General features: G+C 43.0%; 10 protein-coding genes and 2 long non-coding RNA genes across 16 annotated transcripts in view; 7 read left to right on the top strand and 5 right to left on the bottom strand.

The window, feature by feature from the left end:
* lrrc74b (leucine rich repeat containing 74B) overlaps positions 1-2536 on the top strand; it is a 9142-nt gene extending 6606 nt beyond the window's left edge. Inside the window, exons 4-8 of the mRNA XM_060053491.1 lie at positions 87-196; positions 935-1050; positions 1549-1627; positions 2051-2146; positions 2221-2536. Of these exons, the coding sequence (XP_059909474.1) occupies positions 87-196; positions 935-1050; positions 1549-1627; positions 2051-2146; positions 2221-2346 (527 nt within the window). The 3' untranslated portion in view covers positions 2347-2536. The remainder of the gene's footprint in view (positions 1-86; positions 197-934; positions 1051-1548; positions 1628-2050; positions 2147-2220) is intronic.
* A 146-nt stretch (positions 2537-2682) lies between these two features.
* On the top strand, positions 2683-9560 carry nipsnap1 (nipsnap homolog 1 (C. elegans)). 2 transcript variants are annotated; one of them, XM_060054714.1, is made up of 10 exons: positions 2683-3011; positions 3888-4015; positions 4447-4492; positions 4646-4740; positions 4978-5048; positions 5498-5638; positions 6125-6156; positions 8359-8453; positions 8729-8812; positions 9200-9560. In XM_060054714.1, exons 1-10 carry the CDS (start codon positions 2914-2916, stop codon positions 9262-9264), a joined length of 855 nt encoding a protein of 284 aa, XP_059910697.1. In that variant the 5' UTR covers positions 2683-2913; the 3' UTR covers positions 9265-9560. The 2 variants fall into 2 exon arrangements, with proteins under 2 accessions (XP_059910697.1, XP_059910698.1); XM_060054715.1 differs by having other exon boundaries at positions 2768-2987.
* A 136-nt stretch (positions 9561-9696) lies between these two features.
* On the top strand, positions 9697-23330 carry castor1 (cytosolic arginine sensor for mTORC1 subunit 1). Its single transcript, XM_060054713.1, has 9 exons — positions 9697-10673; positions 15191-15261; positions 17455-17648; positions 18312-18441; positions 18628-18751; positions 19330-19446; positions 20174-20256; positions 20719-20813; positions 22570-23330. The coding sequence occupies exons 1-9, from the start codon at positions 10561-10563 to the stop codon at positions 22639-22641; spliced, it is 999 nt and encodes a 332-aa protein (XP_059910696.1). The 5' UTR covers positions 9697-10560; the 3' UTR covers positions 22642-23330.
* A 919-nt stretch (positions 23331-24249) lies between these two features.
* On the top strand, positions 24250-27004 carry LOC132459872 (uncharacterized). Of its 2 annotated transcripts, none has more exons than XM_060054711.1 (3): positions 24250-25217; positions 25581-25711; positions 25999-27004. In XM_060054711.1, the coding sequence occupies exons 1-3, from the start codon at positions 25175-25177 to the stop codon at positions 26425-26427; spliced, it is 603 nt and encodes a 200-aa protein (XP_059910694.1). In that variant the 5' UTR covers positions 24250-25174; the 3' UTR covers positions 26428-27004. The 2 variants fall into 2 exon arrangements, with proteins under 2 accessions (XP_059910694.1, XP_059910693.1); XM_060054710.1 differs by having other exon boundaries at positions 24272-25217; positions 25578-25711.
* A 5759-nt stretch (positions 27005-32763) lies between these two features.
* Positions 32764-35386, bottom strand: spring1 (SREBF pathway regulator in golgi 1). The gene is made up of 5 exons (XM_060054709.1): positions 35061-35386; positions 34812-34968; positions 34208-34359; positions 33864-33977; positions 32764-33396 (listed from the first exon to the last, which is right to left on the bottom strand). Exons 1-5 carry the CDS (start codon positions 35154-35156, stop codon positions 33313-33315), a joined length of 603 nt encoding a protein of 200 aa, XP_059910692.1. The 5' UTR covers positions 35157-35386; the 3' UTR covers positions 32764-33312.
* Positions 35387-35700: 314 nt separating this feature from the next.
* On the top strand, positions 35701-44486 carry rnft2 (ring finger protein, transmembrane 2). The gene is made up of 11 exons (XM_060054707.1): positions 35701-35816; positions 35985-36062; positions 36348-36877; positions 37158-37234; positions 38022-38122; positions 38453-38606; positions 40708-40857; positions 41598-41663; positions 42970-43071; positions 43271-43406; positions 43899-44486. Exons 2-10 carry the CDS (start codon positions 36016-36018, stop codon positions 43403-43405), a joined length of 1362 nt encoding a protein of 453 aa, XP_059910690.1. The 5' UTR covers positions 35701-35816; positions 35985-36015; the 3' UTR covers position 43406; positions 43899-44486.
* Positions 44487-44489: 3 nt separating this feature from the next.
* On the bottom strand, positions 44490-46009 carry LOC132459871 (uncharacterized). The gene is made up of 2 exons (XR_009526312.1): positions 45558-46009; positions 44490-45393 (listed from the first exon to the last, which is right to left on the bottom strand). It is a non-coding gene; the product is annotated as an uncharacterized LOC132459871 (long non-coding RNA).
* A 331-nt stretch (positions 46010-46340) lies between these two features.
* Positions 46341-64099, top strand: fbxw8 (F-box and WD repeat domain containing 8). The gene is made up of 11 exons (XM_060054703.1): positions 46341-46937; positions 47032-47136; positions 48200-48364; positions 48738-48826; positions 51270-51427; positions 51638-51837; positions 52405-52626; positions 57550-57671; positions 61734-61907; positions 62233-62349; positions 63214-64099. Exons 1-11 carry the CDS (start codon positions 46560-46562, stop codon positions 63377-63379), a joined length of 1896 nt encoding a protein of 631 aa, XP_059910686.1. The 5' UTR covers positions 46341-46559; the 3' UTR covers positions 63380-64099.
* Positions 63655-69042, bottom strand: tesca (tescalcin a). The gene is made up of 8 exons (XM_060054708.1): positions 68838-69042; positions 67540-67609; positions 66767-66847; positions 66188-66327; positions 65662-65723; positions 64589-64696; positions 64430-64477; positions 63655-64307 (listed from the first exon to the last, which is right to left on the bottom strand). The coding sequence occupies exons 1-8, from the start codon at positions 68896-68898 to the stop codon at positions 64218-64220; spliced, it is 660 nt and encodes a 219-aa protein (XP_059910691.1). The 5' UTR covers positions 68899-69042; the 3' UTR covers positions 63655-64217.
* A 122-nt stretch (positions 69043-69164) lies between these two features.
* On the bottom strand, positions 69165-74756 carry fbxo21 (F-box protein 21). The gene is made up of 12 exons (XM_060054702.1): positions 74499-74756; positions 73936-74071; positions 73641-73750; positions 73408-73529; positions 72982-73128; positions 72617-72759; positions 72391-72527; positions 71896-72075; positions 71354-71486; positions 70925-71115; positions 70348-70505; positions 69165-70128 (listed from the first exon to the last, which is right to left on the bottom strand). The coding sequence occupies exons 1-12, from the start codon at positions 74720-74722 to the stop codon at positions 69881-69883; spliced, it is 1929 nt and encodes a 642-aa protein (XP_059910685.1). The 5' UTR covers positions 74723-74756; the 3' UTR covers positions 69165-69880.
* Positions 74757-74873: 117 nt separating this feature from the next.
* On the top strand, positions 74874-103275 carry nf2a (NF2, moesin-ezrin-radixin like (MERLIN) tumor suppressor a). Of its 3 annotated transcripts, XM_060054705.1 has the most exons (16): positions 74882-75605; positions 76520-76645; positions 77134-77256; positions 80395-80478; positions 85477-85545; positions 85729-85811; positions 86913-86988; positions 87546-87680; positions 87803-87877; positions 88271-88384; positions 90139-90273; positions 90956-91173; positions 92577-92682; positions 94173-94336; positions 97307-97466; positions 101499-103275. In XM_060054705.1, the coding sequence occupies exons 1-16, from the start codon at positions 75489-75491 to the stop codon at positions 101547-101549; spliced, it is 1836 nt and encodes a 611-aa protein (XP_059910688.1). In that variant the 5' UTR covers positions 74882-75488; the 3' UTR covers positions 101550-103275. The 3 variants fall into 3 exon arrangements, 2 of the variants coding, with proteins under 2 accessions (XP_059910689.1, XP_059910688.1); XR_009526311.1 differs by lacking the exons at positions 97307-97466; positions 101499-103275 and adding an exon at positions 88772-88865 and having other exon boundaries at positions 74877-75605; positions 94173-94312; XM_060054706.1 differs by lacking the exons at positions 90956-91173; positions 92577-92682; positions 94173-94336; positions 97307-97466; positions 101499-103275 and adding exons at positions 88772-88865; positions 90670-90851 and having other exon boundaries at positions 74874-75605.
* Positions 103276-112642: 9367 nt separating this feature from the next.
* LOC132459864 (uncharacterized) lies at positions 112643-114958 on the bottom strand. Its single transcript, XR_009526310.1, has 2 exons — positions 113089-114958; positions 112643-112924 (listed from the first exon to the last, which is right to left on the bottom strand). It is a non-coding gene; the product is annotated as an uncharacterized LOC132459864 (long non-coding RNA).
* Positions 114959-141376: the final 26418 nt, after the last annotated feature.

The raw sequence follows: 141376 nt of genomic DNA, 5'->3' as shown, positions 1-141376 counted from the left end.
GTAGCCCACTTTGTTACCTGCTTATAATTTTGTTTGCCGCAATCTGAGTCACCATCGCTTCTCCCTTGTTCTTCTTCATCATGCAGGGGAGAGCTTAGGGGAGTGTCTGTCTGAGAACACCGGCTTGCGATGGCTCGGTCTGGCGTGGAACTCCATCAGAGGGAGAGGAGGAGTGATGCTGGCCAGGGGCCTCGGGGTAACCAGAACGGTGTTGTACATTTAGAGGACAAATCTGTAACCCTGGGTTCAGGTCCCAGTTGCCAGTTATGTGCAGCGTTGCACTATTCTATCTTTTATAGACACTTTCATGGTCAATAGTGACTTCCACTGTTGTAAGTGATGCACAAGACTAATAAAACCTGAAACTTTGAAACTTTAGCTCCATCACAGATATTGTACTGTATTGTAATCCCAATGTGCAATATATCCATCTTGTTCTGTTTTTTTTAAACAATAGATACATAGCAGTTTTATAGCTGCTTCTGCCTTTTTTCAGCTATGAAATATAAAGAGTTGGCTTCACTCCATATTAGATAAAGCAACCCCCATAATTGAATTCTGTTGATCTATTATAGGGTTTTTGTGAAAATTATATCATATTATTGTTAACAAGCTCATGGAACAAATGATTACCAATGGAACCAAACTTTTTAAGAGGTCTGGTCTGGTGATCTAAAGAGCATAGTGCTGAGGTACGGCTTTGGAGATGACCTGGATCATAAAGCTTATGATAGACCTCTAAGATAGGACCCAAGAGCCCCATTCATCTACCTCCCGCGCCCACATCAGCCGCTCACTCGCATGAATTGTTTCTGTGCTTTTATCATAACCTTATTACAGAATATACTTTCACATCCACCTCAGGACAGTTTTTTGATGTGGTTAGCGATTGTGTCATGGTTTGCAAATGCCATGCTCCTCTGCTGTGTTCTAGGCAAACATATTTCTCAGAGCATTAGATTTGTCTTTCAATGGCTTGGGGAAGGAAGGAGCCATTGCTCTGGGAGAGGCACTCAAAGAGAACAACACTCTGGAAGAATTGAACATAAGGTGGGTCTTTGTTATATCTGCTGCCAGTGATCAAATTAGCATGTAATTGGGTTTGCAAGGGGCACGGGTTAGATCTGTTAAGATCTGCTTTCATCTAGCAATACTGAAGGTCTCTGTAGTCTTACCTTATTTGGTTATAATAAGAGGCAAAAAAAAGAAAAGAAACCTGCAGATTCTTTATTAAATGCCTGGTGATTTCCATTTGCATACTCTTGTCGAAATCTCTGTTCCGTGGATGTGTCTCCCATGGGTAATGACGTTCAAAAAACACGCATAAAGCTGTTGTTATCTCGGGAAAAACAAAAAGTTTGCCCTAAAATAAACTTCCAAAAGAGAAATGGTTATCTGATCTTACCACACCCTTGATTCACATGATACATAAACAGAGAAAAGTGATGCATTTTTAGATCGCCTGTCTCACACCCAAAAACTGAATTTGTGTGTGTGTATATATATATATATATATATATAATCTTTTGTGTTCATCTCTTGCTTCAGCAACAACCGTGTACCTCTTGAAGGAGCGATCCATCTTGCTCTGGGCCTCCGAGTCAACAAAACGCTGAAATCTCTCAATGTAAGCGGCCATTAAAAGAAGATTAGTCCCAGTTTCTAGACTGACATCAATGAAATACATAAATCAGTGTTTTCAATTTTAACATTCACGATCGGGCATAATCCCCAGAGCTGTGACAGACTGAAATAGTGTATTCGCAAGTAAAGGCAGAAACTATGCTTTTTTTAGCTTAGTTTTTCATATTTATTCAAACCATAGACCATTATATAGCTCAGTGAATTCCCAGAAAATTCCTCATGTTGTTCATCCAATCACTATTCAGTGTTTTGTGTAGTCTGGATGGTCCTCACACAAACAGTTTAGCCTGTTAAATGCTATTGCTATGCTGAACATTGCAGGTGTGTGTGTGTGTGCCCACCTGCATCAAGAAATAACCAATTCCCAATTCTGCTGTGTTCCTTAATGCATTTTCTTATGGTCTAGATGGGACGGAACCCCATTCAGAATGCTGGTTGCTATGGATTCATGAAGTCTTTACAGGGAAACCCACAATCCGGATTAGAGACCTTGGATTTTGCTGTAAGTGGGACTCAATAATAAGTGTTAATCTAAAGAATCCAACAGCTCATTTGATTTTCTCCATCTTTCTCCAGGACATGACTGTTAACCAGGATTTTGAAGATTTGTATACAATAGTTAAAGAGACCATCCCTATGCTTGTTGTTAAACATGGAGGCAAAATAGACACATTCAGAACAAAGAAAGCTGGAAAACCTTAATGTTACAGTCAAACTATAGGGTTAAACAAAATGTAGTCTACATTTCATTGTCCTTGGTGGTACAAAATAGGCTTATTGTAACATTGCTGTAGTTTTAACATAATGAAAAATACAATAAATGAATTGGTACTGCACCTGATGTTGTCTTACTCCAGTTTGCATATTGTCAATAAAGATACCAAAAAAAGAATAGGAAGTCCTTGGTGACATTTAAACGCATATCATATGCCAACAGCAACCTACAGGGACGTTTTTTCTGTCTGTTGAATGTTTAATTGGAAATATCAAAAAAGCACTTCATTAATCAACGACGGAATTATCGAATAATTTGTATGACTGCTTCATTTATTAAATAAGAAAATACCATAACAACAAGAAAGGTACAAAGTAAAGGCAATCCAATGTTTTCTTTAAAAGAGAGTAGGCCTACTTCCTCCCTCTGGCTGCGCTATCCTTCTCCACCACCACCGCCCCCACACGTTTTTTTAAACTAGTTGAGTCCAGGAGACTGTCACATATTAACTAAAGAAGACTGTACCATTCCTTATCTCGTGTAAGTTTTGCAAGATGGCGACGACAAGTGCTGTCTGGCGTGAGGTCCGTGTCCTGCGGCATTGTGTGAATCTGCAGCAAACCAGAAGGCAAGTTGTATTTCCAAAGCCCAGGTAGATTTATGCGGTGTCAACACAAGGTTGGTGGTGACAGCGTTTCCTTATAATAGGCTCTGCATTTCCACACACTGCACTACTAACGGTTAGTCCTACTCACTGTGGAGCCACTGTCGACAACAGTAAACAACCTGCAAGTCCTTTTCGCAATTCCTTCTCTTCCTTCTGCAAGTTAGAGACCAGTAGTTATTACTTATACGAGGTACTTCAACTTGGTAATTATCTTCTGTCGCTTCGTCTGCAAATGCAGAGAACTGCAGTACTCCAAATGAAACGGCCTTGTATACATGATCTACCACCATGATCATAATAAAATAACGTTTGTGACAACGTAACCAACCAGCACTCATTTGCTGCACCACTGAACTTTGTCCTTCACAATTGCTGCCTATCCTTCAGTAATCTAGCGGCCGAGGGGATGGTGGTTTCAGTGTTTCATCAAGTGTTCTGTAATGGGAGAGTTCTGGCTGTTTTGAATGTCGTTTTTAATTAGCCCATTCCTGCTCTGTCACCATGAACACACTCTCTTCATTTCAAAGAGAAAAGGCTATATTTAACAAAGATTTGGTGAGAATCACAACCAGCTCTGTTCTTGTTACCGGTAGTAACAGTTCCTTCTCTTGAGGAAGTTCAAACGGTTGAACTGCTAGTCCGAGAACAACAGATGTATGTACAACATATGAATGTGAAGGGGGTTGAATGTGATACAGACTTAGAATATACAGCATTTCTTGCATATTAATCGCTGCATGCACAATGGTAAACGAAATATGTTGTTTGAATATGAAGTACACATAGCCTTCTATCTAAAGTTCCATTATTATTGCTGTGCCATTTAAAAATAATAATAAATCTCTGTGTGTGAGTGTGTAGGAGGTTTTCAGAAAGCGGTGAGAAGGGATGGTTCCGTTCTCTGTTTGTGCACAAAGTAGAAGCCAGGAAAGATGCCCACTCAAACCTGCTGTCCAAGACGGAGACCAGCAGTCTGTTTAAGATGCAGTGTAAGTTGCCCTCTTCCATTTACATGCATGGGATGGTCATATGCACATGATTGTTCCAGCTCAATGTTTAACCCAAATGAGATGCAGTTGGGTTACAACAAAACCTAACCAGTGTATGGTCTAATACATTCTTTTTTTTTTTTTTTTTAAACATTACCATAATGGAATGCAAACTTGCTCCAGGGGCTAAATGTAACATGAGAGAAAAATTGGATCGTGTTTATGTGGACATGAAACGCATGCTTTATCCCATAAACATCGGAAGGAATATTTTGAGAAACACTATCGCTGGCCTCTGCTGTTCTTTGACACATTATTTGTGTATGCATGAGATAAACATGTATTGGTCTGGACAATTATCAAGTGCACACAATGTAAGGCATTCTTCTGACATGTTTTTTTTAACTATCTGTTTTGTTTTTTACATACAGTTCACAACGTGAAACCAGAGTGCTTGGATGCTTACAACAAGCTAGAGTGAGTTTCAGTTCTCCATGGAAATATTTTATTTTCAATCTTTGTTTCACAACAGTCAGCCAAGATTGCGTTGTGATGTTGGTGTCCAACAATGAGGTTTGACGTCGTTCATGCTTTTTCAAGTTGGGATATTGACCCTTGCTCTTCCTATAGGGTCGAGGTACAGAATAAACTTCACCATGACCAGGACTATCCGTGTGAGGTGGTAGGAAGCTGGAATACGTGGTACGGAGAACAAGACCAAGCCGGTAAATGCTGGTTGAACAAAAATAACAGTATCTAAATTAATCTTGGTATGCATAGAATAGGATTCACAGGTGGGCAGAAATCAATATTAATCCACTGTTCGATAAAACAAATGGAGTTCAATCACTTTGCAAACATTGTCTTTAACACCCAGTATATTCACCATTTGACAATCAGTACACAGCTAAGTTATTTTCTTTACAATGCAACAGCATCATCTGCTGTTTGATTTATGCTAGTACATCTTTGGCGTTACCGGGGAGGCTACCCTGCGTTGACGGAATGCTTGGACAAACTAAACAATAACAAGGTACGTGATTGGTTTATTTGGACATGCAAAAAAATTACAAGGTACGCAGCGCTATTTGTCCATTTTAAGGAGCAGGGTGATGTAGAAATGCAGATGGTTCAATTTGAGAGCATTTCTGCTGGGCCGATCTTCATCATGTTCCTAGAGAATTCCTCAAGAATTTTTACAACCAATGTCAACTAAATCTTCATATCTGTGAAAATGTTACCTTCAGTGAAAATGGTAAATACATGTAAACAGTAGTCATGTACTGTGATCTTCATTAAATATACGTATAACTTAAATCTCATTAAATGATCAATATTTGGGACTGTTATCTGTTCAATTAATCTGTATGGTCTAACCACCACTTTACTTTATTTAACTTTACTTAAGAAATGCTTCCTCAAAATCAGCCCGTATTTCATCTTGCCATTTTATTATATTACTCATGTTCTCCGTTTCTTCAGGAGTACAAAGAGTTCCGTCAGGAACGGGCCAAAATGTTGATCTCAAGGCAGAATCAGCTTCTCCTCGAGTTCAGCTTCTGGAACGAACCTCTGCCCCGCCCGGGGCCCAGCATCTATGAGATGCGCAGCTACAGACTCAAGGTAACCCGAGGGAACATGCTTTGCAGACAACGGGAAATATTTGTTAGTGGTGCATTAGTCATCAGATGGATAGGCCAGGGCCCTCCCAGCACATAGCTCTACCCACATAGGTGTGTGTGTGTGTGTGTGTGTGTGTGTGTGTGTGTGTGTGTGTGTGTGTGTGTGTGTGTGTGTGTGTGTGTGTGTGTGTGTGTGTGTGTGTGTGTGTGTGTGTGTGTGTGTCCTTCTGGAGAGAGAGAGCAGAAACATGATGCAAGGGAAACCGTTTTAGTTCCTGGGTGTTGAAGTAATCGGGGGGCTAACTGTTTCACGATTTTAAAGGCACAGTTCATCCACACACGTTGGGCCTTTATCAAAACACATTGGTCTTCTATCAGGCATGTTTTCTTATAAACGTCTGCCTTTACATGGCTTTATCTGTGCCTCACTATGAGGAGAGGCCTCTCCCTGGACTTATCTGTCTTCATCTGTCTGCTTCCTCCGCAGCCCGGCACCATGATTGAATGGGGCAACCACTGGTACGTAACTTAACGTCAAACGTCATTCTAAAAAAAAAAAAAATTTGAGCTTACATTAAACTAATATCATTTACCGTCAGTGTGTATATTTGTGAGGCCAACAGACATACCAAATGCAGGAAACTTCTGTTTGTGGCCTTAACTTTGTTGACAAGCCACAATCAACATAATAACAAACTCAACAAATGCATACAATTTTTATTTTACATTAAATTTTGGTTTGGTGACACCCCCGGTGGTGATTAAAGCCCAGTATCTAAAGCCCAGTTCAGACCAAAGATTCACCTTGCAACGGCTTGCAACTCGCAACTCCTTGCGACGAGACGGGCTGCGACGTTCTAAAACTGGGCCCCGTTTCCCGATATCGATGGATCTTCGCTCGTAAGATCATTCTCTCGATGGATCTTTCGAACCATCGATAATTTCTTTGGAGCGTTTCCCGAAACTCCTCTTAACGTGAACGCGCATTCGCTGCACTCACGACGATCGTAGGATTGTACCTGTCCACTGACATGGTGCTGAACCGGGCTTTGACGCAGGGGGAGACGCAGGAATGTCGGAGGAAAATGGGGTTAAAAAGGGTTAAAATATCTCCCCATCAAGGCCAACAGAGTAGCCTACGAAAAGAATCGATTGCAATAATATGAATGCTAAAGATATTAAAACACAATTGATTAAGCCTAGGCCGACATTTATATCAGTCCTAATCCTGAGCGCACGATCGGGAGGTGGAAGTTGCGCTTTAGATGCCTTCACAAGTCCAGCGGAGGGCTCCAGTTTTCGCCGGCCAAGTCATGCGCTGTGATATGTGTGACAGCTATGTTGCACAACATTGCAGCTAAGGCTGGGGTGGCTTTGGTTGAACCGGAGGACATTGAGGACGATGACGACGAGGAAGATCGGTGTGAGGACGGCCTCCCTCATAACTATGCGGCTGGTTTTCATGCACGTCGAAGAGTGATTGAGACTTTTTTTTAACCCCCTCCACCCTCCCACATGTCACTAAACATTCCCGTCAACGTGACCAATCCCCACCATATCCCAGCCTTTTGCCTGCTCCTTTGCATTTTTTTAATATTTTTATCATTAATATTTTTATTATTTTTATTATTATTTATTTTTTTACATTATTTTAGGCTACGTTTTATGAGTAGCCTATGTCAGTCTGCACAAATCCCCCCCACTTTCTCTCACACATTTTAAGTGCCCTGCCTGCTCAAACATTTCCTGGACTGTCTCTCTCAAACTAAGAACATAATGGCCCACATTAGGCTCAGACGCATGTGATACACCATTACCAATGTGTTATAATAAAACGCATTCAATACTAGGAATGTCCGCTGGTTACGCCACTGAGGCTATAGTAGGCTAACGAGGCTCTTAGCGTCCTACGAGTACCCTGGAGCACTCGTTAGCTACGAGCGTTTTCAAGACGTTCGTTACCAAAGATGCTTTCGGGAAACGGTGTGAAAACTGTACGATGCTCGTGCGACCCACTCTGCGATCCACTTAGGCTAAAGATGCTTTCGGGAAACGGGGCCCTGGGCCGTTCACACTGGCTGCAACGCGCTGCAACGGGCTGCGACGCTAGGTGGTTTCCCTAGCAACTGTGAACGCTCTGGCAAAGCTGAGAGCCGCAACAGCATCATTTGCGTAGGTTAGGTTAGATTAGTTAGGTTTGCGATTAGTTAGGTTTGCAATTAATTGTATTTTATTTTGCTTGAGAGTAGGCTAGAGTTACTGTGTTTTGTCATTCTCCGGATATCGGATATTTCAATCTGACATTTTTATGCTGGATTGGACAGTACGGTACCGGGACGGAGTAAGGCCGTGACGCACAAGTTGTTCTGTGCTGTGATTGGCTGAAGAGAAATAGTTAAATCGCCGCGTTCTAAAACTGGACCTTGCGATTTGACATGTTCAATCTCTGGCAACTCCTTGCGACTCCTTGCGACTCCTTGCAACGACCCGTTCACACCGCCCTTGCAACGTTCTAAAACCGTCTTGTTGCAAGCCGTTGCAAGGTGAATCTTTGGTCTGAACTGGGCTTAAAGGGTGGGCCTGATTCACCTGGCGGCCAACTTCCAGGGTGATGGAACTGAATGCGGGAATCCGCATTCAGGTCCAACTATTTAACAAACAAGATGACCGGCAGGAGAATAAGGCACAATAAATGATGCTCTGGACGGTGTGCACCTAAAGGGCAAGGGCCATCAAATACAGGCAGGAGAATAACGAGGCGGTGGGAGGGTTCTTCTCCCAGATTGGAGACCTCTACGTGGTTCATCATTTGTGGGGTAAGTGGAGAGAAGCCTGACACACAGTAAATTTATATCACGAGAACGATGCAATGAACATAATAATGGCCAACTTTACTATTGGCTTTTTATTTTATTTATTTTTTAAGAAAATGATGTGTCAAAATAAGATAAAAGTTTATTGATCGGGGTGGAGATGTGTTTGTCACAGCTTAAAGCCCAGTAAAGGTCGTTTCCAATAACATTAAAAACATGTTTTTTTGTTTGTTTTTTAGCTGATAACGTTTGTTCGTAATGTCTTTGGATCTTTACAGCGTACAAAGACCTGCAGTCCCGCGAGGAGACAAGGAACGCTGCGTGGCTGAAGGAAGGCTGGGATTCCACGGTGTATTATACTGGTACGACACACACACACACACACAGACACAGACTGAAGACACCCACAGTCTGAAGACACAAACTACAGTTAAGATATGGCCAATCCCTACAATTTGAATAAGGGAACTGTTGTTCCCATCCTGCACACCAGCCCTCCCTTTAAGGTGCTCTGCAGCATTCCCCCACACCCCACACCCCTCTAGCACTCAGCCAGTGGGCTTGCATGGGACTCTGTTTTGTGACATCTCACATGAGAAACTCTGGCAGTTTCAAACACAACAATGTCTCGTCTTAATCACAAATCATTCAATGATTAATTACTTAACAATGAACAAAACACAATTACTACCTATAACATTCATATAATCGGTTCCATGCTGAATATTCTGTTCCATGTTGTTCCTTAGTGCCCCTGATCAGAAGCATGGAGTCCAGAATAATGATACCCACTCAGAGTTCGCCTCTACAGTGAGCGGCTGACTGAAACAAAATGGCTTTCGTTGGTACAGTTAGTAAAGTACAGCAATGAGAATACTGCATGTGGTGGAAGATATAATATTGTACCCTACTATTCCTCAATCAAAGTCGATAAGATGGAAAATAAAGGTACCATGTTAATAAGTTAAAAAGGGGCCTGTTCAACAAATGGTTCACATATAAATTGTAGGTTGATCATTCTTGTAGTGGTCACATCACATGTGTTTTTGCAATGTTGACTGGCAGCTAGCACCACTTTTATTTTAATTAAAAAAACCGAATTGTTCAAATAACTTCTAGGCTGTTGTCTTCGTTAATTTCTTTATTTATGAGCACATGTCGTATTCCAATATATTGCCACTTCCAGGATAAGGATAACTTTATTATCCTCAAGGGGCACGTACCCATTACACAAACAATAAAAAAAAAAATAAGTACATGGACTCGTTGGACTACGATCAACCAGAATGGACTTGGCTTTCTTCAAAGTCCTAACTATTTACAAAATTAAGAAGGTCTTCCATGGTCGTGCCTGCATATTTGCTGAGCACTTTGAAACCATCCTATTCAAGACCTCTCAAATTGTATAATATTTAATCAGGGGGACTAGTGAGTTCGAGACAGTTCAACGCTTGCCTCGTTTCAAGGCGTTCTCGTCTCACGACGGGACGCCTGGAACGGGATGCCCAAAATAAGCCTTATTGGTGAGAAAGCGGGAGGGACTTCCAGTTAAATGGGTTCAAAGCTTTTTATAGCTGTGCATGAGTTTAGCGGCGAGAAAGGAGGAGGGACTACCTCTGAAATATTGTGTAGCATATTGCTGTGTCGATTAATCTTAAAGCACCATATTTATTATCCTTTTCGTTGTTATTCGAGCTTTATTTATTTTTCTTGTGCCGGGGACATTAAATTGGCGTACACAGGTCATAGGAAATAAGAGACCTGAAATTACATTAAAGTAGACCGGGGTACCGCTACAATTCAGGATCGTCTCTCAGCCTAGTTCGGCCCCGTTACCGACGCGACCTGTAGCTTTAAGAAGGCGTGTGTTGTTTACTGGGATTGTATCTACTTTGAATAGCCAGTAGTTGAGTGCGATTGGAGTCGGATTGCGTCGGATGTTGTTCTGTTTATCCGACCCTGATGCAAAACACTCACAGTCGGAACAATAGTCTGGGTTTTTTGTCGTTCTTGTATCACTGACCGGTTTTATTCGAGCACCAGCAGTTCTCCCTGTAAAGCACCGCATGCTGCCAGTGTGGAGATCCCTCTCCTGCCCTGAGCCGACAACATGGACCTGCACATTCTGGACCACAGACTGCGGGTTACCAGCATATCCAAGGACGGCCTGGTCCATTTCACGCACCCTCTGATCAAATTAATATTTCTCCGCAACAGAACACGGTGAGTTGAATTGGTTTGCCCGAACAGTCGTTGCAGAGCCTTGTGATCTCTTACTGTAGTTTTGCACTGACATGCTAATACAGTTCATTCAAAGGATGGCTGCCATTCTAATTCATTCGTGTTTATTGCAAATGCTAGCTACATGCATTTATGTATACGTCCAGTCGTCCTATAGATACATTCCATTGAGTCAGCCATGTGTAAACGGTGTTGCTTTAAATATGGATTTATTGATGCGTTCATTTAAGCCCCAACCGTCTATTCAGATCCGATACAGTTCAATTGCCAGGCATCATAAACACAACAGCCAAGACCTATCCTTTAGTCAATCCCTGTATCGGATATCATTCGCATCCCAACCCCCTTACATTTTAATTTGAAAAATAATCCATATTCGCTATGCAGTTGTCATTGATAATCCCGTCCCGTTTGTTATCCAGGGCTCTGCCTCTGGCCAACCGCAGCAATATATGTGTTTAATGTGTGTTAATCCTCGGATATCCTCTGGATCGTTATGCAAGTGTTATCACATCATTCTGGTTGTCCTACATATGCCAGGGGGATGTTTGATGGAGAGAGGTTAAGCAGTCATCATGACCTATGTTGATGGAAGGTAGACTATCTTGGGGTGCCTGATCCATCACAACCATAAGCACGGGCAGCAGAGCCTGACTTCTCTTGAGAAGAAATGCTGTCTTTACGAATATAATTTATGCAAATCATAGTGTTGTGAGACCGTCTTTCTTGTTCCATTCCATTTCTGTATTGACCGATGTGTAGCAGTATGTAAGCCCTTCTTTTCGACCGTTTTGTAAGTACATGGACCACTTCCTACTTCACTGAATTGGCCAACATGATTACATTTAATAGGACACATCATCATTGGTTATTCGATTCAACGCCTTTTCATAAAATTGAATAGCACTCGTGTTCCTTCTGAAAGCAATGTAAAAGTAAAATGTGTTGACAATCATGCACGTTGTAAGGTAGCATCATGATGATACTGATGTATGTCAAACAGGCGTGTAGCTATCATTAATTGTTCTCCCCAGTCTATAATATCAAACCACAGCAGGCCCAAAGAACGAGTGCTCATCAGCCACCACACAAAACCAGGCCTCACTTCTGCAGAGCTGGCGGTTTCTCTGTGGATTAGTTTGGATATGTGCGTGACATCCTCTCTAGCTATTCAATGGTGCTAACTTTTGCTATAACTTTTTGCATTTGACGATGGGATAAGGGTTTAGAATATCATGTTTTGTTCAGTGTAAAAACAATGAAGACAAGAAATTTGCCGTCTCGGCAAGTCCAGACAGCTGTGGAGCCCAGTGGCAACCACACAACCATGTGATCATCTCTTTGGGTGCCAACCAGTCTGCTGGTTCACACTGGTGTGCCCCTAGTAAAAACCAGGTGTGGCGTGTAATTGTTTAGGATTAATACCAATACAATTGTCACTTTTTTAACATCTGTTTGGCTCTAGTATCTACTATTTGCTATATTCTGTGTAATACTTGTTTCTACTCCATTTCATTACATATTTGACAAATAATGTCATTGCTGGGCTTCTTTGTATGATCCATGGGATTACTCTGAGTGTAAAAATACTCCTGAAAATGTGAGTATATAATAACCTACCAATGTAGACTTATTTCCTACTCATGCCCTATTTAAACTTTAAGTTGATGTGCCTGCACACTGCAACGTACAACAACACTCTACTGTGGCCAACACAGATTCTACATGTTTGCCAAGAAAAAAAAGTTAACTCTTCAACAGCCAAGAACCACCAACAGGAGTGGGTCACACTGGCCCACTGTTGCTGTTCGGTGGGGCAATGAGCAGGTACCTATAGCCCCAGAAGGTAGGGAACCACTTGGCCTAGCTGATAGCCCTATCCAGGCCCCTATAGTCACTACATACTCTGGCTGCTCACCCAGAAAGGACACTAAATGGTGGGGAGAGAAGGCACTGACTAGAATATCAAGAAGGGGGAAGCAAAGGGTTGGAGGGTAGCTGAATCCTCATCATACGGACGGTGAATAGTGTGTGTGTGACACACACACACACACACACACACACACACACACACACACACACACACACACACACACACACACACACACACACACACACACACACACACACACACACACACACACACACACTGTGTGTGTGTGACCTCAGATGCAATCGTGCACACAGAAAACAGGACAACTTGATGGTGGAGGTTGTGTTGTGGCGACGGGGCCCGGCCCCTGTAATAACAAGCAGTGTGTTGCAGCCTGAATGTCCCCCCATTGTTTCCCACGGGGAGGAGCACTGTGTGAGGCCGTGCAGAAAGACGGCCTCCTATAGATTTAATCCTATAGAAAGGTGAACCCCCCCCCCCCCCATCTGATCCGCGGCCACAAACACATTGTACGTGTGTCTGCGATCCACACTTTGAACAACATAGCCTTGCATACTTATCGCATTTCCTCAGCTGCAGCAACAGTTGCAGAAATCTTTTTGTAGCTGATTTTGTAGCCTTGTGGTCTTCATAATCTCCCGCATCAGTTCCTGTACCCCCTGCTGCTGTTCCTCAGACTCCTGTTGGACTTGGAAGAGCTCCAGCTGTGTCTGTGCTGTGGAGGGATGAATTGAGTTCTAGTCAAATCAAGTGTTTCTAGTTTTTCAACATATGATCTCTGCATGCTTGTGGGGTTGTAAGAGAATGTGTTTTGTCTGATCTGTAATTGTAGCTGTCTAGCTGTGCCATGCATCATCATCATCATCCTCATGACAATAAAAATCACCACGTGTGGTATTTTTATTGGGACTATAGATGTGTATGTGATGTCTCGCATGTTTGGGAGTTGCCCTGGAAGGTTTCCTAGTGAAGGGCCATCAGGAAGTGTGAGGGCCAGCTGCTGTGCTAGCACACGGTGGAGTTAGATTGTGTGTGTTTTCATTGTATTTTGTGTGGAGATTAGTTTCTGCTGACTCAGGGGTTGGACAGAACTCGGCTGTAATAGTTCCAGAGGAGTGATAAGCGTGGGATAAAGGGTTTCTAAATGCAGAAACCAATTCGGGCCCACTGGAGTGTCTATCACTTTATAATGACTTTATGTAATTGGCCATTAGTTTTGAAGATCAGAGAAATAACCAACATCTACAATAAATGGTAAATGGCTACTTCCATGTTTTGGGATGTAGTTATCACGCAAGACTTGACAGATGATCAGTTATAAATTCCCATGCATCCCACATTTGCTAAAGCACTGAACTAATTATTGTAAGTCGCTTTGGATAAAAGCATCTGCTAAATGGCCTAAATGTAAATGTAACACGTCAGTATTGAGCAATACCAACTGGTTGGTTGTTAAAGTAGCTTTGTAAAAATGGTGTGCCTTTTTTAATATGTCATTAATGTGCAACAACCATATCAATGTTATTTCATGCAAGAGCCAGTATACCACATAATCATGCTCTGTTGAGTGAATCACTAAAAACACAAACTCTAAACCCAGTGAAACCACTGCCCTTCAATGTGCCCTGGCTTGCAGTCTTTAAAGCACTGAGAGAGGTTAAGAGGTTGCGGGCTCAGCCCCATTACATTTATTCTTCAGATAAACTGTATCTGAACTCACCTGAACGTGACAATGATTTCAGTGATGTACCGGTAATTTCCTTTTCATCTTCTATGTGTTTGGGCATGAGAACTCAAGAAATTCAGCTTGACAGATATGTTGTTTAATGTTTTTATTAATGCAATGTTTCTTTTTTTTTATTTTATATTTGTATAATTCTGTAAGTTAATTCTTGTGACACTGACCAAGTGTTTCTGCAGTGTGGGGATGCTGTTATTCCCCAGGCCCCAGCCGTTCTCCAGGGCCTGTTCTGTCTGGTTCTGACCACCCGCCGTGGGTGTCCCTCACAAAGGGCTCATTGAAAAGAGCTGGCCAGTGTCCAGAATTGACAGAACTCTGGATTTATGCCTGATGTGATGCAACTCGCTATCTAACCCCAGCTTAAATCACTTTGTTTCAATGAGTTACGGTGTAGACAAGAGTATTAAGTGTGCCATGTAGTATTTGCGATCTACACCGTTATCGAAATATTTTTCAAGTTGTGTACCGGGTCAAACTTGTATTCAGAATTTACTCACGCAGAACTAAATTCATGAGTTTCAAGGTAGGTACACACGCACACATAAAGTACAACATGCCCTTTGCATGACCTTCGATGCTGTGTCAAAAGATAAAGACTCGCACAGTTCTTTAATCCCAGCTCGAGTGGAGGAAACCTGAAACTGGCCATTAATAAGCTTAGGTCACTACCCAGATTCAACCAAACGCTGACTGCTGAACTAAAACGTTGCTCCAGGAGACATGATCCGACACGCACTATTGTGACCATTGTCTGATCTAACGTCACCGTCGCCATAGGGATTAGCTTGGGTTTCATGACTATCCGGATTTCATAATGTTGATGATCTCTCCTCCCCTCCCCCCCCCCCCCCCCCACAAACTCAGATGCAAGTTCTTCAGTTTGACCGAGACCCCGGAGAACTACACGGTGGTCCTGGATGAGGAGGGCTTTAAAGGTAACACGCTCCCACGCACATACGCTTATTCTCTGTCTTTCTCACTCTCTCTGCTGGCCTTTGTGAAAATATTACAAGTCGGCCGCAAGGCTTTTAACTTCCTTCCTTCCTTTATTCTTCCTTTCTTCTGCCTTTTGTTATGAGAGCATTCAGAAACCAGAATGTATGTTAAAACCGCTGTAGGTCCAACTCTGCCCTGAAAAGCTTGGTTTCTGAACCATACGTTTTGCTTAATCCTTGTACATGGGAGGTAAATGGTAGAAAAGAGATCATGGAAGCATGATGAACTACTAGTTCTGAACCTGGATTAGAGAGAGAAACTGGTTTTCCTGCTCTACGACCATCACACCAGCATTGTAGCTGACGTAAACAAACAAAAAAAGGTGCAATATCACCGGTTTAAGATTGATGATCTGGACGTTTGCACTGACCTATCAAAGTATATAAGGCCTAATTAACACAATTAAGCCTCAATTTATCGTTGGTTAACAACGAAAATCTGTATACAAAAAATAAAGACATACAATAATAAAAAAATAACAGGAAGGGCATATACATACAGCAGTAAAAAAAAACATTAATAAAAAGAAGTGGAGTGTATATTTATTTATATTGGTAAAGTATATAGTTAGTCTTTCCAACATTTAGAGCAAGACGGAAGCCATTTTGCCATTCAGCCACATTTTCCATTTGCCCATTACATTTAAATTGCTTTCTATTGCATTTTTCCCATTGGTGTATAGCATAGGGTCATCTGCATGCATCACAGTTTTGGCATGATTGCAAACGGTAAATCATTGATGTATATACACCAAAGCAATGGGCCTAGTACCAAGCCTTAAAGTAATCATGCAATTTCTACATGAATCTGCAGGAATGCTCTACAGTCTGTATGGGAGCATTATGCTTTATCTCCTTCTGCTTTTGTTGTGGCTGAAGTTAATTATTTGTCTGTGTATATTATCTGGCAACATGGCTGTTAAGAGGTTACACTATTTAGACGACAATGTATCTATATCAAGCATGCACTGTAAAATGCTTTTCTCCAAAGTAATATATTTAGGTTCACTTAGTATGTAATTGATCTGTCTATCTCTATCTCACTCTCACTTGAAAGCTTTAAAGTGATGCATTGCCTCCGGACTCGGTCTCTCTTCGTTCTCCATTCTAGTGTATTTTCAGAGGAGCCAGGGTGTTCCACGAGGTGGCTCTAACAAATAGGATGATAGGAATAGGAAGCAGAACAGGAATTGAATAAATATACTTTGAATGTGAGCAATTGAATGAAATAGTACTTTCTTTCTGAAAAAGATATACAAATATGATGATGTTGATTGGAAAAGACAAGAAGATTGTTTGAATATAAAGGTTATTAAAGGGCTTAATACTGCAATCAGCAGTTTTTGTTTGCCTCACTTTGTTTTGATTAAATTGTGTTTTGATTGAGTCCCATGGTTCTCATTTTGGTTGTAATGTGTTTTTATTGAGTCCCATGGTTCTCATTGGTATGATATTGTGTTTTAAATTAGTCACCTGGTTCTCATGCAGTCTCAGGATTCTCCAGAAGAGCAATACAGGAGAACCTTGGGACTCAATCAGAACATAATTTGATGCAAAATAAGTGGGTTGTTTCTCCAAGTACTAAATGTTATGGCCGCAAGTTTGTGCGTGTGTGTGTGTGTGTGTGTGTGTGTGTGTGTGTGTGTGTGTGTGTGTGTGTGTGTGTGTGTGTGTGTGTGTGTGTGTGTGTGTGTGTGTGTGTGTGTGTGTGTGTGTGTGTGTGTGTGTGTGTCCAGTTCTGTCAGGTAGTCCACATCCTACTGCCTAACCTGTGAAGGGATGGAAAGCAAAGCTGTGTGGGTCTCTCTGGTTAACTTTGGACCCTTATGGATCCATATATCCGCAGGATGAATTTACACATTTAACCAGTGTGTTTTCAAAGCATTGAGCTATGAAGTTACGCTATATATAGCAGGGTCATGTTGGCGATATAGCAGGAAGAGACGGCTGGGTGAGAACAGAATACCCTGAGGATATTTTCATTCAATGCAAACCCCATTCTTTTGTGATGTTGTGCTAATATGTATATATTTTATTTCATTTTTGATATAACTGTTTCAATCACAAGTGTCGTTTCCAGGATGTTCATATATTATGCACTTTAATCTCTGCCCTTTAACCTTCAACCCCCAGAGCTCAAGCCTTCAGAGCACTTGCAGGTTGAGGGCTCTGTCTGGCTGCCACTCAACGTGGTCTCCAGCGGCAACGTCTCCAGCAGCTCTCAGGCAGTTGGCGTGACCAAGATTGCCAAGTCAGTCATCGCCCCATTGGCTGAGCAGCATGTGTCTGTCTTCATGCTCTCCACCTATCAGACAGACTTCATATTAGTGAGTCTGTGTGTATGTGTGAAACGATGTTAACAATAAAGGAAATAGGTAAATGTTAATCAACAATCACAGTGAACCAAAGTAATAGATAATAGTAATAGATCACAATTTGCAAGAAGAAGAACATGTTAGGCCTGCGGTATATGCATGGAACTTTATACAACGATATACGTAAAAAAAAATAATAATACCTGTGTATCATATTACGATATATTATCAGAATCTCCATAACTTCACAATGGACTTTTCTATGTCCTCACAGCTGTGCTTCTCCTGCTTACCATTTTGAGCTATAAGGGCAATCCCCTCACTTTTAAGACTTGAAAGTTAATTTATTTTTCACTAGCAAATGTGTTCAGTAGATGGAAACAAATGGCAAGTTAGTTGACAAGTAGCCAATGAGGCAATGTGCCTCTTTGGACACATTGCCTCTTATTTTTACATACTCGAAGACTGTAAAATATGTGAGGGTTATAGCCTCTCCAACAAACTTAAAGCAACCTGTAAAGATACAAAAGTGTAAAGAATACTCCACAAACTGTAAAGACCCATTCCCCTCGCATGCTTCCTGTAAGTATCCGAGGGGGATGTGTTCTCCGGCCTTCCCTGCCCAGTACATTGGGGTATCCTGTGTTGTTCTCAGCTCTCTGCTGGTTCCCCCAGGTGAAAGAGCAGGACCTAGCGGTGGTGGTGTCTACACTGGGGGAGGAGTTCAGTATCTTCAGAGAGGTGGAGGGAGAATCGGTCCCCGTGCAGGACGTCCACAACGGCCTTCACAAAAACGGCAAAGAAGGTACAGATCTAGTCCTACAGACGAACGCACTGTGCTTTTGTGATGATTTTCCACTTTCCCTTAAGAAATATCAACTGGTAACAAAAGTTCCAGAAATGGCGTGCCACAAAAATAGCCTCAAAATAACTTGCATGTTAAGAGTGGGCCAGGTTTACCTTTGTTTACTTTCTTCTTAATGTCTCTCAGCCATCCAGCCTACAGTCCACCCAGTTCTCATTCCTCAGAACCACTTCTGTGTCATGTCTCTGGACCCTGACACGCTTCCCTCCATCGCCACCACCCTCATCGACGTCCTGTTCTACTCCAACAGGTCAGTCTACTGCTTCTAGTTTAGATAGTAATACCAGCCTACACCACTGGGTGGCAGCAAATGTGAAAAGGGATTCCAAATTACTTCTTGACTAACTGCAGAATGAATATTCCGGCCTTTGAGGGGTGGGATTTTTTTTTTTGCTTAAAAATATATAACTTTCTTTAAAAAAAAAAAAATCTTCATCGGCTTGAGCAGCTGCCTACACTACACATACTTTGTTAACCAAAATAAAGCATAATAAACAATACTTTTTTGGAGTTTTTTTCCCTTTCCATTTTCTGGGTTTAGGATTAGGGGTTATCATCAAATGGAAAACTTTGAAGCCTTTTGTGACAGGGATAAAGCCCTAATAACGTATTTTGGACATAACTTGATATATTACACACAAATTCCGTGGTTTCTTAGTGTTGTTCCTTTTATAACCTTTGATACATTTTTGAATCACACATCAGTGTCAGAGTTACAGATTATTTCTGGACTGCAACGGTGACGGGATCATACGAGTATCAGTTGACTAAATATGTGAGGACGTCAGAATAATGTCCGCTCCTCTACCCCTTGCTCTACTGGTGTAGTCCTAAGGAAGGCACCTCATCTACGGCTGGTGCCGAACTGGACTGCATCAAATTCTTCTCCTTCTCGCTCATTGACGGCTACATCTCACTGGTGATGGACACCGAGGCTCAGAGGCAGTGAGTCCATTGTCTCATCTCTCTCCCCCGACCCTTCTCAGCGGTCCACCCTGACTGTGGCTCTGATTCAGATTCAAAGTGTATTATTTGCATGGTTAGCGTACATTTACATCGCCGAAGCACAAAGCGTAAAATAGGATACAACATAAGACACAATTTATAGTCTGAATTCTCCCTCTTTCTCTATCTCACTCACTTACTTGCTCACCCACGCTCTTACTCTCACTCACGCAGTATCTACCTTTCGGCGACAACGGACAGGACTAGAGTGATCAGTGGTATTCTCTACAGACACTAGCTGCCTTTCCATCCCCCTGATTTTATGCAAATTTTGAAGTATCGAATCAGTAAACGGTGATGGAAACACCACCTAAATACGTCCATGGAACAGATGGCCAATGTGAATGATAGATGCGTGTGGACAGCTGAAGAGGTACAACTTTACCTTGCTCTCATCGAAGAAAAAAACATTACAGCTAGATGGAAAACAAAGCAATTCCACTATATATCAGGACCTAAGAGAGGATGTTATCAAAAGGATAAGACAAGCCCTGGAATGTCTGTAGTTCTCCGCTCCAACCACTTGATGGAAACGCACCTCATTCAAATTTATTTTTTGCGAACTTTCTAAAGATTCGCTTCACCTTTTTAGATGGAAACGTGACTACTCTCTCTACATATTGGCTTGATACTACAACAAAGATGAAGGCTGAAATGTGGGTTTCAGGTTCCCTGCTGACCTGCTCTTCACCAGCTCCTCGGGAGAACTCTGGAGGATGGTTCGTATCGGAGGTCAACCTCTGGGCTTCGGTAAGATCCCGCTCAGACCCGGTTCAGACTCTTGTAGACCCCGCTCAGACCCCGTTCAGACCCCGTTCACACCCCGCTCAGACCCTTTCAGACCCTGCTCAGACCCCACATTGCTCCTTTTTTTACTTTTACTGTCCTGAAGGGCACCAAACAACAAACAAACACGAAATATTATTATCGTTACTGTTATTGTAAACATTAGTAATATAATTATTTTATAATTATATCAATTAATTAATTAATTATTTATTATTTTAATATTTATATCATAATAATAATACTAATTCATTTGAATGACTATTATTATAAATATTATAATTAATATAATGATCATGGTCGTGGTTGTTATTATATTATTATTATTGATTGTAATTGTTGATGCACTGTTGCTTAACAAGTAATGTAGTAGTGCTCTAATTGGATTGGTTCTTCCTCTCTCATTGGTTGATTGGCGGGCTCCAGACGAGTGTGGTATCGTGGCCCAGATCTCTCAGCCACTGGCAGACAGCGATATCTCTGCCTACTACATTAGCACCTTCAGCTTTGATCATGCATTGGTAAGTAGTAGCAGCCTAACTGCTGTCTATCAGTGCATTGTATTCACTGTCCTTAAAGCATGACATTTCTAGCGGGATAGTGGGAAAACACACAACCTTTTTATGGTTGTGTGTTTCGTGACTTTTCCCGCAGTGGACGGTATTTTTTTTGGACGTAGTCCATGTGTGAAATACACACACGGAGACATATACTGCGGCAGGGTTCTCTGCTACAACCGAATGAGACACAGGCAGTAATGGTAGAACTGAAGAACAAATGCATCGAAGAAAAGTTCCAAGGGCACACTTTGAGACACATAGGTCATACACTGTCTAACACGGCTACGTGTTAGACAGTCTTTGAATGACTTCATATATATCATAGTCTGTGAGATAACAGTTTCTTGAAAATAAACGGCAATCTGCCCCTGTATGGAAAAAGCCACTCTATGGATATCCAAATCCACCTCATGTTAGGGAAATCCAACGGGACCTTATCTTCATGACACAACATTCCCAGTGAGACGCTTTACATGCCGAGACCGTGTGTCTTTTTATGAATGAATACACAGAAGTGGGTGGTTGGCTCTGTTTCCACAAAAGGGAGTTGTTGTTACTAGGAAAAACTTAGCAGTACTCATGCTTGGTTTGCAATACGGTTATGCAAGGACAAAATTATTATAATTATGGACTGGAAAGTCAAACCAGGAATGATGCATTCCTATTATTGTGTGTGTGTGTGTGTGTGTGTGTGTGTGTGTGTGTGTGTGTGTGTGTGTGTGTGTGTGTGTGTGTGTGTGTGTGTGTGTGTGTGTGTGTGTGTGTGTGTGTGTGTGTGTGTGTGTGTGTGTGTGTGTGTGTGTGTGTGTAAAAAAAAAAAAACTGTTTCGTCAAGTATTTATAATTGAGTGTGCAACCCTTTTTTATTTATATTATTTATTCTCCCATCATATCATGTAAACGAGTAAGGTTAGACAATAAAATAAGCCGAAATAATCTTCTAAAGTAAGCATTATTGATTGTATTGTCAAGGGCAGTTATTCAATGTGTTACTGAGTCATTGAACTACGTTGAATGTGGAACTCCGCCTAATGGGTCTGAAAGACGACATTGGAGCTTCCGAAGACGATGATGTACGGAAGTGCTCCAGCCGACCACAGTCCGCCCCCAGGGAGAGTGGTCCCCCTGACCACACGTAACCAACCCAAACACAGACCTCTCATCGAAGGGAACCCTTTAGTTTATGTATTTGCTAGTTGCCGTGACATTCTGGGGAACAACCGGAATGAGTTTTCGTGGGATGACATCACGGGATTCCGTCCCGCCGTAGAAGTGAACGGGGATGAGCATTATACCAGATATTTGTCAGAACAGACGGATGAGGCAGAGTGGCTACATTGCATCACCTCAGTCATGCGTCTGTGGAATCTCATCGTCAACAGTGGCTTGCCGCTCTGCAAGAGAAGTGATGCACACTACTTGGTTTCAGGCTTCTGTTCCGGTAGCTATCGCCTTTTTTAAGATGGCACAACGCAGTTCATCAATATCCATCCCATCATTAAAAGTTGATCTGTAATCAGCTGAATTGCAACGTTTCTTAATTTATTTCATTCCCCAAGATCCAACTAGCACACGTACTCTTTTATTTTAGGCTTAAAAAAAAACGTGTGGGCGGGGGGGGGGGTGCCAGTCTGTGTTCACAAAAACATCTGCAGTGAGTCCTCACAAAATAACAAAGAACAAAGCTTGAACCAGGTTCTTCTTGTTCCGCCTCCAGGTGCCTGAGGAGGACATCGGGAGAGTGACAGAAATGCTCCGTCATCAGAGGAAGGAACCGGCCGCCAGCTGAGTGTGTGTGTGTGTGTGTGTGTGTGTGTGTGTGTGTGTGTGTGTGTGTGTGTGTGTGTGTGTGTGTGTGTGTGTGTGTGTGTGTGTGTGTGTGTGTGTGTGTGTGTGTGTGTGTGTGTGTGTGTGTGTGTGTGTGTCACAGCTGGTTGCACCGTGGAGTAGCCCTGTTTCAAAGCACACACAGGTCCAATCCAACCTGAGTTACCAGAGGGAGAATAAGTGTGAACTAACGTGCACTAATGTAGACTGTTGACCCTGTAGTGCGTCTATGATCTGAGGCTAAACTTGTATCTTCATGTTGTGTTGAACACTCCACACCTTTGCTAACACACAACTGAATCTTCCAGATTTTATACGTTTTAAGACTGTGTCACAGTCTTTATGTTTAAACTTAGTTATTAGTGCTATCAGGCATTCATTTTTTAAGTTTGACGGTAGGTCATTAATTAATGCTGAAGAAATATGCATTTAAAAGGTAATTTCTTAACATTTTCAGGGTTATTCCAAGGTCCACCACACTGTCTTAGTTTTGGTTTTGTTATTTGCACATTTAAATCCTAGTTCTTGGTAGCTAGATAGTTTTGTTTTTGTGTTAAAATAACATTTTGTACAATCTGAAGCAGAACACAAGTATTCCGTTAGCATTTTCTATTTTGTCCTGCTTCACTCAATAAAGAAGTATTGCGACAATGGCGTTATCATTGGGTGTGTATTTCTTCGGTCCTGTCACACTATGCGGTTGCATGCTGACCGCACGCTGCAACAACTTTCCATAAAGAGATTTCTGAGTAAACCTGCAAATAGTTTGTTGATACACTCATGACATTCCTGAGTTAAAAAAAAAACTTAATCACGCTGTATAGAGGCTATAACTGCCGGATGTCAACTCATCCAGTTTTGACCAGACTGAAAATACATTACAAATGTTCATAATGACATCGCCAAACTCCGCCAATCACTCACCCTGGCTGATGCAGAGAAGCTCGTCCATGCCTTTGTCTCCTCCAGGTTGGACTACTGCAATGCACTCCTCATTGGGATCCCTGGCAAGAGCATCCAGAGGCTCCAATACATTCAAAACAGTGCTGCCAGGGTCCTGATGAGGGTGCGCAAGCATGACCACATCACCCCCATCCTGAAATCACTGCACTGGCTCCCTGTCCCACTCAGAATTGAGTACAAGGTCTCCCTCCTCACCCACCAGTGCCTTCACGGACTTGCCCCCCTCTACCTTCAGGAACTCCTCACCCCCCCGACAAACTCACGTACACTCCGTTCAGGATCCACTCACACCCTCCAAACCCGACATACGAAGCTGTGCACCATGGGTGATCGGGCCTTTTCTGCTGCTGCCCCTAGACTATGGAACGCCCTCCCTGACCACCTGAGGGCTCCACAGACTACAGCTCTTTTTAAACGGAACCTCAAAACCCATCTCTTTAAAAGAGCATTTAGCTAAACTTTCTTTGAGGTTCCCCTTTTAATAGTTTTTTTTGTTATTTATTTATTTATTTTCTCTGAAGCACTTTGAGATTCTTGAATATAAAGTGCATTATAAATAAAATGTATTATTATTATTATTATATCATGAACAATTTAATACTACAGACAAAATTTTAGACGATGTCTCAGTGTAAAACATGTTATCATTACTGTTTGCTCTCAAGGGAGATGCAACAAAAGGCCAGATAGCCCTAAAATTGGGCCCGCTTCACTAAGCAGGTATCTTGGTTCCATCTTGGTTCTAAACCCTACCAAGGCGGAGGAAATGAATGCAGAATTCTGCATTCCAATGAAAGTGAATGCTCTTTCCCTGCTGGTTTTATAATTGTTGTGATTACTGACCTCTAGCCAAGACTGATATGTGATTATTTTGTATTATGTGTTTAACTACTGTTGACTCGTGCCACAACTCATTGGGAATTCAAAAAAATAATGGTAGTGTTTACCTTTGACCTTACAGGAATTCTGATATTATTTTCAGAGCTTGAAATGAAGAAGTGGATCTAAAATGTGTTACTACTGTTTTCCTCATTATAATGGTGGTTACTTCGGATTTTTGCTGAATCCGCTTTCGTGTTAAGAAGTTGAGCATTCCGGAGGCGATGATGAAATGCCTCCTTGACAGGGGTTGAGATTGCGCTACATGATTTCATCATCTTCTATCTGTTTGTTATCATTACATTATGAATTGCAAATTCCTATTGAAATAAAGTTGACATTTACATTTGTAGAGATACCTCCAGTAATAGTAGCAACTCCTGGCCCTTGAATCAGTCGGCTCTCTGACCCCACCTCAGTTAACACTACAGGTTGACACATATACCACGCGTCATCAGACGGAATTGTCTATGCATAAAATTTCACACATTTTGGTCATCCCCGGTTTGTGCGTGTGATGTGGTTAATAAGAGGGAGGAGATTATCTGGTCTATGGGTGTATATATATCCCTGACCAAACGGTTATTGGACTTGAAATACTGCTGGGTTCACTTGGATTGTTCTAAACCAGACAAGAAGAGGGGAAGCTCGACATGGACCATCAACTCAGAATCCAACACAATCCAATCCATTATGGTAAATGGTTTAATCTCTACAATATGAATCTTCATCTGAATCTATGTGGTCTAAGGCAGTGTGTCTGAAACTATGGGTTGAAACTATGTGGCTACACACAGGGAAACAGCACACCAGAATTGGGAATCCTTTAATTTTTAACAAAAAGAGAAGCAATTCTGTTTGTGTGTGTGTGTGTGTGTGTGTGTGTGTGTGTGTGTGTGTGTGTGTGTGTGTGTGTGTGTGTGTGTGTGTGTGTGTGTGTGTGTGTGTGTGTGTGTGTGTGTGTGTGTGTGTGTGTGCGCCTGCGTGTGTGCATGAGCGTAAGACGTGTGTATATCAGAGGTGCTTATCTCTGGCCTCTGCTTCCCTCCTGTGCAGCAGTACTGTTTCTCCTGGCGGTCCAGTGGGGGCGTGTCCTCCCGATGCCCATTCTGAACCAGAGTGTGTGTAACAGCGCTTTACCTCTGACAGAGATCCTCCAGCACGAAGCCAGTCAGTTGCTGGACAACTATGTAAGTAGAAGAAACCACACACACACACACACACACACACACACACACACACACACACACACACACACACACACACACACACACACACACACAGGGGAAAGGGGAAAGGGGAAAGGGGATCTCTTACAACCCCTCTTTCAAGAGGGCTATAGAAATGCTAAAAGTAATATAAATATCATCCTATACCATGATGCTGTCAAGACTTATTAAAACAGTTAGCTAGTTCTTGTATAGATCTCAACCTCCACCACCACGGTTACACTAACAACATGTGTTTGGCCTTACAGGTGCTCATCCATCAGTTTCAGGCTGATTCCATCCCAGAAGACGTTCCTGATGCCAAGGTGAATGGTAACAGCCCCGCTGAGAAACTGTACAGCATCGCTGTGCAGGAAATGCGGTTCTACCAGCACCTCATGGTCGTAAAGAACTACACCACGGACTTCTGGGCCAACCCAGACCCCAGCCTACAGGACGCCTTCGAAACGGCAATAAAACGATTGTCAAAACATTACCAGATGATAGGGGAGCTTCTGAATGCAGTTGACCCCAACTTTAATTCTCCAACCATGCCGGCCTCCCCGGCCCCCAGCATCGAGGGCGGCTATGCCAATAAACATTATGGCTGGGGGGTTTTATCAAACCTAAAGGTCCTGTTAAACAATGTGGAGCAAGAGCTCAAAAGTGTTTGTGGGGAAGAGTTACAAAACCTATAATCTGTCTAACCTTTATTATGTCTTATATATTTATATATTTATTTAATGTTTTTATATTGATTGATATTTATTTGTTTAATGGTGATTCCAAACCCTTTTTCCTCACAGCCTAAAGTAGCCATTTCCCATGTTAAATGTATGTTTATTTATTGTACTTATTTATAAATTCTGGTTTAGTGCCTGTTCTATTCATGCCTGTTTGGAACATGCAACAATTTGTAAACATATTTGTATTTATTTATAGATGTATTTATTAACTGTTTTCTTAGAGAAAGACAAGTGAAAGAATTTTAAACTATGATTTTTTTCTAGATATTTGTATTTAAATATTTATTTAATATGACTGCCTAACATGGCACCTATTGGGATTACGTAAGAGCCACTGTATACACACACTGTTTATAAGCCTAGGTGCTGTTTATGTAAAGAGTAAAGATTTTATTTTTTATTAAACTGTATTTTCATACTATGACTATGACTAAGTAGTGTTGATTCAAAAACATTGAATACATTTGATATGAACAATGTTTTTATCTCACCCACAAAGACAGGAATAAACCTATTTATTTAAGAGTTACTATGTTGTACCACATTGAATTCACTACTATTATGTGGCTTCAACTGTATACATTTATTCAGTTTGCTACATTTGACCACACTAAATGTACCTGTGAGTGTGGATGATGGCTGGTTTAAGCAGCATCACCTTGCCCGAGTCAGACAGATTGGACTCTGGGTGAGGCTGCACACGTGTGGTGCATTGGGCGATCAATGCACACAGAATAACCATAACCAGCCATCACCGCACACACTCAAGGAGAGCTCTGACATGCCAGAACAGAACACCTGCTAATTTTCCAAGTCTGCAATAAACGTGTTTAAACAATATCTACCCTTGACATGGTTTCAGAGTAGCCAGTACAGCTACCTTGTTGGAGCTTGGCATGGAGAGCTGCTACAGCCTATCATAAGTTTAGGCCAAACGTTGGTGTGAACTCTTTGCATAAACACCTGGTTGGATGGGTTTATTATAAAAGTATAATACATTTTTAAGAAAAGACGCTTTTCTTAAATGAATCAGAATCATAAAGATCATTAAGGTTAAAATATTGTTTTAGTTATATAACGAGACACAAACCCGTTTCTTAGTTAGTTAATCTATCATCCAAACACATTTATTAACGATATCAATATGTTTTTCAGTACAACATATTCACGTTGGCATTCATGCTTAGGGTGGTTGCTGGTCCGTATTATTATTGTTGATTATCCGTACCTCTTAAAGAGATATGGGGCCTGGTTGGGTCGGAACAAAAATCCAAAACAATGCCATGGACGGCCCACCGACATGGTCAAGGAAAGTTTGGCCAGAGTTGTGAATATGACCTTTATTTCTGACGTGTTTTTTTTATTATATTCATTTTATGTTGTATATTTGTTCTTGTTTTTTCTGGGGTTTTTTTTGAGGGGGGGGGGTTGAATTAATTTCTTGTTTAGCATCAGAACATGGAAATACATGTTTTAAAATACTTGACAATTCCCTCAGCTTTGTGTCCCTAAAATCCCTGCCCTGCCTGGCTTAGAATTCCTGGGCAGCCTGCTGTTCATGGCACCCCACATGCCCTGGGTAAGTCCTGGGAGATGAGAATAACTTTAACCCTGAAGCCATGACCCGTCACAGGACAGTGGTCACGCTCTGTTTCCCGGTGGTGATATTCAAACACACCTTTGCGGTTAGGAAGTGGGGGTGGCTTCTTCCTCATTGTGGTGGTTGTGAAAGTTCTAAGATCAGAAAGAAAATTGTAAAGACGTCAATTTGGAGACAGCTTGACGTCTTAAAAGGGAAATGGCTAACTTTTTGGTAAATCTTCCGGTTTCAGTTCAGTTTAGTCCTACGTCTGTTAACACATGGTCAATGGTAAAATGAAGCGTGAAGAAAAACAGGTCACCTCAGCAGGAAGAGCACTAGCCCCCAAAACTGCTTAGGTCATATAAAGATATTATAAGAAATGACAGTGCAAGTATTCGTTGATGTTGCTATTGGCTGCGGCCTAAAACCTCAGCCAGCCAGTCGTCTTGAAGCAGTCCGGTAAGACCTCTCAGCCTATTGGTTCCATTTATAAATTTCCGTGGAAACTGGTTTAACCTATTTCAGTTTCTGCCTATTCAGGCAACAGTAAGATGGAGCAGTGGTCTGCCGCCTAAAAGCAGGGTGAGCTATAGGGTTCATATCATGTCAGAATGGGGCAGTAGCAGTGTCTGAATGGGGCAGTAGCAGTCTCTGAATGGGGCAGTAGCAGTCTCTAAATGGGGCAGTAGCAGTCTCTAAATGGGTCAGTAGCAATGTCAGAATGGGCAGTAGCAGTGTCTGAATGGGTCAGTAGCAGTCTCTGAATGGGGCAGTAGCAGTGTCGGAATGGGCCAGTAGCAGTCTTTGAATGGGCAGTCTCTGAATGGGGCAGTAGCAGTCTCTGAATGAGGCAGTAGCAGTCTCTGAATAGGGCAGTAGCAGTCTCTGAATAGGGCAGTAGCAGTGTCGGAATGGGGCAGTAGCATTCTCATAATGAGGCAGTAGTAGTCTCTGCAGTAGCAGTGTCTGAATGGGGCAGTAGCAGTCTCTGAATGGGGCAGTAGCAGTGTCTGAATGGGCCAGTAGCAGTGTCTGAATGGGACAGTAGCAGTCTCTGAATGGGGCAGTATCAGTGTCTGAATGGGTCAGTAGCAGTGTCTGAATGGGGCAGTAGCAGTCTCTGAATGGGGCAGTATCAGTGTCTTAATGGGGCAGTAGCAGGATCTGAATGGGGCAGTCTTTGAATGGGGCAGTAGTGTCCAAATGGGGTGAGGGGTGAAGCAACAGTCCTGGGCCTTTTCTTCTCTAAACAGGAATTTAAATACATCTCCTTAAAGAACAAAATCTTCCTTTTTATCGCTTTACAATGCTAAACATGTGAATGGACGCTGGAATCGATCAAGAAAAATTATTACTTGAAGGTGACAAACTGTCCCAATGTGATGGTAATTAATCATCTTGCCAAAGAGGAAAATGAGAACAGGCTCTGATGTGGTTCCTAATTACAACATAGAATTTGTTTCCTCTGCCATCAGCGTGATTAATTGTTTTACTCCAGACGCCCTTCCCAAGTGGGAGCTCCCTGTTGCCTGGGGTGCACCAGAAGCAGATAAGAATCATGGTAAAGGTGCCAGCAGTTTAGAATCCAATCACTGAAAATGAGTTGCAATCTTCTGGACAGATGGACACCCCACAGTAATATGGCAGTCATGGCTGTCAAAGTCTCAACAATGCAAGTCAACCACTGGACTCTACTTAAGATTCATGTGGCCCTCCTTGTTGTCAAATTAAGTTATTCATTATTGTTTAATTATAATATTAAAAATGTACTGGACTCCATATCAGAGCCTCCAAGCTCTTGCTAGGAAAATGTCATTGCCTTGATTTGATTTCTATATCAGCTGCCTACCCCAACAAAAACAGCAGGGCCTGTAGAACCTGATAATGTTATAAATTCCCGATAATGTAATAACCCCGATAATGTAATAAAAATCTGCACTTGAGTCCATGAAAATGTAATAAACCTGATAATGTAATAACTTACCCGATAATGTAATAAAGTGCATTTCCCAATAATGTAATAAAGTATTACATTAATGGGAGGTTATTAAATTATCAGGTTAGCCTTTATTTCGCAAGTCCTGATAATGTAATAATGCCCCAATATTGTAATAATTTAACAGCAGACCACCCATTACTTGGGTTCAAGTGGTGAGACTGTGTAGGCAACACTTGCTCAAGAGCTCTAGCGCCACCAACTATCAAGTTGTCAAAGTTGAATGTTTATTAACCTTTGACCCATTCATCCGTTTTTCACAAACGGTGTATCACTGGAACCCTTGGGCCGATCCGAGCTTAATGCATCATTAATGGGTTTTTTCCGCCATATTGGATTTTCCGCCATCTTTGATTTGATCAAAAACCTGAAAAAGGCCTCTCGTCACAAATTTTGTTTAATCTTCTTGACATTTGAAGATTAAACAATTTTGTTTAATCTTGTTTCCAAGACTCGATAGGTAGATTGACGAACACAGAGATTGTGACAGCCGTCAGCAACACGCAAGCTATCGAGTTTATCGAGTCTTAAAAACAAAATGGTGTCGACGGATGATCTACTGATGGTATTGTGTGTATAAAATGTTCTTTTTAATAAACAATCTGTACACTTAAAAAGTTCTCAATGCCTCGTTTTATATGTTAAGACCCTTATTATACTACCAAAGAAGTGTCGGGCTACTTTTGGCCTTTTAAATGGTTTAAAATAGTGATTTAGTTTTTACCATAACCACTGCCCCCATTGTTCCAAGTTTATAGCGTTTTGATAGAATCGGCTAAAAACAGCCAACTGAAGAAAGCGTCTATATGCTGTTTTTGTGCTCTAAAACGAACGTTTCAACTTGTTATCATGCAAAACGTATCCCAAATCCATTTTACAACGGAATTACCCTTTAACCAAACTTGGTATATAGAGTCATGACATCATCCTGGGAACACCCAAACAATTTGGTGACCTTTGACATCTAGGGGGCGATGCAATATTGAAAATGTGTAGTCCAAAATCTTCACATAAGTGAATTTGCAAACTTATTTTTCAATGTCTGGTGATATTGCCAAACCTCTCCAAATAGCTCCAAAACTATTTTGCACATCATAATTTGGCTGCCATTCTGATCTTTGAGCATCCTGGTGTTAAACTTAAACTCTTATTGAATTAAACCTGCTTAGAACCTAGGAAAAAAACCTGGTCTCAACCAGCCTTGGTGCCATCCACTATACATGCCCCTTCATCATTGCTTGCAGCTATTTTACGTTTTCGGAATGGATTATGAGATGGTCAGATCCAGAGTTCACTTCAAATTCATGTGTTGGACTTGATTCAATGCGTCTTCTAGATGTGATCCAGTGGGACTCCTCCTCCTGAATGACGCTAATGTATTGACTAATTTGGCCATCTAAGCTGACATAATGATCTCCATGACCCTCGGCTATATGACCAACTACTAAAGTGGGCAAGTCCTCACAATATTCTCCAAATGGTGAGACAACTGAGGAAGCATCCACACCTAGAGTAGAAACAACCAAAAACTGAACTTGGAAAATTTGAGCAGCTCGCTGGAGAGTGATGTGATCTCCATAATTTCCCAACTCATCCATGTCATTAATGTAGTCATCCCAGTTTTGATCAGTAACAAAATTTAACAAAGGTGTGCCGTCAAGACCAAAAGGATTTGCCACCAAATCAGATACAATTTCCTGTCTAAGAGTGGTGGATGAGCGAAATATTCCCAAGCTTGCTAACTGGTCAGCCATAGCTGAAAACTGACAATTGCCACCTGGCAGAGGATCAAAAGCTACTGTCATTTCAGAAGAAACAAATGAGTGAAGCAGATGACTTTTAGCTATGAGAAAAAGCTTTCTTTTCGCATTAGCTGACTGATTAAGTGTTTTCCTATTTTTTTCTTTACTACGGGTGACACTAGTTAGATATTGGCTACTGAAAACCATTTCTGCTCAGGGATGAACGGGCCAAAAGTTAATTAACATTCAACTTTGACCTGTTGGTGGCGCTAGAGCTCTTGAGCTAGTGTTGCCTACACAGTATCACCACTTGAACCCAAGTAATGGGTGGTCTGCTGTTAAATTATTACAATATTGGGGAATTATTACATTATCAAGACTTGCGAAATGAAGGCTAACCTGATAATTTAATAACCTCCCATTAATGTAATACTTTATTACATTATTGGTTAAAAGTGTGTTACATTATTGGGAAATGCACTTTATTACATTATCGGGAAGTTATTACATTATCAGGTTCTACAGGGCCTAACATGAATAATATATACCTATAAAGTGAGATCATCTCTGTATGAATGTCCTTTGCATATCTGTAGAACTGTTCATCTGATCTATTTCACACTTGGCATGTGCTTTGCGATGAAGTGTAGTGTAGAGGTGGAGAACTGCAATAGTGATACAAAAGCACCCAAATGTGTCTAACTAAATAAATGTTAGTCGGGGACAAGATCTCCAGAGGTATATGGAAATGTATTTTGTGCATTGCCTTCAATGCATCAAATCCCATAACTTGATTATAATGTGACAAATACAGCACACCCCCGTCCACAATTAATTGGCTGTATTGTGTGCTTTGATTGATAACCATTCAGCTAGTACAACTATCTGAATACTACATCTTGGAAACAATCAATGATAATTGATAATAAAAAGATTCCAGAGAAAATAAATAAAGCTGAAACAAGTCATCCATCGAAATGTCATTTATTACTGTCAGATTAATACTGGAATCAACTAGAAAAACAAAATGTTGACTTTTGTCGAATTCAATATATTTCTTACAATTATGAATGGCTTTACTTTATTTTGTTTACAAAAGACAAAAAATGATCTGTGAAAACACAGCATAAATTACAAGAAAATAACATTCACATTAGCTGTTAAATAGTTATTCCATAAGCATGCGTTACCATACACACATAAGTGATGACACAATTTTGGATAAAAAATTTAAAATAAAAAACATCTTAAAACGAGGCCTGCTTGAAAATGGAAACGGATGAGCTGCCTGCTTTGAAGACCTGTCAATCATCACAGATGAATTTATGTTGCCTTCTACGCACTTATGAAGTGTAAGTATAATTCAAGATTTTGAAATAGCTCTTCAATGCAAGGCTATTTTTCCAACACTGAAATGGATGGCGCTCCGATTATTGATGTTGTTGCGATGTATTTTGGATGAGGGGTCCCACATGGGAATTATCTAGGTCCACCGGTTCTCTTCGTTCTTAACAGACTCATATAGGAAGAAGTTCTGGAGGACTTTCTCCATAGCAGTACTTTGCCTGAGGGTTTCGGTAGGTGTTTTCATGTTGAACACTCTGCAACACAGAAAGACACATATACTGTTATCTTTGATCCAGTATCCATTACTAAAAGGGACACCCAATTTAAACGGCTTCTATATTTGAATGTCCTGAATGTAAAAGGTCTGTTTTCCCTCATAGCAGCGGGCAGGTACGGTCAAACATGCTTTGATGAACACTACACTGTGGAGTATGAAAAACTGAGGACAAACAATCTAAGTTTGCAGACTTTAACTTTATTCCAATACTCATAGTCTTAGTTATTTCAAGGTTTTCCTCTTCTCTGAAACCCAAATTATGTGCGACATAAATAAGGACTACAATACATTGTTTCACAAAGCACGAATGGATGGATGCAGTGTTTTTCAAAGCCTGGGTTCAAATAGGACTCCAGTCTATTTTTGACGCATAAATTAAAAAGAAAAAAAAGGTTTTGCGTCCAACATGTCGTCTTACGTTGGGCTTCACCCCGTGATACGTACTTGTGAGGAGGTCCGACACTTAGCCAAGCACAGCTCAAAGTGGTCCCCGACCGCAGTGAAGAGATTCTGAAAGCCCTCTGCAGCTCGGTTCAGGAAACGCTCGAGGAGTGGTTGCTAAAAACAAAAGGATAAAAGCGGGAATATGAGCATCTCAGACCAGAATTCAATTCATTTTTAATTTCTGATGTTTTTAAAATCATGCTTCTCAACCTCTTATCCCAGTCATCAATAATCAATTATTTCCAGCGTGAACCTCAAAAGATATCGAAAAAGGAAAGCCACACCACAGTGTGGTACTGCAGATCAAGTGAAAGCGGCTGCTTCAGCAGTTCTGGTATGGTCACCTTGTCGGGCTGCAGGCAGCAGGACACACAGTACTCGTAGATGTCGCAGCAGCCGTTGGCCAAGCAGCTCTTGCAGATGTACTGCCTGGAGTTCGGAGCGTTGACGTTACAGCAGCCGTTAACCAGCAGGTCCTTCCTCTGGCACACGTAGCCTGCAGCACAGGACGCCAGACAGATAATCATGAGCCAATACAATCCGGACCGGTAACGCATCTACGGCGTGAGTCTTGGTGGGGTATTCTTCTGCACATTTGTCCAGCAGTCGGTTATGCCATGGTTATTATTGCGAAAATTATTGAAAAGTCCACTAACAGTGCCTAATTCAGTGACGTCTAGAGATGTTGTAGAAACAACATATATGCAAACCTTCTAAACTAATCCATCATAAATTAACTGTGAAAAGTGGCAGAAGAAACAGTCTTGATAAGTATAGTTTTGAACCGTACATGATAATCAAAACGTTTGTCACACACACACACACACACACACACACACATTTATAGCTGATGTGTTAGGGGGGCCTTGCTACTTTTCAACCTCTGGATGGAGCATGATCTTTGCACAGCGCTACTTAGTGGTGCCCTGCTGGTGTGAATGTGCTTACCAAGCTCGTCTGTCAGCAGGGCTTTGCCCTGGATGGAGTTCCGACATTGGGTCATCTGACGGCTGCTGTTACCCAAGTTGAAACGAATCTTCCAGGGGATGCGGTGGTCCAAGTCCCTCACTTCCAAGAGGGTGCGGTCTCGAATGGTTCTCTCTTCCTGCAAAATACAGAGAAAAATTAAAGATGTAGACCTTTTTATGCATTTATTTTGTTTACGTTTAACCTATATAACATATATAAGTGCTGTACCTGTTTGAGGGTACTGGTGATGAAGTAAATTAGGGACAATCCGAACACCACTCCGAGGACCCAGCGTCTCCTTAGCAGCCGGCGGAGCACCATCATGACATGGCCCTGGCAAGAGGTGCCAGGAGCAGGGAAAACTGTACTACTTGGGGCCCTATACGATCTATATTGTGAACCCCAAATATTCCTGTGTGACCAAGTTAGGCAAGTGGAACTTGGACTCGCTCCACACCTAGGACGATACTTTCTACTCTCCAAGCGACGTCAGCTAACCCATGTTAAATTTGAGAAGCTAAACAACACAAATAGGATATAATCTAAGTATCGTAACGATCCCTCATCAGAACCCCAAGAAGATGTCGGACGACAGCTGCTTTGTTAGCCAGCTAGCTGTGATTAGTAAGCACCACCTAGCTCCTCTTAGGGGGCCGAAGGCGTCAAACACAAACTACAAACTCAATTATATTCTAAATACGAGTCCGTGTTGTTACAACTCCCAGCATAACGCAGGTTAAACTCTCAAGGACGCGGTACACATCAGGCCGTTACGGTCTATCGTTACTTTGGACGTGCCATCACAACAAACTATACCAACGCGGAAATTGTCGTGTGTGAGGAGGACACCGATTGGTTGAAGACATGTGGGAGGCGTGTCGTCATGTAAACGTTATCGTCCTACAGGAAAACGAGCCCGTCGTTTATTTCTCTGAAGACGAAACACTTTTCTTAGCTTAATAAAATATATCAAGAAAGACCTAGGTAACGTATGAAAAGTGTGAATTGAGCGTCAATGCATTCATTTTTGGCTAGCTGAAACACCCGTTTCATTAATGTTTACGTTGCGGTGTATTTTGCACTAAATTGGACAAAGCATGAACAAGGATGTTGCCTTACAGGCCTTACCAACAGCTTCTCCATCTTCCTCAGCACTGGCTCATGGGTTGATGAGCGGCATGTCATGCAGAGAAGACACAGCAGCAACACGGATGGCATGCCCGGTGAAAGGTGGGGACGGTCTTAGCAGGCTATCTATGTGCAGGTGTTATCTCTCAATGTGATCCTATTTTATAGACCTGAGTGCAGGACAGTGCACCAGCAACATCAAGTATGTGTAGACACGTTCGCAAATTAAAATTAAATGAAGCCTTTCCTTATTTTAGGGCCACTTTTTTATAGGTTACACAGAATAATATGCCGGTATAGCATTATATGTACCAACATCAGGATCAGTCCTTTCCCAGGCATACAAAATGCAATTATTTTGTATCTCTCCCTTCTAATCCTACACAGGAGCCGTAGCCAAACCCTGGGATCAGAGAGCAGCCTGGACGAGGGTTGTGTGTTCGACTGTCTGAAGCCCGACTCCCCCGTCTCCCCCCAGCAGCTCTTCTCCGGTCTGGTGGGCGTCCCCACCAGCTCCGTGTCCGCCGCCCCCTTCCAGGCCGCCAGCCTAGTGCTGGGCTCCCCCCCGGACGTCTTCATCCAGATGACCACCTCCTCACGGGAGGACGGCGGCACCCCACATCGCTCTGACGGCGGCGGCTCTTACATGGTTCCTCGCCCGCCGCAGCCCCACCACTTCCACCACCACTTCCACCACCAGCAGCCGCTGCAGCACAGGACCTCGTCCCTGCTGCAGCAGGCCGCGGCGTCGGCCGGCCCTGAGAGGCATGGCTCGGGCCGGGAGGAGGGCCAGGCGGAGGAGCAGTCCACTCCTGCGCCGGCGCTCTCGGAGCTGAAGTCTGTGGTGACCTGGCTACAGAGGGGCTTCCCCTTCATCCTCATCCTGTTGGCTAAAGTCTGCTTCCAGCATAAGCTAGGTAGCTAGGCGTGGTCCCTAAGAGCCTTTTTGACAAAGAAATAATGTGATACCAACGAATGTACAAAATACAAATATGTAGCACGCTAGTTTAAGGTAGGGGGATTCTAAACATATGAAAGACTCCAATTTCCTGTACATTTTGTAATGTTTTTTAGTTTCCTATACACTTATCGCGCATCCCTATGAAAATAACAACAAAGGCATTTCAGCTGATACTGGACAGTTCTCAAGTTCCATTGTGAGGTCTCATGTCAATTTAAACCATTTCCTCTTGCCAGGTATTGCTGTATGTGTGGGGATGGTCAGCACATTTGCCTTTGCCAATTCCAGATTCAAGCACCAGGTGTCATTACGGGTAATGTGTTAATCTCTTGCTCATTACTTGGAAACACCAAAATTGAAAAGTTGACTTAGGGTGCACTCACACTAGGCCATCTGGCCGTGGCCGCGTTGGCCGTTTTCACACCTAACCGTGCTCAACTGGCCCCATTGTTCTCTGGCCTGCACTCACACTAGGGAACTGTGTGTACGGAACTGTGTGTACGGTGGCCTGGCGGCCACGGTAGGCTCTTGTACATACGTCATCACGTCGTAACACGTCATCACCAAGCGTCCGCTGCATGGACCATAATAAAGTCTGCCGCCAGTCAGAGTTTTAACAACAATGGACAACAACACAGAGAACACATTTTGCACGTTGCTGAGTCTGTTGCTTAGCGTCTGCCCAAATGGCTAACAGACACTCGACTTCTCTATGGGACCAACGTGAACCAACAGTTGAACCGCTTGAAGCCATGTTTACCGTTTAATGGGAAAGAATTCTCGTCGCCTTTATTATGTCCATGGTCGTCGCATGGACTATACGTCATCCAGCTCAAGTTGCGTAGCCGTGCGCGTGCATGTGTCGGCTCATTAGCATCTGTACCATGGCGGCCCGTACCGTAGCAGCACACCTCCCCCAAGTTGGCCTGGCCAGACTGGCCACACTCACACTGGCAGATTTGAGCACGGTTAGGTGTGAAAACGGCCACGGCCAGATGGCCTAGTGTGAGTGCACCCTAAAGTTGACTAAATAAAAAAATCATAATGTTTGATAAAAAGCTTCATGTTGCAATCAACATCCTGCCCAATTATCCCTCCAGGAGGAGCGCTCTGTGTTGGTTGCTCTGTGGATCATTGTGTTCTTGATGGGGAACATCGTGTATCTCTATTATACATTTGGTGAAGAGGAGCTGTACAACAGGTAACTTAACAGTTAAGGAGGAATTTGTGTATTTTTGCTATTTTGTGTTGGGGTTAGGGTTAGACTTTTGTCATTCATTCAGTAATTCATTTATTTTGGTGTGTATTTATTTGTTTGTCTATGTTTTCATTTCCATTTTTCATGAAGGGATTGCGTCTGTTTTTGCCATTTCATGTCCTGTGAGTATCACTGTATCTATGTTTTATTATTTATTTGCGTGAATCGGAATTTTGTTATATATATTTCATAATAGTAATTAAATTTAGCTCTTTTTAATATAATTATTCTCAACAACTAACAATAAGCCCCCATGTATGTTTTTGCCTCCAGCCTCATCTTCGCTAAGCCCAACATCGACAGCTTTGACTTCTTCCATCTGATCTGGGTGGTGGGCATCACAGACTTTGTCCTCAAGTACTGCACCATCAGCCTGAAATGCTTCATCCTCTTCCTTCCCAGGATCTTCCTGGCCTTCAAGTCCCGAGTAGGTGTTCTCCACCTCTACAATCCCGTCTGCATTCATTTCACATGTATTCCGCTGTTCCAGAAGACCATGGCAAACAAAAACCCAATGTTTGTGTTAATCTTACTTAAGAAGAAAAGCATTTTGAGAGGTCTTACTTTAACAATCTGAAATATTGTATTAGGCAATTCATTTCCTGATTTAAAAAAAAAAAAATCTGCAATAATTTCATCGCTTAATCATAAAGTATTTTGATGAAATCTTCCACTGGTTAACAGACTTGCGCGCCTTCCAGAACCCACCCACCACACACTGTGTTCACCTTCCCCCAGGAGGTTTGTGGTGGTAACGTCATTGATCCCTCGAGCTGGACTATTACCTCTTTCCTCAGCACACACACACACGCACACGCACACGGACACGCATACACACACATGTGCAAGCAAACACCCACACACAGACGAACATACGTGCACGCGCAGGGAGACCTATATATTGCCCATCCTTTTCCAGGTAGTGGTTAGATGAAGTCATGCATCAGCCTTTCCATTTCATTACCGCATCGGGCCATGAACTCACTAGTGCTGCAGAGTGCAGACGCAGTGTGAAGAAGAGATAGCCAATAGCACGGCAACCTAATCACAGATGACAACACCAGCCTTTGGTGTTGTCATCTTGAACATATTAAATCACGTTGTTCCTCTAAAGTGCCGTGCCCATCCACACATGCTCTCCATGCAGCTATGCAGATGTGTGTTTTCAATTGTTATAGTTGGGCATTCATTTTTATCATCTTGTGTGCTCTAGATTTGTTGCTGAAATGTTCCTTTTCCACTCCACGGAAATTACGTATTAGTCGCCTGTGTAAAACCCCTAACCGCAGAACTTCCTCTGCAGAGAGGAAGCACAATATGGCCACAGGACACGTACAGTGTGTGGGCGTGCGTGATTGTCCGCATGCAGGAGAGAAGGAAAGGATCAAACCAAACGACAACACAAAGAACTGAATCCAGATAAGCAGGATGCTCCACAATTAAGTCTGGCTATGAAGCCTCTCCAGCTCCTTGGCTGGTGTCCAGGGTGGAAATGTGACAGCTACTTTTGCGTGGGTGTGATGGGCACTGTGGGATACCAGCCACAATAACGAAGATGAATTGCCCTCAAGCAAGCGGTCTGCCTCCTTCCCACCGACCTGTCTGCTTAGAGCTGCTTACCCACAGTCATTAATCTTTGTCAGCGCACATCCAGGAAGTCATTATCCATGCTGGGACGCCCGGGGGCCACCCGGGAGTTCCGTTTGTTTGGATTTGGGCATCGCTGGCTTTGTTGTTTGTTGTTCCAACGTCAACGCTCATCTGAAGTACTGTACGCCTGTGGAATGTTTTCAGAGGCTTAGTTGAAAAACGATATCTACTTAAGAGATGAGGGCTTTGGGCCTGGGATGGGGATTGGATGTGTGGTAGTAATTTGGGGAGGAGGGCATCTGAGGCCCTGCCGGGCTAGGCTTAACGTGGTGGCTACGAGGTAGCAGGTGGATTGTGCTGCTGCCAGTTTCCTGTGCAATGTGGTGCCTAGCCCTGGGTCCTGCAGCGACAGCGTGCCACTCTGTGCCTCTGCCAGGTTGGAAGGGGGGGGGGGGGGCTCACTGTTTTAGGCTATTAACATCGCCGCACTGCACTTGACTAGATAGAGAGGTAGCTGCAAGAACTGGAGCTCTTCTTATGCTCTGACACTCTTTCTGTGCTCTGGCCTAGTCACAAAGTGAATAAAAGAAAGTGTTGGATATGTGTTGAAATAGTTTTTCCCCTTAGGTGGTTTGAGTGTCTGTAACAGCAATGTGTACATAAGCAGCGTATTATACAAGTTTTTGTTTATTTGACTAATGCGTATTAGAGAACAACGAGTAGGATACATTTAATGACCATCTAGTGCATTTTAGGCATCAACCGCCATGCAATGTGTGTTAAAATAAAATATCAAGATAAAAGATGCAGATAAAAGAAAAAAGGGAATGCTGCTAAGCAAGCTTGTAGGCTTAGTGATTCTGACATGTTTTGTGTGTGTTGTGTGTCTTTGTGTCTCTCTCTGTCTCTCTGTCTCTCTGTGTGTGTGTGTCTCCAAGGGAAAGTTCTATCTGTTGGTGGAGGAGCTGAGCCAGCTGTTCCGGGCCCTGCTGCCCATCCAGCTGTGGTACAAGTACATCATGGGAGAAGACCCCTCCTCTAGCTACATGCTAGGGGCCATGCTCATCATCATCTACAGCCTGTGCAAGGTAAACCAAACTGAACCACAGGTCCTGCACAAATGTTAACCGATCTGGTAACGCCTCCCCTGGCTTCACTTAACCAATCCTTTGTCAAAATGACTTCATTGTATAGATTCTGCCAAAGAGCTTTAAACATGTTGGAGAGCTTCAAACACAGAGCACACAGAGCACTGTGTGATCTGGGTGATACAGGTATATTCACGTTGTTTGGACCACGAACTCTGCAACGGTTGACGCAGATTCCAAAGGAAATATACTGTACATATAGAGAGGGACAAGATTTTGCGTTTTCTCTTTGTTGTTAAAGCTAAACATCTATTATGTGAGACTGTCTGTGAGTGGATGCACACTTATTACTTGCAATTATTGCAGATCATGTTATTTATTTGTTTGCTTTTATGTACTCTGTATTCGTACCCTCATAGATGTCACCACCCTTCTGTTTTCTTTGTATGTTTATATAATAATATTATAATGGTATTATTAATACAAAATAAGTATTATACAAATTATACTACTTTTCTCAATTGCCGGTTCCTCAATGGCTGACCTTTATACACAGTGATGATGCAATTGGTCCCTTTTTAATTTGAATCACAAGCCATTTTGAGTGACGAAGTAAAAAAAAAACATGGAAAAGCCCTGCATTTCTTACTGTTACTGTCATAAATTTTTTAAAGTGTGTTCTACTAGCTATTCCAATACTTGAAGAATTAGTCATTTCAATTGTATTGTCTTGATTGCAGTCCTTTGACATCTGTGGTCGACTGTCGTCCATTCGCAAGGCCTTGGTTATCCTCTGCAGTGCTCAGGTATGATTTCTTGTGTGACAAACCAAAATATTATAAATTTAAAAGTATTCCGAACCCTCAGATCCTCCTCCACTCTCACTCTGACTGTCCGACGATCCAAACTCAAAACCTTTGGTGGCTGAGCCTTCTCACGAACAGCACCCCGACTCTGGAACTCTCTCCCCCAACCTGTCCGCGACTCTCCCTCCCTTCCCATATTCAAATCCCGTTTAAAAACGTACCTCTTTTCCCAAGCCTATGACCTCCCCTACCCATAACCACCCTTATCCCTATCCCTATCTACTATCGGACTCCACCTTGCTTCTGTTCTCTGTTGTGCTGTCTTCCGCTTGTCCCCCCTGATTGTCATCTCCCTCTTCGTGTTTTATTTTGTAAGCGTCTTTGGGTCATTGAAAAGCGCTATAGAAAATGAATGAATTATTATTATTATTACTATTATTCATATTTGGTCATCTTTTTACAATTCAAAATACTGCAGCCAAACTGGGCATTTGTTGGCCAAAATCTTGGTAAGAAAAGGTGTGATCTTGACCATCCATTTAGAAAAGGTGTGACTTCAAGAAAGTACCAAGACGCATGTTGTGAAGACATAACCCATACTATTTACTAGTTATATATCTATTATTTTATTTTATATCTTGTGTTTCTGCACCATCCCACCATCAACATTGTTTGTATCCCGTGAAAGCTTACTTGGCAAAAGAAAATCCAGATTCTGAGAATAATTACTGTTTGGTCTGTTTGGACTGGCATTTACTATTTATCTAAGGCAAACATACTCATTTTATTATATTTGTTCATTTGGTCTGTATGTTTGTGACTGTTTCCATGATCAACCACCCTCGATTCTGCATAAAGCAATCTGTCTTTCTAGGGTGGATAGAACAATAGGTATTCATATTAGGGCTGTCAAGCGATTAAAATATTTAATCACGATTAATCGCATTAATGCCATAGTTAACTCACGATTAATCGCGATTAATCATATTTTTTTTCTATGCTAAAGCATCTATGCTTGAATTCTTTGTCCCATTAATTTTTCTCATTTTAATGCTCTTATCAACATGGAGAAGTGCATCGGCTTGCCTTGTGCAAATGCCTTGAACATAGCAGTCAGGCTACTGCTTCTTTGTTTTGAGCCCAAAAAACAAAAAACAAAAATATTTTTTTTTTAAAAGATTAACGCCGTTAAAATTGGTTTGCGTTAACGCCGTTAATAACGCGTTTAACTGACAGCTCTAATATATATATATATATATATATATATATATATATATATATATATATTTCTCTTAACCCCTGCTAGAGTTTTGGTGTGCGGGCCAGCAGCCAGCAGTGTGGTGAGGCTGGGGACGTCTGTTCCATCTGTCAGAATGAGTTCACGGACCCCCTGGTGCTTCAGTGCCAGGTGAACACTTTTAACGTTATACTTGATTTAAAAAAGTAAAAACAATAAAGCAAATAGCAACAGCTACTATGCAACAATCCCATTAACTATAAAAAAAAGAATATTTATATTCTGGAAACTTTGTATTTTGAATGTGGATTTGTGTGTTTCTCCTCAGTTGGTAGATCCTAATGTGTTTCACCGCTGCCCGTCTCTACAGCATGTTTTCTGTGAGGACTGCCTGTGTCTCTGGTTCGACCGGGAGAGGTCCTGCCCCCTGTGCCGCTCCTCTGTCATCGAGAGCCTGCGCTGCTGGAAGGACGGCACGACCTCAGCCCACTTCCAGATCTACTAGGGTTAGCTACTGCTTTAGCATGTCTACCTTCAAGATATACTAGGGTTAGCTACTGCTTTAGCATGTGTACCTTCAAGATATACTAGGGTTAGCTACTGCTTTAGCATGTCTACCTTCAAGATATACTAGGGTTAGCTACTGCTTTAGCATGTCTACCTTCAAGATATACTAGGGTTAGCTACTGCTTTAGCATGTCTACCTTCAAGATATACTAGGGTTAGCCACTGCTTTAGCATGTGTACCTTCAAGATATACTAGGGTTAGCTACTGCATTAGCATGTGTACCCTCCAGATCTACTAGGGTTAGCTACTGCTGTAGCAAGTTTACCCTCCAGACATACAAGGGTTAAACACTGCTTTAGCATGTTTACCCTCAAGATCTACTAGGGTTAACTACTGCTTAAGCATGTTTATCCTCCAGATCGACTAGGGTTAAACACTGCTTCATCCTCCATATACTTTCTGTAATTTAGCGTTGTCAATTGCACCTCAGATCTGAAGACAACTTTGTAATGAGGCTGTAAAATGAAGTCTGGACTCCCTTTGGTCACTAAAGATCCCACGGCGCTCTCTAACCCCGGGGTCCTGGCCTTATTCCCACCAAGGCTCTACCCACATGGCGACCTATTCATCCCTGATCTCTTATTGGATGATTGCGTTCCTCACCTCTTCACTGTGAGAGCCAGTGTGTGGTGAGCATTCTGTTCACCTATGGGCTGCCGACTGCCGTGCAACAAACTAGTAGTGGAGGAGGTCGGATATCCCACACGAAGCGCGTTGTGTGCCTAAAAGCGCTATATAAATACAAGTTAAGTCTTCTTATTGTGGTTAACTACTGCTGTTCATCCTGCATATACTATCTGTATCTGTACATATTCATGCAATTTACGATCCTCAGCACAAGTTGGGTTGCGGTGGGATCTAGACCCAACCCAAGGTATGTTTTAATTCTTGTTTGGAACAGTTTTGGTTATTTGTAATTAGTAGAAATTATAGCAACAGTTTCTTCAAATAGTGCACTTCATGACCAAGCACACGTTGATCAAATGTATTTACAGACACAATAAAGGATGTATGTTAAGTATGAGTGTTTTGATGAATATTTAATAGAAAAGCATTTACAGAAATAAATTATCCCTTTAAAACCTCCAATTACCCTGTAAGGGTATAGAGTAATGAACATAACCCTGTTTCTTATTTTTCATTTTCCTAAATTTTCTTATGAAATATTTATGAAAGAGTATAAACACAACGTTACGTACACATTTGGAGGAGAAGAAGAACATAATGAGTTTTTCCTCATGAACAAAACGTACAGAATATGCTTCTAATAATTATCTGTTCTATAACAATTGCACGTAAAATAATTAAGAAATTACAACAATCAAATGTCTTGCAACCAAATGAACACTCAATACTGTAAACAATAACCTCAAGACACATTCTTGCTGACTGCATATGTACATGAATTTTGTTTTATTTGCAGCGGCTCTACAATAAGTCGAGGGCAATGCAACACGACGACCTAATGCAGTCTGCTAAATGTGCATTAAGTGCTTTGAAAATAAATACAAATAATCGATAAATAAACACTTCATATACGATTCCCGATCAGACCAGCCCAGCGAAGGTGTTATCGCCAGTCCATTCCGTGCAAGGATGTATTATACGATTATGGGTATTAGGTCAGTTAGTAGAGTTAAGTTTTCCCTTCCTTGCATCAGGGGAGGATGACATCATCGTGTTATGAAAGTGTCCTACAGAGCCAGTTTGCGAAGACGTCAGCAGCGTTGCTTGGCTTCAGTTGTCAACATCAGAGTTAATGCCGCCACATAGCAAACCGTTTTGATGAGCGAAATAATATGCATTCCTGTTTTCATAGAAAGAAAAAAAAAAGACTTGCCGGCCTTTCCGACGTGTTTGCATCTTTTATAATAAGTTCAAATTGTTGGTAGCTTGGTTCCCCCTGCATGTCCTGAAGGCACCATCTGATGACAAAGATATAAGAAAAACATTGCAAAATAACCATTTTACGTTGGCCAAATTAGTCAGACACGTACATTCAATTATTCTTGACATCTGTCAACACCTAGTTGTAATGTGGCACACAAGAAAGAACATATGACACGCGACTACATTCACCTGGATATACCTGTTGCTGGTGTTGCTGTCAGTCGACCTAGTGCCCTACAGGTGGCGCCGTCGGACCAGAAGAACAAGGACAGCAAGGTGGACCGTTGTATAAATAAAGCTCTTAAAATGCCTGCTTTGTCTCTTTAGTTGTTCTTCTTGTCTGCATCTCTTGTTGTCCCCTGCAGCCCGTTGTTTCTCCAACTGATCCCCGATGGTCCTTAAACGGGACGCGAGAAGTTGTGTGGCAGAGCATGCTTCTGTTGTGGGACCTCGGCCAAATACTGAGTCGCCCAAGAGAGCCGAAGGCTGGTCCACAGGTAACCAACACATCTTGTCTCAAAGTCGATAGAGTTCTCCTGATGTCCCTGCTTTACTCCTTTAAACGCTCCCTCGTTGTCTGGCTCAAATCTGAACTGTGTTTGTATTTTCCTCACATGCTCTCTTCTGTCTAGCTATCTGCAACCCCCCCCCCCTCCCTCTCGCCCTCCCTCTCTCTCTCTCTCTCTCTCTCTCTCTCTCTCTCTCTCTCTCTCTCTCTCTCGCTCACACTCCATCTCCCCCTCTGTTGTATTATGCATTACGTGTCACATGGTTTAGGGGTTTACATCATCTTCCAAAATAGAGATGGAGAGTCGTTAACTCTTAAAATGCTTATCTCGCCTGTTTTAGATACTTTTTTAGGTGTCAAATTGGAGATGTATATTTTGAATACACATTTGATTTGAGAATTGTATACGGCTTATTAATGCAACATTTATGTCAACTCTATATTGCATCAACCGCTGAGCTTCTAGAATAAACACTGAGGAATATAGATTGCGGAACTCTTCTGCTCGGGGATTTGTTCCTCTTCGTATTGTTTACAGACGTAGCACTCCTGCTCTCTTCGGAATAATCGACAGGGTTACTGCATAGTTAAAACATGGTTATACTTCTGCAATGCGTCTTACATTCCATATAATATCATGAAGCACTACTTTATACAATTGTCAAAGAGTGTGATGATGATTTGTGTTTGAATATGGCAGACGATGAACTCCTAGCGTTTAGGAAAAGCTGGAAACGGGAATTAACCGACAAAAACGAAGACAAAACACAAACCGTGCGAATAGAGACCGCGATTTGTTCCAAATCAAAAAGTACTTCAACTCTTAATCAGGGAGGTGAGGGTGATGCCAAGTGTGTCGCAGAGTCGAGCGATGAACCGAAATATGTGTCTATTGCAAGTGGTTTGTTGGACGGGCGGACGAGTCCCCTATTGGAGAGAATTCAGGAGGAGAGGACCCGGAGGAAGAGGCAGTACCACAGAACCACTGACACCTACAGGGTGTCTTCCCAACATCCACAGAAGAAGGCGTCTAAAGGCGAGAAGCTTGTGGATCTACTGATCCAGGACCTGGTATGATGAGGATGGACTAGATAATGGTTAATCATGCTTATAATTAGTATTGTACTCGTAAGAGTTAATACAACTTGCTACATTGTGATTTCAGAATGAGCTGAATGACATTCCATTTTTTGACATTGAGCTTCCCTACGAGTTGGCCTTGAAGATATTCCAGTACCTGGACTTTGCTGAACTAGGACGATGTGCTCAGGTATGGGGTTGCTGGATGAACTGAGGTGATCTTAATGTTCTTTTGTTCTTATTGAAGAACGTTGTACATAGTCGATAGTGTACCCCTCTCAAAATAATTTATGTCCAGATAAATGCAGATCAAAGGGCGGCACGTGTGTATCAACAACGGCCTTACAAATATCTACATAACTCCATCTTAATAGTGAGTGTTGTCGAATAACTATTATATAATTGATATGCAAATTATATCAACCACGCTTACAAAATAATTACTAGTCAATTGAAAATGCACTTCTATACACTCCTTGGACCTAGAGATGTCTCCCTTCCTCTCTCTAACAAAAAGGAGTTACGTAGTTTGCATTTGTATTGCCACTGTAGCCGCGTCTGATACTGAGGCCATGCCAATCTACTGACTTCTTTGTTGTGTTCATCCCTTCAACCGTCTTGCAGCCTTGCAGACATGTCCACTTCCCCCATAGTGTATTGCAAATTATCTTGGTCTCTCCTCCAACCATGGTTTGCCATGGTTGGATAGTTAGTCCCCCCTCACCTTTGTTTCCTCTGTTGTTACTGTCCACAATGTGAAGGTTTTTCTGTAAGAATCATGTGCATCCATTTTCCCATTGAATATATGCTTGGTAAATCGCTGCCTGTATCTTCCCACGATCATGCTCAAATTTTGTGGTGAGAAATGTACTAAAAAATAAGTAATTATCCTCTGAGTTAATACAGCTGAGGAGGATTTGTTAAAAAAACAACAACTTCCATTTTCATCAGGGATTGAGCCACACACTTAACCAGACATCAGTGGTGCGGCCATACACTAAACCAGACATCAGTGGTGCAGTCATACACTAAAGCATACATCAGGTGTCCGGTCATACATTAAACGAGACATCAGGGGCTCAGTCGTACAGTTAATCAGAAGAAAAAATTATACAGGCGTTGGGATTTCTCGGCTTTGATAAGAAATATTTTTCCAATATCATTAAATTATTATATTAAAAGCTAATTGTAATTTTCAGTGTGTTGAAGGTCGTTTTTCGCACACTCATCACCCCATCTTTACCCCCCACCAGGTCAGCAAGGCCTGGGCGCAGCTGGCCGAGGACGGGGTTCTGTGGTACCGTTTGTGTTTGAAGGCGGGTTACCAGTTAGATGCCAGTGTGTGCGACTCCCCCTGCTGGAAGAGCACCCTGAGAGACTGCCTTAGCTCTCACAACACTGTGCGCTCCAACTGGAAGGTGAGTGCCAAAAAATTGCGGGCTTTCAGGACAACACACACTGGATGGCGGGTCTTTGTAAAAAGATCCAGGTGGATATGCATTGTATGTATTGTATACATTAACTTAGTCTTCCATAAGACTTCCTAGACCATAATCTGTAAGACATCTCTGATATATCGGACATATTAAAATAATGTATGTTGATTTTGAGTACATGTTTATGTACTGTAAAATTATTTGAAAAAGGATCTGAATTACCTTTTTTGTATTTATGGGATTTATAATATCACCTCTTATTTGACCAGGAGTGAGTTAAGGTGAGTAAGTTTAAGTGAAGTTAAACTAACGTGGGTCAATATTTGTTTAACATTTAAACATGTTTCCTGTCTAGAGTCGTGTTGGGTCGATCGTTCAGCTTCAGTATGAGCTTGGCAAGGTTCTGTGTGACGTCAGCTCCTGTGACAACTTTGTCTTGGCAGGGTGAGTGAAAATCACACCTTTATTTTTTTATCGGAATGCTTTCATTTTTAATTTTGTAAATTGTTGGTTGATTATTTATGTGATGTGTTATAACTGTGACAATAATTATTCCAAATCCCCAATGTGACCTCAGAAAGATAGTCTAAGCCAAGGCTATAAGTAGCCTTACCTTAAACTCAGCGAACCCCCTAAACATTACCATCTCGAAGCTTAGCAACTACCATCACTTTGCAAACTTGACACTACACCCAAACTATTGCAATCGTAATAGCTCAACTTATGTTAACCAAACGCAATACATTGAATAACAATGAATTGTGACTTGTTTTAGCAACATATTTTAAATTCCATGTTGACTCTCTTAGTGGTCACCTACTCTGTGTTTTGTGTATTGTAGAAGGATGGGCTCCTATCAAACGCCATAGAACCACAGAAACACATCCTACTGCTGCTCCTCACTCACCGTCACTCATCGTCGAACCCTGCAGTGCTCGGCCTCACTGTGAGCCCCGCAGTGCTCGGCCTCACTGTGAGCCCCGCAGTGCTCGGCCTCACTGTGAGCCCTGCAGCGCTCAGCCTCACTCTGGCTGATTCTTTAAATAGTGGTCATGTGACACATGTCATGTGGTTAAAAATGGGCTGAGTCTCCGAACTACCGGGAGAGAGTGATAGATTCAGAGCCCCCATGGGAGCCTGAGTGTCTGCACGCCAGGAGAGCGGCCGGACCTCGGGGGAATCGCATGATCCCGTTCCCTGAGGTCCGACCCAGTCTCCCTGGATCACAATGAGATGATGTTTATGAATATTTAAGCCTAGTGCCTGCCTACCATCGCACGCAGTCACACACACACACATGCAAACGCACACACACCCAACAGCCTCACTCACGCACACACCCCCACTCAAGATTTGTTTAGTGAAGCTACCTAATGTGTGTGGCAGATCAGTAGCACTAAACACATATGATTTGTCCAAGTCTGTCCAATTATCTTTTATAGTCACATTTTTCTTTGATTTATGGTTTGTCTTAAAAAAGGGGGTTATGGTTAGGGTTAGCTTCATTCAAATAGTTTTGTTTCATCCTTCCCTGCCTCCTTAGTGGTAAAGTAGTACTGATGGTTGACATGGTTGAAGTATTATGAAACATTATGCAGTTTGTGTTTCATTTATACAATCACCGCATGCTGTGGTCATTATGTTTTTTGATATGGCTCAACAACAGCCTGAACTGTTGGTATTCTTTCAACGTGTGTATGCAAATTATCAACTCCCAATTGAAGGGCTATGATATGATGACACACACACACACACACACACACACACACACACACACACACACACACACACACACACACACACACACACACACACACACACACACACCGTCTCTCTCTTTCTTTTGCACACTCATGCTGTGAGGCAGATGCTTGCTCAGACACAATGTTTTCTGTGGAGGCGCTAATGGTAGACACACTCCCAGGAGATTAAGGTGCTGGTGGTGGTGGTGGGTTTGGGCGATGAGATCATTATTCTCTCTCTCTCTCTCTCATTGTCTCTCTGTCTCTCTCTCACTGACTATATATGGTAACATACAAAGCTTCCTTCCAACCGGTCTAGGTAAGCAGCTGACAATCAAGTCACATTTCTGGTATCCAATATCGGTATGATCAATCCCCCAAATAATGAATTGTCCTGCACTAAGAGGACAAGACAACATTCTGCATAGCTTGGTTTTACTTATTTACTGTGCACAGTGTTGGTGGTCCCTAAAGGTCTCATGGCACTCATGGCAGTGGTCCTAACCCTGGGGTCCTAGCCAAATCCCCAACAGCGTGGCCTCATCAACCCCTGGTCTCTAGGTGTGTTGTTTTACTCCTCACCTCTCCACTGTGGGAGAGGTGAGGAGGATAGTGAGCGTGAGGAGGATAGTGAGCGTGAGGAGGGTAGTGAGCGCGAGGAGGGTAGTGAGCGCGAGGAGGGTAGTGAGCGCGAGGAGGGTAGTGAGCGCGAGGAGGGTAGTGAGCGCGAGGAGGGTAGTGAGCGCGAGGAGGGTAGTGAGCGCGAGGAGGGTAGTGAGTGGGCATCCCCTGGGTGGATGCTACACACTGCTAGTGGATGAGTTGGTTTTCCCCTAAAACTCACTCACAAAAGAGGTTTATAACCACCATTGGACCACGCATTGTTTCAGTTGGTTGTGGTGAATACTCCTGATGTCACAGGTTAGTCTCATTGACACTTTACAAGACAAAAATGGCCCAGACAGCATCATACAATCAAACGCAAACAAATAAAACATACAGCGAAGCAAATACAACCACAAACCACAACAATCTTTGGAGAAGAAGAGACCTTGGAGGGGAGAGGTTACATTGTCCTGCAGCAGTGTCAATAGTGGATTTATTTAACCATGGACTTACTTGTCCCCTGTGTGTCTGGGCTCCAGGTACACCTCTGGAGACGTGAGGCTGTGGGACACGCTGCACTGGGACGCGTCAGCCTCCTACCTGAAGGCCAACAGCCTCTCCGCCAACACGGAACCCAGACCCCAGGTCACCCACGTCCAGGTCAGCAGCACGCTGGCTGCTGCGGCCTACCAAGATGGTGAGCAGCGTGTGTGTGTCGGCATGTACACACACACACACACACACACACACAAGCACACACCTATTACGATGACGATGAACGTGGCGTATCAGATTCTGCCTCACATCCCCTGTGGAGGAGGTTGTGGCCTGTGGTTGATATGACTGAGTTGTTCAGTCACATCCTGTGTTCAATATGTTGATTATGCGTTTTACCTTCCGGCTGCAGGCTGTGTTGACGTCTGGAGCACACAGACGGGTGGGCAGCCCATCCATCACTACCAGAGCGCCGGAGGCGGGCTCCAGGCACTGACGCTGAGCACTGACAGCTCTACGCTGGCCTCCGCCTCCGGGCGACGGGTCCGCCTGGATCACTGTGACGACCACGGCTATTGGAGGACCGGCTGCAGCTCCCAGCTGCCCCAGCCTGTGAGTGGTACCTTTCACCTCCCGGCTCCCGTAGCCTCCCCTAAACCAGCCTCCCAATGCTTGGAGAAGGAGGAGTTGTTATGGGTGTCCACTGTCACTGGTTGAATTACCTGATTCGGATGATGACAATAAATCATTGCATTTATATACGTTTTTTAAGTTTAATGTGTGTGGATGGGTGGGTCCAGGACAAAAACGAATTAATCTAAAAGTCTCACTTTGGTCATCGATTTCAAGCCCTGAGCAACGGGTATGCAGTTGCACCATTACAAGAAAATTGAAATTATGCTTTCTAGTGTTCTCAGCCTCACTTGTAAGTCTCTTAGGATAAAAGTGTATTCTCCCACTACCACCAAATCAACTCTGCACACTGTTCTGTGTACTCCCCTCAGCTAGTGACTTTAGGTTATCATCTGGTTGCTCATTCACTCTTCTTCATCAGAACGATCACAACGAGTTAAAGGCTCCTGTCTCCCGTGACGAGGAACCGACTGCACCCCATGATTATCATCACCCTGTGTGAGAAGGGTAAAGTCTGTGTGTCACTTTGTGGCTCCCATTCTGCAGGTGGACAGCCTGCTCCTGGTGCCAGACCGGCCCCCAGGGCGTCCACTGGCGGCGGCAGTGGCCGGGGACTCTGTGTACCTGCTGGATCCCCGCGAGGCGGTGGAACCCCACGTCCTGCACTCGGTCTACGGCCACCCCGTCACCTGCCTGGCGGCCTCCTCCTCCCAGCTGGCCCTGGGGGTGAAGAGCAGCGGCTGGGGCATGCATGACGGAGGCAACAAGGTGGGTCTGAGGTTCTGAGGAAACAACATCTTAAAGGGGTAAACATAGCAGCCAATCAGAGGTAACCCGTAGAGGGCGTCTTCTGATGCAAACCAACCTACTAGTGGTGCAAGGATTGGTTCTCCCTGGAACGTACTCATGGTTAGGGCTGCGGGTAGTGGATTTATTCTGATGACCTGAGGGATAGTGTCGTGGTTAGCCTTGAGGTACTGTGTTAGCCATAAGGTACTGATCCCAAATTTCCACAGTGTACCTGTTCCCCCATATCTGCTCCATAATCACCTGTCGGGGTACTCGCTAACCCCTACCTGCTCCTTAATGACATGTCTCTGAACTCTTTAAACCCTACCTGCTCCTTAATGCCATGTATCTAAATTCACTTTATGTCGCTTTGGATAAACTCCTCCGCAAAATACTAATTGTAAATTAGAGTCACCATGCTCTGTCAGTGATGTGAATACTTGTCTTGTCGATTCTTATTTTATTTCCCTGAAACTAAAATATGCATTTACTTCAGGACTAAGAAACGATAGATTGTTCGGAGAGTTGGATGATGTTGCTTGTTGATTTACTTGTTGACATAAACCATTCATCTTTCAAAATGATGATAAGTTGACTTTCAAATGACAACCAATCCACATATATGGCTCATAACAGTTCCCATAACGATGTTGCGTATTCATTTATAGTCAACTGTGTTTGTTGACTATGTCCAGAGTCTGTGGGAGAAAAATCTGTTTACTGATAATCTAGCGAGTATAAAAGGTGCATCAGGCACCCGTCTGACATGTAATTCCCACTTTTATCTTGTTTGTTTGCCAGCATTATAAATATAATTATAATAAGTGCCTTTTCCACTATGTAGTAAATACTGATCACTGATGTGATTCATTAGACATGATGTGTTATGTTCAAATGTGTTGATGTCATGAATTAGACTGGCACTGTTAATTGACCACCAATGTTAATTGGCAATGTTAATTGACAACCTGTGCGCACTCCCCAGTCTTCTGGACCCAAACGGTTTCCACAGTGAAGGTCTGGGGTCTTTGTCCGCTAATGGGATTGGTGGCTTGTTTTCAAGGCCTCCTTTGTTCTCTTGGTGCGTGGCGGGAGGCATGCAGTGGCTCAGGTGGAAGAAGCCAAATGTGTTGCTTTTGGACGAGAACATTTCCATTATCATTGAATGGTAATGGAATTCACTAACTTAATCAGTGTCTGATCCAGCACTCCTCTTTTGAATGTTGAGACAAAGGCCTGAAGGTTACCTGCCTGAACTGTCGTTAAGGTTGTTTGTGAAGCCTATAATGTGTTAACGTGTTGAGGATGTAGCCCAAATGTGTAGCGGACAATGTATGTAGCTTGTAAGGTGTTGAGGAGAAAAGAAAGAAGAGATCTTTAAAAGGGTGTTGTATTGAATAACATTATTGACACAGCTGTTGTGGACAGATTATTGGTGGAATCGATTCATTTAATTCAATACTGTGAATATTCATTATTGAATAAAAAAGGACATCATTAGCATTATGTCCATTTTGTTAAATTATGTGATCATATTCTCACAAATATTGTTATATAATTGTGTTGTATAGTTAGAAAAGTAACTCAATATTTATCCATAGACGTTTGAACTGACGTGTGTGTCTTTTTTTGCATCGTTTTGATTTGGCAAATTGTTTGATGGTTCTAGCTAGGCACTTAAGCATTTGTTTGATGTTCTACTCCTCAGCTAAATCTGTATTGTGTGTTTAAATAGCCCCCGTTACACTCTGTACCGCTCAGTCCTCCAGTGTCTGGCCCCACAAGGAATAGATACAGGCTATCTGTTGGGGATATTCCACAGCAGAGCTTGCTGAAGCCGTCAGTCATCCCTCCGGGCTCGGTCCCTCATTACTCTAGCTTTAAAACTGACTATGTTCATCCACCATGGCCTCTGTTTGCGTCTAATTGTGTTGTGTTTCTAACCACCCCAAGCACCCTAATTGAAGCTTCATAACTTTATCTAGAGTGTACAAATACCCAATAGACAAACGGTTCAGTCGGGATACATTTACCTGAGGGCCAAGGCTGTGTGTGTGTTTGTGTGTGTGCTATTTCATTTATTTTTTCTAAGTGCTGTATTGAGAACAAAAGCTTTGTCACTCTACTTCAAAAGTGAATCCCATTCAACAATTACTTCCCTTTTAAAATATTTTGTTGAGGAAGAGATATGGACGAACCAAAGTGCTTTTTGCATCTCTTCCACGTTTTCTTTGTGTTGCTTTGAGGATGTGGGCTCCGCTCCACTGACATCTTGCCATTGCGGAGTGGCATGGGTGGCCCTGAGCCATCGCTGGTGTTTGGTGGCACTAAAGCACCACACGGTGGACTGTTGAGAGAGGAGCAGCTTCCCCAGTATAATGAATATTCTCTCTGAGGATATTGTGGTTGACAAGCGATCCCTCAAATGTAGTTTACTTTTACTGGAACTAGATATTATCTGATACTTCTTTATGAGATCCCTCAAAAATGTATAGTTTACTTGTACTGGAATTAGACATTATCTGATACTTCTTTATGAGGACAAATTATCTCTAGATGTTTTTTATTAATTTTTTTTGCCTACCTTTTATCATTCATGACTGCGTTGTGTACAGTTAGGTAGTATTGTTTAAAAAAAAAAAGACAAAACATATATTTTTGTTTTTAATAAGAATGTAAAATGTTCACGACAATAAGAATTTTAAATTCAGATTTGAATTACGTACCTGTGTCTTCCACCTCCTTCATCTTATATTTGTACGCTGGCTAGTGTGGAAATACCAAACAAACTTTTAAGTTGGTAACTTTTCCAAACCTTAAATTATGCCAATTCATGATTAGTATTCCTCTTTTGGCTAATTAAATCATTTTCTTTCTTTGAAAAACGGTAATCAGCTTCACAAGTCTGTCACTCTGGTTACTGTGAAGAGGAAGCATGCATTGCCAGCAGTTGCCTGGGATGCCAAATTAGTTTTGTGCTTTTTTTTTTAAATGGGAAAACATATGCTTCATTAAAAGCTGTAACAGCTCTATAGTGGTGGCGTCTAACGATGTCGTGTCTCACTATCGCTCTCATAATGGAGTCAGTCATGTGGCTCCTTTTCAGTGAGACTCTGGCTCGGGTAGGATTTTCAAACTTTTAAATCCCATTGCCATTAGGGAGCCTTATACTTTCTCACAGTTTTTGAAAAAATTTGATATGAAAATTAGATTTCCAGTTCCAGAATTCCAGTGCTTTTCAACTTAGAATTTCAAAGCGGTTTGTTTTTAACCATCAATCCACCTGCGGCTTTGTTCATGTGTGTGTGTGTGGTTTGTGTGGTGTGTATGTTGGTATGGTGCGTGTGTCTGCGTGTGTCTGCGTGTGTACACGTGCACGGAGAGCAGAGTGAGTCCTCTCCATGCCAGTGTGGCTGGGCATCCCCCCAGCGTTTGGCTGCCGGGCAGTCAGTTGGGCTGCAAAGCAGCACATCTTGGGCCATGTTCTTGAGCTGAAAGGCCCCTGAACAACATGGCAACCTTCGCCTGCACTGCTGGAGTGAGACCGACTGTGATGGAACCACTCAACCCCCCTGGGCTGAAATCAGCATTGGCATTTCAGGGATAGGGTCCACGTCTTTATTCACTGAATGATGGAATTCGGAGCATTGGTTCCAAGAGCACCCAAACATAAATGACAGTTAGAGTTCTGCAGCATCTGCATTCGTAGGCGCTCCTCTTAAAAATTTGGATCTCGCTTGATGGGTTGCTCACAAAAGTTTGAGTCCCTTCTGCAAGCCAAGTGTCTGCAAAGTGCCTATCTTTTGAATTGGCTTGGTCCTGGAGCAATGCTAAATGTAGTCGTTGTCTCGCAGAGGGAGGGAGAGAGGGGGATGACATCATCACCGTCTACCTCGGTGGCCTGCAGCGCCTGCCTCACTTCCCCTCCATGTCCGCTTGACTTTTATCCCTTAGTGCCTTCATCCCTTTTTAAGCCTTCATTTTGCTTATCTCACCAACTCGCTGTGTCTCTCATCCCCCACTTCTATCTATCATTTTCTCCTTCCGACGTCTGCCTTTTGTTGCTCACTCGTTCAGTTGTCTTAACTTTCAGCTGTTTCCTTTCCCTTCCTCCCTTCGTCTCTTCTTCGTTTTGTCCTCTACTACATACACAAATAAGCAAACGCACACCTCCTAACCATTTTTTTTTTCTTCGTTATTTCATTATTCAGAGCAGGTCCTCTCCGCCTCCCACCTTATTTGTCCAGACTCGTTAAGCATAATACTTAAACACTGATGACCGGTGAAGCCAATTCTAGATGGAATCATTGTGAAAAAAATAAAACATTTTCCAGAGCTATTAAACTTAGACTGGTGGTGTGCATCGCTTTTCTAAATTGTTTTGGACCACCATTTGTCTCAGGCGTATCTTAAAGGCCCCGTGCTCCTACAGCAGTAATCACTGTTGTCCGTTCATCTATGTGTTGTCAGGGCTGTGGCAACTGCAGCGTATCGTTACCGTTAATCCAGTTTAATGGACAAGTGGAGGAGTGTGTAATGGTTCAATCCTTCCACCGATGGACATTTAGTAGACATTTTCTCCCAAAGCCATGCAGGGCGACAGCCAGCTCGTGGGGGGCAGTTAGGGTAAGGTGTATTGCTCAGGGACAACACGACACTCCGCTAGGAGGAGCTGGGGATTGAACTCGCAACCTTCCAGTTACACGTCAACCCGCTCTACCTCCTGAGCTAAGCCGATTTTTTCAACGAATATAATAGGTGGTCTGGAAGTCTGTTTTTTTATATTTCGTTATGTTTTGTTTAAATATTTGCATGTTTTACTCAGTTGGACAGTTGTTTCGTGCTGTATCCTGAAGATTGTGTGACAATTGACTTTGTGTGTGTTTGTGTGTGTGTGTGTAGATCCAGGTGTACAGCTTGGAGACCAGGCAGTCAGTTGTACGGGTGGGCACCTCTGAAGGGGACTTTACCTGCATCCATCTGAGCCACCCCCACCTGCTGGCATGTGGAAACAAAGACAGGAGGTAACACATGCAGGCATGCATGTACGTACGCACAATATATATACACTCACTCACTCATTTAAACACACATGCACACACAGGCACATACATAACAATCACTCATTCATTCACTCACTCACTCACATATTTAAACACACACACATACATATACATTCACTCACTCACTCATTCATTCACTCCCTTACTTATTTAAACACACACGCACACACTTATTCGATCACTCACTCACTCATTTAAACACACATACACACACAGGTACATACATATGCACTCTCTTTCATTCATTCACTCACTCACTCACTTATTTAACCATACACTCAAGCACACACGCACATACATATTCACTAATTTATTAATTCACTAACTTAACTAACTTGAGCACACAAGCACACACATAAAAGTGAGTACACACATAAAGGCACACTGCTTTAGGACAACAAATACTAATTGATATTAAAACACACACACTCACTCACTCTATGCTACAATTCCTAATTACACTGGGTAATGAACACATTTCACACACAGTTGTGGAAACGGACGCACAAACACGAAAGTTTCGTCCTTAATGACTGCACAGGATACACATAAGCGTGTTGTTTGGCACGCTGGCATTGACCACAAAACACACAAACAGGAACACACATACACATACTTCACACCTCACCGTTGTGCCAGTGGAAGCTACGGCGGGAAGCTGGCCAGGAACCTCACTTTAAAACAGGCTTGTTAAACAACCTTCCTCCAAACACGCAACGACTGGAGCGGAGAGAGCGGCTAGGGGCCCCCCCCTCACAGCAGGGGGGGGGAGCAGATGTTCTGGAGGGTGGGCCCACGAGAGACAAGCCAGACGCTGAATCTAGTCAGAACTCACACTTCGGAGTCTATCCCCTTTCTCCCTCGCCGCCTCCCCTCCGCTCACACACCTTGAAGAGCAGCGCTCTTACTATTGTGGAAAGTTGTAAGGTAGACAGCAGCTTGCAGATGGTAGAAGAATAACGTCAGATGTTTGCTAACAGAGTTCCGTGTGTGTGTGTGTGTGTGTGTGTGTGTGTGTGTGTGTGTGTGTGTAAGAGGGAGGGAGAGAGAGTCAGCCTTCCTGACAAATAATAGTCAAGTAGATGCATGGGTTTACACCCTCACACACAGACACACACACACCCACCCTGGCTCTTGGAATGAGACAAACAAGACCAATAAAAGAGCCTTTCTTTTCGGCGGGTCGCCTCAGTAATGGGCTGCGCACGCTGCGTGATCTGGCACCGCAGCAGCACCCTGGCGTCCGGACTACGGCTGGCGCTGAAGAGCTGCAGCGTCCAGCGAGCTGTTAAGTAGCTGGCTCGGAGTGAAGGGCAGAGCCCGGATTCATCTTATTATTACTGCTAACCGTACAAAGAGGCTTTGGTGGGGCATGCTGCCCGGCTTGGGTCCGGTCCCCCGGACAACGCAGAATTGTTTTTATTTTAGAAGTTATCATCCATTGTATTTATTTAGTGGATTCTGATCTATAAAGGAGTCCTCAGAGAGGCCCAAGCCGTTGCATGTTGGTGGATCAGAAGACGGGCCTTTTATGTGCGGGTCTTTGTTCCCCTCGGAGACATGGCGGTAGTGGTGCCGCGAGAGGTAGCAGCAGGCTGGGCGATGGGGCGTTTGGAACGGAGGCTGGATGAAGTGAAGTCAGCCTGGACTCCGTGGGGGTGGCTCGAGGCCAACCTCTTATGTAGGGCTGAACGATTTTAAGAAAAAATTGAAATTGCGATTTTTCTGGTAGAGATTGCGGTTTCGATTTCAACCACGATTTATTTTCTTTAAATCAAGTTTCAGTATAAATTAATATAATCAATGAATTCCATTAATGTAATGCAATAATGAAAACTGCTGGCAACAGATTTCAAATGCAAGACTGTTTATTCAAGTACCTAAGAAACAACAACCAAAAAAGTCAAATAAAAAGGGAGCCCTCTTTCTTAAGTAAACTTGCTTCAATGGCTCATCAGCATCAAAATAATTGCACTTTTGTAAAAAAACAACAAAAAAAAAAACGCAGCTTTGACGATCCCAAAATCGTTATGCTTGAGATCGCGATTTTCGGTCGAAAACGATAGATCGTTCAGCCCTACTCTTATGCATGCCTTCCTTTTCCTCCCTTCCTTCCCTGTGTCCCACTGGCGGAATACAAGACACAGCCTTACGGGGTCCTGATGGGGGCTGTCTGGAGACGTGCCCGACTATAGCGGGCAATATGTAACCAGACATGAAAGATTGAAAGGAGAGAGAGGATCGCAAAGACCTTGCCTTAGCCCTTTGTCCCTTGATCTTTATTGAATAATGGAGAAGGAACCGGGAATGAAACACCCCATCTGGTTACATGTCATATGCCATGTTTCACAGCCATTTTAGTCTATATTAAGAAAAAGTAGTTTGGCCGTTTTCTATGTTAGAACTTTTAAAATAACTTTTAGCTTGTTGGTGTCACGTGGGCCGGAATTACTTAATGATTAAAAAAAACAAGCTAAATAAAATTGGATGAAGATCATATTACTATTTGAGGTGATTATGGCATTGGTTCCACTTTGTTTGTCTAATAATAATTCCAAATGGTTTACCTGGCGGCGAGGCATGAGCTTGCTGATTAATCGAGAGAGGCCAGACCACAGAAGAGTCATCCAGCATTCGATTAATGGCTACAGCTCCCTGCCAATAACGGCAAATACATTTGGACCAAGCTCCGCCCTCCTGATGCATCACAGCGCGTCTCAGCGGGCCAAGATGAGCGGCATGCGTCACACTGGGTCATTTAAAATATCTGGAAGCTAGAAATGAAGTTTCCTTAATTGCTTAAAAAGAATGACATCACTGTTATAAACCTGTTGGAAGGATTCAGCATGTGGATGCTGAATCCCCCCCCCCCCCCCTGGTTGCTCGGAGACCCAATAAATCTGTGATCAGAACAGATGGCTCTCCAGCTCCCCTGGGCTCCTGTCTCTTCCCACAAACGCTCCCACAAACTGGACCCACTGATCTGATTATACCAATGTGTTTGGCGGGGTATGCAGCGGGTTAGTGGCATTTTTCCTTAGCGCTCATTGCCCAGTTTGGGCTAAACCTGGTTAGTGCTTCTGCCAGGACGGAAGAGAAATACATTTAGACATTAGAGGGGTATTAACAGGTAGTGAAATACAGGTTAAGTATGACATTCCGAGTGCAGTTTCCTGTCGCTATCCTCCATCCATGTGTCCTGACCGGCCTAGCCTGCGGTTGTGGTTTGGTGAATCACATCAAAACATTCACTTCAATTACTGCGACTAGAGACAACAACACAACAATTTTTAGATTAAGCATGTCACATTACGTATGGACATGCATGAGGTACTGAGCTCTACTAAGGACTATTCCAGAGGGTTCCAGACAAATACAAATTCAGTGTTGGAACAGTATAATATTAATTCAATATAATTTTATAGTGACAGAAACACCACTGTGAGTTGAAGACACAGCCACTCCCCCTGTTACACCTCTATTTCTTTGTCCATTTAGATTGTCTTTCTCGGCTCCATAAAGCACAGCGCTTGTGATACTGCTTTCCTTTGAAAGTGTGAATTGTTCCCTTGTGTTTGAGAATGAATTGGCCCATTCACCACGGCGGGCCGTCGGAGCGGGACCGCCCACCTCCGCGGCCAGGACGCCCGATCTCGAGGGATGCTGGACCACGTACCGCATTGTCCTCGCTCCTCGGGAATGTGCTCCAGATGAGCATCGCCTTACTATCTTATGTCTACATATCAATATGTCCTGCCCAGAAAAGCTCACTGACCATTCAGCAAATCAGCTTTGGCCATTTATGCGCTTATCATTTCATCTACATTGTGCATTTGCTGGATCATCCAGTAACATCACCTCATTTAACTGAGCCATTTTACAGTTCATATATTGTTATGATTGTTTTATTTGATCAGCGTTGCCAGATTTCCCGCCCAATCTGGCAACATTGCAAAATTGTGGAAATCTGGCCCAATCTTGAAACACTGGTCTTGATGTCCTGGGTTTCTCTCCGGGCCCCAGGGTGAGGCTCTTTGACCTGCGCAGCGGGTCGTCGGTGGTCTCGCTGTACGCCCACCACCTGGGTGTCACGGCGGTGCAGGCGGACGACTGGAAGATCGTGAGCGGGGGAGACGAGGGACTGGTCTGCGTGTGGGACTCGAGGGCCGGAGCCAAGCTGTGGGAGATGCACAACAGGTGGCCTCACCGTTCCCTGGGCTCCTCCCCTTGTTTGTGTGGAGAGTATTTACTGCTCAACATTAACAGCCACGCTTGGAATGCTCTTGATTTATTTTTAAATAACGACATTCTGGATGTCTCCTAGTGCAGGGGAATTCTTCTCATTTTATTCTGATTTAATGAATAAAAAGTTACTATTTATAAAACTATTTTTATTTTAAATGAACAGAAGAAATGAGTAGTATACAAACATGGATTTCTACGACCTGCCCAAATTCAGCTATTTTAAACGATAAAATATGCATTCATATATATTTAAATATCAACTATCTGTCAACTCCAGGCATCCTGTTAGGCACGTGCGTTTCCAAGGCAGCATGTTGGTGACGGCCAACATCCCGGACGAGAAGACCCCCCGTGGGGCCTGCATCACCGACGACGACCTCACGGCTCACCGCAGGTACCGCCGCGTCACAGTTAGTCTGACCCCCTCCCTCGCCCTCATTGCCTACCTGTCTGTCTGACCCCCTCCCTCACCCCCACCGCCTCACTGTCTGTCTGACCCCCTCCCTCACCCCCTACCTGTCTGTCTGACCCCCTCCCTCACCCCCACCGCCTCACTGTCTGTCTGACCCCCTCCCTCACCCCCACCGCCTCACTGTCTGTCTGACCCCCTCCCTCACCCTCATCTCCTACCTGTCTGTCTGACCCCCTCCCTCACCCCTCAGCACTAGTCTTCCATCACTAGCCCTTCAGCAGGTCGACCGCTGGCTCACAGTAGACATCACTCAACCTCCAGCAGGTCAGCCGCTGGCTTACAGAAGTCATCACTCAACCCTCAGCAGGTGGACCGCTGGCTCTAAGTAGTCATCACACACGTGTGCTCTTGTGGATAGGAGCTCTAGACCTGGCTGGAAGGGTCATCCCTGCTAATGATACGGTTGATACAGACGTTGTACAAACGACTAGTGTGACCAATGTTCCTTAGTGATCCGTCCATGCTCTTTTAATTCCTTTGCTTTATTGTTTTATTTTTGCATTCTTAACCCTGTGGCTACCCTGAAATATATTTTATCAAAACATTATTTTATTTTTTTTACATTGATTAAGATCCTTTCCAAAAAAAATGTGATGCTAAAAGTACTCACTTCCTTCCCCAGAGACCCATCGTTGTGACGCTGTCATGTTACGGACCGATCTCAATGTGAAACAAGTGATCTGTGTGCTATATCCCCAGACCCAGACACCCTGGGGTTAGCGTCGCCATCGCTTTCCTCTCATCAAAGCCAGTATGCATGAACAGTGCTTTACTCATCGTCCCCAGACACAGGGGAGTGATCAGCCGCTACGACTTCTCGGAGGACGCCACCGCCCAGGACCACATCCTGCCCATCTGCAGGTCCAACTACGCAGAGTCCCACGGCTACAACTACAACATCGGCCTGGCCGTGCCCTACGACACGCTGCGGGGCGCGTACCCCGCCTACTAGTCTGCTTTCTATCTTTCTATTGATTTTATGTACTTTATTCCTTTTTTTTATTTTAAAACCTGCAATGTATTTTTAACCATGTAACTTTAATCTATAAAGTACAATTTAGGTTTCAGGAGGATTTTGTACATCATTTTGTAATTTAACAGCAGTTCATCACAACTGTGTTGTTGAACTGGGATTTTAAAAAGATTGATGAGCTGGATATTAAATCACCACACTTGGGTACAATAAATGTGGCTCTAACAAAAATTACATCTTGTTTTTAAACAACACACATTCAATGCAGTTTATTATTTTTATTATTAATTCATTAGGTCATTGGTGCATCATTTAGTGCAAAAGTATTAAAAATCTCAGTAATTTACAGTATAGTGTATCATTTTTGGTAGTGTCTATTTGCTTTAATGCATTCATAGATGTCCATGTAGAAAGATCTACATGTCTAAATACTTTTGGTAGGTGACATGAAATCCAGAGGATATCTATGTCATGTTAATATTCGCGAGTCCTGGATGCAACAGTATTTGTCTCCCGTCTCACGCAAGTTAGACATAGATGACCTACGACCTTGACCCACCCTGGGTGTAGCATATAGGAGTGACCTAATGAGTCAACTGCAGCCCCAAAGATCAGTCACATTGATGAATAGCATAGGGACAGTTAAAGTGAGGGGTCAAATAGAGAGTACCAAACGTGAAGGTCAGTATCAAAAAATATTCTGCACTTGAAAAATGATTGAAATGAAGTCTTCCTTAAATGCATAATTAATTAGATAAGACGAAAACTGAGTCCGACAAGAAGGTAACGCAAGACTTCACAGGGTTGAGTTGGTGATTCACTGTGATTTACCACAATGCATCGTTGAGGTGTCCACATCGAGGAAGCGAATGTTCATCCGGGACTCCATCTCAAGACCTTTCAGAATCTGTTGGAGGATAACAAGATGTCACGCAACTGACTATATTGATGTAAAACAAAGATGTACATATTCATAAAAAACATTCCAGATATTGACCGCATTAATTTCTCCCGGAAAATGGGGCTCACCTGTTCAAAATGCTCAAAAGTAATTCCTTCATAAAACTCATGGGGTTCCTGAAAGGAAAAGAAGAGATTACACTCAACCTCGAGCAAATTTAAGTCTGGAGAATTGGGACCATAAATCCGAAGACGTTCTATCGTAACATTAGGCTATACTTATCTTACCATGTGAGGCACGTTGATGCTCGCCACCTCCAGCATGGCAGCGTCGGCGATGGCCTTGGCGGCCTCCAGCCCAATGGCCCCACTCTTGGAGAGTAGTTCTTCCACCACCTGGAGCAGGGACACGACCGTACAAAGATGTCAGAGGGTAAGGGGTTCCTGACGAGTGCCAATCAAGCCATTATTGTAGTCGTCACGTTACGTACAACGTTATGCTTGACAATGTACAGCAAAATGTTTGGCCTTTTTGATTGTACTACTAGAAGTACAATTAGTACTAGCAATACTTGACAGTAATAGTAGTGTTATTACCTTTGGTACTACTAGTTATTTTAGTAGTAGCCTACTCACAGTACTACAGAAGTCAATTACAACTACAGACACTTAAAATACTAGTCGAAGTTGAAGATAAAATCACACATAACTTAAATCAAATGTTTGGTAGAAGTAGTACTTCCAAAGTAAAATACTTATAAACGTTGATTCAAGTATTAGAAACACAACTCCAAGTAAAAGCAGCACTGCAACTTTTAGCAGTACTTGTAATTCTATTACCACCAGTACTACTCCTAATATAACTTCTAGTAGAAGTAATAGAAAGCAGTAGAGTCACAGTTTTGGCGATAGTCTTTCAGGTCTGTGAGGAGGTTAAACCATTACAATGGAGTCTAGTCATGCAAACGCATGCAAAATGTATGCCAGGTGGTTAACACTGCAGGTCATCCTGGGGCAAACCACATGGTGTATGTGATTTTTCTCCCACAACTATTATAGATATTTTTGTTTGTCTAACAATCTTCTCACTTCAACAGTCCCAAATTCACACAGGGATTGTGGACCCAAACTGTACAGGTGCTCATTACCACAACTGGTTTCAGTTTACAGGAAGATTTTACTAGAGGCTGAGAAGTATCAAGATGGCAGCTAAAACTTGTTTTATGGCACTTGAGATCGAATGATTGAAACCCTCCCACATGAAAACATTCAAACACAACAGCGTGAAAAACACTGCTTCCTTTTACATATTTTCTCAAACTCCTAAACCCTTGCTTACTGTTCATCAAAGCTGCCCTCACCTTTCTGTATTCGTCCAATGTGATTGTTCCATCGTTGTCTGTATCATGCATGTTGAACAGGACTGAGAGGAGGGCACACAACACAGGTTACTTTCATCAAAGAATTGTCTGAGCAGTACTAATGGTGTCATTTATTGAGTTAAATGTCCCCTTATGAAGAAGTGTTGATGCAACATGGGATGCGGCGATGTCGAAAGATTCATTTGGAAATACACAATCTTCCAGTATGTTCCAGAACAAAGAAATATCACTTCTAAGGATGGTTTCTACTACCTTTTTATTATTATTGTAGTGTCTTGATTAACCCAGCATATTGATGCTTTTGGCCTTTGTTAGGAATGCAACTTCTAGTTTATAACCCCAGCTAATGTTTTCGGCTCAGTCAGAAATTCATCCCTGTTGTAGTTGTTTGTGTTATCTTCATGTGATGTGTTGCGGTCATTTGAAACAATTCCGATCATACGTTTATGGATACTACTACTACTACAACTCTGTTTACATTAGAAATGAAACCGAGCATTCTCACAGCGAAGCTTCTCTCTCCTCATGGCCTCCTTGTCCTCGGTGGTCATCTTCAGGGTAGGGGGTTTAAAGTGACACATGACCTTCACAAACTGTTGGAAGCCGATCTCCCTGGAGCTGCCCACCTCGCCGTCATTCTGGTTCCTGGGTCAGTAAGAGAACTTCAGGTTTGTACGTTGGTTTAGGATGCACAAGATTTTATCAAAATTAGTATCCGTATAGCCCTTAATCCCAATGATAATCTCCAAAAACCTAACAGGTCATATATATACAGTATATGACACCCCCCATACCTTAATTAACAAGAAAGAAATCTTGAGAAGGAACGCAGTGTGGGGGACCCCTCCTTCCAGGGATGGGACGGAGGGCATGGGTGCCATCATGTGATATGTTATGATTTGTTTGATATAACACATATACCATTACCTATCTGGTCCACTCGACATAGCACGTTAGTTGTTTAAGCGTATTTAAGCGTATGTGCAACCCATCATATTTGACGTACATTGAACATATACCATTATATATATATATGTTAAGGATTGAATGTATTTAGGAGCGTTGACAGCTGGACCGCCCTCACCGTTTGTCGAAGAAGGCCTCTATGATCTGGTTTCTGATGGGGTTTTTGTCAAGTGCCTGGATTTTCTCCAGGTTTTCTTTACTGCAAAGCAAAACATAGAAGTGAAACCAACAGTCAAAAACATTGGTTTCATAGGAATGAGAAATAGTGTATGCCTCAAACGATGTTAGTATTCGTCATTTTGGTGGATTGTTAGACGTGTGTGTTGGGTTATTCCCTTTCCTTGTTTTTCTCAGCACACATTTTAATAATATGTGTGAATGACTCCTGCTGCGGATAATCGGCCCCGCATTTGGTTGAGGTTTTACGTCATGTGAACAACACGTAGTTAAATAAAGTGCTGGGTAATCAGTGGATTAGCGTGTGTGTCTATTGTCCTGGCGTGGTGGACTGTTGCACACTACTTTTACATATACAGGGAGGGAATGTGTGCTATTATGCAAACGATGACTGATTAATTTGTGTGTGCATGCATGTGCTTGGTTTGTCTGGCCATGTGTGTATGTGTACAGGTTGTAGATGCTTCTATATTTATATGCTTCTGTCCCTCCGTATGACCCGATCAGAGTATAGGAGCTTGTGTGGGTGGTGAAGGCAGATTGTCAAATTATCTCTGCTATTATCCATACAGTGGCAGACTATTATCCTGATTATATGTAACAAAACACAGCCGCTGTAATGTACATGTGTTACTAGTGCACATACACACACTGTTGTGCATGGTGGTTTGACAGTGGACATGTATTGTGTATACAAATGCTGTTGTAGCTCACCTTATCGTGTCCTCATCTCCACTCAGTTGCCTGAATCTCTTATGGAGGATTCGGATTTGCTCTAAAGAAACTTGCAACATGAAAGTATGTCATTAAAATCGGCCCATAAAGACTCATTAACACATTAACACAATACCGGACCCCATAACCATAAACCAGGGATGTTAAACAACATGAGCGATACATAACCAACAGAAGGTCCTTCTAGGAAACGTTCGGATGAGTAGGTAAATGTGATGATTCACATGCAGGATAGGCTGATGGTTTTCCTGAAACCATTAGCTGGAGGAATAGGTCAGACGCAACCGCCAAACAATACTATCAGCCTAATGACAAAACAAACTGAACCGCTGTGCTATGATTGTGATGTGACTGGCTTGCCATTGTTATTGTAAATGGACATCCGCTAACGCTAAATAGGTAACCTGCTAAACAGATAAGGGCCTGCAGTTTATTTGGAATGATCAACTACGTCTCAAGTTTTTTTTTTCCATCTCTGTGTTAAAGTGGTTGCCAATTCAAGTGCGAAGTACAAGGTCTGTTTTTTAGCTATGAGTTATAGCCTGGCGCCAGCTCTTCAACACGCACGTGTGTTGGACTAGTGCAGGCTATGAAATACAGACGGGGGGGGGTCGCGGCCGCTGTCGACCAACGATGACAGCCCAGGTAATCAATCGTTTTATCGGTCAAGGTCGACTCAGCTTGCAAATGCTGAATTAATTGGATTTGGACTATCGCTACAATGCTTTAAAATAGCCGTTGGTTAACCTCATGAGCTTCCATTGTTTTTCATCCGTTTCATCCATTCCCCTAAAGTTGTAGTGGTTTTGATGTAATGCCAAAGAGGATTCTTAACACCACCATAAAAATCATATCAACTACGACTTGGTCGTAAATAGCCTGCCAGATAAGCGGTCAACCGCATTTCTGAGTAGAACTCTAAAGTGCAAATCTCTATATCTAAATTCAAATCAAATTGCAATCCCTATGAGCTTGTTTCTTGTTTTGCGTTTTTAAGATTTCCTGGTCTATTATCACAGCATTAAAAAATCACTAAACTTTACAAGTAGGCTGTGGTCCAGCAGGACAGCGCTACTGCAAATCGTATATTTGGAAAACTTGATCTTGACTAATATGCCTTACAATTGTAATTAGCAATGTAAAGTTGTGTTTTCACGAAAGTGTATAATTTGTTTATTTGTGTTCTACTTGTCTTAACTTTGACCGGTTAATTATATCCTATAGACGCAAAACACACCGCTAATCCTCGCCATCAAACAATGATATGTGTTACTTACATCCAGTTTTGTCTGACAATTCCTGAAATACGTCCTCTGTTCGGGTCTGGGACGCTCCCATGTCGAGACGGATCAGAGGACTGCCGCCACACGCACTACCTGACACGACTGTTCATTCGCTGCAAAGTTTTCTCTGGTAGGCCTACGTGGTGGCTTGACTGTCAAGTCACTCGAGCCTGCTGCGGTGTGAAGACATAAGGAAGTAATCCACGATAACAGCAGCTAACTCTGCGTGGCTCATTCTTGTTTCGACATGCATTTACACCATTGGTCACTCAGTTGGCTATATCTGTACAACCTATCTGAATAAAACAGAAACTACACAACAAAATTTTACATTTTATTACCACAATTCTCCTCAATTGTCATAATTGTTCTTTGTCCAAGCCACTCATTAACTTAATTTCCATCATACTCTTCTCTTTGAAGGAGAGCTGAAAGACCCGATGAGCCCTCACTTCATTATATTTAACTTGTAAATGTACAGAAAATATTTAAAATGAAACGGGCAAACGCTTAAGTGCATGGGACGTGATGACAAAATGCAAAACATTTAAAGGTCATTTGCGAAGTGGGCCTATTTGTTTTTCATTTTGCGTATAAGTATATTCGTATTTCGGTCAATGTCAATGATATAGGAAAAAAAAGGGGGGGGGGGGGGTTCTAGAATCGTGCTGGGTTGGTGACGGGGCCGGGGGACGGGGGGACGTGAATGACATTGCTCATGGTGGGGTGACGAACATTTCAATGAATTACCCATAAACCGCTCAAATGGCAAACTGTAATATTCTGCATTGCAGTATAAATGTTTACAGCGTAAACCGTATACTGTAACAGACTACACATACACACATGCCATCGCTTTTTTGCGTTATCATCCACTCTGGCATATACTGACTGGTAAAAATCCTTTTTGCAACAACGTCATTCTTTTGAGCGGTGTGAGACAGCTTTGTGGACGGTGAGTTGAGCATGGCCGTCAATCAATGCATACTACGAGGAAGAAGGGCCATTGTAGTTACCAGGGTCACTAAAGACTCTAGCTACATTGGCATTGCTTGCTGCTCCGCCGGCTCAGCCGTCTCTTGCGCCTGGCTTTGGTTCCCACCGCTAGAGGGCAGCAGTCTGTGGTAGAGCCGCCGGACAGTGCACAAGGTCTCGGACATATCTTCCGGGTAGCGCGTCTCTAGCTCCTCGTTGGCAACGTAGTGGGTGTTGGAGAACTCCGAGAAGTAGCGGCCCACCTCGGGGTGCCCGATCTCTAAAGGGTCCTCGTGCGGCTCCAGGTTCTCTGAGATGGAAAAAAATTATATTAACCTTCCATTTTGCCAAAAAGAGCATTCACTCACAAATTAATGCTTCTTTAATAATATCATACTTCACATGTGTTTACTGCTATTTATTATGACTCAAATAAATGGCTCTTTTTTTTTTTTACCATTTAGTGGTGTACCCGATGACTTAGGGCAATAGAATTACGTGCATGTATGCGTGCGTGCGTGTGTCCTACCCTGTGCAGCATAGCGGCATGTCCCGTCCTGCACCAGAACGTTGTAGAAAGGCTGGTCGGCTCCACTGCTGAGCTGGTTGACCCGCATGGTGCTGATCCACTCCTGGCTCATAGTGCACTTTGGGTCCCAGCCGTAGATGACACAGTTATAACCCGACCTGAGGTGATGGAAGGAGGAGGGCAGGCTGGTTAGAGGGGGGCAGTACAAGAACTAGTCTGTAGGCATCTCAGTGAGGCTGCTGTGAATGGTTGTTTTTATTCCGCCAGCTTAACAAGGGAGGCTGCTTTGGAACATTGACTCTGTGGTCGTCAACACATCAGAGGCTCTCAAACAAAGGCCAATAAAAGAGGTCTAATCTCCCTTTATTGGCCTTATTTAACCAGCCAGTTAAATAATAAAGGGTTAGGGAAGATACTAACACAAACACATCGTGTGTGTGTGTGTGCGCTTTGGGCTCTTCATGTGAAAGACAAGATATTTACATGTAGAAAAAAAAAAGGTTCCAGCAACAGCTTTCTTGATCAAAGCCCACTTGGGTTCACAATCCAAAAGTAGCAGCAATGCCGCCGCCCGCACCTCTTGTGTTTCATGACCAGGCCTGCGGCGTAGCGGACGTCCACGTGCTCCGCAGCGCTGCGCCGCTTCACCTCGGGCTGCACCGGCTGCTTCTTGTGCTGGATGTGTTCCAGTGTGTGCTGCACCAGGTAGCCCACCGCACCGTGCTGGGATGGGTCCAGCGCTTGGATGTGCTGCAGAATATCCAGCACCTGGAGACAGGGGTCCACCTTTCAGATCAATACCTTCAGGTCCTTCAAGGGTAATGCAAACTCCTTTTTTGCTATTGGTCAGTAGTTTGAAGCAAATGGGATTTGAGAGGTGGTGACAGTCATACAATGTTGGGAAAAACTGATATAAAAAAATTGGTGAGCGTGACACTTGACCTTTAAAAACATCAGGAAAACCAACAGTAAATGAAGCGTGCAGATGTGCCGTCACTGATCTGACCTTCTCTGGCCAAATGCCGAGGTGGAAGTAGAGGCGAGCCTGCAGCAGTAAATACTGGACGTTGTCTGGGTTGATTGTGAGGTATAGGTCCAGAGAGTCCCTCAAGAGTTGGTAGGATTTTTCATTGCCCTCCCTGTTGTAAAAGGAACCGTAAAGTACATGATTAGGCAGAATAGACCTTTAAGATACACTGTTTGGCCAAAGCATTGGTGTGGACAAGGTGTGCCTCACGCTGCAAATCAACATATTTAAAGGGGTATCGTCGCTATTACAATCTCTGAGTGTCTCCTCTTAATCCAAGTCTTATTGTCCATTTTCTGATCTCTCTTTTTATGCAAACAAAAAAAGCATTTGTCCCTGAAAGTCATTACTATTTGAACACCGATGCCACACTGAAGCACGACAGAAACAAAAATTAGCATCACTCACTAAAATCAACCATGCTGTTCTCATCATCGAACCATTACCATCCAAACATGCTTTTCACAAGGCACATCGATGTCTCTAGTACCACCTTCAACATTGCAGAGGACTGCGCTCACCCTCTCTTCCCAATGTTGAGTAGGTTTCCCACCATCCGTAGCAGAACCTCTGCGGTGCTGATAGCACTGTAGTAGTCTGCCGTCACCTGGTGGCCAATGAGATACTCGCACTCCTTGGCAGTCAGCTGCTTGCCTTTTCCAAAAGCATCGATGTAGACAAAGTCATAGATGTCTTCACTCCTGTGGGGGGGGGGGTCAAAAGTGCAACCATCTTATGAGCAGGCGTCTAAGGTCAGAGTCCGAAACGCCCTGCAAAGTCCAAAAAGCCCCGCTTATTCAGAGACACCCTGCTGAATCAGAAACATCCTGTAAAGTCAGAAACGCCCTGCAAAGTCAGAGACACCCTGAAACACAATGAATTCACATTTGTTGATAGAGGTTTTCATTAACTATCGATCCCATTTTCATTTGTTTCTCAACACCCTTTGCTGTACAAAATTAGGCCAAAGTTGCCTCAAGTAAACATGCGGTCTGAAAGACGCAAGGAGAACCTACCCATTTGGTTTTTGGCACCATCGAAGCAGGAAGTGATTGGGGAAGTTGACCGGCTCCAGCTGAACCCCTAACCTCCTCGCCAGCATCATGTAAAGGACAGAGAGGCTTATGGGTATTCCTGTATGGCGTTGGATCACCTGCATGGTACAAATTGTGGAAATGAAAACATCCCAAATCAAATGAATCGTTTCAAATGGTGTAGGAAAGCCGTCTGTGAGGACCGTACCTGGTGGATGTAAGAGTTCAGGGGGTTGTAGTAATCCAACTCATTGCCCTTATACTGAAGCTGCTCGTATAACACACAGTTCAGTACACACACAGCCTGTCTCTGGAGTTCCAGATCGTCTACGTGAAAGCAGACACCTGCATCTGTGATAGTTAAGGAAATTCATTAAGTAAAGTCAACAGAAGCAAACTGATTCATCATTATGTACGCAAACAGACTACAACCACCCATTCCCTCATCCATCTCTTTGTTGTTGCTGTTGTGGTTTTGACGTGAAGGTGTTTGTAGTGGTGTTCTTAGTGCAAGTGTAAGACCAGTTAACACCAGCTCAGATGCATGCTGGGAGAAAAAAAAAAGAAACCTACCAGGAGCCCCCCTGAGGCTAGGGTGAGACGGGTTCTTAATCCTCAACATCTTCTGAACCTTGTCTGTGATCTCTTCCAGTTGGTCCGATATACTGGCTACGGTGATTTCCGCCAAGGGATTGCAATACTGGTCCACCAGCACAGCACCTCATAAAGGAAAAGAGATACAAAGCAAAGTTAGGTTACAGCAACCTCACTTCGTTCAGGGTCAAGCCTTGTGTTTAAATGAGCAAAAAGCTTAGGTCACTGTGGTCAAAAGACACAGATAAAGTCTGATGAAAAATCTGCGTCTGACATTGACTACACCCCCTCACCCATCCAGAGTTAGAACCACAACCAACCCACATGCAAAGTATAATCCCCCAAAATGGAAAACCATGATCAAAATCCAGCATGGTATAAACTGGTAACAGTTGATACCAGTACCTTCCAGAGCTGATTGCTGCACTGGCGACTGCTCCAGAAAAAGCTTCAAACTCCTCAGGATGTTCTGCTGACGCAGGAAGTAGAGTATTTTCTTTGCATAGTACTTCAACGTCAAGCTTTTCCTGAGAAAGAGGAGTAGAACGTCATTGTTTTGTGTACGAGGAGGTGCAGACAGCATATACTTTAATAGTTTCCAGCTGAGATATTGCAGTAGTGTAGAGACAGGCCCTCACCATTTGTCTGAATTGAGGATGAAGAGCAGTTCGTCTTCACAGAAGTGTTCAGGTGCCCCCAGTGACTGGATCTCTGCAAAGCTATCCCCCAGCACCTGGCCTACGCACGGCTGAGTCACACAACTTGGAGTTAGTTCAATGTGACAAGTCATACACACCCATCTTTGCTCATTATGCACATGTGTGTGTACTTTAGAGGGTTGCAGTTGGGATAACTTCTGGGCATTATGCCTAGAAGTAAGCTTGAACAGGAATGGTAGTTGTGTTATCCTTGGTTGTAGATAAGGCTACTTACAACCTCAGTGAAGAATCTCTTGGAGATGGATTCAACGGTCAGTCTGATTTGTAAACCAACAGTATGTCTTGTTCTGTATTCCCTCAGCCAATCACAGCACTCATTGTGACGGTAATATTTCTGCAATCTTGGCCATCTGTTGAATGATAAGTTAAAATCTTATAACAATTGTTACATAATAACAGTGATATTTTATGGACAGTATGCAATCCAAAATCAAATTTTCTGTTTAGTCATTTTAATACTGTTCAACATTCAAGGTCACAAAGCTTAATATATGCTAATAATTAGATCGTATAATGCAATTAAAACGTTTAATTACATTGGTTGTAAGTTTTTGCAATCTCCTTATACCATCTGCATCCTTGGCCTGACGTAATGAATTTGGTGCATCAGCAGCACAGATATCTGACAGCTCTTCCGAAGCTCGCATAACCCCCTGAGTTGGTTTCAAAGGATTAAGAGCATTCATGTACACCCACCCCCCAACTAGATCCCGAATTGTAACGGCAATCATATACAGAAATAAGAGAGATGCACAAAATTGCCCCAGGAATCATTACCTGAGTCTGTATTGGTGTCCCCAGACCTTGCCCCTTCCATGACATACGTCGCGGAGCCGCTTGCAGGTGCATGACGCGTTGCAGATGTCGTCATGGCTGAGGAGAGGAAAACACAGGATGTGTTCGAGCAACTCGGCCGGTAGATCTGTCAGTTTTTTTGTTTGAGACTCGGAAATAGCTCCATTTAGACCCAAATACCCATCTGCAGATACAGACGACGCCATCTTTACTGTTTACCCCGATTACCTAATTTCATAGGCCCCACCTCGTTATGGCGCAGGGGGCTGGGTTATGGGAGAGGCTTGCGGCGCATAGTACTATTTGATTGGTTGCTGATCCAGACAAGGAGAAGGTAGCGGCTAGTTCTGAGGGTCGGAACGTGCAGTGGGCTGTTCTTCTTTCCCAACGTGTTAAGGGAGAGAGAGGTACCGCCCACCTCACGTCCGGATACTTGGATACAACAACTCACCACCAAAGGGAAACTTGGTGGCGTTAGCTTCTAGCACTTTTCCTCGACTGTTGTTGTAATAGTGCAGTTTTTATGGCACCATAAGATTAGATACGCCGTGCACTTAACACTAGAAATTTAGCGGTAACATAACGGTCCAAACATTGTAATGGATTATTAATAGCTTGTTTTAATCTGATGTAATAATACGGTTAATACTGGATGGTCACTGACTACTTTGTAGCTAACGGAAGCTAAATTAGTGTTAAAGTTTATGTGGACTTTTAACATCTTACGTTTGGTAGGAAATTAACGTAATGGCAATGGGAATACGCATCCTTAAGTGACCTATTATGGTGTTTGAATTAAGTGAATGTGTCGAAAACAGGTTCCATGTCCCAGTTTGGGAGCCTGAAGATAACGTAGCTCGGTCAGACAAGTGATATGTAAAGACTGCTCCTCAGACACATAACGACAGGTAGACATCTGGTGTGACTCGTGTTATGACCCCCTGTCGAAGTTAGACACAACACCTGCCTGTCATGGCGAGCGCTATAGCAGCCAAACTGATTGCCCTCAGCACGCTGAGGAGAAAACAAGCCAAGAACTTTACCGTCAGGATCTGCACCATGGAGTCAGACCTGGAGTTCAGCTGTGAGGTAGGTTAATCTATCACTCCTTATTAAACAAAAAGTTACAATGAAAAATTACAAAAACGTGTCCCTCACCCTTGAGAACGATGACATCTTCGCTTTCAGCTCATCTGTTTCTCATCTTTATTTTAAGGATTTAAAATATTGTGATATATTATTGGATTAAATTCAGCAATAACTATTTTAGATTTGTCCACGTGTGTGGGTTCTAATCCAACAGAAGGTGGCAGCAGGTATCCAAGATTATATTTATGGTCTGGACTGCAAGAAGGAACAGCTCTATCGTCAGTAGTGGACCACGGTCTATAACACTGGTCCAAATTGCATTCTAGGCCTTTTGCCAATCGATGTAATTGCAGACACTTTTCCATATTAAACGTAGCCTATCTTTCAATTGAAATGTGATAATATTACAGAGCAAAAAGGGATTCAAAAAAGACTTCAGAAGGCTGTCTATATTTAAAGGGGTGGGAGATCCAATGTGCACAGTTGTTAATTATGGTAGCATGTCAATTGCAGGTTTGCGATTTCTATTTTCTGAGCTCTGGAGACAATTGTATAAATTATGTCTGATGTAAATAGCAATTATTTGGGTTTGGCAGGCATACGGATGATTTCATTTATCTTTAAATATTTTGTTGAATTAGAGTTGTCGTCTTGTAGTTTGTGTATTTATTGTAATGTCGCCCGATAATACGCTTACAATTCAGTTTTATAATAAAAAGAATATTTGGATTACTTTATTCCAAAGCAACAGGATTAAATAGAACCTATATGCTCTCAGTGAGACTGTATTTTCTCCATGCCTCGAAGCCCCCACCGTGTTCAGTCTTTGTGTGTGAACCATCCCATTTACAACAGATGAACAAGTTATAATCTTTCTTTTGTGTATTGTTTACCAATGTGGTTGCGTGTTGCAGGTGAAGTGGAAAGGAAAAGACTTGTTTGACCTCGTCTGCCGTACGCTTGGTTTGAGGGAGACCTGGTTCTTTGGGCTGCAGTATGAAATCAAGGATACGGTAGCTTGGCTAAAGATGGACAAGAAGGTATCAAAGTGATGTTTCTCATTGGTCTGAAACTATTGTTACGGCAACCAATTCATAAAATCCCTTGTGGATTAAATCAATAGATTATTTTTCAGATCAGTTAATTATCTCTGATTATATTATAAATCAAATCAAATCACAAGTTGCACTCAAAGGGATGTCTTGTTAGGCTTTTTAGTATTCAAGACGCGTTTGATAGATTGAAACAGAAGGGAACCCAGAGTATTCATTACGATAATAGTTTGAAACAGAAAGCTTCACAAAAAACGCATTTCTACAGTTATATGCAGCACATGCATGGTATTTTATTCAAAACATATTGTCTATATAACGAAATTAATAATGGATACATTTTTAATGATTTAGTTGGCGAATCCTTTCAGCACCAAGTTTGTCCTTCAGCCAAGTAAACAAAGCTAATCCTTTGTTGTAAGGAAATCACTTCAAATTGGCGCAGCAGCCGTTCACATCGGTTTACTCAACTGTAGGTTTTGGATCAGGAGGTCCCCAAGGAGGAACCAATTATCCTTCACTTCCTGGCCAAGTTTTACCCTGAAGATGCAGAGGAGGAGTTGGTGCAGGATGCTACACAGCACCTCTTCTTCTTGCAGGTAAGCATCAAAGACCAGTCCTTGGATTGGTCATTTGAAGACCAATCCAAGGACTTCAAATGATTCCTTGGAGACTTCAAAAAGTTCTTCACCCATAACACTACAAAGGTTTTTACTTTTGTAGGCACTTCTGTGGCTTTTTTCTGTGGAACTTTAAATCTCTGGAGATATTTCAGTTATTTTGGGTAAAATAAATAGCGAAAAAACATTAATACGGTCGAAGGCAGTCTCTTTAAGAGAATATCATGTATCTTCTTGCTACTAGCTGGATCTATTGGGCCACTGTTGGCTGTATCTTTGACCACTTTGTAATGAATTTTAATTTAGTGTACAGATAAAATCATACCATCCTTATTGAATGTTCCCACTGGTTGATGATAATCAGTTTGATGCACCACAGCTGCAGTATATCTCTGCCTTTCTCCCCCCGTAGCCAGCAGGGGGCAGGCAGGAGCAGTGCTGCCTGAGCACTTGTTGCTAGTGAATTATATGTACTAGGGCTGGAGTGAGACTCACTTCAGCCCCGGAGTACATGATGCAGACAGGCCCTCCCAATAAGGGGGAGCGGGGGCTTTTCCTAATTATCCGGCAATATTACAACTCGCTCCTAGAAACGGCATCCGTTGCACTCATTACATTGGGCAGTGTCCACACCTGTAGCCTTGTTTCCTCTGCTACCTCCTTGCCCTGTCTCATCAACATCTGACTCAGTTCTCTGACTACAAAATAAAAAAAAAAATCTTTGACTACATACATGCTATCACCATTCAACATTTGTACTGATAATCATATACTGATACTGAAGGTTAACTAGCTTATTTTACAAGAATCTGCCATTTTTTTTCTTCTTCATTGCTTGCTCCCATTTATTTGTTATAGTGCAATGACCAAGCTGGCCGACCTAGCTGTAAAAAAAATCAAAATTGGGGATAGCTTTTATTTGAAATGCGACTTAATCATTTGGCATGTTGGAAACTAACGCTTAATTCCAAGCTCCCTGCTTTAACTCCTAGCATTTCACCTGCAACTTCTTTACTCTATGCTCGGAATCTGAATATATCCGTTATTTTCGAGCATTTTGCTGCGTCCTCTTCCAGTGCTTTCTTTTTAATTCTTGCCTTCTCGGCAACACCTTTCTCCTTTCTCTTTTTGCTGTCTAACACTTTCAACACAATGTGTATTCCGCTCCCAGGATAATCTGTACACTCTCTAATTCTCTGCACTAGAGTTCAATGTTGTAATAGCTGTCACGTCTTACTGTGCGTTTACACCCAGCGCCGCTTGTTCGCCGGGGTTTGCTCGCGCAAGTAGACCAACTTTACTCTCGTGAGTTTAATCGTGCAAACTTCAAAACACTCGCGCGAGTGTAGGAGGAGTGGGGTGAGTGAGAGACTGCGAGCGCACAGTTCAGGTTGGCCGGATGGCACAGAAGGGAACTAATATAAACGCAATATCGTCAGCCCGCAGTAACAAGCCCTGCAGCCGCCCCAAACCATTAACGACACACCGGGATGCTCCGGAATCTCCCGATTATCACTCCGCCGCTGTATCGGACAGATACCCTATGATTGTGACTTCTGATTGTGCCCAGCCATGGGGGATCATTGCACGACATATTATCAATGGCCTTTCTAACTGCATCAAACTCTCCAGGGAGTTTCTTGGAACCCTGGCAAACTATTCCGCTTGCAGCAGATCTGCTTTGTAGCCGGGCTCCTGCCACCAATTTCGACCGGCTACATTTAGTAATTACCAATTAGGCTTTAAGGGCTCAGTTATTGGCCCAGTTAAGTTAACGTATTCCCCATGGGCTGGCCGTCCCCCGTGGCTTTATTGTCGTATCCAGTCCACTGTGCTGGTTTACTTGCCTTGTGTTCACTCAGGGTCTGGAAGTGGACGCATTTGTCTTCTTCCAGACATATAACAAAGTCAGTCAGTCCTTAATCCGTTTAGAGCCAGTCTGAGTGGTTTATTTATTAGCATGTATGGGACAATGGGACGTGGTCGGCGGAGACGTGTGGTGGAGAATACAAATGACTGGTGGTCCTGTGACGCCCGGCTCCTCGTTACTCTGCTCATTAAGCCTCATGATGCAGGCGGATGGACTGGTGTCACAGGCGTGACGGCTGCATTAGCGCCAATCAAGAACCATCACTTTCTTTCCTCCACACATGCGCTCGCTGGCACCCGTACAGACCGTTTTACATGAACGCGCAACTACACACGCGTGCACACATACACACGCGTGCACACATTCCCCGTCTGCCCGCGGCAGTACGGCCTCATTTGTAAAGCGGATTGGAAGCGTCGGTCTCTTCCCACAATTAGGGAGCTGTCAGACCCGGGCCTCGACACCTGTGTTGCTTCACACCTAGACAAGCCTGCACAAATGGCTTTCTGAATGATAAGCCCCCTAGCCGTAACAGGCTTCAACATGGTTTCTTTGTGTTTGTAGCCAGGCTTGTTTGCCGACAACATTACAAGGGGGACCAGAACCACTGGGTAAAGCCACACAGGATGCTCTGAGCTGTTTCTGTTGACAATGTTGGATAGAGAGCATCGATTACAGGACTAGTAATTTGTTAATCTCATAATCGTGCTCTGTTTACCAGCAAGAAAAGGGTTTTAGAGAAGATTGAGTGTGATTTAAATCCAGCGCATTTGGATTAGATTAGCAGTTACTTTGGCTGTTACGTTGGCTAATGGGTCCCAATGTGGCCATGGTTACTGAACTAAATAAGCTTGTAGATATCAGCTTATTTTGTATTTTTCAATTAAATCTCCGCCTGTATCTGTATTGGTAACTAGGATGTCATGTCACATGTTCCAGAGTGTGCTATGTGTCTGGGTACAAGCAGAGAGAGTGTTGAGACCAGAACACACCTAGACCTGGTGCGGTTCAAACAACTGTGTCAACTGGGAAGTACAAAGTCTACAGTCTTTATTAATGGATGGGGCTTGGACCCAAACTGGAGGTTAGCAGGAGTAGATTCAAGGCTTTTCAATAATGCAAAAGAGGTTGAACGCTTGCCACTTTCCCCAAACCCTCCTTTTCTCCTGTGATGAGGAGGTTGGGTTTTGAGGACCAACCTAATGAACTGCTGCGACCAACAGACTCTTTGCTCTCTCTCTTGTTAGGTAAGGAACAAGATCCTGGAGGAAGAGATCCACTGTCCGCCTGAGGCCTCTGTGTTGCTGGCTTCTTATGCTGTCCATGCCAAGGTGAGAGCCTCCCGCTGTCCGCTTCAGGCAGGCCTGTCTTCTATATCTATATCTGGTCACCTTTCCGCTGTCTTCATGCCCATCCAACCGTCCATATATTTCTTTCAGTTATCTTTGAAGATCCAGAATAGTCAGACCCACCCGTAATCATCAAATCCTTGGGCATTGCTCTCACAGGAAAATCTCATATGGAAGTACTGCACTGGTTACACACTACTAACTCGTTTTGGTTGAGCAATTCCCATCCCCACCTTCAAATCAAATCCGAGAGAAATTCATGAGGAGACGTGACCTCTTCTTGACAGGTGGTAAAACCACAACTTCCTCCCCATTAAGATCCCACCCAACTATCCCATGGGAATGTTTTCTCACACGAAGCAAATAATTATCCAACGGTTTTACGGAGTAGAGAAAGAAAATAAAGTGTAACTCTCGGCCCAACAACCCTCAACCTGCACATGGGGGAACAAGGCTCTAAAACACTGTTTTTCTTTCGAGCCGCTGTCCACTCTGTTCAGCGCTGATATGATTAATTTGGCATAATAAGGCAGGAGCCCGGTCCTGATTATCAGCGGCAGCTGCTGAGCGCTCTGGGGCCCTCCTTACTGATCCTACTTGTTTTTGTGCAGAAATCAGTGAATAGACGGTGTGAAGTATATTGGTCCTCCGTCAGATCCCTGACTCATCGTTAATGAAGTGATTACCCCACCGAGGAAGGGAGCAGGGAGGTGTGTGCGTATTGATGTGTAATCCTTAGACTGTGTATTGATGTACGAACAAGGTATTTTTTTCTCATAGATTCATTCAGGTGAAGACAATTACTTTTGCAATCAGTTCCCAATCAGAGCACAAAGTGGCAGATCATTCTACGCAAACATAGTGGAAAGCCTAGTAGCAGCTTTGTTAACCTGCCTGAGTTGAAGACACCAAGTAAATAAATACAATGATGGGATTTGGGAATAAGTTATTTAGAGTTGGTGGATCCATTTATTTTCCCTTGCACATGACTGCGAGCGTCTATAGAGTGGGTCAATATACTTATCTAAATAAATATTTTCGTCTTTGGTTTCTTCTTAGGGCTTGATTTAAGTTATATCTATCACCCTGGCTTGGATACAAGTAAGAAGTAATTATAACTGATAATATTACATGGTAGACCTGCTAGGCCATAATAAATTCAGGCAAATGCTGTAAAATCCCTCAATGCAAATGTTTTCAGGCTTGGAATGCTATTATGTCTAAAAATCTATCTCTTGATATTTGCAAAAGGACCGTGGCTAATATATTATTATCAATTTAGACTTCAGGACCCTCCTCCAATTTTGACCATGTGTTTATTTCATGACAATTACACCTAGACAATAATATCCAGGTAAACAAAGCTCATTGCATTCCACCATTCTAAGAGGGTTCTTCTGTCATTCTGCATGGGTACCCCGTTTCAGAGCTCTGATGACCCCTTCCTCTGGTAAATGCAGGCTTTGTTTGGCCATAGCATGGCCACATGAGTGCAGAACCATACGCTGTGATTTTGGAGGTCAATTATGGGGTTGCAGCGAGATGATTGGGCAGCAAGTAGCATTATATCAAGCTCTCTAAACCTGAAACCTTGCCACCTCGATGACATCCCAGGATAGGCCCCCTTTAGAGATTTCAAAGAAAACCGTAAGTAAGGGAATGTCATCCAATAGTCATCAATGAACCCACCAAATTCGGCTTAAGCCGGACGGACGGTGCATCCGTCCCTCTCAAAAGATTGTGCATGAATTTGGGTTCATTGATGGTTATTTGATCGACGGACAAACGGACGGATGGAGTGAATGAAGCATTAAGTACAAACTAGCCACCTTCAGCTATGGACGGACAGACAGACATCCGTTTACAGCTAATGTTGGCTAATTTGTGCTTAATGCTTCATTCACTCCACCACTGACAATTTACAGCTAATGGTGGCTAGTTTGCACTTCTTTTGTTTAAAGTGCCATTGAAACAAAAACTTTCTTTGTATTGTTTTTAACGTCTTAATGTCATGTATGATTCTCAACAGAGTAAACTTTGCTATTTAGTCACCGTTATTAAAATACTAAATCATTTTTTTAATAATAAACCGGTGGCACTTCAACGTCATGATGAAGTTACACTGACACCGAAGGCTGCCAGATACTCTAGTGGGTCAATCTTCTTGGACACTTTTAGCATAATAACAGGGTGTGTGAGCATATACCACATCGCTCATTAAAATTTCAAACTCAAGATGGTATAGTAGCCTTAAAAAATGTGTCACAACGTTGCCAAGAGTCGCCATGGTGACAACACCTATCCCTCCTACCTAGGAGTCTGAGCCCAAAATATGGTCCTTTTTTTTAATTGTGTTTAAGTTTAAGCATCAACAGGGAGTTCACTTGCCTTCGAATTAGTATTCCTCCAAACTAGATTCCTACAGGCTGTATTTCCCAATATTGCTATAGGTGGTTATTGAGTAGATAATTGTCTTTGTTTATACACCTGCCAATTAGGTGACATTTATTATTAAGGAAGGATTGGGTCACTGTTGTTTGGTTGTTGTAAAATATAGTAAACAAAATGGGTGCTCTGCATTTCAGTATTGCTGTCAGCGTCCCCGTGTGTATTACTGTGGTACACATTACGGTGCGCCCACTATAGGTGTGGGAGCAGAAAGCTTGGGAGGATCATTTCCAAACACCCAACCCGTATCTCTCTCCATGGGCTCGCGGCTCAGCCTTTCCCAAATCTAAACATGGTCAATTATTCAGGGGTAACAAACAAACAAGTTAGAAGAAGCTGAGGGGGAACGAGAGAGGATGGGTTGGAGCTGTGCGTAATGCCCCTGGGCTCTAACATTTTGTGAGCCAGCGTGCTAGTGATCCAGACTCCGGCTTATTTTGCTGCTAATTTAAAACGGTTCAATTTAGAGAAACATGACTGTCCCACAGGGGAAGTTTAGCTTAAGACGAAAGGTATTTGCAACAGCAGCGCAATAGAAGCACCTGATAAAGTGAATAACAACAAAATACTGGAATTCATATCTCTGCACTAGAGTTGGAGTCCTCCAGGCCGTTGTTGGTCAGACCGCCGAAGGCTGCATAGGCCAATTCACGTGGACAAGTGACCTGATAGATACATCTTGAACATTAATGATTAGCGGCTTACTAAGTAGAGGCACACGCCCCACACGGGAATGGTTGTTGATTTAGTTGAGGGTGACTGAGTGGCAGGTTTCCATGACAACATGCAATTAAAGGTGAACTTGACTAAGCGTGCAAAAATACGTTTAGAAAAGGATATCGACATGACATTGAAGATATGGTGGGCCTAGACTCGTAAGACTATCCGGTTCCCTCCTGAGCGATTACCAATCTACCGCTCAGGAGAGGGTTTCAGTTCACGACGAGCAGGTAGCACTGCCGTCAGCTGGATTTAAAATGATAATGGCAGAGCCAGACGAAAGTGTAGCGATTTACGAAGCAATCAAAACACTTAAAAAGAAAAAAATAGATGAACGATGTTAAAAGATGAACAGAAACCTTCCAGGAAGGCTTTTCTCATATTTAAACATGTTTTCAAGCATTACTAAGGCCGTGGGGATATTTGAAAATCAATTGCTGCCTGCCAAGGCCATACTGATATTAATTTTGAAACGCAAACAGGAATATGAGACTGGTCTCACAAGGCTAACCCAAGACTCACTTAAATGCTAAATGTGAACACCTCACCATTTAATCAGAATGTGGCAGCCTGACTCCATCCAAGACGTCTGACCTCCTGTCTGGACCTTTTAACATTTGTTAGAAGTGCCCTCTGCAGGGGGTCAATGTGACATTAACAGATGGCCCTGGCCATCCACACAGCTGCTTCCAAACGGTTTCAGTGAGCACTCCCTGACTCGGAGCATTTACTTATAATTGGAGAAAGGATGCGCTGACACTACACATGTTCCTGTTTGCTTTCCTCAGATAAAGGCCAATGCTACTCTGGTCTCAGATGTTCTACTCTGGTCCCGGTTCGTTTACCCATAGGAGGCTGGGATCCGACACGCATGCAGAGTGAACCTCTATTGGGCATAGCAGTGATTTTGTGCTTTAACAAGGATTTATATAAATTTGTCCATAAGCAGCTTAGGAATCCATCTTGCTTGAGGAAATAAGCAGAAGAAAACCATTACAAACCCAGCAGAACAAGACAACAAACAGAGGCACACGCCTAGACAGGATAATGGAATCACAAGCCAAGAGCATGTCCACCCACAAACAAGCAACGACTGTCTTCTGGCACAGGGTATGACAGATAGAAAGAAAATAAAGCAGCAGACCTAATTCCATTCTCAAGGACTTCCACAAAAGACTGGAGAGTAAGCTCCCAGCTCTCCTGCGGGGAATAATGTGGCATCAACAGATCTATAGCTTGGTTCCATCTCGCCTGACCTCAGTCTTACTGCAAATGGCCCACCGGTGCTACCATAGGTTGGCAGCACCGGTGATGTTGTCCAATGAATGACCGAACAGTGATTGGGCCTTGTAGGTGCAAGCTGCAATTACCTGATCGCGTAATGACTGCCATTGATTCCCGCCTATGTACACTACAGGTGTATCTGTGTTATCCTGTGAACCTGTGTTAGCCTGTGTACCTGGGTGTATCTGTGTTAGCCTGTGAACCTGTGTTAGCCTGTCTACCTGGGTGTATCTGTGTTAGCCTGTGAACCTGTGTTAGCCTGTCTACCTGGGTGTATCTGTGTTAGCCTGTGAACCTGTGTTAGCCTGTATACCTGGGTTTATCTGTGTTAGCCTGTGTACCTGGGTGTACCTGTGTTAGCCTGTGTACCCGGGTGTACCTTGTTTATACTGTGTACCTTATTTATACTGTGTACTAATCAATGTAGCCTTGTCGGGCTGTGTACTATGCATCCAAGTCTGTGGACAGGTAACGCAGCCTTGTTAACATAGCCGTGCTTTGTTTCTGTTCTTCCTGTGAATATTTCAGTATGGTGATTATGATGCCAAGCTTCACAAGCCTGGCTTTCTGTCCCAGGAGGAGCTACTGCCTAAAAGAGTAAGTGACTTTCAGATTTTTGTATTACATTTTACCGTCCTCCCATCTCACATCTAGGTTGATGTTAAGCAACGACAGCCTGACCATGATTCCGACTCTTTCCTGAGCAGCTGCGGCTGTGACTCATGTAGTCGGCTCTTCTTGTTCATTTTGTGTATTTTAGTGGCTCCCTCTGCCTTTCAGGTGTTCAACTTGTACCAGATGACTGCAGAGATGTGGGAGGAGCGGATCACGGCGTGCTATGCCGAACACCGCGGCAGGACAAGGTAAAGGTTGTGAAAAGGTTGACCAGTTGTTAGTTGTTTTGCTTGATGCACAATCCAATCAATAGATTACCCGCGGCAGAGTAAAAGCCACTCAAAGCGGCACAGAGGGTTGTGTTACCTATTGGGGAATAGAGTGGGATATTGACTGAGCGCTGACTGTTCCATTGTGGTGGGTCGAGGTGATGTGACACAAAGAGAAAGTGAACGTAGGCTCTGTTCTGCACGATGCCGGTGGGCTCCTGTTGTCTCATGGAAGGTGTTGGGGTATGGAAGGGGGAGTTAGGGTTATTTACAACATGGATAAATTTGCAGTGCATGTTGTTAGGTTGAAACGAAAAAAAAAAAGTAGCTTCTGGTTGTTTGTTTGTTCAGAACGTGCCTCAGGCTTTGTTCCGTTGACAAAGTGAATGACATCTAAAAATGTTGTTTCTCCATTTCTAGCAATGTTATTTGAGATTGCTTAGAGATAACATATATTACACGTTTGACAGCCACTGTTGACTTACAGCTTGTTTATACATTTATAAACCTATTATGATGTCAAATTCCCCCTTAGTCTCTTTTTCTCAGCCACCATATGCCCTTGTTGTTTTTGTTTTGACGGCAGCATCGTAGACGATAAAGCTTACACTCAAGAGCATGTCAACGTCGTTATGTTGACACTAAAGTGTGTGTGTGTGTGTGTGTGTGTGTGTGTGTGTGTGTGTGTGTGTGTGTGTGTGTGTGTGTGTGTGTGTGTGTGTGTGTGTGTGTGTGTGTGTGTGTGTGTGTGTGTGTGTGTGTGTTTTCACCCTAGGTATTAAGAGTGTTCGAGCAGGATGTATTAGTCTCTCTCCTATGGTGCATGACCTCAAAATCCCGTTAATAGAATTGCGGCTGTATTTGTCTGGCAGGGCTTGTGTGAGCACGTATCTTTTGGCCACTCTGATGGGTTCAGCCTCCCTGCCTCTATATGACACAGTTTCCAACGTCAGTATATACATCAAGCGTGCCAGACGTCTGTCTCACACTGTCAACGGGATATAAACCTCTCCCTGATCTTCCTGCTACCCTCCTCTGACACCCTCCATCTCACTGACTTTATTTTTCTCTTTGAACCAGGGATGAAGCTGAGATGGAGTATTTAAAAATAGCCCAGGACCTGGACATGTATGGAGTCAATTACTTTTTCATCCGGGTGAGCCAAGGCCCTTCACTTACCCTTATCAGGCTAAGCCCACATGTCATTTCGAACATGAAATTATAGCTGTACCATGTTCCACACTCCATTACATTCTTAACCATTTGATTTATTTCTTCATACAACTGGCACTGAAGATGTCACTCTTGAATGGTTTGAATTATCGAGGGAGGGTGAACGATTAGTATCATTTTATTTTTTGGGTGATTTCCATTTTATTATTTATGTTCCTGTTGAATAATAGTGCAGGGCCATACGCCGACTGTGATTGATACTTGTTGTACGAGAAAACAACCTTCGCCAGCAAACCAACAAAAAAAACAACACAATATCAATCCCCTGTGTCACCGGCTTTCTGGTAAACAACAGCCCAGTGTGCCCAGCACACAGCTTGCGTCGTTCAAACCAACTCAGACTAACAAATGGCCCAAAAAATGCCCCCGTTCTACCGCCCCTGTGGCCTGCAGCTAGGCCCCTTAGATATCCATTAAGAGTATGTTAACAGGTGTATGGCAAACGCTTCCAATTCACACTCCTTTGTCTCCGGGGTATAGAATAAGAAGGGGACAGATCTGCTGCTCGGGGTGGACGCCCTGGGCCTGCATATCTACGAGCCCGACAACAGACTCACGCCCAAGTGCTCGTTCCCCTGGAACGAGATCCGAAACATCTCCTACAGCGAGAAGGAGGTGAGCTGCTGCCATCGATGTCCCTCCGGCCTTCCCTCCAATGTCTTTGGAATGCAAATGTGAGCGCTGAAGCCACACAATGATGTAGAGGTTTGTAATGAATGTTTTTCCTTCACTTTTAGTTCGCCATCAAACCGCTGTATAAGAAAACCAACGTTTTCAAATTCAACTCCTCCAGGCTGCGGGTCAACAAGCTGGTGAGTGAATATTTTATAGATACATAATATATGAGATATAGATAGATATCTCTCTGGTATATTGTGAATTTTTACTGTGGGTTTATTTTTTATTATACATTGTATTGGAGAAGCACCGTTCTGTCTTACATGTAGGGTAGGTCAGGGCCAATGCTGCTGATGTTGTTTGACTGCACTGCATGTACGCTGATGTACAGGCACCCGCAGCATCATTTATATGCATGACCTGTGCTATAGAAATGAAGGCTACCATCACTGCACTGCTTTCTAAACATTAAACCTCAATAAAGGGCTTAGATATTTATAAGACTCCATCAAGAGTCCATTGAGATCCTGTGCAGGGTATCTGAGGCCATGGAATGACTAATGAATGAGAGGTCTCCCATCTGTCAGATCCTGCAGCTGTGCATTGGGAACCACGACCTGTTTGTGCGCCGGCGTCGGGTGGACTGTCTGGAGGTCCAGCAGATGAAGGCCCAGGCCAAGGAGGAGAGGGCCCGTAAACAGGTTGGGATCCCACAGGGATGAGGAAGAGTGTGGTTGAATTGGCCAATTTTTTACTTATATTTGAACTTTTTTGTGAAAGGTTTTAGTGTGTGTGTGTGTGTGTGTGTGTGTGTGTGTGTGTGTGTGTGTGTGTGTGTGTGTGTGTGTGTGTGTGTGTGTGTGTGTGTGTGTGTGTGTGTGTGTGTGTGTGTGTGGTAGGATGAGGAGAATATATATAATTCACTTCTAGGCAATAGAGATTCTTCCACCGGCTGGGTGATCGGTCTATTTAATCTTGCTGTTGGTCTTTTGTTGTTGTGTGCTGACATTTTAGACTATCTTAGATTTTTGCACTTTTGGCCGCTCTGAGTCAAACCACGGCACGCTGAATTAGGTTTCTATTACCAGATGATACGCAGCGAGGTGTGTCGGACCACGCTGGAGATGGACCATCTCCGGTGTCGGGCCAAAGCCAGGCCGACCTGCCTCCAAGCAGGCTGGGGTAACCCAAGCCCTGACTGCTCTTTGGAGCACAAAGCTCTCTCTCAATTTATAGGATAATCGACCTATAAACATACTATCACTGTGCGTTCTTGTGTCTGAGACACTATTGAGTTCCCTGGCTTGATACGTTGTCATTTTTTTTTTCGTTCTTGTACAACACTATAATAGCCTTATTAAAAAGGGTTGCTGAAATAGGCCAGATCTCTTAAAGATTAGTCTTGTTCTAAAGACGGGACATTGGATGATATTTCACACTATTATGTTTCACTCTGGGAACCATGTCTAAAACATTGTCCAATGTGTTAACAGGACTCATATGAAATAAATAATTTCTCAATGAGCTATTTATATAAGCTAGCAAAAAATGGGGGAATATTAAACTTCAAACTCGATTCATCATCGCAGAGAAAATAGGGTAACTTCTTCTTCGTCTGTGAAACAAACCAAATATGTGTAATGTCTCTTAAATGAATGAAGAGAATTATAGAACTATATAGACTACTGTGTGTGTGTGTGCGTGTGTCACGCATTCAAGCGGCGGTCCTTGGTGGGCTGCCACACTGAGTCAGACCAGGACAGTAAAGTGTAATGGAAAAAGGGCATTATTTTCACTGTCTATCCATCCAATTCCCTCTATAAATCAATATATGGCGGGAGGTATCGTTGTGTTGGCTGATGAAATCGATTGTTAAAGAGTGCAAACGGGAACCTTATCTCATGTTCAAAAGATCACTGGCATCTGTTTCTTCTTTTCTCAGTCATAAAGCTAAAATAACTCAAATCCATTTATGCTTAATCTTTAAATATCCTCTGCTAATATCCCTTTGCTCCCATTTCACCTCTTTGCAACATCTAGTATAGACTCCACGGGCCTGATTGACAGTTAACCTGGCCAATTATTGCATTGGCAGTCCTGCCCAGTAACCGTTTTTCAGGGGAACCTGTTCACCGTTGCTATCCAGGGGAGGGATTAGCGTAGCGTCTACCAATCTACACGCCTTTACGGTAACCGGCTTATGCAAGCAGGTGGCATCGACAGGTGCTCTGAATCCAATCATAACGTTAGAAGATATCACAGGTTAATCGGATAAGACGTTGGGCAGATATTCACGCTCTGTGATGAATCTAAAACAGGAAGCGAACGGCATCCTTGGTGAACTCCAAACTAAAGGTGCCTGGGCGCTGAACGACCACACAGGCTGTGGTTTTATTTTTTATTTTAGTGGCATGCCGCCTGTACTGAGATGCTGTGTTCTCCGTCTGGGGGGCAGCTGGAGCGCCAGCGGATGGAGCGGGAGAAGCAGCGGGAGAAGCATCTCCGGGAGGAGGCGGAGCGCGCCCGCGACGACCTGGAGAGACGGCTGAGGCAGCTCAAGGAGGAGGCCGACATGGCCAACGAGGCCTTGGTGAGAGAACATCAGCGCTCTCTCTTCCCCCATCAGCTAGAATTGTCTTATCATGTCCCCCCCCCCCCCCCCACCACCACCACCACCACAACATACTCATTATTTTATTCCTCCTTATGCCACACCCCAAAACCCTTCCTCTGCCTTCTCCGTAAAGCCTAAAATACACCGCCGGCGAACGGCGAGCATCAAAACCCCACCCCTATTATTTTCAATTCACAACCCCAACACCGGCGAGGGCTAGGCGCACGGCAGCACTCGTCGGCGCGCCACCCCCGTGACCCTTAACGCCCTCCAATGGCCTATGGCCCAGCGTCACCGCCCCTGAAAAAAGAGCATTTCCTTAAAGCTGAAAAAGTTGACAAGTCTGCATGCCTTGGACCTCCCGTTGCACAGGAAGCTGCAGCGCGACGCTTCCTGTTGGTGCTCGAGGCGGCACTTGACGGGCGTCACAGACACGCCGCGGCGCAGTGCCGCCAGGGTTTTCCGGGCTTAACATTCTTCTGCAACCCCTCCCAACCACCCAACCTCTGTACTGGCTCTCCCTCCTCTGGGCCCCCTCTCCTCACACTTCTCTCTCTCTCTCCCCCAACCCTCCTCCTCGTCACGTGGCTGTCCTCCCCCTCTCTCTCTCCCCCCCCCTCTCTCCCCCTGTGCCCCGGCTCTCCCCCGGGGTCCTCAGATGCGTTCGGAGCAGACGGCGGACCTGCTGGCGGAGAAGGCCCAGATCGCCGAGGAGGAGGCCCAGCTGCTGGCTCAGAAGGCGGCGGAGGCCGGGCTGGAGACGCAGCGCATCAAGGTGAGGGCGCTGCGCGGCCAGGAGGAGCGCCGCGCCATGGAGCAGAAGATGCTGGAGGCCGAGATGCTCGCCCTCAAAATGGCAGAGGAGTCGGAGAGAAGGTGGGGAAAGGAGAGTGGGGGGGGGGGCGGCGTGTGTGTGTGTGTGTGTGTGTGTGTGTGTGTGTGTGTGTGTGTGTGTGTGTGTGTGTGTGTGTGTGTGTGTGTGTGTGTGTGTGTGTGTGTGTGTGTGTGTGTGTGTGTGTGTGTGTGTGTGTGTGTGTGTGTGTGTGTGCGCGCGCCTCAGGTGCTGCTGTGGTATGGTTCAAGATGTTGCTCCCTGGCCTTCTCTTGCTCCCACCCGGGTGCTTGGATAAATTCAGACAAGCTTCACACTCCAACCTCCCATTGCTCCTAACTAACCTGACCTTCAACCTCATATGACCTTCAACCTCATATGACCTCCCTCACACTAAGTTTAGAATCACACACCGCTTATATACATCGCAGGTGTATATCCCCCATTTCTATTGTATTTTGTATCACATAGAACACACCACTGCTTTTTTTTTTTATCGTGATCGTGCACCGGTACTGGCAGATCAGTTTCGGATCTAATAGTGGATGAGATCTAATTAGCACCCTACACACACACACACACACACACACACACACACACACACACACACACACACACACACACACACACACACACACCCCTCTGAAGTGACCATGTTCCACAGATGCTGCTTTTCAACGCCTCGCTGCAATTTATTAGCCACTCATCTCAAACGGTTTCCATTAACAGCTTCCCAAAACCAGTAGCTTACGGACGGCGAGTGTTTTGGCCATCAGAGCAGCATCCAGCAGAGGTACTCTGCATGCTAATGGAGAACAGATTCCCCCCAGAGCCATCACTGCACACAGCCAAACTCCCACAACAAAACTCCTAAACCAGACAATTAGGAGCTCAAAAGTTTCGACTAATACAGGTATTAGTCAAATGTAGTGTGTGTGTGTGTGTGTGTGTGTGTGTGTGTGTGTGTGTGTGTGTGTGTGTGTGTGTGTGTGTGTGTGTGTGTGTGTGTGTGTGTGTGTGTGTGTGTGTGTGTGTGTGGCGGTACTGTTTGGGGGCACCACATTTATCTTCAATAATACGCTCCCCTCAGTGAGAACCCAAGCGCTGCTTATTGTGGATCCATTTGCATGGTTCCGCTCTACTGGTAAATGTGTGGCTTTTAAATGTTAGCTCAGGCCTGCAGATTTGTTTGTGTATTTGATATCCACTGTTACTCGTGTGTGTGATGTCCACTGTAGTGTGCGTGTATGTGTGTGGGATCCACTAACGCTAGTGTGTGTGATATCCACAGTAACGATAGTTTGTGTGTGTTATATCCAATAAAGTTAGTGTGTCTGTTTATTTGTGTGTTATATCAACTGTAACGCTAGTGTGTGTGTGTGTGTGTGTGACTTCTAGTATATGTATGTGTTGTGACATCCACTCTAATGCATGGCTCCTTATCCAGAGCGAAGGAGGCGGAGCAGCTGAAACAGGACCTACAGGAGGCCAGGGAGTCTGAGCGCAGGGCCAAGAACAAGCTGCTGGAGATCACCAGCCAGGCGGTTGGCCCGGTAACAGCCTTCCCTCACTCTCTGTCTCTGTCTCTCTCTCTCAGTCTCTTCTCTATCACTCTGTCTCTCACTCCCGCTCTCTCTCGCTCCCTTTCCTCCTCTTCCCTCTGTCTTTCTCTCATGCTCTGGCTCTTTTGCTCTCCTTCTCTTTGTGTCTATGCTTGCCCAGTCTTAACTTAAAGGGGACCTATTATGCTTTTTCGACTTTTATGACCTATAAACGTTGTTATAATGATTGATAGTCATGTTTAACCATACTAAAGTGTCAAATAATGACGTGCATGCATTTCGACGTGTTCCCTGCTGACAGTCTGGGGTGGCTGTGCAGAGCGCTAAACAATCGGGACAACGTTTGCATTCACTTGTTCACATTTCCGGGAAATCATCTACGTAGAGGCACTCCTGCCGCGCCCCCATATGCCTGGTCAAATCTGCCCGCGCGCGCGCTTCAAGGAAGGTAACCAATCACAACGGAGTTGGGTTGGCAGGAGGGGGGCGAGCGGGCGGAGAAGGACGAAACCGAGCGTTGACAGAGAATGCTGAAAGCGCCCAGATGAGAGGAAGAGTTTCCCGAAAATCGACATCGTTTTTTGTGTATGGTTAAACATGACTATCAATCATTATAACAACGTTTATAGGTCTTAAAAGTCGAAAAGCATAATAGGTCCCCTTTAAACACAATAGACCCAAAGACCCACACGGCTCACGTTGCCTTACGCAGACGGCTGTACGGATGTAGCCTTCCTTCCCCGTCCGAAACGGAAGAATTCACATGCAGTCACCCTCGCGGTATCCGCCCACACATACAAAACCTCAACTCACACAAAACCCACGCAGACAAAACCCACGCGCAGCTATGAATGGACAACCCTGCTCACACGCTCTTGAGGTGCACACAGAAACACACACGCACGGGTGGATGGAACAGGCTGTCGGTACAACTTATAGACCGCACCGTCTCTAACACACCTGCTGCAATCACTCTGTAGTGCTTAATGTTGGCCCTGGTCAAACGGCTCTGATCATACTTAGTGCTGGACTGTGACGGTTGTGTTTTCATCCGTACGTTGTACCAGGCCTGCTTCCTATCTGGGGGTCACCTGCACTGCACCTGACGCATAACCCTCAAGTTTCGCTAGTGAAACTATAGTTCCCTGAAATGCTGGTGTGAGCCGTCTGGTTCCCTGGCACCCCATTACAGCCCATTTTCCACCATCCCAGCCCCCATGGTGTTTGTTTGCAATCGGCTTCTAGTCTTGACCTTCCTCCCCATCTTATGTGTTATCTTGAATCACACTTACCCCATCTCAACCACCGTGCGACCAAACGTGCACATCCACACACACGGAAACGTACAGAGACTGACACAGACACAAAGACACACATTCTCAAATTCTCCTGCCCTTTCACTTCACACTACCGTCTCCTATCCCCCACTATAAATATTCCTTTTACGCCTGTCCTCTCCTTCTGATTGCTATCACCCCCAGCCTCCAGCGGCTGACGTCAGGCCTGCGGTCCTGAGCTCCCCCCAGCCCCAGCCTCCCCTTGCAGACCTGATGCCTCAGGACCTGAGCTTCAGCCGGGAGAACCTCAGCTTTGACTTCAAGGACACCGACATGAAGCGCCTCTCCATGGAGATTGAGAAGGAGAAGTGAGTCTGCCCCCGACTACCCCCCACTTCGGGGCCTGTTAGTCTGGTCCATTCAGTTTCAGCTTCATTCCTGTTATTCATCGTATGTAATTAAGATTTGAGAGTTGAAGGAGAGAGAGCCGCAGAATAAATGCACGCTCCTTCTCTGCTCCCTCCCTTCCTCCCGTGCTTCATTCCTTCCTACGTAACGCTGTGTGAGCAAATGTGATTGACTGGCGAGATGGAACTCCAAACCCACAAGGGAAGATAGACCATCTGATTGGTCAGATGGTCTTTGACAGCAGGAGCTGTCAAAAAAGTAGTTTCATATTTTCACATTTTTACTGCGCATTTCACTTCTTAGCTATTTTATTTTTTATTTAGAAGTTTAATGCGCAGGTTTCTAGTCAAGACTAATTTGTAACCCCTGTCCCTGGTTAGGCCTTTGCTAAAAGTAACACACAAATAAAAATACAGAAGACATAATATACAGGAGACATAAAGACAAAAACAAGGACAATGATGTGTGTGTGTGTGTGTGCGTGCGTGTATGTGTGTGCGTCCATTGACGCGCGAGTGTGCGTGCGGGTCAATGTTGACAGGGTTAATTCAGCTTCAACCATTGTTTTACTTGTGTGTTAAAAACATTGAGCTCTGTCAATGTTTTAAAGGGGACATATCATACCTCCAGGTGTGAGTGTGATCAGCCATTACAAGCAGGTATGAAAATGTGCAGCATTTTGACATCACAGGTGGGCGTGTCCACCTAGATGTGTGCTGGATAGATCAGTCTACCAGCCTACCCAGTGGACTGTAGCAAACGTTCCTCATCTATCAGTCACACTGTTATGTCACAATGCTGCACATTTTTAACACGGCTTGTAATGGCTAATCACATTCACACCTGGACTGGTGGTATGATATGTCCCCTTTAATTTCTGATGGTAATGTATTCCAAAGTTTAGTGCCTTTTGCTACAAAGGATGATTATCCGAATGTGGTTTTGCGTTTCGCTGTTCTACAATTTCCACTCGTTGCACCCCTAGTTCTAATTCTACTGTTCAGTTTACTTTTTTTTTTCATTTTTTTTTTCTTTCAAATTTGGCAATGATGCCATCTAGTAGGTTTCTGATCCATTATTTTAACTTTTTAAGTGCCTGTTTGTATAATGATTGTATTGGTGTCATTTTTGTTTTGGTTGGCTTGACCCCAAACGGTTATACAATATGACAAATGGGAAAATATCATGGCATGCATAAATTGTTGTGCTGCTTTAAGAGGTATATATAGTCTTATTAGGCAAAAGCAATTTAAGTTGGTCTTGACAGTCTTGCATAGCTTCTTAACATGTCAAATTTAAAGAATCTAAAATAACACCTACAATTTTGAACTCATCTGCTTGATCTATCTCTCATCAATCTTTACTCTTGAATTTTCGTTGGCTTTTCTTTTAATTGAAAAGCACATCGACACTGTCTTTTAAGAATGATTGTTTATGAGCCACTGGGATACACCAGACATCTCTTCTGACAGTTTTGTCTGCCAACTGAGTCGTTTTTGCAGACAGAAATTCACAAATACCACGGTGTCGTCTGCATGCATTTGGCATCTGGCTTTTTACAACTGTCTGGTAAATCATCATGAGATATGAACGGAACCAAGCAATTGCCTCATCTGAGCAATTAAATGTTTTGAGTTTATTGAGGAGAATTTCATGGTTAACGGTATCAAAGTCTTTTCTCAAATCCAAGAATACTGCCACCACTACATTCCCCTAATCTAATAACTGTTTTATAGTTTCTGTGAGGTAGCGGTTTTCCAACTCTGTTGAGTACCTTGCTCTGAACCCAAATTGTTTGGGGTGCAGTAGATGTTTAGCAGGTTGTATGCAGTAGATGTTTAGCAGGTTGTATGTTTCAACTTACACTGTTTAGCAAAATTTTTCTCAAGAACTTTTGAGAATGCAGGTAAGATAGATATCGGCTCATAATTAGAGACCAGGTCAGGTGAACCAGACTTGTGAATAGGAGTTAGAATAATTGCTTTTTTCCAGGGCTCAGAAAATTCATTACTTCTGATGGAGCAGTGGACAACATGAGTCACTGGCACTTGAACAACAGAACTGTGTTTTTAAATAATTAAAGTATCCAATCCAAAATAATCCTTAGCCTTACATTGCCGTAACTTCATTATAACTTTACCAATCTCGCTTTGATTTACCTCTTTAATATGAAAAGAAGTCAAGAGATCTCTCTGTATATCATCAAACTCAATTGGTCGGAAGTTAGTTGCCAGTTCCTCAACTGATCTAGTGAAAAATTTATTAAATTCATTAGCAATTTCCAATGCATCATTACTAACTGTTCCATTTATATTAATTTCCACATTAGATCTTTTCATATTTGATGCACAATTAGTCAAAGTATTTAGATGTTTCCAGAGTGCTGTGCTTTTCCCTTTTGAGTCAGCAATTAGTTGCATAAAGTAACAGGTTTTTGCCATACGCAACTCTTTTGTTATCTTATTTCTTAAACCTTTGAAAATAAGTGTCTGAATTATTTCTGGTTACCAATCAATGTTAAAGTGCAAGATCCCTTTTCTTCATTAGTTGGTGAATAGCCTTATTTAGCCACGGTAAAGCCGTGGAACGACGTGGCTTTCTCAATTTCTGAGTGTATTTCTGCAAATCTAACGGTTTGCTAAGCCTTTAACACCAGATGACTCTCAAATTATGGCTGTTAAAAACCTTCCTACAGAACCTTTTGATGATTAATCGCTATACAGGAGCTGATGGCCAACCAATCGACAAGAGACCAGAGACTTTAATGTCAGCATTCAGCATGTTGGAATTTGATAGCGTAACCCTATTGACATCCTGTTACCCTGGTCTCTAATGGCATTTAGGCTTTGTTTTAATTTATTTTATTATATATTTATATATTTATCAACACTTGCGTGTGTGTTTGTGTGTGTGTGTGTGTGTGTGCTTAGGGTGGAGTACATGGAGAAGAGCAAGCACCTGCAGGAGCAGCTGAACGAGTTGAAGACCGAGATCGAGAGTTTGAAGCTGAAAGAGCGCGAGACGCCATTGGACATCCTTCACAACCAGAACACAGAACAGGGAACCAGCAAGCACAGCAACTTCAAAAAGGTGAGCATGGCAGACACATGCACGTGCAAGCACACGCACATGCACACAAACACAACGAAAGAGTCGTCTGTATTCGTGCAATCATGAGCTGGCTGCACACCATAGCCTCTACTCGCTTGCATCATCCCATGTCTCTTCTCAGATAAGTGATGCCCATGTGTATAAACACACGAACATCAGTAGAATATATATACGTAATATAAAAATCGATGATACTGATTAGGGCCCGACCGATTCATCAGCCTGCCGATTTAATCGGCCGATTATAGCCTTTTTGAAAATAATCAAAATCTGCCAAAAAGACGCAGATTACAACCGATTATTATTTTTTTATTTTTTTAAATGTTATTGCGCTTAGTATCCTGCAGATTGCGCTCCTACTCGCCTTGCTAACTAACAACTTAAGCTGGAGTAAAAAAGAGGAGATTGAATTTTACCGTACAACATGAAAGCATGCTCGCTCAGGCAGCTGCGCGCTCACCTCACCAATGTACACAAGACGCGTTGTTTGAGCATGTTGTGCCTGTTTTTCTTTAGGTCCCAGGCCATGTTAATTTGTTATACTGTAGACTCTAACGGTGAGACCATACTGCTCAGCACGCACGTGTTAGTCACTGCTCACGAGCGCAGCACATTGGGAGTTAGTTATTTATTTTACATTACACTCATTTTTGACTGTAAATGTATTCTAAAACACTCAAAGGTTCTGCATTCAATTCACATATTCGTCAAAAGTGTTTAAAGTATATTTAAGGTATCAAAAACTACGTTTTATAAGCTTTTTTTTGTTTCGTTTTTAATCGGCCGATTAAATCGTAATCGTAATTTTTCTCTGAAAATAATCGGCATCGGCACTCAAAAATCAATATCGGTCGGGCCCTAATACTGATACCTCCAAAGTACATGTTTTGTTTCATGGATCTCCTTTTCCACATCCAAGCCTCACCATCATCATCCTCATCATCATCATCACCATCCTCACAGACACTCTTTGTAGTTGTGTGTGTGTGTGTGTGTGTGTGTGGTTAATGAACCATTATGCGATGACCTGTAATGGCGCATCTGGGAGAGAGCAGACCACAACGTACCACGGGTGAGGCGGTTGTTTTGGAATGCAAGACGGTGGCGTCCTCTGTCAGCCTCTGGGTCTGAGGACACACGGCACAGCGGCGACGGCGCACATTATGTTGGGAGTGGAGCAATGATCTGAAATAAAGCAGAAAATTACAAGGGAAGAAAAGCCCTGAGATGACAGCCGGTACACACTAGTGGAGGGTTTCCGTTTCATTCAACCGCACAGCAGCGGGGCGAGGATACACGGCTGAGCGCTTTTAATGAATGGATTCAATAGATAGTCTGATTGAGAAAGTTGAGAGAGCAATCGTTTATCGTTTTATTTTTAAAACCAGTCAAAAGTATCATAGTCAATTTTAAGCAATTGGTCTATGCGCATTGCATGCTTAAATAAAGGGTGCCCTCCCTCCCTCTTCTCCCCTCTCACTGTGAAGAAGCTAATTATATAGGGTGGGGGGGTGCTAATTGATTCTGCTTGCCGACTAGTCATCTGGATTGATGAGGCTCCAGTGGTGAACAAGCAGTGTTCAAAGTCTTCCAAATTGAACTGAAACTGCGTGTGGTTGTGTGTGTGTGGTTGTTGTGCAGATTGCAGGTTCTTGAATCAGCTGACAGTGTTTTAGCACAATTTTAAAGGAGCCAATATTGATTTGAGGTTAGGCAGAGGGGAGAGAAGCCTTGGGGGGGGGGGGGGTGCTGGGGTTCTGCAGCAACCGGAGGCCTAGACAGAATGGGGCTACAGTAAAGCCACTGGGGAGAGAGAGAAGGAATGAGCCCCTTAAACCCGCACGGCAGTTTTGAAGAAGCAATCAGCGTCTGCAGACACTGTTACCCAAAGCGACTAATGGGTGAAGCAGAAAACAGGCAAAGCATAAGATCAATGCACTTCTGAGTGCTGCAACACCAAGTACTCTATTCTACGGAGTGCAGAGTTGCTTGGGAATCCTAACTTTTTGAGTAGGAGTATAATGTATGCTCTAAATTCAAGGGCCATAAGTAAAGCAAAGAAAACACAGAATCAGGTGACACAGGTCTCACGGGCAGCTCAATAAGGTGAGTGTAAATGTGACATTAAGCCATCTGGGCAGCCCGAATCCACTGGAGGCCAGTTGATTTCACTCCAGTTAAGTCTACTGTGGAAGATTAACGACCCAATGCATCTCCATTCAGACCCCGGCGCGGCAGGCTCCAACTACTACCTACCTTGGTTGGATGAGCTCACTCGCAATAGCTGAGTGAAACATTTTGTCCACAACCAATTCTGTGTATCTGACACCAACAGCACAGGAGTTTAGCCGTTTCCTACAGACTGCATTACTGCAGAGTTCGGAGCACAAAGGAAGCTGCCTTTGTGCCAGGGGCCTATTCAACCCTGTAGGATTTCACTTACGTTTTCTGGCAGGCTGCTGGGCCTCCCATGAAGCGTGCTTACTTGCATGGACACAGCTCGAACAACATTCTTTTTCCAGATGTAAATTAGCCCCTTTTGTACGTGCAAATTTCAACACACAACCGTGTATCTCACATTTCTCCCTGTGTGCACCTTATTGCACACGTTCCAATGACAGCTGTCCCAAACTAAAGTTATATTTAAAGAACACAGAGTTGAACACTGTAGTCTCTTTCAGACACGTTGTGTACAGTGAGTTACCCAAACATCACCATCTAAAAACTCTACAGTAGTCCCCAGGATTCCTGGTGGAATCAGTCTAATATATGCTCTTCAAAGTTACTTATAATTCCCTCACATCATTTGAATTGTAAGGACTCGCACATCCAAACCGGTAGTGCCGTTGCCAGTTCAGAAGTGCATGTTCAATATGAAGAAAAGTCCCACACTCGGCAACTAACATTGCCGCAGCTTTACTTCGAAGAAACGTTTTGGTCCAAGACCTTCAACAGACTCATCTGTCACCAAGATGCATTCGCTCACCTGGAAACAAATGTGAGGCTGGAAGAAAACCGCCCTGCCAAATTGTAAAAGGTTGTGCGTGCTTCATTCAGTGCTGAAAGAGCTAGAGGAAGCGGAAATGAGCTGTCCGTCTAAAAGGACAGGCGGCTGTCTGCAGCAGACCACCGACGCTTCACTCAAGCTGCGTGGGGCAACAATTAAGTGCATTGATCTGGACAAGGCTCTGTCCTGTCAGATGGTCTTCACAGTGGAGAGTGATCTATCTAAAGCCTAAACATCTCATACAAACACCAGGGATTGGGTCTTGGAGAGCGCTCCAAACCCCTCTGACTGAATCTGAACAAACAATACGAACGGACACAATTAGAAATAAAAGGTGAAGGCTGGTAATGGCGAGAGTAGCTTGGGTTCTATTTTGCCTCTTCTAAAACTAGGGGACATTTTTTTAGAAAGGCCTTAAACGTTTGAATAACCTGGATCTACAAATGACCTACAACCCCCAGCTGTCAGGTAGCTGTAGTTGACCAGGAAATGGAATAAAGTCACTGGAGAGGATAAACGCTATTAAGGAGAAAAGTTGTTGATGTTGGTTTCAGGACTCGTACCCCCTCGAGCATGGTCTGCAGCGGGGCGTAGAAACGAACGGCACTTTGAAGTAAAAAGGTGTTTTTAAGGATTAGAGAGACCCTGCTCACCTTTTTGCTGCATTCAATCATGCTCTTGGAATGGCCGTTGAAGCTTTGTCAATACAGATATTGTTGGAGGCAGGGAGAGATTGATCTCTCTCTCTGTGTTCAATATTCCCCCCTTTTGTTTTTTCATGAAATCATTCAATCTTTACATTTTTATTTCATCAATAATCATTTATACTGCATAAAGAACCACATAATCCATATTGAAGAATTCTTGCAATTCAAGAAGGGAGATGTGTGATTCCCGAAGCAGCGATCCCAGTAACGTTTGTGTTGTGGTCTGGATCATCGTACGTTTATTTTTGTATTTAAAGCTCAATGTGTTTTTGCTTCTTTTTTTTGTGTTTCTTGCAGCTAACACTGCAGAGCACCAAATCCAGAGTGGCCTTCTTCGAAGAACTTTAACGCACACGCACTGCTTTTTAAATGGAAATGTGCCTTGGAACTTTTTGCCGTCTACATTCCTGGTGCGTGCAAGTGATTTGCCGTGCTCCATGACCTCACTCACAGCCTCCTGGAAATCGCCATGGTTACCATGCACCGGCCACCTCCTTAATTAACTCTGTGGATCATGGACAGAAGCAGAGAACTCGCAGAGCAAGGTTCCATATTTTCGTCTTTTTGACACTCAGTCAGAATTGTAAAATGTGGATCCGTTTCTTTACTAAGAAACACATTTTTTCATTCTGGAAGTTGAAAAGCAAAAAAATATCTGACAATGTTATTAGTTATTTCTGCTGAACATTTGAGCAAATTATACTGTTTGAACTTTCAAGGTGACCTCATAACAATATTCAGTTCCAAATGTTCCTACTGGAGTCTGAATAACTTGATGCATTCTGGGAATTTGAAAAGTAATTTTAAGAAGTCCATATCAATGTCTACTTGAAGTCAAATAGGTCCACGGATTTGGCTGAATACATACATACATGCAATACAATAGATTGTTCTATATCAAATTGAAATTGATGAATAGAATATCTGCCTTTTTACTGCATAATGTATATTATACTCTGCATAATTTGTGCACTACAGGTCTTGAACATACCCCCTTCATCTCAGAACTTTATAAAAGTTGACGATTTGTGTTAAGCTAAAAGACTAAAGATGCATCTTATTTTTATCATACACCATTGCGAACCGTGCAAGACTCTCTGGACCTGTTCTCTGGGTATGAAGAGCATGCTTCACTACAGAACAAAATTTATCCGGATAATTCATCAGGGTTTTGTATTTTAGTATCATGATGCATTATCCGTGCATTACCATATGATCAAGATTATCAGACATATAAACCGCTGCATAACATTTGCTTTTTTAATCTTTAAACAAGTACACAAATCTATACAAACATATTCAATGTTTACTTTAAGCCGTGGAAGCTATATTTTTCATAATCTATTTCTTACTGCAACTGACCAACTTATGTTTTTTATATTTGAGTAAAATCTTTCAACTTTGGGGTTCATGCAGAATATGAACAACCCGTTTCTTTAACGGTGAAGAAGGTTAGTGAAGAAGGTAAGAAGTGTTTATTTAGGCTGTGCTCCTGTGTACACGTTTCTCCCTCAAGGATGCGTTCTTTCTGTGTTTTTGTGATTAAATTGAGCCCATGTTACTACGACATGAGGCCTTTATCTGTACTTGTTGTTTCCATATATCATGCTACGTGGTTAGCGGTTGCTAGCCATTATCTCAGAATAGGGTACTCTGAGCTGAAGTACAAGTGCACTATGGTCTGCTTGGAAAGGACCTGACAGAAATTGGAACTGCATGATGGAGAGGCCTGTATTGACTGTGGCCCATTCTCAATAGGGATCACAATGGTTAATTTTGGAAATATCCACTTGCTCGGGTTTGTATCTATTTTGACCTAATGTTACATGTTGGATCAATCTTTTTTTTTTGTATGTGAACTATGTATGATTCTTGTATTATACTTAATGTGTTGGGAAAATGTACTTCATTCCTGCCTTCCCTAAACAAGCATAGTAAGCAATATATTAATACATATTTTTTGGTTTACTCTGGGATAAATTATATATTTTTTCTATGAACAACTTCTACAGAGTAAATATATTACAGAAATGTATTTTTTTTGTGCGCGAGGATCAAATAAATGTCTTATTCTATTCTATTTCTATACCTTCCTCTCAACCGACGTTTCTCCAGACACAAGGTTCAGGAGTGGTTCTGTAAGGTCTCCTCCTCAGACGTCCTTCATACCAACTAGTAAACGGAGTCTCCTGGCCTTTAAAGATATTCAATTACACCTCTGGAATGAACCAAGTGTTGCATTACGCCTCCACCATTACCACCAACTTGTCTTCGATCACACACACATCTACTGGAGTGTCATGGTCTTTGTGTGTGTGTGTGTGTGTGTGTGTGTGGCTCCGCATGCCTCACCGGGGGCCCTTTGTGTGTCTCACCCCAGCTCCCCAGAGACGGGGGGGGGGGGGGGGGGGGGGGGCTTATCCCGGTTGTCGGGTCCCTGAGATTGACGGCTCCCGGCCGCTCGCAGTCGGGGTCCGGGATCAATGGCACCGTCACTTGCGGACGGAGGTGGAGCACGGCTGGAGGTCTTGCACCGGCCTGTCACCACGGTGACAGGCGGGGGGGGGGCATCTCCAGGAGTTGTCGTCCCCCCCCCCCCCCCCCCCCCTCGGGCAGGTCTCGGCAGGGGCTGCGGAGACGTCAGACACCCCGTCTCCCGTCTGCCTCACCTTTGTCCTCCTGGGGGAGAAACACAGAGCAGGCGGTGGATGGGGGGAGAGATGTCTCACCGCTCTCCTAAAGGGGGTGTGTGTGTGTGTGTGTGTGTGTGTGTGTGTGTGTGTGTGTGTGTGTGTGTGTGTGTGTGTGTGTGTGTGTGTGTGTGTGTGTGTGTGTGTGTGTGTGTGTGTGTGTGTGTGTGTGTGTGTGTGTGTGTGTGTGTGCATAATAGTAATACTTCATGTTGTTTTAACAGCATGACTAAATCTTCATGTTTCATTAAGAACATCCCCACAAAAGAGGTGATAGACTATTCGTTGTAGATGCAGGGCTTTGGGTGTAGTTTTTGTCAGGGTCTTTTCAACTCTGGTGTCCTATCAAAATCACTTTTGTTATTGTTATTGTAACCCATGCTATTTCAGTCTCTCTGCTAATATATGTATATGTCAATATATATGAATGTATATATTATAATAATATATATAATGTAGTGTGTATGACGTATATCTATAGTATATATATTTCCCAGTATATATTCCTGACGGCCGCTAACTGAAACGGTTCACTGGAGACCGTGTTTGTTGACGCTCCCTAAAAGGGCAAAACCAGAGCTATAGAGAGAGTTGCGACACGCTATGATCTCGCAGACAGGGTGGTCACGTGGTTGTCACGTGGTTCATGTAAGCCTCAATAGTTCCAAACACGCCGCACAGTCAATGTTATTCTATGGGACGACAGCAGAGATTTCAATATTGAATGGTAAATATGAATGAAAAAAACACATACAAGTATTTGTCTGACTGTTATGGCATTATTGCATATTTGTTAATGTCAGTTTTACATTTAGAGTGGTGGGGGGACAACTGAAAGCTATCTATAAGTATTACTTAGATACGTTTTTAAGTTTGAGGGAAAGCTTCACGTTCGTGTTAGCATACTGGCTTAACCTTAACTTTTACCCCACATCTGTATTGATAAAGTATTCAAGATGTTTTACCATGATCATTTTAAGATATGAGCCACACAAAAGTATCAAATATATTAAAGAATAACAACTCATTACGCTTGGATGAATGAAATAGTATTTTTTTTAATTAAACAATTAGTGTGACACGAACAAGTGAGTGCGATTGTGTGAACAGATTCAACAATGGACACAGCAGGGAACACTATATACTTAGGGCAAGCCATTAACATATAACGTTGCAAATATACTATACTTTATGCCATTACAATACTTATAATAGCCCTGAGCAAATTCAAAATTGGTTTAGATCAAATACCATGGTTGGCTGTGCAGCGTTTGGATGCTCCAATCGGTTCGAGAAGGGTTACCACATGTATGGCTTCCCCAAGGACCAAGAGCGCAGGAAGAAATGGATGGCAATGGTCAGCCGTCAAAACTTACAAGTGACAGGGGTCAGCAACAGTCAAACTATGTAATGTAAGTAATGTTCACAACACTTGATAACATTTCAAAGGGCATAATAATTCTAAGTGTAGAGAATTATGACTTTTCAATGATATTTGAAGTGCAATGGAAACTGATCTTACAAGCCTACCTACAGGTACACTTTGAACTAATTCACTGCCACAAAAAGAGAAGGGATGTTGAAGCTGAGGCCCGATGCAGTACCAACAGTTTTCATTCATCGCCCTAAGCCGAAGAGGAGGAAACCCCCTTCTGTGAGGGTGCCTCCAGAACCAAGTGCAACGGACCACACATATTTCACCAAATTAAACTTCGGTATGATCCATGCAGCCAACAATATTCCCCATTTCATGTAATTCAAGGATAGACTACACTCCTAATGAGATTGCATGATTCATATTTGTACATTCAGTTTAAGAAACAACCAGAGGTCAGGGATTCTCTGAGGATTTGCACACAATGTGGATAATCGACACATTTCTACCCAATTAACAATTGCCGGTAGATCCATTTATACATTTTATTGGTTTCTGATTGTGGCAGATGATTTAATTCACATTACAGAAATGTTTCGCTTTAATTAATTTTCTTACATTGGAGATGACAGTAGTTGCAAATGCAAAGGCAAAATACATATAACAGCAACATTACCTTAATTTTTTCTTCTTTTTTTAAGAGATTGAGGGAGAAATTGAGGTGGATGTTAAGAGCGATGAAAAGGACATGACAGGAGACAGCGAGAGCAATCAAGTGGGCCACTTTGCCAGGGGCAGGTGATCCAGGGGCAGGTGATCCAGGGACCAGACTGCCAGGGACTGATGGGGCGACTATGGAGGACCTAATAAGGCAACTAGAAAATGAACAATTAATGAGAAGGAGAGCAGAGAGGGCTCTTGTAAAACAAAAAATAATAAATTTGGCACCAAGAAAGAGAAACAATTCAGTCAACAAGATGGTTAAAACTAAAAAGCCATACAGGTTAAATTCACCACCCATCATAATCAGCATTGTTGATGCGGCGGCATCTGTAGGGCTTAATGTGCTGAACATCACCCTTTCCAGGATATAATTAAACAAACACTTATTTCTACTAGCTATCGCATCATAAAACCCGTCCTTAAATCAACCGAAATGATCATAGTAATCCAACATAAATAACTAACTAAATAAAAGTTAGATTCACTACTGAACTTCGTAATTGTTGGTGTAGATACCTTCACATGGCGAAGTCGAGCTCACAAACTAGCAGGCAATCGGTCGTCTACCAAGACAAATATATATATAATTACGCCGTTCATATTCAAATAAATATCAGTATATACATCATAAAAGGACCTCTAATACAATAGACAGTTGACAATTCAAAAGAGGTAGCTATTTAATCAATTTACCCCTGGAGATACCTTCACAGATGGCGAACAACAGAACACTGCTCTCTAGCAGATTGTTTACTGATGTAAACTAAATTGATGCAGTCTTAAAATTATGATTCTAATCCAGGTTTCTATTTTAGGAGAAAGAAATGGCTCATAATCGTTACAAAAAAAAGAAGCTTTATCATCGGCACTAGTGAGGATTAGAAAAAACACTTTAAGTAGGCCTAACATACATAGCCTATGTAAAACATTCGCGCAATTCTTTTTTTTACATTAGCTCACTAAAACTCTGTAACTAGGGTATTAAGGAAAAAAAAGCCTTACCTCCAACAGCTGGTGTTATCGTTGCGGGAAAAGGGAAGTGCTTTAGAAACTGCCGTAAAGCAGTACCTCTGACAGTATGACAATGTGTGACGTCATCGCATGTTTTTAACGCCTTTTTAGAACAGATACGTGACCTTAAAAAATGCAATATTCAGCTGAGTTTATTATCTTAGCCCCACCTTTTGATAGCAACTTTCAAATTACTTCACAAAAAATTACATCGTGAGAAAAGTGGATTCTGAGGATAAAACCCCACGTTGGCTCCCATTCATTCTGGACTCGCCTACGAGCGCCCCGCGTGGTCAGATATTATTACTGCAACCAGTCCAGAAAACCGGAACTAACCCGCGAGTGCCCATTCTCCTCATATTAGACATTCTCTGATGTTACCCTGCGCCACTGAGCAGTTTGTATAGGAATGAATGGGCGGCCATTTTCCAGTCTGTGGTCCATCCTTTATAGAGTGGCGAAGTCACGCCCCTTCCGGTAGGGCTCATGGGACCTATGAGATCGAAAAATATGAATGGGTGTCGATGGAGAGAAAATAATTATTTTCTGGTCCCGGTCTTTATATGCCCTGGATTACACATATGTTGTTTGTGGATTTAAAGGATAATTTTTCATGCAAAGAGTTTGACCGTTTATTGTGCAATTGTTCAGATAAAGGCTGTAGAGAAAACACAACGAGAAAGACTACACGGCTCGTATGTGACGTCACGCTCCCTGCGACTGGCGTGGAGAAGACCGAAAATCTTCCCATCGGCATAACTGAAACTCTGCACGTGCCCCGATTTATAATGGTTTTCACCTCTTTCGATGCTTTTATCCTCCCCTTGGAAAAAGCGGTGAAGTGGGGCAGAGAGATCGCCATCTCTGTGCCGAGTTCCAAGGGCGGGTGTGGTGACGAATATCATATGCGTCGAGAGCAGCGAAGAGCTGTAGTTCACAAAGCGGCCTCACATAAAACCTAAAATTATCAAACTTCTTCACGAACATTTTTAGTTTTCTTTGCATGAAAAATTATCATTTAAATCCACAAACAACATATGTGTAATCCAGGGCATATAAAGACTGGGACCAGAAAATAATTATTTTCTCTCCATTGACACCCATTCATATTTTTCGATCTCATAGGTCCCATGAGCCCTACCGGAAGGGGCGTGACTTCGCCACTCTAATGTCCATGCTCTCTTATGGGCAAAACATGCGACAGGCAGTAGCGTCATCGCAGCGCGACAGAATCGGCGGGCGCGGGAAAAGTGGTTCTCTGCTTGACGCGTAAGAAGAGCGAACATAGACTTGAAGAGTGAACATATAGACCTTAAGAGAAACGAAGAAAAGGTTATCACGGAGGAAATAGAAGATATGGAGGAAGATTTGACGTTACTTTGAACAAGAGGACAGCCTGTCATCGACTGGCCCCTGCTCAAGAGCGTTCGGCCGTAGCGGTAGTGGTAGGAACAGAACGCCCCCCTTTCATTGAATCGAGTGCACTCAAAGACTTGCTGGGTACCCATTTTATTTAGTTTGTTATTTTTCTTGGGGACCTCTTTTGGGTTCAGTGTTGTGAGTTCTGTGTTTTAGGTTCAGTGTTGTTATTATTATTATTGTGTAAATAATTTGATTGATTCTGAGTGATCGTTAGATAAAAGGTCAAACGTGCCTCACTGTGTCTGTGTGTTATTCCTTTTATCAGAGTTCTATTAAGAATACAAGCCAGTCTCCTTATAACCTGGAATTGATGCACCACTGCATTGTTATATTACCTTTAAAAATACAGTTGGTTACATAAAGTGGCGAGCTAGCCAGGAGACTGGTTATATACTCTGATCAGAGGAATTCATATTTTTCTAATATTCACCGCTACAATATTTTGCATGATAGAGAACCTAAGGTCAAAATGGAATATTGTAACCGCTATGATGTGCATGGACAGAGCTGCCTTTTTGTCTCTGGTATTGACGAAACGTATTCAGACGATTATATTATTGACATTTTTGAGGTACATGGTGGCATAGTGAAATGCATAAGAGTCCCTGATGAAGTAGGTAAACCTAATGGGAGGGTTCTGGTCCAGTACAGACATGAAAGATCAGTAGCTCGTATGGATCCAAACTTCTTAGGCACAACGTTTAGTCCTGATGATTCTAATGCTTCATGGCACGTCACCGCCATACAAGAAGAGATGGCTCCGAAACCTGAGGAACAAAGTAACCTAGATGAACTAAAGTTTGCTGCGGCGGTTGCAGGCCTGAGCAAGACCCGTCTGATCCAGATGCTCAAAACTCAGCTTTCCAACCTTCAGTTGGGTCGGGTGGTGATACAGCAAGTGATGAGGACACAAATAACAATGTGCCTGAGACGCCTCAGAGGCCGTCAAGTCTTGATGAGAGCCTCATCAATCCCCCCAGTGTCCAGAGAGTAATTGTCGAGCATGTAATAAAAACGGAATCTCAGTCCTCGTATGTCAGCAAAATCCGCACCTTCTCGGGAAGAACAAAGCCCAATGGAGAAGTTGATTATGAGACGTGGCACACTCAAGTTGAACTGTTATTAAGTGACCCTTCCAGCCCAGATACCCAGAAGGTCAGAACGATTTTAGAGAGCTTATTGAGCCCAGCTAGTGACCTAGTCAAAAGCCTTGGCATCGACTCCCCGCCTGCACTGTACCTCACCCAGCTTGACGCAGCTTTTGGGGTAGTAGCAGATGGAGAAGAGCTGTATGCAGCATTCCTGGGCGCAAATCAGAACGCTGGGGAGAAATCCTCTGACTATTTAAATCGCCTACACCTGATGCTTGACAAACTTATCACCGGGGGAGGACTGTCCATTGAAAGTTCAAGCAACTCATCAGACAATTCTGTAGGGGTTGCTGGGATCAGACAATGCTCATCGAGCTCCAGCTTGAGCAGAAGAAGACTACCCCCCCATCCTTCCCTGAGCTCTTGCTACTCCTCAGACAGCAGGAAGACAGACGGTTGACAAAACTGAACAGAATGAAGAAGCACCTCGGAAGCGCCAAAGCTATATCTCACATGCACACAGTCTATGGCCTGTCCCACCGTGATGAGGAGTCAGATGAAACTGAAACTGTTTTAAACCCGAAGGCAGCCAAAAAGAGCCTAACTGAGAATCAGAAGCTCGCCCAGGAAGTGGCTGACCTAAAGAAACAGCTTGCTTCCTACAAGCCAGCATCGAAGCCCAACGAACCACAACATGTAGAGAACCTCAATGAAAATCCTGTTAGGGGAAACTGTATGGTCTCAAATGTGACAAACCGCAGGAGCGGCATGAACACTTCCAACATGCCCCGAGCCTGGTTCTGCACCAGAAGAACCTTGAGCTCAGGGAAAGACGCGACCAATGGAGGATGCAGCATCAGGGCCAGCCCGAGTTCTCGTTAAACCGGTAAGGGCTTCTGCTGCGGGACGTTCATTTTACTGGCCAAAGATGGCTCAAGCAGTCGATGTGAAGTGTCACACATGTGAGAGGTGTTTCAGAAGGAAAACAAACCCTGAGAGGGCTGCCCCAATGATGAACATCAGTACAAGTTACCCCCTTGAATTAGTCTGCATGGACTATTTGTCTATCGAACCAGACAACAAAGATACAAGAAATGTATTGGTGATTACAGACCATTTCACTAAGTTTGCTGTGGCAATTCCCACAAAAGACCAAAGCGCAAGAACTGTAGCTAAAGCAATCTGGGAGAACTTCATCGTTCACTACGGGTTCCCTGCCCGCCTTCATAGAAATCAGGGAAGGGATTTTGAAAGTCACACCATCAAAGAGCTGTGTTCCCTGATAGGAGCAGAAAAGGTGAGGACTACCCCCTATCATCCTCGCGGGAACCCAGTCGAAAGATTCAACAGAACCCTGCTCGGCATGCTTGGAACGCTGGAGGACAAAGACAAGTACCACTGGAGAGACTTTGTGAAGCCACTTGTCCACGCATATAATTGCACAAGGAACAACACCACCGGCTACTCGCCTTATGAGCTGATGTTTGGCAGACAACCGACCCTTCCCATCAACCTCGTTCTGGGATTCCAGCCACAGGGGAATCATGCCAGGACTCACTCTGAGTATGTAAAGAGCCTTCGAGAACGTCTGCGGGAAAGCTATGCTCTAGCTGCAGAGAGTGCACGGAAGATGGGAGAGAAGAACAAGACAAGGTTCAATGCCAAGGTCAGAGCAGCAGAACTGATCGCAGGTGACTTAGTGACTTAGTGACTTAGTCTTAGTGCGAAATGTCAACATCAGAGGGAAACACAAGCTTGCGGACAGATGGGAGAAAGGGACCTTAGGGCCCGACCGATATTGATTTTTGAGTGCCGATGCCGATGCCGATTATTTTCAGAGAAAAATTACGATTACGATTTAATCGGCCGATTAAAAAAATAAAATAAATATATATATATATAAAACGTAGTTTTTTACCTTAAATATACTTTAAACACTTTTGACGAATATGTGAATTGAATGCAGAACCTTTGAGTGTTTTAGAATACATTTACAGTCAAATGAGTGTAATGTAAAATGTAAAATAAATAACTAACTCCCAATGTGCTGCGCTCGTGAGCAGTGACTAACACGTGCGTGCTGAGCAGTATGGTCCACCGTTAGTCTACAGTATAACAAATTAACATGGCCTGGGACCTAAAGAAAAACAGGCACAACATGCTCAAACAACGCGTCTTGTGTACATTGGTGAGGTGAGCGTGCAGCTGCCTGAGCGAGCGTGCTTTCATGTTGTATGGTAAAATTCAATCTCCTCTTTTTTACTCCAGCTAAAGTTGTTAGTTAGCAAGGCGAGTAGGAGCGCAATCTGCAGGATACTAATCGCAATAACATTTCTAAAAATAAAAAAAAATAAAAAATCGGTTGTAATCTGCGTCTTTTTGGCCGATGCCGATTATTTTCAAAAAGGCTATAATCGGCCGATTAAATCGGCAGGCCGATAAATCGGTCGGGCCCTAGGACCTATACAGTCGAAAAGAGGATGGGAGATGGACCGGTTTATGTCGTCAAGCCGGATAAGGGTGGCGGCCCCCTACGCACCCTCCACAGGGACCTCCTCTTGCCATGTGGGTTCCTACCTGTCACCGATGGGAAGGAAGCTGAGCAAAAAGGCCCCTCTAAGGTGATGAAGTTGAGATCTGGAAAGCGGCCAACGATGGATGCAAGGGACAACATGCTGAGCCATGAAGAGGATGTTGACGTCTGCAGCAGTAGTGATGAAGAGGAGCTTGTGGTGGTGCACAGGCCCAAAGTGACTGAAATGGGACCCTTCATCAAGACTGTGGAAAGGAGTGAGACCCCGCAGACTCAGATCAGACTCAGATCAGACTCCTACTGCTGAGAGCTTAGAAGCTGCCATTGGAAATATTCGCCATGCCCTGGACCACTCACTCCAGGGAGAGCTTCAGGAACATGCAGTGGAGCCTCTTCATGACACGCTAACTGAAACGGTTCACTGGAGGCCGTGTTTGTTGACGCCCCCTAAAAGGGCAAAACATGCGACAGGCAGTAGCGTCATCGCAGCGCGACAGAATCGGCGGGCGTGGGAAAAGTGGTTCTCTGCTTGACGCGTAAGAAGAGCGAACATAGACTTGAAGAGCGAACATAGACTTGAAGAGTGAACATATAGGCAAGGCAAGGCAACTTTATTTATGTAGCACTTTTCATACACAAGGCAGACTCAAAGTGCTTCACATATAAACATTGTCATACAATAAAATAAAATAATAGATAAGTAAAAGAAAACATATGCAAGAAATGAGTAAAATAGAAAGTGCAATGTATTTAAGAGAAAATTAAATTGAAAGTTAAAAAGGCTTTTGAGTAAGTAAAATTGAAAGTGCAATGTATTTAAGATCAGATCAACAGTCTCTCTGGAACCCAAGTCGGGACTACAACCCGACCTAAAGGAACTTGGTCCTTTCTCTGGAACTCCAATCCAGATTCTAGGACTCTAACCCAGACAGAACTTGGACACAAACTCAGGACTCTAACCCTTATACAAACTCAGGACTCTAACCTTTATACAAACAAACTCAGGACTCTAACCCTTATACTCAGGACTCTAACCCTTAACAATATTCTAGGACTCTAACCCAGCTTCTAGGACTCTAGCCCAGACCAAAGGCCTTATTCTTATTCTAGGACTCTAACCCAGCTTCTAGGACTCTAGCCCAGACCAAAGGCCTTATTCAACAAATTCTAGGACTCTAACCCAGCTTCTAGGACTCTAGCCCAGACCAAAAGGACAAACAAACTCAGGACTCTAACCCTTATACAACCTTTCTCTCTGGTATCAGATCATGTATTTTTCTGGTAAAAATAGAAAATAAAGGGAAAGTTAAAAAGGCATTTTAGTAAAATAAAGGTCAAGTATTTAAGATTTAGCAGAAAGCTAAAGCAAACATAAAAGTCTTCAATCTTGTTTTAAAGGTGCTCAGAGTTGGGGCAAGTCTTAAATCCTCAGGGAGTTTATTCCAGCTATTTGTTGCATAGTAACTAAATCCTGCTTTCCCATGTTTCGTGTTTACTCTGGGGATAATTAACAGATTGGTCTCAGAATATCTTAGTGTTCTAGAAGGCTTATGTAGTGGAAGCATATCAGTTAAATATTTTGGGCCTAAACCATTTATAGGATTTATAGGTTAGCAACATGATTTTAAAATCAATTCTCTGACCTACAGGAAGCCAATGTAACGATTTAAGAATTGGTGTAATATGTTCAAATTTTTTGGTCTTTGTTAAAACTCTAGCAGCAGCATTCTGAACAAGCTGAAGCTTCCTTAGAGTTTGTTTTGGGAGACCTGTAAGGAGACCATTGCAGTAATCAAGCTTACTAGTGATAAAGGCATGTACAAGTTTTTGTAAGTCTTCGGTGGACGTGAGCCCTCTAAGTCTTGCTACATTTTTAAGGTGATAATATGCAGATTTTGTAACTGATTTGATGTGACTTTCTAAATGTAAATCAGAATCCATGATAACCCCTAGATTTCTGGCTTTGATTGAGGTTTTCAGGGACAGAGAGTGAAGGTGTTGGGTTACTTTAAGCCTTTCCGTTTTAGCACCAAATACAATTATCTCTGTTTTATCCTCATTTAGCTGAAGGAAATTTCGGCACATCCAGTCTTTCACTTGCTCAATGCACTGGCACAGCAGATCTATGGGCCGATAGTCATTTGGTGATAGCGATACATAGATTTGCGTGTCATCAGCATAGCAATGATGGTCAATATTGTTATTATGCATGATTTGCCCTAGTGGGAGCATGTAGATGTTGAATAAAGAGGGTCCTAAGATCAAACCTTGTGGGACTCCACACATCACGTTGGTTGATTCTGATACAAAGTCGCCAATGGAAACAAAGTAGTTCCTATTTTGTAGGTAGGATCTGAACCAATTTAAGACTGTGCCTGAAAGCCCCACACAGTTTTCTAACCTGTCCAAAAGTATTGTATGGTCTACAGTGTCGAATGCAGCACTGAGGTCTAGTAGCATTAGTATTGAGGTTTTGCCAGAGTCTGTGTTAAGACGGATGTCGTTTACAACTTTAATGAGGGCGGTCTCAGTGCTGTGCAGGGGTCGAAATCCTGATTGGAAGGTGTCATAACAACCAGTTGATGCCAGGAAGTGATTAAGTTGCTGGAGGACAACTTTCTCAATGATTTTACTTATGAAGGGTAGATTTGATATTGGTCTGTAGTTGTTAATAATAGAGTTATCTAGGCTCCGCTTTTTTAAAAGGGGTTTAATAACTGCAGTTTTCAGGGCTTTTGGGAAGTTGCCTGACTGGAGAGAGTTGTTAACTATCTGCAATATGTCTATTGCTAGGCAGTCAAAAACATTCTTAAAGAGGTTGGTAGGTAAAGAATCAAGGCAACAGGTGGATGGCTTTAGTTGTGTAACAGTTTCCACAAGAGTTTTAGAGTAAATAACATTAAAGCATGCCATCCCTGCCACGTTACTTTTGCCTGAACAGGGTGGTAGTCCAACATTTTTGTTTGGAGATCAGGTGGAATTTGTGTTGGGGGGGGTTGGTCAGTCTGTCAACAGTTGCAAATAGGGTTTTTGCATTATTAGTATTGTTTTTAATGATATTGGAGAAAAATGTTTCTCTAGCACTTTTTAAGTCTGAATTGTAGGCACGGAGGCTCTCTTTGTAGATATCATGGTGAATATGAAGTTTTGTTTTACACCAGATGCGTTCAACCTTCCTGCATTCTTTTTTCTGTGCTGTTACAGAAGCAGCTTTTCTCCAGGGTGCCTTTTGCTTTCCAGAAATCGTTTTAACCTTATAAGGTGCAATGACATCCATGACTTTCAAAATTTTCAAATTAAAGTTTTCTACAAGATCATCAGCAGAACATGGGTTGAGAGGTGGTAGTAAGGAGATGGCCTTTCTAAAAAGTACATAAGATTCTTCATTGATTTGATATACCGTTTTTTGACAGTATTTGATTTTGTCTGTATGTCGGTAATAAAATATATATTAAAGAAAACACAAAAGTGGTCAGACAAGGAAGGATCAGTCACAGAGAGATCAGAAACATTGAGGCCCTTTGTGATAACCAGGTCTAGAGTGTGCCCCTTACAATTAGTAGTCTCTTTCACATGTTGGGACAGTTCAAATGTGTCCAAAATGTTAAAAAGTTTTTTGCACACTTGTCATTCAAATCATCAGTATGAAAATTGAAGTCACCAGTTATAACTAGACAGTCAAAGTCTGTGGAGATGCTAGACAATGATTCTGTGAATTCATTGAAAAAATTTGCAGAGTATGTGGGTGGCCTGTACATAATTAATAGGAGAACTCTGGGGGAGCATTTCAATACAGCACAAAGGTATTCGAATGATGGAAAATCACCAAATAACATCTGTTTCCCCTGAAAAACATTTTTAAATATAACAGCAACCCCTCCACCTCTTTTTCCAGATCTACATGCATCAAAAAGTTATAGTTGGGAGGAGCTGTCTCTATCAGAACGGTTGCACTGTTATTTTGTTCCAGCCATGTTTCAGTTAAAAACATAAAATCCAATTTAGAGGTGGTAATAAAATCATTAACTAAAAATGATTTGTTATTAAGAGACCTAACATTAAGTAGACCCATCCTGATGGTGTTGTTGATAGGCTTTAAGGTTGTTTTTGGTTTGGAGGCAATATGTATGAGATTTGTGAGGTTAGCAGTGTGTCTAAGTTTCCCTTTGTTTACTCTCTTAGTGGTTACAGCAGGAATGCAAAAGTTGCCATGTTTTGACATAGGCAACCTTGGGTTCAGCAGATTATGCGAAACGTCCTTTATACTTTGTCTACGGCTGAACCCTTTTTTGTCTCAGTAATACTCAGGACTACTATCAGTACAGGGGGCGGGGGGCTGGGGATCCCTCCGCTTTGGTGTTATCAGCCTGTGGGCATGACCTGGCGATGCTATCATTGACACAGATGCAAGTTTGATGCCAACATATTCCAGTTTCTTAAATTCAGCTGGAAAATCGCAAAGGGAGGAGACAGTGGAGCTGGAGTTGTTGTTGTGGCTATGGGAGGAGTGCAGAGGAGGGGGGTGGCCGTTCCTCGCCAAGCCAGCATCAGCGATTGGGGAAGGCACAGTGTTGATGGCGTCGGGCGGGCTGTTGTCTCTCTTCAAGGTCTGTGGGCTGTCTGCTATCTGTGTGTCAGATAGTGGCAGAGTAGATGTGTGGGGGAGGCTGTAGTCTCGCTTCTTCTCAACCTGTGCTCTGACTGTGGCCTGTGCGTCAGACAATGGAGATTTGTGGGAAAGCGAGAAGAGAAGATTGTCCCTCAACAGTTTTGAGCCTAACCTGTTTGGGTGTAGGCCATCTGCTCTGAAAAGATATTTGCGCCCCCAGAATAAGTTGAAATTGTCAATAAAGCCCCTTCCTCTTTCATTGCAGACTCTGGAAAGCCATGTATTCAGTGCAAGTAGACGACTGAATCTGTTTAGACCTTAAGAGAAACGAAGAAAAGGTTATCACGGAGGAAATAGAAGATATGGAGGAAGATTTGACGTTACTTTGAACAAGAGGACAGCCTGTCATCGACTGGCCCCTGCTCAAGAGCGTTCGGCCGTAGCGGTAGTGGTAGGAACAGAACGCCCCCCTTTCATTGAATCGAGTGCACTCAAAGACTTGCTGGGTACCCATGTTATTTAGTTTGTTATTTTTCTTGGGGACCTCTTTTGGGTTCAGTGTTTTGAGTTCAGTGTTTTAGGTTCAGTGTTATTATTATTATTATTATTGTGTAAATAATCTGATTGATTCTGAGTGATCGTTAGATAAAAGGTCAAACGTGCCTCACTGTGTCTGTGTTATTCCTTTTATCAGAGTTCTATTAAGAATACAAGCCAGTCTCCTTATTTAGCAGGGCACAGTTTGAACACCCAGCGAAGCCATCCAGTACTTTCTGCAGTCCTCTTATCACCGCACGATTCTTCTCCAGCTCCTTGTTCAGCAGGGCACAGTTTGAACACCCAGCGAAGTCATCCAGTACTTTCTGCAGTCCTCTTATCACCGCACGATTCTTCTCCAGCTCCTTGTTCAGCAGGGCACAGTTTGAACACCCAGCAAAGCCATCCAGTACTTTCTGCAGTCCTCTTATCACCGCACGATTCTTCTCCAGCTCCTTGTTCAGCAGGGCACAGTTTGAACAACCAGCGAAGCCATCCAGTACTTTCTGCAGTCCTCTTCGATTCTTCTCCAGCTCCTTGTTTAGCAGGGCACAGTTTGAACACCCAGCGAAGCCATCCAGTACTTTCTGCAGTCCTCTTATCGCCGCACGATTCTTCTCCAGCTCCTTGTTCAGCAGGGCACAGTTTGAACACCCAGCGAAGTCATCCAGTACTTTCTGCAGTCCTCTTATCACCGCACGATTCTTCTCCAGCTCCTTGTTTAGCAGGGCACAGTTTGAACACCCAGCGAAGCCATACATTATGAAGAATTTAATCTGTGTGGGAGAATGCCAGCTATTAAACTGTCTAAACACAGCTTTTAAAATCAGGGATGCAAACAGCTCACTTTTTAAGTGAGACTCACTTTTTTGACGGCCAAATGGGTCACTTGTGTGGTTCATGCAGATCAGAGGAGTTTTTGTTTGGGGGAGGGGGTCTAATTTGCGCCAGAACTTCGTTCCCGTAACTAACCGTTTCTGCTATCTAGATCTTTCAAAAACTATCAAGCGGAGAAATAGAGCTTGCGCCCGTATATTAATCATTACGGTAGCCCACACCACTTCCGCAGAACTGCTTTCAAATCACAGAGACAAGATTCACCAGCACCTGAAGTATTTGTAACGTGAGCTTCTATGTACCGTAACTCCTGAATGGTTGGGGAATTTCTAAATTTTCGACCGGTTTCTGAAAGTAAAGAAAAGTGACCAGACGTTCCCGGTTTCAGGGGACAGTCGCAGCTTTTGGTTGTCTATCCCCGGGAAAATAAAAACAAAACTCTGTCCCCGTTTTTTTTAAGATAAAAAATTAAGGAAGGCCGATATCAATCAAACTGATGGCCACACAGGAAATCTCCCCGTTTCTCTCCGCCTTTTTGGGAATTATGTCCTGGTATTGAACATCGGACGACTGGTCATTTTCATCCATGATATCAGTTACCTTGAGCTGATGTTAGCTAGCGTATAGACCTGCATAGTTAGAGATAACACTGTTCCCAATTAAGTGTGGCGTAGGTAATCTAGGCCTAGGGAACGTGAAAGCTTGCGATGTGTGCGTTCGCACCAAACGCGACGGGGCGACAGTATCCCATACAAAGTGAGGCGTATCGGGCAATTTTTTGCGAGGGAAAACCGGCGATAAGTTTTGATTTGTCACACCATACTTTCGCCGTGCACAGGCGAGCGCGTTCATGAGGATTTGTGGCGCGACAAATTTGCTCGACTTGAAATATTTAAACTTTGACGCGACTTTCGTGTGATGACAGCCAATCAGCGTTCAACAGCGTGGCCACTGAGTGACATGTGTAACGTAACAGCCAATCAGCGTTCAACCGTCAAACTCAGTGCAGTGCAGTCCGGGGTGAACTGCAGCATGGAGGAGAAAGTGATTGTTGCCGTTTGCGACTCCCGGAGCTCTATATATAATAGTATATAATTGTATATAATTGTATATATAATATCACAGCCAAAAGCTCTGTGCGCCTCCGGATTGCCGTAGCGCGGGGAGCTCACAGGGATTGGGCTTCTCGGGGTTTGTTTACCGGCGTTGCTATGGTTTCCGGTCTTGTGTGTTACATGATGAATGAAACAGGCGGTCGAAACTGTGCATTAAGCTTTATTGTTTAGTGACTCTTTTAGTCAGATTCTATCTAATGTAGGGAGGTAAAGTAAAAAACATTCAGGTAGTAAATGTTGAATGAAATTAACTAGGACTTAAAATTTGCAATTTGGTTCACCATGGACTAGGCCCACATGTTTCAGACCTGGCCTATATCTACCAAAGAAACTACCTTTGGAGAACCCCATCCTACAATCCCTCTCTGCTGTAGACCCCATCCTCAGAGGTCACTCGCAAGCTGTGATCCATTTGAAGAAGCTGGCCACCAACCTTCAACACTTCACAGACCCTGAAAGTGATGTCCACCTCGAAATAATGGGGTACAGTGTGTCTCCAGATTTGGCCTCATTCAGTGAGGGAGAGGACATGGTCACTTGGTTGGCCAAGGTCTTCAATTCTCAAAAGTTCCCTGCATTGAGCAAAGTCGTGAAAGCCGCCCTCTCCATCTTTCATGGCCCATTGGTGGAGGCCTCCTTCAACCTTATGGGGGACATTATTGACCCAAAGAGCAGCAACATGGCTATCCCTACATTTAATGCATTCCAAACTGTTAAATACACACTAAAATCAGGCAACATGTCCGCCACTCAAATTTTTAAGAGGGACGATCCCAAATATGGGAAATTGGATCAAAGGCTGTGTCAAAACATCAAGTCTGCTGGGGTAAGGGATGCGGCTAGATGCCAAAAGAACCGGATTTCAGCAATGGAGAGGACAGTAAAAGGGCTGCACTCGAAGCCGAAAAGAGGGCAAGAATGAAGCATGCGGCCAAACAAAGGCGTCGGGCACTCGAGAACCTGGTGGCAAAAAAAAAGAAGTAATTCTGTCAAAATGACAATGAAAATGTTGTTTTGTTTGTTGTATTAATCCGTTACTCTAGCTATTGCTAATATGTTTACAATTCAATAAAGAATGGAGTAGAAATCTTTGGCCCTTTTCATCATTGCGCCCTTTCCATGGTCTCATGTGGGATCGGCGCGCGCACCCAACAAGTCGCCGCGATGTACTCACTTTTTTGACCCTTCACCTGTTTGCATCCCTGTAAAATGGCCCACTCACAAACTGTATAGACAGCAGGGCCAGAAAGGAAAGGGAATGATTGCAACATTTGATGGAAGTGCCCTGTAAATATGCCCCCATTACACTGGCAGAGAAACACCCTTTGATAGACAAAACCTCCTGATGTGTTTACATAGAGGGATCTATTGTTCACTGTAATACGCTCGTCAAGCCGAAATCTGTCAACCCACCAATGCATTATTTACCACATGGTAAGTTTCTGTATGTCTAGTATTTCACTCATCTAAAATTGGACACCCACAAACACTTGTGTCTTCAGCAGACTCATATAGTCACTAAATCCTTTGGTACTCTTAGGTAAATTGATGCTGTCTCTTTCCTTTTCTTGAACGAAGCAGATGTCTGAGTTGTACATGTGGAAAGTCTACATGTTTGGGTTCCCTGTGTAACAATGTGTTTTTGGAGGGCTGTAAATGAGCTTGAAGTTTTAGGCTGTGAAGGTGGAGATCAATTATAGGATTTCTGTCTAGCTAATCAGCCTGTAATGTCCATTGGACGGCTGCTCCTGGTGGACTGGGGGTTCTGATTGACTCCTGCACGAGCCCTGAGATACAGATCAAATCTTTAATTTCCCGCTCAGACGTTTGAAACGATAATTTAGTCCCTTGTCAACCATCTTTTCCTGCATGTAATCAGAAGCTGATTTCAATCTGGTTGGCCCCGTACAAGGTTTCCTTATTGCCATGTAAACTGTTAGGTTTACATAGACTGGGTTTTCCTCCTGTGCATGCAAACGTACCGTGTTACTTTTATGCCGTCATGCATCTCCATCCACCGCTAAATTTAAATGGGGCCCTTACAAACTACCAGCTAGTTCAGCAGATTGTTCCTTATTAACCGCACTCTCCTTCTAACAATCCTCCCTGTTCGTCTCCGTGTCTGCGGTAAAGCAAACCCCTTGTGTCCTAGTGGCATGTTGGATGGACCTTTTCACTTCCCATTTATCTCGTTCTTCCCGATTGCTCTCCAGATCTGCCTCTCTTCATGTGAGGCTTGCTGGTGTTATTTGGGGAGTCTGACAGTGAGTCCAATGGTTGTCTTCTTCAGCTTTAGCTATTCTATTCCTCCCCCATGGCTCGTGGGAGGAGTACGGCTGTCTCGCTTCAGACCCAAATACTGGTTAGGGAGAGAAAAATAAGTGAATGCCCTGGAAATGTCGGAGAGGAATTAATTAGGTGTGTGTGTCTGTGTCCCTCCCCACATCGTTCCTGAACCGGTTACCTGACCTCTCAGAAACACATGAGCCCTCGGCTCTTGCCCTCTCTCTCTGTGTCTGTCTTTCGCATTTTTACTAGAATCGCTATTTGTTAGCAAGACATGTCTTACTTTTTCAGGCCCCCACACCAGAGACAGATTAGCCAGATGCACTTTCAAGTATTTATAAAACAAATAATTCCAAAATCGATCAACTCGAAGAGGACCTCGTCCTCTTTACTTCAACTGAAAATTCCCTTAACCCTATCTTGGATATGGGTGTAACTCAATGTAAAAGTTTATGTCAATAGTGTACTAATTGTCACCGTTCTTCTTCTTCTTCTTTATTATTTATTATGATTCTAAGTAGCTTAAATAAACGTGTAAACGTTCTCCCCGACTTTATTGACTGTCTTATTATGTGAACCACCAGTTGGTTTAAGTTTTAGATTTAAGTCTTAGACATCATTATGTCTTCATATTTTCCTTCTTCAGCCTGCAGTGGGAGACACAGCTTACTTACTGGTCTTCAAAAGGTGCTGGTGGAGGTAGGTCTTGGTCTTTACAATTACATTTGTTCCTGCGGGCAGTGTCATCCACAATCACAACCCGGTCTGCAACAGTCAAGTTTCTCCTGTGTGTGTATGTTCCATTTACTCCTCTCTAGCATGAGGGCCAGGTAACCTTTATCCATCTTTGCCAGAAGAGGTCAGCTATGTATTGTACTTGTGTCCATCTCCATTGGGAGTACAATCTCCTTTCTGGTGATATGACTGGTTTGGCTTTCAACTGAAGAAGGTGGTTTGGTAACCCTTCCTTTTACAGTCCCCTAATTACTAGGTATTTACTAGGGCCCGACCGATTCATCGGCCTGCCGATTTAATCGGCCGATTATAGCCTTTTTGAAAATAATCGACATCTGCCGAAAAGACACCGATTACAACCGATTTTTTTTTTTATTATTTTTTTTTAAATGTTATTGCACTTAGTATCCAGATTGCGCTCCTTCTCGCCTAGCTAACTAACAACTTTAGCTGGAGTAAAAAAGAGGAGATTGAATTTTACCGTACAACATGAAAGCACTCTCGCTCAGGCAGCTGCGCGCTCACCTCACCAATGTACACAAGACGCGTTGTTTGAGCATGTTGTGCCTGTTTTTCTTTAGGTCCCAGGCCATGTTAATTTGTTATACTGTAGACTCTAACGGTGAGACCATACTGCTCAGCACACACGTGTTAGTCACTGCTCACAAGCGCAGCACATTGGGAGTTAGTTATTTATTTTACATTTTAAATTACACTAATTTTTGACTGTAAATGTATTCTAAAACACTCAAAGGTTCTGCATTCAATTCACATATTCGTCAAAAGTGTTAAGTATATTTAAGGTATCAAAAACTATGTTTTATATGCTTTTTTTTTTTTTTTTTAATCTGCCGATTAAATCGTAATCGTAATTTTTCTCTGAAAATATTCGGCATCGGCATCGGCACTCAAAAATCAATATCGGTCGGGCCCTAGTATTTACCCGGTACATACATGGTAAATCATAGTGTATTACTGGGTAATTGCCACTGGTAATAAGAAGGTAAATACAGAGGTAGTTACCCGGTAAATACATGGTAAATCATAGTGTATTACTGGGTAATTACCACTGGTAATAAGAAGGTAAATACAGAGGAATTATCCGGTAAATTATAGTGTATTACTGTGTAATTACCACTGGTAATAAGAAGGTAAATACAGAGGAATTACAGCTGAAGTACTAAGTAAAACCTCCACTATTACCCATCAACTCAACTAAGTAGCGTGTAGTTGTAACTGTTTTAGGTTGGTAATAACTCTGATATTGTGTACTTCCTAGGAAATTAGGCAACCAATTCTTATAAACACCTATTATCCAAGGTTTATGTTGGTAACAGCCCAAATTTAATGATGTACTATCTAGAAATTAGCATAGTGCTTTCCAATAAAATACTTTTTCTTAGTTATTATTCATAGCTACACCCATTTAGAAAGGGTTCATTCGATTTACCACTATGGAATTACTTACCTGGTAACAACCTCTGCAGGAACAGTTTTCCTCTAGTGTCATGGTACATCTTCTTAAATACTGGGTACGAAGCCGTTTGTTTCCATGTTATTACCAGGTTCTTACCATATAATTTATAATAGATACATTCCATTATCCATGCAGTCAACACAAACATGTACCATGTACGTTCTGCAACGTTACCTAGTAAAACACGACAATTTACCCAGTAAGTAAGCTGAAACTGTACTGTAAAAGGAAGCCTCGTTTGTTTCCATGGTATTACCAGGTTCTTACCATATAATTTATAATACATTCCATTGTCCATGCAGTCAACACAAACTTGTACCAAGTACGTTCTGCGACGTTACCAAGTAAAACACGACAATTGACCCAGTAAGTAAGCTGAAACTGTACTGTAAAAGGAAGCCTAGTTTGTTTCCATGGTATTACCAGGTTCTTACCATATAATTTATAAAAGATACATTCCATTGTCCATGCAGTCAACACAAACTTGTACCATGTACGTTCTGCGACGTTACCAAGTAAAACACGACAATTTACCCAGTAATTAAGCTGAAACTGTACTGTAAAAGGAAGCCTTGTTTGTTTCCATGGTATTACCAGGTTCTTACCATATAATTTGTAATACATTCCCTTTTCCATGCAGTCAACACAAACTTGAACCATGTACGTTCTGCGACGTTACCAAGTAAAACACACCAATTTACCCAGTATGTAAGTTGAAACTGTACTGTAAAAGGAAGCCTTGTTTGTTTCCATGGTATTACCAGGTTCTTACCATATAATTTGTAATACATTATTCCCTTTTCCATGCATTCAACACAAACTTTTACCATGTACGTTCTGCAACGTTACCATGTAAAACACGACAATTTACCCAGTAATTAAGCTGAAACTGTACTGTAAAAGGAAGCCTTGTTCGTTTCCATGGTATTACCAGGCTCTTACCATATAAGTTGTAATTGGTTATTCCCTTTTCCATGCAATCAACACAAACCATATATGTTCTGCAACATCGTTCACCAGTAGTTAAGCACTTTAATTGTTGTTATAAAACCCCAAACCACTGTTGATGAAAGGCATATTAAAATTAAACAAAATCAAAGGCTTATCTTTCAAACAATGCATATCTCACGAACAGGCACTGAACACTGAAGAAATCGGACAAAAAAAAAGAGCCGTCCACATCAACTCAATTTAAATGTTACTGATGGTGTTTTCATAAAACACATGACAGTGTTATGGCAAGTGACCACAAGGAAGACTGCTTCAACCTCTTCAATTTGAATAAGTGGTGAATGCCATGCAGCAATCTGCCTATGGGAGCATCTTTGTGGTCATTCGCAAACCAATGAGCCCACTCGATGAATGAGAGATGGCTCTTTAGTGTCTTCTCTGTGAGGTATCCCTGCAGTCTCCACATCTGGGATTTGAAGGCTGACCAAGACCTGACCAGGTACCTCCAAATCTCCCCTTCCATACTGTAACAAAGAATCAGAAGACAAAAAAAACATAAAAAAACCCAAACCACTGTTGATGAAAGGCATATTAAATGCTTTTGAAATATCTCACAAACAGGCACTGAACTCTTCAGTGTTCAGTGCCTGTTTGTGAGATATGCATTGTTTGAAAGATAAGCCTTTCATTTGTGCCAGCATGAGTAATACTCAATGAATTTGTTAAGCAGAGTCTATTCTCCTGTGTTCAGGCTGTTCACACATATTTCCCTTTTGACCTCGGGATCGTTTGAGTAATGGGTGGAAGATCTCCAGGGCTATTTGGTTTCTGGTTTGGCCAGAAATTCTGGTCCTTGAAACCATCTCTTGGACCATAAAGTGTTCAATATTCAAACATTGTGAAGCATCGTCAGCACGACTCCACTGTTCTCTGTCTGACAGTTCACGGATTGGCCACATAGGTCTTGAATCTTCTTTCTTCTTTAGTTTAAGCACAGATTCTTTCCGAAAAGCTTAGGGTTCTAAATTGATCTCCAACTCTGACTTAGCAGTCTATCTATTTTGGCAGCGTGTGTTGCTGAGGCATGCTCTAGTCGTGGGAAAGTCATTGGCTTCCCAAATAGAAATGCAACATACTTGTTGTGCTATCAGTTAGTCTTAGGTATCTTGCATTGTCATAGCATTGTTAGTTTTCCATTCTCCCATTGACTCCTATTGTAAAAAATAACATTCTAAAAGTATAATATCTTAAAAAGTGTAAAATATTAAATAAGATTTAATGGAAGGGCACAATTCCATGGAACTATGAATGTTTGAAAGGGTAGTGGAGTCTCTAGGTGAAAGATTGTGGAAGGAGTAGGTCCCAAAATTTGTAGAGAATAAGAAAGAAAGAAATCAGAAAGCCTAAGAAGAACAATAGTTGATCGCTGCATGCAGCACTCACCTAATAACTCACAACTTACTGAACACAATATGGGTTGCAATATATTGCTAATATCAATGATAACAATTTTGCCATTGCATTCATTAACAGTAGGAAAACAAGATAGCAATAAGAAATCACAAGTGACAAATTTGGTGGAGAATCTGATCCAATTTCTCCAAATACGTTTTTTCTGGTTATTAATGGAGGTACATTCTCTTCCTGTCTCTCTCTCCCTCTCCTTCTCTGTTTACTTCTCTCTCTCGCTCGCTCTCTTTCATATTGTTTAGTATTGATTCACTCCCCAGAGGTAGGACGTGAGCAGTGGAGGACCAATCAGAGATTAGTGCTAGGAAACGCTCGAACCATGCAGGGTTGTTGGATGTTATGGAAATGTTAACATGGGAAGCCTTGTTTGATAACTGATGCTCAAAATCAGTTCTCATTTTCATTCAGTTCTCTTTTTTTTTCTGTGGGATGGAATTTTTCCAAGTAGGCCTCTGGGGAACTGGGATGTAATGCTGTGTTATGCAACAGCCGGAGATTGTGGCAGGAGGCTCTTGCACAAGACTGCATCTTACCATGTCACTTTCACTTGTTCATATGCCTCCTTTTACTCTCACACTCATTCTCTCTAGCTCTCTGTCTGTCTCTCTCTCGCTCTCTCTCTGTCTGTCACTCTCTCTGTCTAGCTCTTTCTCTGTCTCTCTATCATCATGGTAACAGAACGCTGGCATCTGGCAAAGTCTTCCTAGTTGAGCAGTAGGGGGAATTACCGTAACACTAGCTGGGATGTGTATGCTCTCTCTCTCTCTGCATCTCTACCTCTCTACTTGCTTCCTCTCTCTGTCTCTGTCTCTCTCTGTCTCTGCTCTGTCTCTCTATCTACCTCTCTGAATTCAATTTAATTACATTTCAATTACATTTAAAGGGGCTTTATTGACATGAAAAATACATTTCCATTGCCATGGCAAGTGTGAAATAAAAACAAAACGATGCCCCATTAAAAATGTACTCTCTTATTTCTATCAATCTTCATCCTTCTAATTTCTCAATTTAACCCTTGCCAGAGTTCTTTCGTTTACTAATCGTGGCACTAGATTCAAGGTAGCTCTTGAAAAGGGAAAGATTGAAGCATCCTCTTAATGATTCGGGCGGGTTTTTCTCAGCGACTGTCATTGGGACCCCAAAGCAACCAACTGTCGGTCTGTCAGTCTGTTTTTTTCTGCCTTTACACCAACAGCTCCAGCACCACCACCTCCCTTTCCTCTCTCGGTTTACGTGTTGTGGTTTGATGGCCTGTTTTCTACCTGGCATACTGTGTGCGTGTTACAATCCCCAGCTTGTCCTCCCTTGCTCCCGTGGAGAATAAAGACGTGCAGGCGTCTTCCTGTCATCACGTTCAATCAATAGAACAGACTGAAGGTTTATTATTCCTACTGGTTGTCTGTCTCTCTGTGGAAACCAAGGGAATCGGCTGCACTGTAGCCACTGCGTTTTCGAGTTGCAGCGCTTTTTCTAATTGATCCTTTGTTTGAGTGTGTGTGAATCTTTTCGTAGGTGCACAATGGTGCTATGTATAGCAGCTGAGGCAAGGTTAGCACATGCGACAGATTGTGATTTGGCTATCTGGGGCTTTCAGGTTTAAGTACCTAAGGTGATGATAAAGTGTAATTTAATTGATTTAAAAGAAGGTGTTTTGTGGAGAGTTCTAGGCAGGAAATGGATGTGCTATCTCCATGGTTACAGCCCACTACAACTTTGTAGGTTGTACTATAAGGGTCCGGGAGCTTAATCCTCTTTTGGAAACGGATAAATAAATAAAACAGACAAAATGGCATAGAATACAAAGTTTAGATCATAGAAGACATGCTAATATGTTAACCCCCTCCCCCACAAAAAAAACACTAACGGTTTTGAACTGCTTGATTAATATTTAAACTGCTATCTTTATTGTAGAGACAGCATTTTTGATTAACTGCATTCTCTGATTGGCTGTAATGACCCGTGGTTCCATGCGTTTCCTTCCATCCTTAGCCTCCCCCCATGTGTGCTCAGAGGCACACAGGTAGAGAAACAAACAATTACCGAGGTAAGTGACAGCCCAACGCTTGGCTGCCAACCTGTTAGGGGCTGAACCCCAGCAGAGACTGAAGCCCAGGAGACAGAGGGCTGAGGCACTTTATATTCCAGCTGCCACGAGGGAACCAATTGGCAGGCACATCACACCCTAACCAACAGCACACACACACTGCCATCACCAACCATACACTATCATTCAATCTATCTCCATGTGCACACACACACTCACTGTGCAGACAAGCACAGAAGGAGCACAAAAACAACAAGACAACACTGAACACAAAGTGTACATGAATTGTGGAATTTTTTGGGGGGTATTTGCGCCAGCTGAGCCATTTTTGTTAATCCCATTTTGTAAATCAAGTGCCGGTAGGTTTCACTCTCGTTTATTTCTCTGGAGGATTCTTCACGCTACATGATGGTGTGAAGCTAAGCAAGCAGGTCTGTCTTTGGTCGGCTTGGATCAGAGACCTTTTGGTCACGCAGGCGGCCCTTGACGTTAACCAGGCAACTCTGCAAAATACTATAAGGACTACTATAAGAAAATGCATTTCCTGCAGAAAATGCTGTAGTGCAAAGTAAGCCGCATAGTCTACAACGTTAAGAAATGTTGAATGGCTTAAATCAAGTGAAAAGATTTGAAAAGAGTTCAAAGTCTAAATGGAGTAGGCCTAAACAAACATGTACACCATTTAAAAAATGGAAAATGGTTGTAAACAAATGAAGGGTTAAACAAATACCTAAAGTGATGAAAGGTTGAATACATTACATAGAATAGGTGAGCTGTTCAGATGACGCGTGTGTGTCTGTGTGTGTTTGTGGTATGTTATTTACCTTATTTTTCCGCATTTAGTTATAAGTTAGCATGACTTGAAATGTAGTTTTAAAGCTTTGTTCTAAGCATTTACCTTCTACCGGTAGTACACCGGATATGTAGCAAGCCTCTAGCCATATAAATGGGGGTCCCTACAGAAAAACGCCCGCGATATAACAAACATATTTCAAATCGATTAATCATTTTAGCGCCAATGAAGCAAGAAATAACAATAAACACAGCAGCAGCAAATAATAACAACAATAATGCAGAGGCAGTACAATCATAAATACATATCTTACCTTTTCAAATGTTTGCTTTTTTTCTGAACAAGAACTCTTTAATGAGGCTGGTGAAATCAAATTTCCGCAGAATATCACTTTCAATTTCAGTCTGTTTTGGCCCGTCGCCGATCTCAGTCTATCTTTAATTAACGCCAGTTTTGGAGAACAGCACTCCCCGATGGCATTGTTTGCAGGCAAAGTCATAAATAGTCTGAGTGCCATATCGACAAATGGAAACACTTGTGCTTTTCTCTTTTCAGACATTTTGGCGCTATGCTGCCGTGACGTATTATTTTATCACAAAATGTACTGTATGAACTGGTCACATGACATTGCCCACACATCTACCCAATCAGCTGCTTAATTTTTTTTATGTTTTTTGTTTGGTCCGATAGGGGTCAAGTCTTTTTTTTATTTTAAGTAAAATTTAAAATAGTCTGGCCAATCGTGGCCCCCTAGGCTACAGCCTAAACTAGCCTAAATAGCCGCCAGGTGAATACGGCCCATTGAAATACGAGCAATCATAACAAGTAGCTGTACCGTCCGATGAGGACATATTAAGAGCTGGTGGTCCCAGCAGGAGAGCGACCTCTGACCAAGGATGACAGACGTTGTGCTTCCCTGTCTGTGGCTCCACCAGCTGGACCGAGGTGAGCAAAGTGTCCACCACACAGCTCCTCTGTGTCCTCCCTGCGCTGCAGCGGTCAAGGGCGCCCTGAACATAGCCGTGAGGACGCTGCCGGTGACACGGCGAGAATGGGAAAAGATCTCCCAATGAGTTCTGAAAGAAAATCCAAACCCTAAAACGAGTTACTAGACATTAAGAGTGATGGAGTGGGTGACATAGTAGTACTGTGGGCTGGTCCAAATATTGAGGTATAAGCACAGGGTCATAAATAAGTAGGATACGATTTATTTATTTATTTCAGGACAATGCACATTAATAAAAATGTACAGCAGTATAAATAAACGTGCCAGATTGTAGCCCAGGGGCTAATTTCCATCTGTAAATGGAAATAAATAAGTAGGATAAGATGTAAATAAGGACAATGGGTTAATTGTTACTGCCGAATTTGGGTTATTGGGCAACGCCATTCAAATGTTCAAGCATTTAGAATTGATATAGGGAGATAAGGGAATAGTGTTTTTCAATTGTCCCATCAAGTTAAGTGGTATTTTAAGCGAGCAACAAAAGACAGCCACACTACTTTCCCACTATGTGGGCTTGGCTCCCTTTAAACAAATAGGATTCTAGGGAGCTGTTGTAAGTGTCACGCTGCGAATGCGAGTCGTAAGGCATGTACCGTATGTTTTTTGGATTAAAAAGCAAACTTTAGTTCCTTATTCCGTTCTGGTAACACTCAAGGGGCCATAAGGAAGAGAGAGAGGGGCGGTCTTCGCTATTGGTGACACAGCTCTACACAGCTGCAGGCTACTGCTTCAAGGTCACAGCAGATCAAGGATCCAGGTTGAAGACTGCATGTATTCGTAAACGGGAAAAGGCACAATACTTTGGTAAAACTGTCTCTACTCATGAATGGTGTCCGAAGCCAGAGATCCTTGTTAAAACTGTTTGGCTCTATGAATGATGTTATCCAAGGTCGAGGTAAAACTAGATGTATTGCTTAACGATGATGTCAAGATCCATGTTAAAACTGGCTTGACCTATCAATGGGAGCATTGCAGATGTAAATATAATCATGCTGGATCTATGAATGATTACATCACAGATGTGCACTAAAACAGCCTGGATCAATTAATGAGTTTAGCAGCTGGCGGGCCAGTGAATGGCGCTGTGTCTTTACAGGGGGTTTCACTTCATGAAAACTGACGCTTATTTTATGAGCAAAGACTCACTGAGATTAATATTATATTAATGAGGTAGACCTGATGGCCAAGTTACCATAATAAAAACCAACACAACATCAAAGTCAACAGACGAGGACAGCACAAACTACACGACACTATTAATATTTCAATAATTAATTTGAATGCTCTATTTAATAATCATCTGACTGTACTTAAAATTATTTGCTTGTTATGCTGCCAGTATAACTGTCCATTCTGGAAACCATTGCATTCGTAACAGTCCCTGGAAGGAGGGACTTCGCAACGTGCATTGCTTCAGGGACGAAGGGAGTTTTTCCTAGCCTGTATGGCGGGGCTAGGGATAGCGGCTGTTCTATAATGTAGCTTGTGAAGCCCTTTGAGATGTATGTGCAAACTGCAAACACAGATACACTCATACATTCAGTAGAGGAGGATGCATTGTTGCAAAAGAGGTGGCTGAGATTGTCTGAGAGCCAGAAGGTTGTGGTGTCATATCAGTCCTTCTAAAGGACAAATCCCTCCTAAGGCTCTCTCTCTCTCTCTCTCTCTCTCTCTCTCTCTCTCTCTCTCTCTCTCTCTCTCTCTCTCTCTCTCTCTCTAATTCTCTGTCTGTTTGGCATTCTCTCTCTGTCTCTCACCCTCGGTCTCTCTCCAGCAACCTCTCGTAATGTGCTCCCTGAAGGTGGGAATTTTTTTTTGTTTGAACAGAAGGATCTTCTTCATGAATACGTGAGGCTGGATGAACACTGGCAGAAGCAATTTATCTCTGGGTGTGGGAGTGAGACCAGGATTCGTTCAGGGTAGTTTTGTGGGTTATAATTCTTTCAGAACTAAAAGTTTACTGCTGGACTCGGCCTCTGCATTGAAACATTTACAAATCAGTGGTAAAAGAGCTGAAAGGGGCTCGGTTTGGCCTTGAGCAAAACAGCTTCCAGCGTCACTTATGACGCTTCTCAAACTGAATTAGATGCTTAAAACAAAAACGCTTCCCTTTGTCTCTTCTTAGTCATCACAAGCATGTAGTAGTAGTAGTGGTAGTAGTAGTAGTATAAACTGTAATAGTAGCAGTAATAGAAGCAGTAGCAGTAGCAGCAGTAGTAACAGTAGTAGTAGAAGCAGTAGCAGTCGAAGCAGTAGCAGTAGTAATACTAGTCGAAGCAGTAGTATCAGTAGTAATGTAGTAGTAGTAGTAGTATAGTAATGCTAGTAGTAGTAGTAGAAATGTAGTAGTATACTAATAGTGGAACGACCGTTTATCTTGGAGAATTAAAACCTTTGTTGTACCAGCGGATTCCCTGTTATGGCGAGCAAGACCACATTATTAGACTCTTACACATGAGCGGCTTTAATTAGGAGTCTGTGTGTGTCAGCTTGGTAGCCAGTGTGTGTGTGTGTGTGTGTGTTTTGTGGCTGTGTCTGTGTGTGAGGCCTGTTCAGCTTGGAAGAAGGTGTGTGTGTGTGTGTGTGTGTGTGTGTGTGTGTGTGTGTGTGTGTGTGTGTGTGTGTGTGTGTGTGTGTGTGTGTGTGTGTGTGTGTGTGTGTGTGTGTGTTTCCCAGGGTAATTCTATTGTAGTCGTCTGCCCGTTTGGATTACCTTCAGAACCAGGGAGGCAATAAAGCAGGCTAGATTAATGAGAATATGTTGCAAAGTGTGAACCCCCTTGTTCAGCTCGGATTCTAACAAAAAAAAAAACGAACCCAAAAAAATTTAATTGTAAGATATAGTAAGGGTTATCTTGACGTTTGGTACAACGTTATACTATAAGGTTTATCTTCATGTATAGTTTAACATTATACTATAAGGGTTATCTTCACAGACATATTAAGTATTACTATTAGTGTCTAGGAAGTTAACACTCTTGGATACAAAATGTTGGAGGTGCGAGAATCTACGAAAATAAGTTTAGTGTAGAGCGCTGCAGTTTTTTGCAAGGCTCTGTCACCTTCTCCGTTGTTCCATAGAGAAATGTATCCAGACATTAACATTTAACACACACCCCCCCCTCCCCCCTCCTGCTGGGGAGATGACAAACGTCCTCTTTCCTTTCTTCTGTGCTTCAGCTGCTGACAGATCAAACAGTGAGTCCCCATCGAGAAGAGTTACACAAGACACACACTACCACCACCACTCACACAAACACATACACCCACGTACACACATACACACAAACACACACACACACACAATTCCACCAGAAAAAACACACACACACTCACACACACTACCAACACCTCACACACACACACACACATCGCCACCATTTACACACTCACACACACACACACACACACATCACTCACACAAACAAACAGCCACCACATACAAACATATACACACCACCAACACTGCATACACTACCACTATTCAAACACACACACACACACACACACACTGCTACCATCACTCACAAACACAAATCGCCAAAACATACACACATGTACACACCCCAAACACCACATACACTACCAACACACACACACACAAACACACAAACACACACGCATACACACAGCAACCCCCCAAAAACACACTTTGCAGGATTCATTGAGCACACACCCAACTGCTACGCTATCTCCACTTCAAAGTATTTTTCTTGGAGAAAACATCAAAGCAAAGATTTCATGGCCCAGAGTGTCCTTCAGTGTCCTATAGTTCCCTGTGAAAAACAAAAAAATGAGAGAGAGAGAGAGAGAGAGAGAGAGAGAGAGAGAGAGAGAGAGAGAGAGAGAGAGAGAGAGAGAGAGAGAGAGAGAGAGAGAGAGAGAGAGAGAGAGAGAGAGAGAGAGAGAGAGAGAGAGAGAGAGAGAGAAAAAAAATTCTCTATTCATGTCAATCACAAAGAAAACAAAATGCAACTAATAGAGAGCGCTAGAGAGGGACTGAAACAGAGACGGACACAATATGACACAATTGCTCCTTATCTGTCTGTCACTCTAACTATCTGTTCATCTATAAATGTGTCTGTCTGTCTGTCTGTCTGTGGTCCTGCTGTTAACCAGGTTAAGGGACATGTTTTGTCTGTGGTCCTGCTGTTAACCAGGTTAAGGTACATGTTATGTTTGTGGTCCTGGTTGATAACCAGGTTAAGGGACATGCTATCTCTGTTGTCCTGTTTTTTCCAACCAGGTTAAGGGATATGTCATGTCTGTGGTCCTGGTTGTTAAACAGGATAGGGACATGTTGTTATGACTGGTTTGAGTCTGTCTAAAATGTTTCAGACTCATATCCCTCCTTGACACTAAAAGTATAAAACAAATCCATAATATTGTTGTGGTTATCAAACACACAGACACACTCATGGACAGATACCATTCACACAGATGGTTATCAATGATTTGTTACAATTTGTAACAATTGTTCATCTGTCTCCTGTCTCTCTCAATCTCTATATCACCCTATTGTAATATTGTGAAATAAAGAGAAGATAATTTTTTGGGCTTTTCAAATATTCCGGGTATGAATAACTGTAATTACTGAAAGACTGTCTATTTAAACACCTGCTGACAGTTGTTCCCATAACAATCTTTCTGGAGGTTCCTTAGCGACAGTGGGAGTCTTTGGAAGTCGCGGCGTGTGAGTGATGAACGCAGGAGACGCCTGGAGCCTTTATTTGACGAGGTATTCAGAACGCATCAGTGGGGTTATTTCAGGCTCTCTGAGTATATGAACAGGAAGACAAAGAGCAACACTAACGTTGTATGGAAATAGTCTGAAGAGTGTCCGGTTGTAACGCACCAGCTGGCTGTATTTGGCACAGAGTAAGGAACACAATGGAAGTGTCGTTCTTTTGGCAGCGGACGCCCACATAAACATGAAATTGAATTATTTTGAAGCCGGCAGTTGGAAAGGGAAGGTCAGCTTCCCGGGAGAGAATGTCCTTGAAAACACTTCAAGGTTGTTGCGGAAGCATCCAGAAGGAACCTGCAAACAAGGTTTATGTGGTCTAAGTTTGTTTTCTTTTTCATTCATGCATTTGGTTCCTAGTAACCGACATTGATTGACAAAAGGCAGCAAGCGTCCACTGGGGGGAAAAAAAGTCATACCATTAGAATTCAGTAAACCAGCATGGGCAATTTAGTCTCCCAATGAACATTAAAAAAAAGAAAGTCCATTGTGTGTCTAAATTACACATTCTGATTTGTAATTTAGACGCACAAAGGATTTTTTTAACTGAATATTCAATACTGCATTTGTGTTGGATTTTCCGATTAAAAATTCAGAAAATCCATTGAGAAATACTCAAAGGAAATCACTATTGTGAACAGTTAGGGTCAGACGTGAACTCGTGATGAGAGTAATATTCCATGCGTCAGTATGGTTCTCTCATTCAGTTGTTACAACCAGTATTTAGTGTGTGTGTGTGTGTGTGTGTGTGTGTGTGTGTGTGTGTGTGTGTGTGTGTGTGTGTGTGTGTGTGTGTGTGTGTGTGTGTGTGTGTGTGTGTGTGTGTGTGTGTGTGTGTGTGTGTGTGTGTGTGAAATGACATGACATGAGGGCGAGAGACAGACAGTAAGAGAGAGAGGCCAAGGTAAGAATCCACTAAACACAGAAAGACACAGCATAGGTGGGAGTAGAGCTGAGGGGAGAAGATGCCATCCCCCAACACCACCAGCTCCATCACCAACACCACCAGCTCCACCACCAACTCCAGCATCCCCACCACCACCTCCACCCCCACTACCGGCTTGGAGCAAAGACTCTTAATGGACCTCACTGTCAGCTATGGGGATTTTCTATACACAGCCCACACTGCGGATGGAATATGCTCACACGCACACACACACACCCCACACCCAAGCAAATACATGCCCACACACGCAGGCACGCAAGCACGCACACACACACACACACACACACACACACACACACACACACACACACACTCAATAGGCTGTGTTTGTGTGTGCAGAGTGACATGCACTAACGACATATCAATCGATATCCCATTATCTCTGTTTGATATTTCATCAGGGTTTTTCCGTATGGTTTATCACACACATCACTGTGAGGTGTATACTGTTAATAAGTCTGCATACATCGGGATCCTTTATGGGGGGTTTTAAGGTTAACTGTTGGCATTGCTTCTGGACAGGGGCACGCTATTATTTTAGCTCCTAGACCACTCATGCAAAGTAAGGCTGTATTGTAAAATAGTCACAGGGTTTTCTCAGATGTCATTCTTTAGATCACCTTATCTAAGAAGGATCTCAACCTCAAGACTACATCATTGAGCATTTTGGTCATGCAGTTACAGGGTTTAGATTTAAAGTATTTTCCCTAGTAAATACAATCCTGTTGGTCATTTGAACATGTTGAACGAGGATGTTGTATACGACGTATACTACTGTTGGTTGTGGGCTGTCCGTATGTGTTCCTCATGAGAATGGGTGAAGCCAAGCATTTTGCAGCATATTGACCATGTTTTCCCAACTATAGATTTTAATCTGCCACACTGGGCATGTACTCTCTTGCTGTGTGTTTGATAAAACTGATGACAAAACTATTTTGACTGCACCCGCCATTGGGTAACACTGACAAATGTTGCAGTTCTTAAAGGTTAAATCTGACAACATCCCTTACAAGGAAGATTTGATCGTATTGATAGGTGTTCTGCATTGTTTATCGTTTCCACTTGTACACACGTAGAAGTCCCATGACTCTGAGACGAGTGTAGTGGCTGGGGGTGGAGCTAACAGGGGATCTGAATCCTTTGACTTCCAAGCTATCGTTAGATTATCAACATGTTGTTCTTGAGCCTCATCGACTTCCTAAAATCCCAGACCACTAACCTCTGGTTGGACTCCTGTTCAGCCAGACTAACTCCTGACCAGTGAGATCAATCCATTTGGATATTATATTATTTTTCTTTTGCTATGCTGCTTGTTGTTTGATTATTATGATCGATTGATCATTGAGATCTATTTTTGCCTTGTTGAAGGGCCTAGTTCAATGTTTTATTCTTGAGAAACGTTCTGGTTCGGATATTTTTTCTATGGAGGGAATAACTGCAGTAGAAAAGTAACAACATGCAGGTTTAAATGAACTAAACTGCGGTTATGTCTTGGCACTGGTCATGGTTTACACTGAATCCCTGTTATTGTTGTGTTTTCCCGAACTCTCTTGTGGTTGACCTAAGGTTTAGAATCAGACTGATGGTTCCAGATAACCGAGGAAAGCAGGCACAAACTAGCTGGGGGATGAGTGTGTGTGTGTGTGTGTGCTTAATGAGCTGTCTCTCTCACGTCCTCCTGGGAGAACAGATAAGTGCCAGCAGGTGAGGTTTGGTGGTGCTGCAGAGGGTTTCTGAGTTCTGCTCCATCTTCTTTTGGAAAAGCTTTGGTCTCTGATACATTCACATTCTTCTTTGATGTTTGGATAGGAGGAGGTTATCCTTTCGCCCAGTCTTTTGGTATGTCCGTCTGGCTGTGTTCAGGATATCTCAAACAGTTGAACAGGGATGTGCCTCAAATTAGGTGGGTAGGTTAGTGATGGGCCAAGTAAGAATGGATTCACTTTTTGTTTTAAACAGTGGCATCTGAGACAACTCTTGCATATTTAGTTCACCTAAAAATGGGCCAGTAGTATTTGCACACTGTCAGACAATGGTCGGACGGCTCCGCTGTCCTCCAATTGACTTCCATTGTAAAAAATAGTACTTTAAAAGAAGAAAAATCTGAAAAGAAGCGCGCGATTCCAAGCTGATATGAACATTTTAAAATTGGAATGGAGTCTCTAGGAGAAAAATTGAGGAAGGAGATAGCTCCCAACTTAAGAAGAACAATAGTTGAGTGCTGCATGCAGCATTCACCTGATTAGTTTGCACGGATTTACACATCCAGGTTTTTATTTATACCATGTGACCCTAGAGGGGCTTCTTACATTTTAGCCACTGTTTACCTGAAGATAATCAGTTTATTGTTTCTTTTTTGTGAACACTTGCATTTATTCACATGAGATTGGATTAGCTACTTATTTGCTTGACTGTATAGCCTGCAGGACACTACTGAATGATGCGCATCAGTTTTAGAAGTGGGTGCAATGTTGACTGAAAAAATAAGTAGGTGGTGCCATACCTGCGTATACCCTGCACTACACCACTAGGCGTGGCATGTTTTTGTGAGCTGGATGCCTCAAAAAGTTGAGCACGGATTTGACACAGGACATTTTGAACTGTAGACACACTGAAGCATTAACAGGTATATTTTTACATATTCATAAAATAATATTCTGATTACTTTTAATTAATGGTTTTTGCCTCATCGCGATGCAATCTGTGCTGTTCAGTCCATGACTCATTAGTGTCTCGAATGGTACGACGAGGAAATGTCATCAAACATGCAATTATGAGTTTAGGCACGCAATTAAGTGTTTAAGGCCAAACTCATTCATAAGAGCCCATTTCCATAATGACAGTTATGGCACAGCCCGCTGTGTACTCTCTGGAAGGGAAACAACAATTAGTGATGAGCATTGATTGCGGTCAGAGAGTTTGGAGAGTGAGGAAGAGGGATGCTAGTCAGTGAATTAAGCTGATTTAAAGTGAGAGTCAACCATAGAGTTTGCTCCTCATATTGTACACATCTATTATCATACAGGGGGTACACACACTCACACACAAACACACTCCATCATGGCTCAAACGTGGCAGTCGACAGGTTTTTCCCCCTGAGGCGCAACCTTTACTTCCTCATCCCATCGTTGGAGGAAGTGGGAATTGACACCAACTTGAATAAGACATCTCTGCACTTTCCCCCATATGCAAGGTTGTCTCGCATCTGGAATGGTCACACCACCTGGTCACTGCCCATAAGTCTGCTCGACCTGGCACCAACAGCCAATCTACTGGACATCTGGTGGGAAACACAGAGTGGGAAGCGCTTTTCTGGCTTATCGCCGTCCTTTCAAACACACACACATACGCACCCACACACACAAACACACACAGACAAACACACACACACGCATGCACACACACACACACACACACACACGTGTGGCATTCACCAACGCACACCCATTCATATACACACAAACCGATATTCACACATACAGACGGACACATATTTCCACATGCACATAAAGACATATAGACGTACACACATATATACACTAACACACATACATACGTATTAATATTCACATGCACAAACACACACAGATACTCAAGCACACACACACACACACATGCACCAACACACACACAAGCAATGAAAGACGCACACACAGACTAGTGAGCTCGTCCCTGGACAAGGACTGGCAGATGATTTATGACATGCCAACACGGAGATACTCCATAAGGCTCACTAGAACACATGTGATGAACCACAGTTGTGTGCAGAACAACACATTCTCACAAATAGAGCCATTCAGTCATATTGTTGTTATTTATTTATTATTTACTCTTTCTGTTATCTCCTTTTAACTTTTTAATCAGATGACGACAATAAGATAAATAAATCTGTACAAATGCAATTTAAAAACAATAAGTATCATAATCAACACTTTTATCACTTTAAGGATGTGGGACTCCTTTTAAAACGGTCAGGTTAAGAACATAAACCTCAGCTGGCCTGCCCAACACACGTTCTCTTCCAGGATTGCTCCCGCTAATTTCTCTCTTTCACAACAACCATCCCAGCAGCGCTGTTGATTTTATAACGCTTATTTGTATGGATTGAGAGAGCTAAGCACAGTAGTACGGCCTCGAGGAGGACACGGCTGGACTAACAACTCAGATCCTTCAGAAAGCAGAGCAACAGCTCAGAGGTGCGGAGGGGAGGAAATGAGACGAGCAGGGAAGTGTTTTCAGGACTTCAAACTTGGCATGCGCTCCTTTACTTCAGCTTGCAGCCGCTGTTAAAGGCCACTAAGGCTGTCACATTAAGCGATACACGTCCACAAACCAGTCAACACAAACTGCTGAGGCGCTCGCAGTGATCGGAAAAAAAACAATTCTAAGCCACTGTCAATGTCATTCCCCAATCAGAGCACAGAAGACAGCGCCGCAGAATGCCGGAGGGTGATTATTGCTGAACACAGCAGAGGGTTGGGAGAGCCCTCACTGGCCCGCGGGCGGCTGGAGAAGGAAGGACTGGTTGGATGCGGAGGGCCGCTCTCCAGCCTTAATGAAGATGGGTTAAAGTCAGACATATTTCAATGATATATAATAAGATCCGCTGGGCCATGCCAGCAAGGCCAAGTATTTTGGGAGGTGGATTAGAGATTCTGTTCCAAATACGGGACTTTTCTCGCGGGAGTTTTGCTGAGAAGTAGGGTGTTATTACATAACTCACTAAGTAACTGATGGTATTACTAACTATAGTTGTTTCAGGCGATTAATGTAACATTTCAGAATATAACTTGTTAAATAATGTAGAGGGGGGTTTACTTTTGATTGATATGATAGTAAACCATTGATATGATAGTAAACCATTTCATGTAGCTCACGTTGGACTTGAAGTCCTGAACTCGCATTGTATTTGGAGAATCTCGTGTGGGTGAGCAGCAGTATAAGCTATCTCTTCCAACTTTTACACTTTTGTTCTGTTGCAAAAAGTCAGGGTCAAAGCAACACCAACATTCAATCTACAATCCTTATTGCCATTGATTTGTATTTTGCCTTCTCATTGGCTGCTCCCGCAAAGGCTTCATTTGCTCAACGATTGCAGTAAGTTGCGCGGTATCGAACCTCTTGACATGATCTGACACATGGCCTCCGGCCTGTGATTGACATTCGCTCCATGTAAATGCAGAAGGTCGTGCTGGATATTGACCGTGGGCTGAATCCAGGATCAATCCTGATCACTTAGCCTTGACAGACTGACACCACCTTGGCATGTAGGGAGGGCCGTCAGGTGACTCGTCAATAGATTCACAACACAGAGAAAAACTATTCTGCCCTGGTCTCGCAAGTCGCATCGAGCAGTTGTGTTTTGTCGAGCAGTGCAGTCTATAGATTTCCCATATAGTTGTGTGTGTGTGTGTTTGTGTGTGCGGGAGATTATCTTGCTGCAGTGAAAAACTCATGCAAGGGGTCATTTCCCTGACTTTAATCAAAGCTCTGTCATTTTGTTTCCATCCGTCACTTACGGCCAGGAGTCAAAAGCAGTCTCATCTGTTTCCACAATCCTCCTCACGTGAGCCTCCCGGGCAGCTCTCCGGCATATGAAAGGAGGAGGAGGAGGGTGAGGGTGAGGATGGTGAAGAGGCTCTCAGTCCTTCCTCCCTAATGATGACGCCCGCCCCCCCCCCCCCTACTTTGAATCCCCTAAGAGATGAAAATACACCAACTCTGATGGTGTACTCCCCAGCCGACTGCATAACACAGAGGAGGGAGGGAGGAGGGAGGAG

The sequence above is a fragment of the Gadus macrocephalus genome, chromosome 6 (genome assembly GCF_031168955.1).
Source record: "Gadus macrocephalus chromosome 6, ASM3116895v1".
In the NCBI taxonomy this organism is placed as follows: domain Eukaryota; kingdom Metazoa; phylum Chordata; class Actinopteri; order Gadiformes; family Gadidae; genus Gadus; species Gadus macrocephalus.
Note: the sequence above shows the minus strand (reverse complement) of the source record. Positions and strands in the feature narration are given on the sequence as shown.

Excerpts from the sequence above, each read along its gene's own strand:
- nipsnap1 (XM_060054714.1), top strand. The coding sequence starts at position 2,914 with ATGGCGACGACAAGTGCTGTCTGGCGTGAGGTCCGTGTCCTGCGGCAT. Across the intron at positions 3,012-3,887 it reads GTTGTATTTCCAAAGCCCAG|GAGGTTTTCAGAAAGCGGTG; the intron begins GTAGATTTATGC and ends GTGAGTGTGTAG. Across the intron at positions 5,639-6,124 it reads TGCGCAGCTACAGACTCAAG|CCCGGCACCATGATTGAATG; the intron begins GTAACCCGAGGG and ends CTTCCTCCGCAG.
- castor1 (XM_060054713.1), top strand. The coding sequence starts at position 10,561 with ATGGACCTGCACATTCTGGACCACAGACTGCGGGTTACCAGCATATCC. Across the intron at positions 10,674-15,190 it reads TTTCTCCGCAACAGAACACG|ATGCAAGTTCTTCAGTTTGA; the intron begins GTGAGTTGAATT and ends CCACAAACTCAG. Across the intron at positions 17,649-18,311 it reads ATCAGACAGACTTCATATTA|GTGAAAGAGCAGGACCTAGC; the intron begins GTGAGTCTGTGT and ends TGGTTCCCCCAG.
- LOC132459872 (XM_060054710.1), top strand. The coding sequence starts at position 25,175 with ATGGACCATCAACTCAGAATCCAACACAATCCAATCCATTATG. Across the intron at positions 25,218-25,577 it reads ACACAATCCAATCCATTATG|CAGTACTGTTTCTCCTGGCG; the intron begins GTAAATGGTTTA and ends CCTCCTGTGCAG. Across the intron at positions 25,712-25,998 it reads GTCAGTTGCTGGACAACTAT|GTGCTCATCCATCAGTTTCA; the intron begins GTAAGTAGAAGA and ends TTGGCCTTACAG.
- spring1 (XM_060054709.1), bottom strand. The coding sequence starts at position 35,156 with ATGATGGTGCTCCGCCGGCTGCTAAGGAGACGCTGGGTCCTCGGAGTG. Across the intron at positions 34,969-35,060 it reads TCACCAGTACCCTCAAACAG|GAAGAGAGAACCATTCGAGA; the intron begins GTACAGCACTTA and ends TGTATTTTGCAG. Across the intron at positions 33,978-34,207 it reads GCTGCCTGCAGCCCGACAAG|CAACCACTCCTCGAGCGTTT; the intron begins GTGACCATACCA and ends TTTTGTTTTTAG.
- rnft2 (XM_060054707.1), top strand. The coding sequence starts at position 36,016 with ATGCAGAGAAGACACAGCAGCAACACGGATGGCATGCCCGGTGAAAG. Across the intron at positions 36,063-36,347 it reads GATGGCATGCCCGGTGAAAG|GAGCCGTAGCCAAACCCTGG; the intron begins GTGGGGACGGTC and ends AATCCTACACAG. Across the intron at positions 36,878-37,157 it reads CTGCTTCCAGCATAAGCTAG|GTATTGCTGTATGTGTGGGG; the intron begins GTAGCTAGGCGT and ends TCCTCTTGCCAG.
- fbxw8 (XM_060054703.1), top strand. The coding sequence starts at position 46,560 with ATGGCAGACGATGAACTCCTAGCGTTTAGGAAAAGCTGGAAACGGGAA. Across the intron at positions 46,938-47,031 it reads ATCTACTGATCCAGGACCTG|AATGAGCTGAATGACATTCC; the intron begins GTATGATGAGGA and ends TTGTGATTTCAG. Across the intron at positions 51,428-51,637 it reads TGCTGCGGCCTACCAAGATG|GCTGTGTTGACGTCTGGAGC; the intron begins GTGAGCAGCGTG and ends TTCCGGCTGCAG.
- tesca (XM_060054708.1), bottom strand. The coding sequence starts at position 68,898 with ATGGGAGCGTCCCAGACCCGAACAGAGGACGTATTTCAGGAATTGTCA. Across the intron at positions 67,610-68,837 it reads ATTGTCAGACAAAACTGGAT|TTTCTTTAGAGCAAATCCGA; the intron begins GTAAGTAACACA and ends TCATGTTGCAAG. Across the intron at positions 64,308-64,429 it reads CTTTTGAGCATTTTGAACAG|ATTCTGAAAGGTCTTGAGAT; the intron begins GTGAGCCCCATT and ends ATCCTCCAACAG.
- fbxo21 (XM_060054702.1), bottom strand. The coding sequence starts at position 74,722 with ATGGCGTCGTCTGTATCTGCAGATGGGTATTTGGGTCTAAATGGAGCT. Across the intron at positions 72,076-72,390 it reads TGGTGCCAAAAACCAAATGG|GAGTGAAGACATCTATGACT; the intron begins GTAGGTTCTCCT and ends CCCCCCCCACAG. Across the intron at positions 71,487-71,895 it reads CTCAACATTGGGAAGAGAGG|GGAGGGCAATGAAAAATCCT; the intron begins GTGAGCGCAGTC and ends CTTTTACAACAG.
- nf2a (XM_060054705.1), top strand. The coding sequence starts at position 75,489 with ATGGCGAGCGCTATAGCAGCCAAACTGATTGCCCTCAGCACGCTGAGG. Across the intron at positions 87,681-87,802 it reads TCTCCTACAGCGAGAAGGAG|TTCGCCATCAAACCGCTGTA; the intron begins GTGAGCTGCTGC and ends CTTCACTTTTAG. Across the intron at positions 90,274-90,955 it reads ACATGGCCAACGAGGCCTTG|ATGCGTTCGGAGCAGACGGC; the intron begins GTGAGAGAACAT and ends CGGGGTCCTCAG.